The 144,179-nt window shown below is 39.2% G+C and overlaps 8 protein-coding genes across 11 annotated transcripts in view; 2 read left to right on the top strand and 6 right to left on the bottom strand.

Annotated features, from left to right (window-relative positions):
* The window catches only part of trim36 (tripartite motif containing 36), a 31,015-nt gene extending 27,217 nt beyond the window's left edge, over positions 1 to 3,798 (bottom strand). For all 3 annotated transcript variants that reach the window (XM_062417593.1, XM_062417594.1, XM_062417595.1), the window contains exon 1: positions 3,736 to 3,798. In XM_062417593.1, coding sequence (XP_062273577.1) covers positions 3,736 to 3,798 — 63 coding nt within the window. The remainder of the gene's footprint in view (positions 1 to 3,735) is intronic.
* Positions 3,799 to 10,040: 6,242 nt separating this feature from the next.
* Positions 10,041 to 25,331, bottom strand: pggt1b (protein geranylgeranyltransferase type I, beta subunit). Of its 2 annotated transcripts, XM_062418234.1 has the most exons (10): positions 25,204 to 25,331; positions 24,326 to 24,444; positions 22,054 to 22,118; positions 21,532 to 21,683; positions 20,961 to 21,093; positions 19,558 to 19,603; positions 14,211 to 14,395; positions 13,366 to 13,474; positions 11,307 to 11,507; positions 10,043 to 10,254 (listed from the first exon to the last, which is right to left on the bottom strand). In XM_062418234.1, the coding sequence occupies exons 1-9, from the start codon at positions 25,329 to 25,331 to the stop codon at positions 11,341 to 11,343; spliced, it is 1,104 nt and encodes a 367-aa protein (XP_062274218.1). In that variant the 3' UTR covers positions 10,043 to 10,254; positions 11,307 to 11,340. The 2 variants fall into 2 exon arrangements, with proteins under 2 accessions (XP_062274217.1, XP_062274218.1); XM_062418233.1 differs by having other exon boundaries at positions 10,041 to 11,507.
* Positions 25,332 to 26,242: 911 nt separating this feature from the next.
* On the bottom strand, positions 26,243 to 32,420 carry LOC133979567 (coiled-coil domain-containing protein 112). Its single transcript, XM_062418110.1, has 14 exons — positions 32,401 to 32,420; positions 31,783 to 31,916; positions 30,832 to 30,953; positions 30,615 to 30,704; positions 30,323 to 30,398; positions 29,643 to 29,769; positions 29,178 to 29,294; positions 28,740 to 28,877; positions 28,227 to 28,348; positions 27,883 to 28,009; positions 27,367 to 27,534; positions 26,959 to 27,057; positions 26,681 to 26,799; positions 26,243 to 26,273 (listed from the first exon to the last, which is right to left on the bottom strand). Exons 2-14 carry the CDS (start codon positions 31,911 to 31,913, stop codon positions 26,243 to 26,245), a joined length of 1,467 nt encoding a protein of 488 aa, XP_062274094.1. The 5' UTR covers positions 31,914 to 31,916; positions 32,401 to 32,420.
* A 17,710-nt stretch (positions 32,421 to 50,130) lies between these two features.
* fem1c (fem-1 homolog c) lies at positions 50,131 to 60,364 on the bottom strand. The gene is made up of 6 exons (XM_062418186.1): positions 59,122 to 60,364; positions 54,067 to 54,236; positions 53,784 to 53,972; positions 52,860 to 53,371; positions 52,371 to 52,547; positions 50,131 to 52,124 (listed from the first exon to the last, which is right to left on the bottom strand). The coding sequence occupies exons 1-6, from the start codon at positions 59,663 to 59,665 to the stop codon at positions 51,860 to 51,862; spliced, it is 1,857 nt and encodes a 618-aa protein (XP_062274170.1). The 5' UTR covers positions 59,666 to 60,364; the 3' UTR covers positions 50,131 to 51,859.
* A 2,266-nt stretch (positions 60,365 to 62,630) lies between these two features.
* Positions 62,631 to 68,318, bottom strand: tmed7 (transmembrane p24 trafficking protein 7). The gene is made up of 4 exons (XM_062417314.1): positions 68,280 to 68,318; positions 67,756 to 67,962; positions 65,276 to 65,521; positions 62,631 to 64,106 (listed from the first exon to the last, which is right to left on the bottom strand). Exons 2-4 carry the CDS (start codon positions 67,912 to 67,914, stop codon positions 63,870 to 63,872), a joined length of 642 nt encoding a protein of 213 aa, XP_062273298.1. The 5' UTR covers positions 67,915 to 67,962; positions 68,280 to 68,318; the 3' UTR covers positions 62,631 to 63,869.
* A 2,461-nt stretch (positions 68,319 to 70,779) lies between these two features.
* LOC133978950 (RNA-binding protein MEX3B-like) lies at positions 70,780 to 76,866 on the top strand. The gene is made up of 5 exons (XM_062417313.1): positions 70,780 to 71,530; positions 73,046 to 73,284; positions 73,494 to 73,539; positions 74,741 to 75,498; positions 76,261 to 76,866. Exons 1-5 carry the CDS (start codon positions 70,900 to 70,902, stop codon positions 76,669 to 76,671), a joined length of 2,085 nt encoding a protein of 694 aa, XP_062273297.1. The 5' UTR covers positions 70,780 to 70,899; the 3' UTR covers positions 76,672 to 76,866.
* A 5,031-nt stretch (positions 76,867 to 81,897) lies between these two features.
* LOC133979013 (mothers against decapentaplegic homolog 4) lies at positions 81,898 to 94,646 on the bottom strand. Its single transcript, XM_062417417.1, has 10 exons — positions 94,473 to 94,646; positions 91,103 to 91,543; positions 90,554 to 90,728; positions 89,567 to 89,821; positions 88,319 to 88,426; positions 88,177 to 88,227; positions 87,674 to 87,857; positions 86,649 to 86,817; positions 85,785 to 85,923; positions 81,898 to 85,270 (listed from the first exon to the last, which is right to left on the bottom strand). Exons 2-10 carry the CDS (start codon positions 91,340 to 91,342, stop codon positions 85,059 to 85,061), a joined length of 1,533 nt encoding a protein of 510 aa, XP_062273401.1. The 5' UTR covers positions 91,343 to 91,543; positions 94,473 to 94,646; the 3' UTR covers positions 81,898 to 85,058.
* Positions 94,647 to 131,383: 36,737 nt separating this feature from the next.
* The window catches only part of LOC133979763 (transducin-like enhancer protein 1), a 20,576-nt gene continuing 7,780 nt past the window's right edge, over positions 131,384 to 144,179 (top strand). Inside the window, exons 1-8 of the mRNA XM_062418366.1 lie at positions 131,384 to 131,705; positions 132,054 to 132,154; positions 132,943 to 133,006; positions 133,829 to 133,873; positions 138,245 to 138,307; positions 138,449 to 138,553; positions 141,455 to 141,674; positions 142,056 to 142,072. Coding sequence (XP_062274350.1) covers positions 131,682 to 131,705; positions 132,054 to 132,154; positions 132,943 to 133,006; positions 133,829 to 133,873; positions 138,245 to 138,307; positions 138,449 to 138,553; positions 141,455 to 141,674; positions 142,056 to 142,072 — 639 coding nt within the window. The 5' untranslated portion in view covers positions 131,384 to 131,681. The remainder of the gene's footprint in view (positions 131,706 to 132,053; positions 132,155 to 132,942; positions 133,007 to 133,828; positions 133,874 to 138,244; positions 138,308 to 138,448; positions 138,554 to 141,454; positions 141,675 to 142,055; positions 142,073 to 144,179) is intronic.

The raw sequence follows: 144,179 nt of genomic DNA, 5'->3' as shown, positions 1-144,179 counted from the left end.
ATGCATCCACCACATATGGTACTCCATCATCTTCATGTGCTCCTCCTATTAATTTATCAGGGTGGGCAATATGTAAAGGTGTTCTTTATCGATCAAATGCAGGAAAATAAGGTGTCATTGAAGCTAAATGCCAATGTCAGAATGCTATGTTTGCTTAGCTATTATATTGTTTACCATGTTAGCCATCTTAGTTCAGAGTGTTAGCTTTAAAGGATAGGTTCACCATTTTACAGTTGTGTCTTAACACGGTTTCCTCGCTGTAATCACTCCTCATGTTCATACTGGCTATTAAAAGATCCCCTTCAAATGTGCTTTCAATACAGGTGATGGGGGCAAAACCCAGTGTGTCCAGTCATTTTGTGTAAAAATGTATTTTAAAGTTGATCTGAGGATTATATGAGGTTTCAGCAGTCGTATAAGATAAGAGTTAGTCATATCAAGAGGAAAGCTGCCACATTTTCAGTCTTTTTAGCATCAAATCCCCTTATTGTGTTTCCTCAGACAGTGTTTTCCCATTAAACTGCTGTGGAAGTATAGTGACAAATACAGGGACTTTGGCACTTAAAAGACTGTAACGTTGAAAGATATCTACGTGATTTGACTCATTGGACAGTTGAAGCTTCATGTTAGCTTCAGATAAACTTTTAAAGACATTTTTGCACAGAGGGAAGGTAAAAAAATAGGTTAATTTTGGCCACCATCACTTATATTTGAAATGCTTTGTGAAGAGATCTTCTAATGGCCAGTATGAACAGGAGGAATGATTATTGCAAGAAAAAAAGTCTCATGTTGGCGCTATAGGGAAAAAGTCAAAGGTGTGTCATCAAAGTGTTAGGATTCATTCTCTGAGATTATTTCATGCTGATCCATCCAGACACCTTTTATCTACTGGTGATGCTAGCAGAAAAGTCAGACGATTACCAAAATAATTATGATTCACCCTCTGGGCACCATGAATGTTTGTACAAAATGTCATAGCAATCCATCCACTGGTTGTTGAGATATTTCAGTCTGGACCATTTGGTGAACTGACAAACAAGGAGATGACATTTCTATCCCTGTAGCTATGCAAGCATGGCCACGAACCAGAATAGGTCTAAAATATAGGCTTCATTATCCATGTATCATTAACAAAGTGAAGTATGAAAAACAAATAGAAAATATACTAAATACAATATACACCAACATAAACAACATGTATCATGTTATTGAGACAAAAAATGTCAAATAGGCACTAAAACGTGTAAAGCAGGTGTCTTAAAATAGAGTTGGCAGGGTGACTGCCTTTTTGTCGATTCATTGTTTCAGTCTGCTGAGAACAATGGTGACAATGTGTGTCCTCATATCATTAATCAAAATCTCACAAGTTCCACACACAATCTTCCTTAGTATTTATATAAAATAACCAAAGGGACTGGTCTGAAAGTGAGCTACTGTTGCTCACATAATGTTTCTATAGTTCATATAACCAGCTAAAGTTAATGATCCATTAAAGCAGCTCATATAAGCTACAGCTTCTGTTCACTTTAAAGGCTCTGCTAATGCGCAGGTCTCTGCTGTGATGGCAGGGGATTTATGATGTGCTAATTGTTTGCTGCAGTGCCTATTGGATGTCTATAGTTCACTACACAGGGCTCCATCAGGTCAGCCCAACAATGTTTTAGTATAAGAACAGGGACCATGTAATAACTTTTGGTAGTGTTGGGAGGGAGCTGTGAGTCTTTATATACACAACACTTTGCATCAGCACAAAATGATGTAGATGAATTGTTTGAAATAATCTACTGTCCAAAGTGCACAGTCACTGCTGGCCAAGTTAGAACTGTTGAGTCATTCACTTTTAGTGAACTCATAATTCAAACCTTTCCAGCAGCATTTGTTGGCAGCAGACAATGCAGCCAGTTTCAGAGAGGACCTTGAACTCCTTACTTTAGATGATTATGATCATCCATGTCAAAATTTGAAATATACTTCCTTTCATATATTTGCAACAGTAAACTGCTTTCACTGGAATAATCTGTGGGTGCAGCCTGTAGGGACCCAAAGGACCCACGAGGACTGTGAAAAACATCCAGATGGTTGCATGAAATTACACATCATTTTGGAACAACACTTTCAACAACACTTTCATTTTTCCTCCTGAAAATCTCAGCATTGCCATTTTCTAGCCACAAAACAAGACATCGTGAAGTGGGGCTGTAGATTTTGCTTGGAAGGTTGAATTTGAATATGTAAATTGATTAAAAAAAAGAGTTTGAACAGCATTTCACACTGCCACTAGACATTTAGGCTGTTTAGTCACTGTGTAGAACAATTGGTATCTGTTCACACACAGTGTGACCAAAATGGATACTTAAGAGCACATAATGTCTGCACTGTCTCTTGTTCTGTGTTTTTGTATCATGAAACGTGCTGTAGCCTTCACAGAGCTACTCACCCAGGACCAAATTTCCTTTACATTTGTTTCCATGTAATTTCACTTTCAAGCTTGATGATTTTTCGGATATGAGTGAACCCTTTTATCGATTTGGCAAGATAGGTCTGATTTAATTTTAAAACATTGCTGAATAATGGTAGCAAGCCGGTAAGTCAACCGTGTTCCATATGCAATCTGTGTCTCTATTCCATCACATAAAATACACATGCAAGCACTGCATGCATGGTTGAGTGTCAGAGACTAACCCGACACCCCCCCCCCCCCCCCACCCCTCTCTATGCAGACACACCTCAGTAACCTGGTGCCCTGTCTCACCACACAGCTGCTGCCAAGTGTCCCACATATAGACAGGAGTCTGTGCCCTGCCTGCAGCACCATCTAACTGCAACACATTCAGTGACTGAAGCCTCTAATTAACCTCTTTATGTTCACGTTTTCCTTTCTCTAAGAATAGAGGAGAAACCCTGAAGCCACAAAGCCTTGGCACAGAATAGACGAAAAGAAGAGTGCAAGAGTATGAGTACCTATCTTTATGTTCCTCAATTAATACAACAGAAGAAGGCCTTTTAATACATCAAACAACGTTGGTGCAAATAATGTGAATAATGTATGTCAGCACTTAATATATAAGCTAACACCTGAAATGATGTTTCAGAAATAAAATCATTTAGAATAGAACAGATTATGTTTGGGTGTACTTATGGGCTATTCAGTTAATAAATGAGGGTCTATTAATATTTTCGATCAGATTACACTATTAGAGATTTATGGCAGCCCATCAGTACTTAATATGTATGATACAAAAATATCAGATATAATATAACATGTAACATACTATATTCTATAAATATTCAATACAAAATATAAAACAGAATATGCCAGATGTGGGTCTGTCTATTTAATTAATAGAACAGATCAATAAAAAGAGCATATATGGCTTACCTATCATTAAAGATAATATAGAAACATCTGAATAGGATCGTATTGTGGGCGTGTATCACCATACCTAATGTCTATAATACAATATAATAGTCTATCAATGGTTAATAGAATATCATTTAATTAAACTGAATAGCGGGGGTGTGATCAGAATCAGCAGGCATGCAGCTGAAATCATGTTACAGAAATGGAAATTTAATAGAAAATATGTTAAGACAGTGGTCTGGGTCTGTCAGTATCTCCATGCATCCTCTGACAGCCCTGCAGGCCGGCTCAGGCTGCTGTTGCGGCAGCCGGAGCATGATGACAGACAGACCACTGCTGTCAGGAGGACCGTAAATCATGCGGATGAGACTCACCTCGCCCCGCTCGATCCGCTCAACGATGCTGGCGAACTCCGTCATGTCCTCAGAGTCCGACATGGCTACGGATGATGATGATGACAATGATGGTGAAGGATATGCTCGGCGGGCAGCCAGGGTGCACAGGAATATTAAAATATTATATATAGAAAAAGGGGGAAAAACCACAAGCACAAACAGCAGCTGTGCTCAACGAAACAGCATCAAACAGCTTCACAGAGGAGGTGAAATAACGTCAAGAGAGAAGAGCCGCTCCTCCGACTACAACCCCATCACCATCCTCTCCCTCCCTCTCCGTACAGGCTTATGAGTGTCCGCGCAGTCTATAGTACATGCGTCGGCTGCAAGAAGCCAATTTTATTTTAGTTTGCCTCATCTTGGAGGGAAACCCCGCCCTCGCCTCTCCAATACTGTACCATCTCCCTGCTTCTCCCTACATCATCCCTCAGCGGCGATGTCTCGCCTGACAGAGTCCTTTGTATCCTGCTTGACATTTATCAACCCGCACAGGATGACTTCCGTTTTTTTAAAACATCAATCACTACAAAATAATAATTATAATCTCTTTTATGGAGATTAAAGAGGCGGAGTGGGGGGTCTTAAATCTGTTGTCAAGTTGGGCATTTACGCATGGCTTGCAGCGCGCTCATTTGTGCGCATATGTTGCTTTATATGCGCTGATTTCTGCTCATTGCGACCCAAATATGTGACTGCAGCTTTCTGGTCTTTTAGTGTGTGTCTCTCTTTTTGGGAGGAGTTGCCCCAACGCCTCATGAATGAACAATCAAATAGAGACCTGTTTCACGCATGAGCCGGAATGTGAGGCGACTCTTAGGCCGGATTAAGTTTGCGCTTTAAATTTTTCTGGCAATGCCACTTGTTCCGCGTCACCAGATGGCCTCATGGCTTCATGCGAACATATTCCACCCCATTGAGCATGTGGTGGGGGGCCAAACGGGCGGACTGCCCTAACGGAGCAAACTGGGCATGAAGAAACTAATAGGCCAACTCACCAAACGACCAGTGTTTCCAAAACCTATTCAATACTGAGATGAGCAGTATTACTGTGGGTTACAACATGGTTTCACCGCCATTGTGTTTTCATCATATCTGTGCTGAGAAGAGTCAAAATATATATTTTATTAACTTAAAATTGAGACAAAATTTGGCAGTACCATTTTTTAATAGTCAGCATACTCTACATTTAAATTAATGGCTTCATACAGGGTTAATTTCCTAAGGATTTATAGATTATTAGTAGCCTATAGTATCATATTATATAAGTATCTTCTCATCAACTAAAGCATTGGACAATATCTCCATCAAATTTCAAGGCATTCAAAGTTGTCAGACCTTTCACTGCAAATTTCAATTTCAAATTGGATTTTCTTTCAGAGTCTCTGCAGATCTTTTCAAGAAGTCGTTGAAATGCTCACTCTCATGGTTTTCCAGGTGAATTAAAGACAAAGCATATGTCAAACTGGCATAATGGCCTATAACTGATCCATAAAGCATTAGTAAATATACTATTAACCCTTTACAAAGTCATTGGTTACAACTTATAACCCCTTTATGCAGGTTGCCTCATTAGCGGTACCATTTTGACTCACAAGGCAAATGGAGCATCTACAGTAGTAATTTACAGCCTTTTATGACCAGTTTAATAGACTCCTGGGATGGAGATGAGCCCTCAACTGTAATATCTGTGGCAATGACACTTGACTGACCAATGAAAAAAACCCACATAACATGAACCCCAGTGCTATCGACTTGAATGAATAATCAATAGAACACATTGATTAGTGTGTTTTACTAAGTATAATTGATTAACGTGAAATACCTACAGATAACGCTGCTGTTGTATAAGTACATATAAGTTCACCCAAGGGCCAGTGAATAATTAGAAATGAGTCATTCATATCACGAGAGAAACATGCTTTGTTTGTATATTTGTATGGTATAAACAGCATTATACAAGAGACAATAAAAACAATATTGAGATTAGTTTGGAAATGACAGTAGTTTCAGATCTTCTGTAACGGATAGCAGAAAATCTGAGTTAAAGTTGTTGTTTTTGTCCCAGATTTTAACTTGAGATGGTATTTCTTCAATCATTAATCACATTTCTCTCACTCAGCCTCTTTTACTTGCAGAAGATATAGGGTTACATGTTTCATAAAGATGTCTGTTGAATAGGGGATCATCTAACCACACCCAGACTACAGCTGCAGCTGGCTATCAAGGGAACATCTCACAGACAATTCAAATCTGTTGGGTTGTATTCACTGGGGAAGAATAAAAAAGTTCAAATTTGTGTTCTCCTATTTTTCCCTCTTTCCATTATTTGTCAAATGTGATAAAGTAAGAAATACCCAAAAGTATCTTCTACATCCAGATTGCATAACTAAGTGTCACTTGGCCACATTTGTCTGGGTCATATTACCTCTTCAGTGCCAACAGTGATGTCTGTGACTGTGCTATGCAGCATGGGTCTCTGTGTGTATGCAGTGAAACTCCCCTTCCCCCAAGGCTTTTAATTATGTCTTAGTCACTGACCTAGCAAAGAATAGATTTAAAGAAAAAGCATCATGTTACTGTGAAGCACAACTCATCCACGCTCCAGAAATATGAAATACAATTGAGGCAAATGGGTAAAAATTCTCACCAGTTGTCATCTTGGAAGTCAAAAACAGATCAACAATAAATCAAATGAATCACTGAACCACAAGTATACGCTGCTAGGTGAAAAAAAAGCTTCCTATAGATGAATTGTAGCACTTTACATGCAACCATGCCAAAAACAGGCAAAACCGTGATGAAAATGAAATTTAGCTTGATTTACTATTTAAATCTTAATTGCAGGATACATGACAGGAAAATCCTTTTAAACGTCTGAAAGATTCATGATTTTGATGTATGATTTAAGTATGCCTGTGTGTTTAGCTCTTCCATTATTATGTACTCCTACAACAAAATTATTGGCTTGATTTCCATCAAATTGGCAGTGAATCTCACTTTTTTTTGGCAGCTCCTTGACCGTTCCTCTGGGGTGCATCAAGACACATTTAGGGCTATAGGAATAGAAGATTTATTTCACTCTTGCTCTTCAGAGACAAAGCCTTTCCTTTTAGTACACAAAATAAACCGCACATTCATGTTCTCAAGGGTAGATATATATTGTTATATTATTTTTACATTAATTTGATAATGGACAGTATAGCGGTAGACAAACAAGGGGTTAAATTGGAGTATAACATGAAACAAAGGTCCGCAAATTGATACAAAACCAAATGTATTATCTTTATGTGCAAAAAATGTAAAGCATACAAAGCAACAGAGACCAAAACCATTTCAAGATATTGTATGGGTTTATTTACCTTAAATTTAGTATGCACTGCCAAGCTACAATCAACATTACAGTCCTCAAATTCAAAGCTGAATTACTAAATGAACATAAACATTTGCATATCCAATTCCTCTAATTGTCTCATTGATGTTGCTGTAAACATTTTTTCCATCTCCAGCACCTGCACAATACAAGTCACATATTTATAGACATTTACATAATTATCTACACTCAATATGTCTACATAGCATAGAAAAAATAAATTCCATTACATTTATTGGTACATTATTTATCATTACATTATGACACAGCGAGGGTTCGTGATTGACTGACTGCCTGTCACATTCTGGCAGCACTTGAGATCACTCTCCTTTCAAATCCCTAGACCGTCCAAACACAACAGCTCTTTAAAAAGGTGCTATATGTAAGAATTGGCCACCTGTCAAGTACATCCTCAACACTCCAAACCAGCTACAGTGACTGTCGCCTCTCGAGGTACAAAGTGGTATTACCAGACAGATTGGGCCGGTGCTAGCTGGTTAGCATGCTAACTTCAGTAAATATCTGCAACACAATACAAAGACGTCTTTAACATTTAATGAAAAAACTGTTATTTCTTCACGCTCTATTGATAATTTTAGTTTATTTGTGAATGTTTTGAACTAAAATTCTTACATATGGTTCCTTTAAAGCGCAAAGCGGTGGTCCCTTCTTTTTATGTTGTGGGACTGAAAGCATTGCCTGCAGTGGGATACGGCAAAAAAACTTGCAATAAACCATTCATAGATGCAGCTTTCATCTGCAGTAGTCTTAACCTTTCATCCTTTTAAAAGTCAAGCAAGCATTTACGGGTTCTGTCTCAATGAATTCTTCTCTCCTTCTGGAAATGCATTATCGATCAGACTTAAACAACTGAACTGTACAACTATGGGGGCAGGAAAGAGGTTTACAGTGTAGGTGTACCAATGCTTCTGAGGATTTAGGATACACCCTTCCTCCATCTATTCTAGACAACACTCATCTTCAGTCCCTTTCTTGATGAAAACAGTTAAAACCTCGCTAGGCTCAATTTAAGCATAGTGAAAGAAGTGAGCATTCAGAGAGCAGTGACCCAGAAAAATGCTACGTGAGGCACATTTCAGAGTCAAGTTTGAGTGAGCATTCTTGCCATGTGACTTGGCCTATGTACAGTGAGGATAGAAACTCAGCCTAAGGGGCTCCAATAAGGAGAAAACTTAGGCTTCAGAAGATGCACGAGAGACAAGATCACTCAATTTCAATTGATCTGGCTCTACCATGGTGCTGCAGCTGTGCAGCAGCTGTTTTTCTCAAGTGCATTTTAAAGTCAGGACCACTCCGGTTAAGGACAATTTATAACAAAGTTAGAAAAAAGAGGGATATTTATAATATTAAATTGGATACTCTGATGATTAAAAGGCCATGTTTGTTTGGATTATCACATAATTTGTGTTCTTAGGCTCAATCCAGCAGCTGTGACCAAAGTCGTGTTTGAACTTTCCCAAAAAGTGAAATTAAGAAGAATGTGGTGCAAAAATTAGAAAACTGACTAAAAGGTGTGAGTCTCCATCAAAAGATAAGCTAGCAATTACCTGGAAAAAAAAAAAGATGTCTGAATATCAAAATTTTACGTAAAACAGTATGTAAAATAATATAGGATGTATTTATCTAAAATGCTATTGTTCTTGCACCAAAACAAAGCTATAACACTGGGAGTTTGGCATGGTTTGAGCAGAGAGGAGATTCCAGTCACTGACAGTTTACTTTTAATAATAGATGGATCAAATCATTTATTTATGCACTTCTCCTCCCCTCTTCTCTCCTTTCATCCGTCTGCCTGGTCTGGTTTCTAAAGAGAGTAACTTGGCGGGAAGAGAGACGAGGCCAGGTATGGCGTCACCAACGTCAGATCACAGTCGACTCCTGCAGGTAACATGCTGCAGACAGGCCACTGTATCTACAGTACTGCTCGTGTCCTGCTGTGACTTTGTTTCCTCCAAACTTGTCCTCTCAGGGAGCAGGTGTTTGCTGTGACAGTGATCTTAAAATAAAAGGGCGTGGCTTCAGCAGGGAGCGGGAGGAATTACTGAGGCTGGAAATGTTGCTCGCTTGGATTTGGAGCATTGTTGTGATGAGGAAGCACGAGAAGCTGGTTGAGCTCTGTGCCTATGCATCACCATGTTAGGGATCGTATTAGGATTTAAAAATATAGATCTTCCGACTGTAGCTCAGCTAAAGGGCAGCAAGGCTGGTCACTTTTGTATGAGCTGAGCCTTGAAATATCAAGTGGCTTGAACTGTCTGTGAGCCTCTGTGCAGATGGTGAGTTGTGCACCAGGGACAGATCGTAGGATTACAAGGCCTGGTCAAAGAAATGTTCAGGACAGTCAACATTTCAGACGTCAAATATTTGACCAACACATCAGACAAGAGCTGTTTCTATTCACATTGTTCCTCGTTTTTTATACCTGCCTCCTTTTTGTTCTGAAAATAACACTCAGATTCCCAATGCTGCTCAGAAGAATACATTTCCTCAGAGTTATGATGCTACTGTCTCATCTTTATCTTATTGATTTCAAGCTGGTTAGTGCCTTGCAGGGAATATGGAAGCTGGTGGAGTTCAGGAATTCATGGGGATGTCAGGAAAGGATCAGCTGCTACAACGGACAGCTACTGCCTGGCAGGGAACATAGATTTTCCCCTTCTTACAAAATTCCCTCATGTGGCTCCATCTTATTTCTGTTAGCCTCAGGAAAATTGTGAACAATACATTAGGTTTACTGTGCTCTGTGAAGATAAGGTCTGTAGCTAAGTTCATTTCTTAAATCTTTTTTCAACTTGTTTTTTAATTATCTTCTAATAATCATATATTTTTTCCTTAAGGTGAACTCTTAGCTGTTTGTCTGTTTATTGTGACCCAGTACTTCAATTACCATTTAAATCTCTCTTGATCTGTAAACAAAGCCAGTGGTGAAACTGGAGGGAGCTGAACAGTGAGGCTCAGGAGAGTGAACCTGCCAGGCTGGTATCACCTTTGGGACTGGAGAGCTCAAAGCTTTGAAGAGGTTCAGCTGCAGCATAAAGGAGATGATGAGGGCAGAGAAGCAAAAAGTGCATATTTTTGGGAGGAACCTGCATGGAAGGCGTTTTTGTCTGAAAATGAAGAAATGTTGATTTAAAAGAATATTTGTCTCAGCAGTTTTGAAATATACTCCACAAATTACCACTGTCCCCATAAAGGTTTGTGAACAAAAGTGAAAAATCAATATGTTTATTTATTTGTCATATATTTAACATTATTTAGCACAACACAAAATCAGACAAGCTGGCTCAAAAACCTTCAGCTGACGAAGCTACCAGCAGCTACAGAACTTATAACTTACTTAGAATTTAAAGACTGAATTTAGATGTTCCCTAAGCCTGCCTTGGGGTTCCCCATCAAACTGTAAATAAAGATGTCTTGGGGATGTTTCTTATGCTCATGTGAAGCAAGTCAGGAGTGTTCATCGTTGGCTAGGAGGTTTTACAACAGATGTGTTGACTATGACGAAGAAGCTAAAGGTTCGTCTACACAGGAGGCATTTCAGCTGCGTCGTCTGTCTGATGGAACAGATACGCTTCAGTTTTTAGCAGTACTATAATAACATAGCAACCCGTTTCACTTGCACTATATTCTTATAATTCAAAGCATATTTTGACATTCAAGTCCATTTTCTTTCGTTTTGCAAACACTGATTATGTGAGGTGCCTGAACACATCATGCGTAGTCACCGACGGTGCTGCTCTGCTAAAGTGCTGCTTATGCTTCACAGCCTATTTAGATATTGCTTCCTAAATATCGTTATCTAAAAAGGTTGTAAAATGTAGGCATCTGAAATGTTTTCAGGTCTCCAGTGATTCAAATCTAACTTTCTGGCACATCATTTTATTCTCACAAACCACAATGTACATTTGTGTTTACTTCTGTCTACTAATAAAAAGGCAGCAAAAAAAGTGTGGCTTATATTGCTTAACAAAAATGTCGCTTTAGATGGACTGAAAATTAGCTCCCCGAAGTTAACGCTATGTAACTGGAGTCTTACAAAAACTTTTCCTCCCGATTCCTGAAATGAGGAGGCCTCTCAGACGAGTGACCTTACGTCTTCCAGAAAAACAAGTCCAGTTGCCTCTGACTGACATCTATTAGATGTTCCTGATTACCGAACCTGTTCAGAGGCAGAGCTGTGGATCGTCCTGCTGTCAGTGCTGTCTGCCACAGCTGCCAGTGTTGTCCCTCCATGTCTGCTGCAGCTGCTGGAGGTGCTGAAAGGCTCTCTGGGTGATGTTAAGAGCTGGGTGGACCTTCCTCAGATTGGGCTCTCCAATCAGAGACAGACCACACAGTCCTAAGTAGGCATGGAGAGGATCTGGCAGACGGGAGATAGAATAAGAAAGGACAAGAGAGGAAGGAATAGGATGGAGGTGAAAGAGTGAGAAAAGGAGGGGGAAAGGGAGAAGCTAGGTCAAATATGGTTAACGTCAGCACAGACGCACCTGCATGTGACAGGTCTGTAGACTTCAGAGTGATCAGAACTACAACAATGATGGTGGTTGTCACCTCATGTCACTACTGAATCAAAAAAACAATCATCTAATTTCCCAAAATACAAAATCATTCTTTTTGTTGTACTGCTCCTTTAAGTAGATATAAATAATTCACCAAAGGGTAGCCCACTGGCCCCTATGGGATCAGGGTAAAAGCTGCACAGGCCAGTAAATGGAAGGTAACTGAATTATAATGAAATGACAGATCATTGGGCGTGGACATCGAAATCAATCGAAGCACCATTAGCTACATCAATCAGGATTCTTAGTGACTGAAACACAAGGCCGTACAGACAAGATGTACGGATTAGTCCAAAGCAGGGATGTAACTATCATTTAGGCTATAAACAACAACATTTTGAAAAATTAATCTTATAATTTCCTCCAATTCTTTAATAGTGTAAAACCAGAAAGATCCTTAATTTACAACTATACAACAAACATAAAAGCATCAAATCCTCACATTAGGGAAGCTTCAATGAGAAAATATTTTGCTTGATCAAAGAAAATGATCAAAATAAATAAGATAAAACCATCTTTATACTTGATATTTGGTCCATCGTTATTAAATTATTCAGCCATTTCAATAACCATGAATTCAGGCAAAGAAATAGGATGTGGAGCCTTTTCTGGGCTTAATGACAACCGTTCATAGTCTTAAAATCAATTTAGTAACTTAAATAAACCTGGTTTGAAATGTTGGCCACCTTTGCTCCATGTAATCCCAACTATTCCTACTATGAACACAGAGATGGCCAGAACGTCTCAGCAACAGTGAGACATAACCTGGTTGTGTCAAATGTTCAAAGTACATTTGGCTAAATATGGACCAGTCCAGATCTGCCTGACAAATACGTGGCACCTTCTTTTGTTCCTTTTAGCGCTGTTATTGTTACCTACCTATCTTCCCAGACCAGTTCCTGTATAGCTGAAGGTCTACATGACAGCACTATTCAAGTATACCCAACTCCAATGCTATCTGTGCCTATACATAAAGGAACCCTTTCATTTCCTAAATCTCTCTTTTGTTCAGGAATATTTACGATGCTTTGTCAACGCAGTGTCTGTTTTTGCTCATTGTTTCTTCCAGTCTGTCTTCCCTGCCTTCTTTCTGTAACATGAGGAGCTCGATCTCCTGCGTCCTTGGCTACCTACGAACAATCGACTCATCAATTACACATTACAAGAGCACACTGACAAATACACACACAAGCATGTACATCATTGAAGTTTAGAGTTACAAGAGTTTTTCCATTGATCTCAGGTAAAACCTGACCTGGGCAGGGTAGAAACTGGCCAACCAGAGGAGAGAAAGACACAAAAAAAGACTTTGAAATAGTTTAGTTTCACTTTTTTTGTCCTTGAGGTGAGCTACAGAAAATAAACAGCAACAATCAACAAGTCCATGTATATAAATACTCAGTCCATGTATCTGTTATTACACTTAGTTTGCACCATATGGACAATCAACATTCCCTCCTGTGGCCTTTACAGTAATGTAAAATGTACGCAATTTGAATCACTTTTACCTTGACACAAATCGCACTGCAGTCACACGAAACTCAAGATCCACAAACATTTAGGCAGCATTCTGTTTTTTGCTTTTCTTTAGTGGGTTTATTCATAGTTTATTGAAAAAAGTTCCTGTAAAAGCCAAAGCTTTGAGTTCAAATGGTTTACCTGGATGGCTGTCCGGCCACTTTGCAAAGCCTCCCACCAACCGATCCTGTGTGGACAGGATGAAGCTCCTGTTCCTGTCAAAGTTCGTATACTGGAACACATTTAACAGCTGGAACAGAAGAGATGGTGTGGGAAGAGAATCGGAGAAAAGGAAGGGAATAAGAGAGAAATGAAACCATGAAAATTGGGAGCAAACATGAAAATAAACAATTATTGAATATCAATAAGAGAAATACTGATTGTCGTCAGCTGGATATTTAAGCAGTTTACAATACATTTTTCAAACCCAAAGATATGCTAAGAATGTTGTGTTTAGAGAGATAATGTTGAGTTTATTTCATTCCATTTCACAAAGGTGGGTTACTGCAATCAATTTCACGCCAAATACCGGATATTCAAGCAATTTCCATTATTTATCTATACAAATACTATATGGAGAAAACCTTAACATTTGTTTCACTGCACTTTGCCATATACAAACATGTGTGTGTGCACATTTGCATGCATTTGAGTGCGTGCCTGTGTCCCTTGCTTCCTCATATCTGTTCCTAGTTTAGCTCAGTTGTCTATATCATGTGTGTATATTTATGTGGCCCATAATTATGAACCACATGCCAAAGGGTTTTTGGTTGTTTGGACAGTGTGAGTATGTATAATACCATTTAAAAAAAATAACTACCTTGTATTATTTTATGCATTCTGGTACTTTAAAAATGTCAGTGTCATCTCTCTCAAAATGGTGCATAAGTGCAGAAAATCAAGGAGAATACTTTAATTAATACTTTAACTCAACATGTTAACGCGTGCCAAGGGTGATTGTGAATGTGTGTTACACCAGTCTGTACCTCTAGCGTAGCTCCCACCCAAAAGGAATAACATGTGTCTACAGGTTTGTTAGGGCGCCCGTGGAAGCCGCTCTGCTGCCTCATGATGCACCAGCGTCGAATTCTGTCCAGCTCCCGCTGACTCAGCGCCTCCTCTAGTCGTCCCATCAGACACAGAGAGGCTATGGCGCAGTACGTCCAGCCACCTAGACACACACAGACAGGCAGGCGCATGAGAAAGATCAAGTGGATATGGACCATTTATAACAAATGAATCTAAATTAAACTAGAAGACTGATTTCTGACAATGTCATTAAAATGGAAAGCAAACATTTCAGATGACAGAAAACTAGATGATTGCATGGCAGAGCTGTAAAAACAGAGGGTGTGTCTGTGTGTGGGCCCTTTTCTTGCCAAATATTTGATAGCATGCTGCTATTCTCAATTTCCACCTTTCCTTGGAAGTTATCACAACATGGAGCTACCTTATGTTTTTTTTTCTCTCATGAAGACGCAGCTCTGTGTGTGTGTTTGTAAGGAAAGAAACTGTATTCATATACTTTAATATCAAAGGACTGAGGAGTGTTAACTGGAACAAAAGAATATTTTGGCAGCCCTATAAACCTTTGAGCAGGATTTGTTTTATCACAATATTAGGCTTAAAATGAAGTACTCAATGCAGCAATTAGTGTCTTCGTCAGTAAAGTCATACAAACGTGAGTGTGCTTCTTGATTGATGATCGGTTGTTATCAGTACAGTCACGAGGAGCAACTATCCATCACCTTCTACAACCTGACTGTCAACTGCTTTTATTATCATGCTGCCTTAAACACATTACAACCATATGTGGCTGCTTATCTGTGTTGGTGCGTGTCCACATGTGAGGGAGACATGGTGGGGTGAAGTGTGTGGGCCAAGAGTGTAAATCTGCCAACATGACATGTCTGCCTGTAATCAACTATGTCTATCTCGATATCTGCTAGAGGCGTGTTAAGATCAGAGGAGCTGAATATAAATCTGAATCAAAGACAGCTCTGGGAAATCCAAAACAGTTTACTCTAATAGTAGGTTTGGGACAATCGCATGTTTCATGAAGCAAACTGAAATACATTTTTAAATTTAAAAAAAGAATAAAACCAAATGTGCACCTAATACTTGTAATCCAGTGATACTGTTTTTAATTTTATCTTTAATTTTATCTCACATCAGCCTCACTCTTCACTGTTCACTCCTACAGCTCTATCAGAACTGTGTTACGTTACAGCTAATGCAAACTGAATGTTCATACTAACACTGCTTCACATTGAAAGCATTAAATTGGTGAAACACAGCGTGGCAAACACAGGACATGCAATGTATTTGTCATTGAGGTTAGTGCTGATTGCAATCATTCATTAAAAATGTGTCTACAGAACAAGACATGATTTTTTTCAGCACTTTTTAATCAACCGGTTATTTTTGTTACAGACTGACATCTTCATTAAAACAATGCAAGTTTGTTTGGCTGCAGTGGAAACATATACAGCAGTTGCTCTTCTGTTGTATTCCTGACAAAGCAGCTGCTCAACAAGCATTTGCTGCACCAAGAGCTCTGGGACTTGTAGTGTTAAACTACACTTGCAGTTACCACCAGTAACCACATGTGTCGCCAAATCAACCAGGACTGAAATCTTACAAATTATTACATTAAAAATCACATTTTTAAGCATGCCCCTCCTTTCATTGATTCGACATAGTCACATCTAAGCATGACTGTTTTTACTCATGAGCTGCTGTTTGTTAGTCATGGAAACTGGGAATTTTTCAGGTGATGGAAAAACATGCCGTCTTATGAAAAACAACAATAATACACAGCCTCAAAGAAAATACTAGAGGAAGTAGTATGTTAAAAGGCAACGTAATATATACACATAAATACATTTAATTTATAATCCTGGCACATAGTTTCTGTGCTCCATGTATTAGACTACACAGTGGCTCAAAAACAAACATTTACACACAATGCAGTGTGAGTCTGTGTACATTTAAAGCACAGTGTAAATGCTGAACAAATACACTTCACGGGTCGCTGGTAATGGGCATCTACTGTATGTCTACTGATGTGTACTCAGCCTTCAGACTGACAGTCGGCTGGCGCACACAACTTATCTTAGTCTCAATAAAGCCTGTAATCATAAACTGAATTTATCTCAAGAGAGGAAAGTACCTAGATGCACCAGGAGATGCTCATTTATAGTAGTTTTAATTTTATAGGTGTAATCCATACATTCACTGTTGCAGGCAATGCTACTTTTATTGTATCAAAAAGGTAACTATGGATATGTTCCAAGCTGTGTTTGAACTGAAGTGTGTGCAGGATGAAGGCTTTTTTGTCAGAAGAATTAAGTTTAATTTGAGCGGGGGAGGGATAAATGAGGACAATGTATCTGGGTCATTCCGTGAAATCGGTACATTTTGCGTCCCAGAGAAATAATCTGTCATAAAATCACTATAATACCAAATACACACATAATTTAAAAACTTAACATTAGTATGTCTTCTATCATCAACACTACCTCAAATTTAAGTAAATTAAATATTACTTTCCATAGTTAAATTTGCATTTATGTTGATAAGGCAGGGATTTTCGCCTGTCCCTCACTATGAAAGTTATTTTTCAGGTCTTTTTAGTTGTAACTTCTTGTTGGAAAAATGATACAATTTTCACATTTGTATATTGTTCTAATAGTAATCTCATTGTTAAGCAAGGTTTTCAGCATGAATACATGTCATCTTTATAAAATTTAAATCATTTTATCAGTGTCCCCTGATTTCATGTCAACCCTGTTACTGACACAAAAAAACCTCTGTAAAATAAAGGCACATTCCAACAGTGACATCATTCACAGGAAGTTACATCATTTACAGGAAGAGGATTTTCAACAGTTAAAACACAACTAAGTTTCTCTCTTCTATAATGTATAATTTTGTTGTTTTATGAGATTGTTGGGGTGGGGGACATCATACAGCGTCATTACTGTTACCAATTTGTAACATATTAATTAAAATAATAATTTGTATATCTTGATATTTACCATATCTACAAGTAAGATTCTTTCAAAATGTATGACATGTGCTCTTGTGACCTTGAACATTAGCTAGCTAGGGGCAAATTAGCTTGAAATCGTCAATCCTGTTACTGTCAAACCTGTTACTTTTCCAGAGTAACAGGAGTGACACTGATTGGGTTTCACTCTAGTCACACAGTTTAAAACGTTTATTTAGATAAATTGCTAACATTTTTAAAAGTTATCTTGTGTGTATCATTGAGCTGATGCCCATATTATGAAATGTGGGTGACATATGAGCATTTATTAATTTTTGTTAGTATATGCATCTAACATTTTATTGAGGTTGCTTTCTTATTATAAAGATAATGTAATATTGTTGTTTTGATTCAATTGTTTATATGTATACTTCAATACACTTTTACAGATGCTATTAGTATGCGTGACCAAACTCTGAGCCAATGTAGTGCAGTTGATTGGACTAGTACAGACATCATTGGAAAGTGGTGTATGGTCAGGTATGATGGTGACATTTACCCAGGTATTGTCATTGCAACAGATGACACTAACATCCAGGTCAAATGTATTCACAGTGGAGGTCCAAATTAATTCTATTGGCCTATTCATGATGATGTAATCTGGTACCTCTATGACGATGTGCTTCGCTTCATCCCAGCCCCACTACCAATCACTGGTCGCCATGTGGCGATCCAAAGCGATATATGGTTGGATCTTACAAAGTAAAATGAGAGATATCTCCATTGAATGTGCATATCACATTCATAGATTTATTTGTGAAGTAGTTCTCCTGTTCTGTTTTCAACACTTTATCTCCGTTTCTTGTTAACATTAATTATAGTATGGTTACATTCTAAGTTTTGAATCTCATTTTCCTATGGTGCTACCTCCCTCAGTGACAGGAAAGTATTACTTTAATGTGGTTTTGCATTCAACATGTTATTATTTACCTATTTAACTTTGATGGAGTTTTTACCTAACTCAATGTGAATTTTGTTACCTACTTCAAAGAGACTTGTGATGTGTGATAGGTCTTTATGGCCTGGTTTTAATGCCAGTTGATTTCTCTGACCTGTGTAGTGAGGATCAGTTTCAATTAAAGTAACATTCTTCTAAATCTCTTGTTAATGATGTATTTGTGTAAATACTACACTACAGAACCTCACCCCTATCTTGTAATGTTAAAGAAAAGGAAACCAAATACCAGCTAAAAGAACTTTGTCTGGAATTCATGATCCCGACTACAAACCCCTCAAAACATTACATTTCTTAGAATTCAATATACTTCACTAATATAACTATGCAAATTCCATGCTACTGCAATTTAAAAGATAGTTATTTATAAGGTATAATAATAACAAAAATAATAATAAATGCAGTAATGTTTTTAAAAGATACAAATATGTACAGTGTGCTGAACAATGTGTCCCATCATTCCTGTTACTCTTGTCAGTCCTGTTACTTCATATGTCAGTCCTGTTACTGTCATTAATTTGATAAAAATGTAAAAATGATAATTAGAAGGGCCACCCAGGTATTACCAATCCAAATAAGACTGTAAAATGTTTTGGAAACTACCTTTTATTCAATACTTCTCTCATAAAAATACATATATATCTTAATTAATATGTGGTCTCTTTTTCATTTTTTTATTTTCTTGGTCATCTGAATGATGAAATTGAAATTTTAAAAATATATTCATAATCTGAAATAATCCCAGTTTAATGAGGGACTGAAATACTGTCCATACATGTGTAAACTGTTAAACAATTCTAATTCCAAATATATTATATAGTAACCATTTTGTCCGTAACAGGGTTGACAGATAAATTGTATCATGGAGTGGATAACATGTCATAAAATAAATAAAATAAATAGCCTGAGATGGCACCATATAATTTATTGTCACTTTAAGATGTCTTCTTTCCAGAGATACTTTTAAAATTGTGATAAAAATGATTTTATATTTTAAATTCTGAAAGTTGAAAAGGTACCGATTTCGTGGAATGACCCATCTACAGACATGGATTTTAATGGCTAATCCTTTAAACCAGTTACTCCCATCAGCCACTTTCATGCTCCTCACTACAACACGCCCACAAACATTTTGATCCAATATGAACCTTTTCATTTATAAATGAAAGTGATATTCAAATGTCAGACTTCTGACAGCTGTTGAAATTTGGGCTTCCAAATGTGTACATTTCTTTTCCTTTAGTGTGCATAAAACTTTCAAATTCACATTTCCGATGTCTGTAACTATATGACATAATATAAACCATTAGAAGATGATCGTACTCACCATGTGACTCTCGCCCAGCTCCCTGGCCAAACCCATTATCGTATGACTGTGTAAAGAACAGAGAAAATGCCATTCAATTACAGGCAATTTATCATTTAGAATGAAAGACTAATGTTCCCCAGAAAACTGAACCGCATTCACCTTTTGCATGTAGATATTTATTGAACTCATTTTCAAAATGAAAAAATATTTGTAGGCTATAAGTTTAGATGTCAACTCAGTTACAGAACTTCTCAAATGTGATGAATCACTTCTGAAGTTAATCTTTAGATTTCCTATTTGTTCACTGCAAGATGTATCATCAACTGGTGTGTATTTTTATTTTTCCTTCTTTCTTGCATTTATTGTGTTGCTATGGAGTGTTATCAGTCAGAAATTATGCAAGATTTGTCATGAAAAAATGTCATTTTGTTAACTGGTGGTTACAGTACACTATTATTTGAAATTATTTAGGATTACCTTATTTTTTGAGTACACATGGAGACCTGGTATTTCTCTGAATAAATTACAAACTTGCTTTAAAAAAAACATTATTTATCCTAAAACCGTGACATATTTTGAAGCTATTTTATTAAAAACAACTACCTATTATAAGCTGTGGTTCCTTAGAAAAATTCACAAGCTATACAACAGACGGCAGTCACTTGGGAGAAACTAACAAGGTTGACTCTTTGTCTGTCAGTGTGTCTGGTCTGATCAGACCATGACAATAAGGCCGGGAAATGGATACCTGGCGCCAAGTGAAACTTCAGGGTGGCTGGTCAACTTGTCTACTGTTCCCGTCCATTTCATACAAAACCACCCATCATCTGAGGTTTCATGTTCCATTCACCATCAGCTAACCTGCTCTGTCGAAGACTTTTTAAAATCCAACCACCAATATGTGGCCAGTGACTAAATATATTTCTCAGCCACTCTTTTATGGTGTTAAATGTTAAACTTTAAATAAGCTGAGGTTTAGAGGCATATTGGACCACCTCTCTATTCCCGGTACTTGAGACTAACATGAAGACAAGGTCAATTTGATGTATCTGACTCACATCTGATAGAAAAACAAACAACGAGGCTAAAGAAAGGTCTGAGTCAAACGTCAGTAAACAATGTTAAAAAAAATATCGCTTAGGTGCCACATCATAAACTCGAAATTATTTTTTCCCTGCTTGCGGGGTGGAAAAAACCTCTGCTAAAGCTTTAGACCATGATGCACTGCTCAACCCCCTCCATTTATTATAAATGAAGTATTTCTAGGCAGAGTGCCACCTTTGGAAGGTGGGTGGCCTCATTCATGCGTCGAGGCAGAAACAGAGGCTGTATAATGGCCTGGAATATAGCACTCACTGCTTTATTAATAGGAGATACACCAAACAAATCTGCCTCAGTCTAGGTTTTTAATATTCACCTACCAAACTTCCTCTGATGTAGTCAATGGCCTTCTGGATGTCCATGCCTGACCAGTCATCCAGCATGTAACAGATACTGGCTGCACAGTAGATAAACCGTATATCATTTTCACTTCCCTCTGGCACTGCGTAGAAACTGGAAGCAGGAAGGTGCACAGACACAGAAAGCCATAAACACAGGAAAGTTACGCAAACCGCTGCAAACTGGCTAAATAAGCACATATTATATGAAGATATACCATGTCAGCTGCTAAAATTACTATCAAGTGTTTAATCAGTATTAGTTCTGTTTGATGATGGTGTTACTGCTGTACATAATTTACACAGCTGCAGGACCAAACGTGAGTTAATGTTCACTTTAAGACTGCTAGTCTTCAAATGACCTCAGGTGTATTTGAGTCAGAGCGAAAGTGTCAGTGTAAATCAGAGTGTAAGTGAAAATGTGTGTGTGTGTGTGTGTGTGTGTGTGTGTGTGTGTGTGTGTGTGTGTGTGTGTGTGTGTGTGTGTGTGTGTGTGTGTGTGTGTGTGTGTGTGTGTGTGTGTGTGTGTGTGTGTGTGTGTGTGTGTACTGACCTGCCGTCCTCTAGCTGTAGTGCTCTAAGACCAGCCAGACAGGCCTGTTTATTAACTCGGCTCAGGTCATCTCCCAGTATCAGCAGCGAACACAGCCCTGTGTAGGTCATGGCTACATGGCCACTGTCGTACGGATGGGGCACCCCTGGACCCTGAATGAAAGATATTATTCATACTACTGCAGTGGAAAGGCAAAAAAAAACAAGAACATTACAATAAATGTACCTGCTAAAATAGACCTCATGGGGAGTCAATCAGTAATGCAAAATGTGACAAAATGTATATCTATTACACTGGCTGGTAATATTACAGCTGCTAGGAAGAGGCTAATAACTAAAAATGGACCGCCTGATGTGAAGAAGTAGGTTTGTACAATAATTTAAACAGCATCATATCAATAAGTAAATTGACCTGAAATATAAGTTAGTCTGCTACAGATGTGGATATTTAGTACATATTATATAAAGGTAGGGGTTTGTAGATAAGTCTGAAAACAGTGCAGGATGTGGAGTAATAAAGTACCTTGGTGTCATAAGGAATACCAATATGTGACGATCCTCGAAATCCACAGCGACTTAGGTTGGATTCTGGAAAAGATGAACAGGGCAGGGCATTGTGTACACGGTCAATATTAAGCCAACTGGGACGAGAAAGTACTATTCTGTTTTACTGTCTCACAAACAAGGTCTCATTCTGTTTGTACTGACCTTCGGCAGGGTGCAGCAAAAATACACAATGAGGTGACCCACAAGTGATAAATACAGTGTGCTGTTGCCATCTAGTGGCCATGAGAGGAACATTATATATAACAGAACCCAATACACAAAATGTTATGATCTTGCAAAGAGTGAACAAAATGTTACAGAACAATTTCAGCATATGGCAATTAAAGCATTCTTGGACCTGAGTCACATATCATATCAATCATATCATCATTTCTGACTGAGACAGGCTGAATACATCAATCATGTTGCATCAAGAGTTAAGCTCTCTACTTCTTGAGTTTGTACTTTGCATTCAGTCAAAACAGAAAGGTCTAATGTAAACAAAATTGTCTGCTTTTCAATTCTGATTTTAAAAAACGTACTTGACAAAAAAGAAAAAAAAGCCTGCCAAGCTGTATTTCCACATCTAATGACAAGAAACCAGCCAGACACCAAACATATGGCAGCAGCAAAAATCAGTCCAATCAAGCACGGCTATCCTGACATGATTTGTGTTGATGTGTTGAATAATTAACTAACTGGGCATCTAAACAGATGGCACAGAGTGGCTTGTTAGCAACGGGGGAAGTAAGTCATTAAATATTTACAGTCAAACTTTCCTTAATGAATGTAGCTACAATTAGAGCAGATAAGGTGAGGAGGGCACCTGGATGCCGATGTCTGTTTCAAAATACCGAAAGTGTGAAAATATTTCTGAGTTTGAAGTTTGAATACTCTAAAGTTGTGAACCTGACCAGGCTTTCCTGAAACAGGCTGTAAGAAAATCTGGCTGTAACGTAAACTTGCCCTGAGCCAGCAGTGCCTCAGTTCCCCTCGCTCTCACCTGACCCGATAAAACCATTGAAACGTTCACAAATACATCGTGAGTCGTTTGACTGACCTGAAAGCATACAGTCTTCTGTCCCCTCCAAAAGAAACACCTTTTTATTTATTTAATCAATTCGATCAAATGAAAATCAATCAGCAAATATCAAATGTAATAATCAATTAATTGTTTCTGTCTATTTCAAAGGCTCACATTGGGTTTTCTGACCATAGTCTAATATAAATGGATCTCTATTTAACTAGCTAGTAAAAACACTTTCCAGGTTTGAAAAAATGGAACCATAATTATATTGTAAGTATTAAACTACTACAGCTTCCACGAGGTTTTAACTGTGCTACTGTCTGACTCACTTTTTGTTGATGAAGCTGGCTTTCATCCAATTTACTTTTTTTGTTTATTTGAATTTATGTAACAGACACAGGCTATGTGTACTAAATTTGTTAAATTGGTTTGTATGTCTATACTATAGATTTGTTAGCATCTTTTATTATTACAACACCAGTTTTATGAACCCCTGTGTTTCAGACGTGATTATGCTTCATTCAACCTCATCACGATGTAGTGAGTGTCACACCTGCCTTTGATTTGCTGCTTCATGTTACACTCTTTATGTCATACATACTGGCAATGATTACTTGCACGGTGCCTTGCAAACCTTCATACTTTGGCATCCTGGGAAGGTGCGTCTACTGAAAAGCATCCTGGCATGCAATGGAGCGACACGTTTGTGGACATCAGACTCAAATTATACATCATTCTGCAACTTCTACTAGAATCTGTTTGATATTTCGTTATATAGTTACTTCTGATAGATAAGAGTATTTCATTAATAACAAAGGGACAATGCAGTTAGTAAGTGATTTCTGCATGTGAGTACAATCTGTTTCCGTGTAGATGCTCTGCTCTGAGATGCTTATAAAGTATATATATGTACTGTATATATTGAATTTACGACTATAAATCGCTCTTGAGTTCTGCTGAGAGAAAATTCTTCTCACCAAAATACAATTACCAGTTAAAACTCAGTGATGTGAAAAGACCTTCTATGGCTTTTATTTCCTCTTTTTGACTGATTGTCACTCCACGCTCCCAGTTACAATTCAGAGGTGATTGTTCTGATTCTATGTCTGAGTGTCTGTAAAGCCATTTGGTCAACTCTTGGTGTTTTAAATGAGCTCTATAATAAAAACAGACCTCACTTTTTTTGTGAGTGATGAAAATCGGGTTGTGTTGTAAAACTTACGATCCTCTGTTGGTAGGACCTGTAATGAGTAGATCCACTCAATCATGATGTTCCTATCAATTACATCCAGGGCATCCAGCACATCCAGACCAGACAGGGCAAAAAATACGATAGTCAACCTGAAAAAGGAGGCACAAAGCAATCTTTTAGATTTCACTTTATAATACTGATAAACACATATAAAACAGATATCAACATACGTGCAATGTTAGAGATATGCAGCAAGACAAAGGTAATCTAAGCTATGACTGTAAAGGGTTACATGAAATACCTGGATGATAAAACCCAATTCAAAAATATAACGATAGGCAACGTTGTTAGATACCAACCATTATTTAGCAGTTCATTAAAGTCAGCTAAGGATCCTTGAGCCAACTAGTGAAATGTTTGTTTAGTATTAATTAATTAAAACCCTGAGCAATTTAACATTCTACTACACCTGAGGTTCATATTTAAGTTGATAATAAATGCGTTTAATTTGTACTGCACTTTTCATTCGTAGTGAATCTCCGAGTGCATCAGCATTAAAAACATACAACACAAAGACAATAATAAGAGTAAATATGAAAAAGCCTTCCTGAACAGAAAGGTTTTTAAGCCTTTTCCAAAAGAGTTGCTGTGACAATATAACCCTCTAATGTTGACTGATAAGTTGAGTGTATGTTGACTTATAGTTGCTCATAGCTTTGCAGCAAGTTTTCTTGTTAGTTTGCAGCCAACCTGTCATAACTTCACTAGATCATGTTAGCGAGCAAGCTAAGCTAAGTAGCATTAGCCTCCATTCAAAACCCATTGATAACGGCTAGCTCGGCTTGCTGGTCAAGTTCTTCAATAAAACAGATAAATAATAGCAACGTTTTTCAATTCACTCAGCTCACCTGGTTGTTTCCAGGGAGGCGTATCTCTCAGGTAACACCTGAAGAGTTCTCTGGAAGAACCGTACATGTCTATCTCTTAAAAAGTCTATTTGCTCAAATTCTTCAAACTGGCTCTCCTCTTCCGCCATCTTTGCATCCGCACCTATGAGGAATCTTTTCCGGTACGTATATATTTCAAAATAAAAGCTCTACAGTAAGGAGCACTGTGCAGAGAGAGAAATCTGATGCACTGAAGCAAAGAAACAACTAATACACAGTCACACCTGTGCAATCTAATTTAATACAACAGGTCCTCCATAAATTCTACTTTTTTTAAGTTTTCAGTTTGTGTTGACATTGTCAAAAAAGTTGCTTTATGTTTATTACTGAGGTTGTACTAAGTGGTGGTGGCCTACTGGGGTGCATTATATTGATTGATGTTATTAATATTTTGCCTCCCTGGTGTATGTTAATGGGGTGGACAAAATATTAGGATATATTATATTCAATATAATCCACCCTAGTACAGCACCATCACCCATTATGACCTCAATAAAAAACATAAAGCAGAACGATCACCGACAATGTCAACAAAAACTGAAAATGTATAAACTTCATAAATGTAGAATTAATACCAGAGCTGTTGTATTGGATTGCATTAGATTACACAGGTGTACCTAATAAAGAGGCTAGTGAGTGTATAGAGTAACATGCAGGTTTTCTTTGTGGACACTATCATGCTTCATGAAGTAACCTGTTAGGTACTGTATCTTCCTTGAGAGCTGTGAGTATCCATTAACACTGACTGTGAGCAACCCATCACAACCAACCACCACCAGAGATAAGTTATGAAAGTTAAGCAAAACTGTAATGATCTTGAATGAATGTCTTTTATTTAAGAGAAAAAATTCCATAAAAGTACATAAATTAAAGATTGTACACCAGCACACAGATTCAAATAAAGGCACAATCTGTTGTTGAGGTTTCAGTGTGTCTCAGCGAGAAACACAGAAAACTGAGTTAGATTCAGGACTGTTCAGTTAGCTTCAATTGTTGTTTATTACAGGCCTTGCCTCCAACTGGGAACAGCTCTGCAAAAAACAAAAACAAAAAAACACACAAAAAAATCAATTCCTCAGTAAATTAGTTTCAGATTAAAAAAAATGTTTTTCCCCAAAAATATGCAATTAGGATGGACAAAATAAACTGTACACTGACTAAACACCTTTTGGTCGTAGACTCAGTGAAAATATATGCTAAGATAATGTTTCCTGTCATTTTGTCCATACTGTACTTTGTGAATCAATTAATACTAAAGCTGCAAAACATGATAAAACTACAAACAACAAATGACGAAATACGAAGCAACATTTAAATAACTGATAACAACCAAGTCTTTAAGTGATTAAAACTTGTAATTACGGCAGAAACTGCTTGATAGAAAACCTTAATAGACCTAATGCCTGTTGACTGCAGTAATAAGTGTAGGCAATCCGACCTGTGAAACATCTGTAGCACGGGTCCTCCTCCTGAAGGTCCAATGTTTTTCATTCGCTCTTGCCATCCCTTAGTGGGACGGGTGAGCCTGGTCGGGTCTCTGGTGACGTGACCATCCACCTACATGAAGAACAAATAAAAATCAACCATATCCTGAAACCACAAATCTGTTTATTTTAGGGTTGAGATATAAACATTAGTGTCTTTTATTCTGAGGCTCTCTTTTCATATCTAGATTATAAAGATAATGAATGATCAAGTCCTTAGTGTTACCCCTACTTTCTCCTTTAATTTTGCAGTGATTCTCTGATGTCTCTCTTCTTCTTCTTTTTCCTTCAGCTGTTTCTCCTGAAGCTTTGCCTCCACCTTGTGAAGATCCTGTGGAAAGGCAGAAACAGCATCAGTAATGCAGTAAAACGTGTGCTGGAGCTTTATATTTTACACAGACATATTTTTTTATCTACTAACATTAGCCTTTGCATTTACTTCAAAAATTCAAAAACAGGTAAACCCTCATATCCCATAATAATGTTACATAACCAAAAAAGTGCCCTGACACATGAATCCAGTGGCAGCACGCACTCAGAGCTGTTGTTAAAAATCCAGTGTGGTAAAAAAGTGGCTACTGAGGCGCTCTATATTTAAATTGACAACAGGTCTTGGGTTTCTGCAATTCAGACTTTGTACCCTTTCACTGAAGCGCTTGATGCCCTTCACTGCCTCCCTTTTCCTCTCATCCATCTCCCTCTGTCCCTCCTCTCTTCTCATCCTCGTCTGTTCCCCCTCCTCCTCTCTCTTCAGTCGTAGCTGCTCCTCAATGGTCATCTTCACTTCGAGCTGACGACGACGCTCCTCCTGATAAAACAGAGATTATTTTGACTGCTAAATATGTAGAGTGCTCTGCCTTCAAGAGTTGTTTTCAAGCTTGTTTTGAAACTTAATTTCGATTTTAAACTTTTGGTGTTTTTCACAGAAGCATAGACTTTCTCATTACATTTTGCTATGATAATAATAATAATATAACATTTATTTTATAGAGCGCTTTTAACAATACTAAAAGTGTATTGATCTCCACACTGGATACATTAACACACAAGTGACTACACAAAAATACACACACACACTGTCTATAACTGATGATTAATAACCAAAATTACTACCTAAATTACTTTTCATACATACTGTATGCATGCGCAGACGTACCTTTGCCCGTCTCCTTTTTTGTATCTCCTCAGAAAGTCTCTGTTCCTCTTCCTGTTCGTCTTTCCTTCTCTTCTCTTCCCTCCACTCCTCCAGTCGCCGTGCAGCCTCCCTCTTCTCCTCCTCAGACCTAAAATAGAAGAGGACATAACAAGCTAAAACAGATAGCACCAAAGTGACAATAATCCAGATTATGGCCAAATAAATCTTCAAACATTAGCCATATTTAGGATGACAAATCAAAAACAGATCTGGGGGTGCATTTCACTGCTTTAGCCATGAAATCAATGCCTCCTCCACCTCATCAATCAGTTTTGTTTTTTTATTGTATTCTACTTTAGACTCACTTGTGTTGTTCGGCCTGGCTCTTGGCTTCTCTCTCCCTCCTTTCTGCTTCCTCCACCTCCCTCTGGCTCTGTATCCTGGTTTGGAGGTGCTGTTGCTTGCTGGCCTTCCAACTCCGGATAGCCTGGGGATGAAAACAGGTAGTAAATATGGAAACCACATTAGTATTCAGAAAGACAGTACCATAGCTTCAAAATTATTATTATATTATTTTATTATATTTTTAAAGAACAATGATGTTTCCAATTGAGGTTAACTAAACAGAGGTTTGTAAGCACTGTCAATTGTCAATTTACAGTAAAGGTAGAATTAAAACTGTATATATAATCTGTGTGCAGTAAAAGCAATTGTGCCCCTAACTGTGTTTTTGCACTGGGTGAAGCTGCTTTTTCTTCACTGTCACCTTCACATGGCAGTCCTCAAGATGCTCACAGCTTCATGAGGACGGTTTTGTTTACTATACATGGGACTTGTTTTCTTATTGAGCTCACATGTGTTTTGTCACAGTTCTCTACCTCTCTCTTCCTGTCCTGGAGATAAATCAGTTCCTGGTGCCAGTCCTCATGTTGCTCTATCTCCTCCAGCATTTTACCAGGCAGGTAAAGTTTGGCCTCTTTCCTGTAGGCTGGTTGCCCATTGTGCTTCGTCCAGACCTGTAAATCAAACAGATTAGAGTATTTCAGATAAGAATCTCATGGAGAAGTGTTCAAATGGACACTGGAGCGAAGCGTTTGAACTTCTTTTTTTTCCTTTTTTTTTAAGACTTATTTTGGGCTTTTTTGCCTTTATTTAGATACTATCTGGCAGAGAGGCTGAAAGGAAACAGGGAGAGAGAGGGGGGATTGACCTGCAGCATAGGTCCCTGGCCGGTTTTGAACTAGGGACGCTGCGATTACATGGCATGCGCTCTAACCACTCGACCACCAGGATGCGCCGGCATTTGAACTTCTTACCTTGAGAAAGGTTTGGTGGTCATACTGGTCCCAGCCACCATGAGGGCCTCCTGTCTTCTGAAGGAAGGATTCAAGTGCTCTGACCTCTGCAGGGAGATCTCTGTCCAGGGGTTTGGTCTTTTCAAAAAGATAATAAATTAAGTCTTGCATGGATCAGACAACTATATGTGCATTAACAAAGTTTCAGTAGGTGCAGGATAGACATTTTTCTCTCGCTTCTTAAAACTATATGACAGATTATACACATTTTCTTATGATATCAGAGACAAAATTGCATGCAGAAATGTATGTTTTGTGTCATCTTCCAAGCTCTTTCTGAGGTCAAAAGCAGAAATATAATATTTATATATCACACTGCAATTCTAAGATTCTGTAATCAAAAACAAACTCAGGACTCAATCTCTTCATTGCATGAATGACAGCTGAGAAAATACAGAAAAGAGGGTGAGGTGATGAGACACAGACCTTAACAGTGGGAGCTGGGGGTAGTTTGGGGTCTGATTTGACCACAAGGCTCCAGTTTTCAATTTTCTTCTCATAAGCAGTGATCTCCTGTCTACACGTCCTCTCCTCCTTCAAAAGCTCCTCAAAGCTGGCAGGAGCAGAGGGACAACTATTCACAATATTTTCATTATAGTACATATATTCATTCTCAAAGCACAGCACTGCCATAAACACTGATATTTGGCTGTATGTCACCTTTGCCTTTTGATTACTTTGTGTAAGAGTACTGTACTGAGTATCTATTTGAAGAATATTAAGAATATTAAGAATAAGGAGTTACACAATTTTAACAATAAAAATTATGAAACAATGATGTAATATGTATTCTCTTTTGTCAATGAAGTCAGATTTGAGTACAAAATTCAATAAGTATTTACACAGTACAAACTTTATAGGAAACATTTAGTTATAACATTGTGCTCTCCCTGTATGTAATTGGGGGGAGCAAAATATCACAAACACCTGGAATATCAGTAAAACTGCTCTCACAGTGTCTCAGCTAAAATGTAACACTATACATGAGTTAAATGTGGAATTGATTAAAGGGATATTATATTGAAGCACATTACATTATAGTGGTTTTGTATTTCTCTGGTCACTGAGTCTAATGTGGTTCTCTGTTGTTTGGTGTAGGCTTTTACCATGAGCGCTCCTCCTCTTTCAGGGTGTTGATTGAAATTTCCACCTCTGACATGATTTCCTTTAGTCTTTCAATCACTAAAAAGCAAAAACACATTATTAATCTGTGCTAAACCAGTCTAATGACACCGTTTATATTACCTAGCACACTACTTTACATTAGCTCCTGGAATATTGATTTAACAGAATGGCACAAATATTGATATACTGATCAAGGTGGCTGAATGAAAGGTTTAACAACACAGTGATGCACAATTATTATTTTACTGTGGCTGCTTAGCTGATATTACTTACACTCAGGAGTTGGTTTCACATCTATCAGCTGTCTCTGAAACTTCCTCAGCCCATTATGAATCTTCACCAGGTGCTTTTGAAGATTCATTTCTGAAGAAAAAAAATGTACAGGAAATTTGCAAATCACAGAGGTAAAGTGTTGGCTCCACTTGCAGGGTATAGTGAGTGAGGATCACACAGCTGAGAGTAACTGGATGTAAGTGGATGTAAGACCTACTCTCTGCCTTTCTTTCTCCCTCAAGCACTTTCTTGTACTCCTCCAGTTCTCCAGACACATCTGTCCAGCCATTCTTCCTGCACTGAACACTCAACGTCCTCTCTTTATCCAATTTTTCAATCCTGAGAAGAGGAAGAGAAAAAGCTAAATGGATGTATTACATTGCTGACCAGTAAGGACAGACTTCAATGGGGTTGCAATGATTCACAAAGTTCAATGGCAGATTTGATGTTACTGTTTTGATGATTTGTTATATTTTCAACACAGCACAGATAAGGAATTTATTTGTTTATTTGATAGGGACAGAGCAAATCAATGAACGTCAATATAAAATACCAGATGTAAACATGCCGGAGTTAGCAGAAAAATACTGATTTACGGCCATAGTCCTTCTGCAGTAGTAACAACATGCAAATATAAATATACAAATACGCAAGTAGAAAAAGGCAAAATAAATTGTTCACATGTCAAGTTTAAAAGTATGTAAGTAGTGCTAAATAGCAGAATGTGCTTTACTTTTGTGTTTTCAACATATTACATTAAATATTGTAAAAGTTGAACACAGGCTTTGCATCTCTTTATTAATAGTACCACATCAGTTATTGCAATTGTCAAGCCTTCTTTAAATGACAGACGTACCTTCTTCGTATTAAAGATACATATGAAATAACCAAAAATAAAACATAAAAGAAAGACGGGGCTGGACAAAACTAAAATAATACTTTAGTATATTCACCATGCGTTAATACTACCTTTGTAAAGCTAATAAATAATGTTTACTTTTTGTTGAGACTTTGTCACAGATTTACGTTATGTTGAGGATGTAGTTGTGTACTTGGATTTCTTTCTATTATATGATGTTCCTGTGATTTGGTTTTCACACTATCTCTGCGGTGAAGCCGAAATGTAAGAATCCAAATGAAATGAATAGCCACCAGCAGTAACACTTACTGTCTCCTGATCCTCTCGGCTTCCCTGAGAAACTGTGAAGCTTTCTGTGCATCCTGCCTCTGATCCTCACTGCAAACCAGGGATGATGTGCATGACTGCTGGACAAAGTCTCCCTCCCCCTGCTCATCCATTCACTCAAGACAAAGGGCAAAAGCGGATCAGTGTTAACACAAGACAACCAGTGCAGTTATAAATCAGCTTGGCAAGATTATGAACGTCTCCGATAATAGGATATTAGGTCTTATTGGCAACAAAACATAGAGTAACTAAGTGATGTACGAGGTGTCCATTGTCGGACAAGGGCAACTTATCAACTAATTAAATACCACACAAACATGGAAAAAATGACACAACTTTATGATATGTGTGCATGCTAGTAGTGGCTTAATGTAAATCCAAAACGTCAGCAAGCGGTTTCCCTCATAGACATATTTCTACTATGTCATATGTCTATTAGCATTAGCTAACGACCTTATTGTCGTTAGTCGATCAACAGTAACGTTACTCAGCATCTCCTGCCTTCCCAACACATGTTAGATAGTTGAAATACTGTCAAATGACTACTAACTATACATTCACTTTTCAACAAAGACAGTAAAATAGCTCTGTGATAGTTACCGAGCAATGTTTATCAGCGCAACGGTTGGTTGCTAGGGAAGCCATGTTTAACTGACTCTGTAAATAAAACCAACTTTATTTAAAAAGGTAGACTGCTTGACTTTATTATTCCTGTTTGAAACCAGCAGAGGACGCTGCTTGTACAGTTTGTATCACCTCGGGACTTTACCTTGGTGTATCTTATTATTTATCCATTTGTCCAGAGGACTTCATCAAGTGAGACAAACCTAATGGAAGCAGGAGACTGTAACCATGACAACAGCCTTATCCTCCATCATTTTTTTACAGGACCACAATCTTCCCCTAATCTTAACCAAACCAAGTATCACTTAACCCTTACATACTGTTCGGGGTCAAATTTGAACTATTTTTACATTTAAGAGCTGTAAAAACACCTTATACACAGTTCTTTTAGCCAGACTTTTCCTAATGTGACCCCAAATATACAAAAATTCCATAAGTTTTTAACTTTTGTGCAGCCGATACACATTTTTAAATTAGCAAATGTACAAGTTTGTAAAAGTAAAAAAAAAAATTTAAAAAAATTAAGATTAAAAATCCGCATTCAAACTTGTTGTCATATTCTATACAATGTTCTCCTGGACCATATAATTGTTAAAATCTTTTTTCCCCATAAGATGAATCAAACATTTATTAATGACTGACGGTAAATTTATGAATGTGAATTGGTGTAGAGACTAATTATGAGTCAGAATATTCAAACAGTATGTTGCTTCCAATAGCTTTAAAGGAGATGGGGGAGACCAGGGATGGCTGTAACATTTTTTACATTTCTGTCAGTAGCTTGGGGCTCTTTTGAAATAGTGCATTCAAAATTTGATGCAAACCAGTAACATGTGTCTGCTATTTAATGGCATAGCTGTTTTCTCTGCATCACAAACAGAAAACACATGGTTTAGTCTCAAACACGAGGAGTGAAATGTTACAATTAACACCAGTCTGGGTTAGTTTATAACATACCTTGGGGTGAAATGTAACATTATGAAATAAGGATTATGACAAAAACACAAGGTATTAAATACTTTCTATTCAACACTTAAATTACTTTTTAACATAATTGACATGTGTCTATCTGTGTGTGTGTGTGTGTGTGTGTGTGTGTGTGTGTGTGTGTGTGTGTGTGTGTGTGTGTGTGTGTGTGTGTGTGTGTGTGTGTGTGTGTGTGTGTGTGTGTGTGTTACACTTTTTTAAAAACATAATAATAAAACTGAAGAAAATGTGCAAGTGTGCGCCCGTTTCAACAAATTGAACATTAGTGTGTTTCTGTTTGATTTTCTCTGTGTGTGCCTATTACGTCCAATATTTTCCCATACACTATATTTTACAATGCCACCAATATAAAGGGTTAAATTTCCCCTGACTTATCCTTTTCCAATTCCTATCTACTTACCTCATGTGCACACTGTCCATAATATGCATCAGCAGCCCATGTAACAACCATCCATTAATTATTTAATTTATGGGGTCAAATATAAAATTATATTAACTGTTTATTGCCGAAAACGTAGGACTAAATGCTGTTTCAAAGCCTTCTTCATACTTTCTGAATTATAGTTCTGACATAAAAGTGATCATATTTTTTGGAATTTTATGTAAAAATCAGCCTATAAAATACCACGCATAAATTCCCTCTAGGTTACTACACCATTAAGAAAATACTGAGCAGGGCCATACCATTGAAGACACAGAGGCAAGTTTTCATTCTACAATCAGGCACATTGCTTCTTTTGTGGAGTTGCTCTGGTGATTTATGACTTAAAATCTACAACTACTACAGCTCTGATGAAAAGATGACCTCAGTTTTCTTCTTAATGGTTGCTACAGTTCTATTAAATAGAAAAAGACTTGACTTATGGGTGTTCAAGACATCAATTTTGTCCTGCATGAAATTTAGTTAAATAGCTTGTTAAATGGGTTTATCATAACTGTGATAATGTTGTATTATTTAAGGCTAAAATGTGCATCCTTTTTAAGTTCCTAATCAAGAAAGAAAATCTAAAATACATAAATATCCCTGTAGCTCAGTTCTTGAGGCACAGAAACATCTGGCTGTCCTCTGCTACAACTATGGTTAGAGTTACCTACGCACTTGCTCAAATAACTGCCGATGTTGTCTACTGAGGCCTCGGTTATTTCTGTAACAGCCTTTTTATGATGGCCAGCAGCTATAATTATTATGAGAACTGGCCAAGTGACAGTCGGAGAGAAAGAGGGAGAGTGAAAGAGAGAGAGAGTGAGTGAGAGGGAGTATAAATAGAAGTCTGAATCCATTATTGAGTGAAGATATCAGGGATGGTCTCTCCCATGGGTGCAGAGGCAGAGTTGTCATCGCAACATAAATAGCAACCGCTCTCCTTAATGAAGAGTGTTACAATTTCCTGTCTTCATCCTCAGCCAAAGAGATTCACTTAATTTGATAAATGATAAACCAGATAAACCTTCAACTGGCTGGCATAACAGAGATCAGACAAACAAGAAGGAACATGGTCGGGGATTTCCAAACAGGGTATATTTGGGTACAAAATGTAAATGTCAAAGAGTTGTAAAGTGTAGACCAAGTCTGAAATATACTACTTTTTAAGTGCAAGTAAGAGCACTTTGTGCTTTGTGAGGGAAACATTTTGACTTAGGTGCCCTCTTTGTGATGAAATATTGTGGGAGAAAGTGTCAAAAAGAAACAAATCACAACTTAATTTGTCAAAATATCTTTTATCTAAATGCCCACACACTTGCTCAATGAATGGAGTTTGCTCAGTTGCCATGGAGACAGCTCAGCTGTCATCACCTGACCTAAGTTAACAGGTGGTCATATAACTTTTGTCTTTCCAACCACCTGTTTTCACACAACCAGCTGTGGGAGAAGGACTCCAAATCTGTTACACCAATAGCCTACAAATAGCACCACCACAGTGTAGAAATACATGAAAACTCATACATTCAACCTGCATTTCACTCAAGTACAAGTATTTAAGTACAGTGTTTGAGTGTATGTGTGTATGTGTGTATGTATGTAGTTCTTTTTCACCACTGACAGATGTTTATATTATATATGAAATCGGTTTATCATATATGCTGTGAAAACAGCAGCATCAAATGAGCAAACTCCATCCCCTAAGGAAGACCTCAAGAAACAGTATAAAGCTCTACAAAGAACTGGTAAGTGGTCATTGAGTTAAGATTTATTTGTCAAACTTAATTTTAATCAGCTTATTTTTGACTAACTCTGACTTACCATTCAAAGTGTTTCTCTCACAAAGGAAAATAAAAAAAATCTCCTTTTATGCTGGGGAGAAACATTACTGTCTTCAAATTTTCATATCAAAATCTGAGCACCATCTATGTATCCTATAGTCCAATTTAATACAGCAAATAAAGGCAAGAAAGAAAGTAGGTAAAAAAGAAATTACCTATGACCTCTTAGGCTATGAGCTACTAGGCTATTTGGAAATGTTATGAGACATGATCCCTGTAAGCTGAGAGCTCTGAAATTCTCTTCTGCTGGTCCTGTGAATTAACATACTTATTAATGATCTTTGCCACTGTGTGTGTGTGTGTGTGTGTGTGTGTGTGTGTGTGTGTGTGTGTGTGTGTGTGTGTGTGTGTGTGTGTGTGTGTGTGTGTGTCTGTGTGTGTGTGTGTGTGTGTGTGTGTGTGTGTGTGTGTGTGTGTGTGTGTGTGTGTGTGTGTGTGTGTGTTCACGTGTGTTCACGTGTGTGCACATGTGCATTTTTGTCTGTGGGTGTTGTTTATGTGTGTTTGTGTTTGTTGACATAGTTAACCCTTATTAAAATAGGCATGTTGACTGAAAACACTCCTCTTTAGCAACAGGCTGGCAGCCAGGGCCACAGAAGGATCAAAACACTCACCTGTGGTTTAAGAGAGCAAACCACACACACACCATCACACACACACACACACACACACACACACACAAACACACACACACACACATACAATTTGTTCTGACACCTGACTAGTGCTGTAATTGTATATGGTGCTAAAACGCAATATGATCGGGCTGCGTCCTGCACATGCTGGGCACGTTAGACTCAGACATTGTGGGCACATGTATTCATTTGCGTGCGTGCACATGTGTGTGTGCGTGTGTGTGTGTGTGTGTGTGTGTGTGTGTGTGTGTGTGTGTGTGTGTGTGTGTGTGTGTGTGTGTGTGTGTATCAGTAAATTATTTCAGCTCTGTATAGTAAGGACTTTGGGAAGGCACAGGGAAAGTGATCAGTGTAATTGCTCTCTCTCTCTCTCTCTCTCTCTCTCTCTCTGTGATGTCAATACATGAATATTTATCTGAGTGAACCTTTTGGTCAAACTGAACATGTCTCCTGCAACACATACTTTTAACTAATCTAATATTTCTGCTTATGCAAGTGCCAACTTGTGGATTTAGTCAGTTATATCATTACAGTCCTACACAGTATTTGACCCCATTAATCCCCTGCAACCTGGTCTCGTAGCAAATGCTACATTGTTATTTTTGGACACTTTGGCCAACAGAGAAATAACTCAACAAACTTTGGACAGATTGACATACATTGTTTGCACATGAAGTGGATGAATCTTTGTTTCAAGACTGACCTTTCATCTATAATTTCCACTTGTCTAACCAGAAAAGTGTAAAACTGATGTAGTTTCAGTATTAATATACATTGCAACTATTTGTACAGTTTAACTTTACTTACTGAAATATTGATTTATTTGTTGTTTAAATCTCTTCTATTTGTATATATCCAAACATCATATAAACATGTGATCATTATAATATGACTTATAGGTCTTGACAATCCAGCTGCAAAAAAGCATTTGCAGCAAATGACAGATGCAAATTAAGTAATGCTAAATAATGAAAAAATGAATACAAAAACTGAAATGTCTCATTCAAAATCACAACTTAGTAAATAGAACAACAGGAGTTACATCACTGACACTTTATTTACTAAAAAAGACAAACAAACAATCAAAAAACTAACTTTTTCTGTTGCAGTCTAACGGAAAAAGTTATTCTTTCCATCCTAAAGATATCATAAGTAATGTAAATCCATTCATCGATTGTTGGTTTAACTGTTCAAGACATTTTCAAGTAATGGCTTCTCAAAAATTCAGATTTTTATGTTGTAAAAACATACGTTCTGTAGCTTATCATTTTAGCAGTGGTAAACAAAAAGAGTTCACAAATGACTACAGTTGTAAATAAATGCACATTGACATTGATGGCTCTAGATATATTCATACCATCACCACCATTACTGACTAAAAATTACTTTTATTGCTTATAAACGTTTTTCAAGGTACAAGTTTTTAAGAAATCAGACCATATCAGTGCAGACGCTGTATTACTAGAAGATTGAGAGAGATAACAACCTTAGGTGTCACACAGCTGCTCACTCGTTTATTTGGTTGATTTGATCAGTGAGGCTATACATTCTGCTTAAGCCACTCGGTATGACAGCTGCCCCCTTTTGACTGTTGTTTCACTGATTTTATGAGCCATTAAAGTGATGCTCTTATCCACAGTACCTCTCACATATCCACTGTGACATAAGTCTTACCTCTCCTACACACTCCACTTGGTGATGTACAGTGGAGGCCTCTCACTGTTGTCCTCATGTGACCCGGTGAGAGAGAACCACAGCATTACTGTAAGCAGTGAATCTTCACTCTTGTGGGAGAAATTAAAACATATCTTTGCTTAAAATCTGAATATGTATTAAACATTTTAATTTGTGCATAAACCTACAAAATTATAATCTGCATTTTAAGGGCTAATTACTGTCTGCCTTCTTTTGTATTAACACAAATAATTAAATTATTTAATAATTAAAGAAACTTTTCAATAAGCAAAGGCTGTGCCTGGCTCTAACTAGTATTCTATGGAAGTCACTGTAGTCTATGTAGATGTTGGGCAGGGTGAAGTGTCACCATGTCTTATGCTGATGATCAACAGATTACATTGACGTGTATGAGTGTTGTTTTTGTCTTTTGTATTAGTATAATAATGCAAGTATAATAAAATCTAGGGTAAAACAACATAGGATAAAAAGCAATCAGAGTCTTGTTGTCTCATGTTATTGATATATTCAGTGGTGATTTTAAAGATTTCCAGGACACTTTACTGCTTATATAGAGGGATAAGCATGAGATTTTGCGATATAAATTCTTTAAAACTAGAAAATGTTGAGGTTTGCAGTTCATTTGATGTTGGAAACAGCAGTTTAGAAAACAATCTCATGGCAAGGTCCATTTAGTAGCTGTTTCACAGCTTTTATATGACATGAGCTTCCTCAGCAGGTGGGGCTGATTTGTGTGTTCAAATTTCCATTTTTTTGAGCACTTTAAAAACTTTAAAAATGAATCTGAAGATCTACAATTACATGTCGACTGGGTCAACTTATCACATGATGAATATCAGCAGATGAAGAGATGAAGATCATGTAATATGATTGACAACTCTAGAACAGCTAATAATTGGACCTTTGGGTGAGATTATCTCAACTAAAAATGTTTCCTTCTTTTTTCCATCTTTGCTTACATTTTTAAATGAGCAGTGACAAGGGTCAGATAAAACTATTTATGTTTCTTCTGACTGATTAATAGTACTAATATGCATATTGTAAGTATCCAGATGTTTTATGTTTTATGTTCAGTGAGTCAGTTCTGTTCTAAGAAAACATATCTTTAAAATCCACTTAAAATAACTTCACACAGTCGGTCCAAGATCCCATTACTGTTAATTTGTTCTCAATAATACCATGATTTAACTCCTTTTATGGTTATAATTTAATAAGACACAGACGAGAATAAACTTAATGCATGTGGGTCATGCTTCCTGTCATAGATGTGTGTCTGATCCAGCTCCGACTGAAGTGATACACAGAATCACCTACGGTTACAGGATGCACACAGTCTGGTTGCACACAGCAGGACAGTTAAGCGTGACAGAATTACTTCATATATAGATGGAGCACAGAGCGATTCTGAATTGTAATGCATGTGCTAAATAAGTTTGTTTCTGAGCTGCTGCTTATGTTCAAACAACAAAAAAACAAATCAGTTTTGAGTCAGTAAAGAAGAAGCTTCTGAAATAAGGGCAGCCAATGATGGTTAATGATAACATGTCTCTCTCTGTTGCTTCTCACTGCAAACAGTGCCATATAATAAGTCAGGCTAACATTTTGCTATCAAAATGTGGAGTAACCCAATAGGATGTAATTTGTCTTGTATGCCATGTTTTAGGCCGGTGTAAATATATATTGGTTTCAAGTTCATGTAATACTGTCACATCAGTATTATTCTTGTGTCTCTTGTCTGAGGAAAAAATGTGCCTTTTCATGGTCCCTTTGTGTATTTATAAAGACTCGTATAATACTGTAAAGGAAAACTGGTACTCCGTTGCTAACTTACCTCAGCATATTGTGAAGAAATGCTGATGTAGGATTTTTAACTTGAGGTGAATCAATTTATTTCTTCCCTTACAGTACATTGCTGTAACCACAGGACTACAACTGGACTGTAAAATGGTGATGGTGAAGCAATGTCATGTGAAAGTGTTTGTCATCCCAGAATATCTCTGTTATACGCACAGTACATCATCTTAACTGACTGCTACAGTAGTTAGCATACTAAATCTTATTAGAGTAAAACATCACGGCTTCTGTTAAATAATGAGCTACAGCTGTGGCCTGGGTTGTGTCTGTAGGTTCTCTACAAGTTGATTGAACATTAACCAGAGGAAAGTGGATGAAAGCTCACATGCAGGTTATTAGAGAGAGAGAGAGAGAGAGAGAGAGAGAGAGAGAGAGAGAGAGAGAGAGAGAGAGAGAGAGAGAGAGAGAGAGAGAGAGAGAGGGGGGTGATAAAGTTACAGAGATGAACTGTGGAGGCTATGAAAGGAGTTAATGGCAGACGTGCTTCTCAGGGCTCACAGAGTAACACAGCAATCTCAGTTGTGGGGAGAAGAGCAAGTGCCTTTTCACAGAGAGAAGCTTCACTTCTTAATTCTTTACAGTAGGAAAAAAGAATATGTTTTTTTGATTCTTTATTTTTTACTTTAATGCACTTTTGAACTCTGATATATGTGTGTGTTGTTTGTTTTATACATTTCCATTTTGAACCTGATGGATTTTCATGCCTTTCGGTGATTTTTGATTTGCTTACACATCCGAGACAGTAAATGTTCAGTAGGAGATTTGTGCATCACTCTGATTGGCAGGATCTTTGATTGACAAATGGGGAATTCTGTTTTCATTGTGGCATGTGGACAGATCAGATCTTGTTTCTTCCCTCCCTTTGCCACGCCCATGACTTTCTCTCTGACTTTCTGTGATACATGTGGGAACAACAGAAAACAAAGACAAGCACACGTACATACCAGACAATGACTGTCATGCCTGTAATTAAGTGTGCCGCCCTTTTGATTATTGTGAACGCTTTAAGAAAACCTCTCAGACACTCCCTGTGTGGGACGCCACGTCAAACACTAAAGTCTGTGCGTAGAAGGTCGGGTGCCCTGAGAAGAAAATCTGCCATCTTTCTTCTCTCTCTGCGGTCCAGCTTGAGTTCAAGTTCTCATTAGACTCCAACCTGTACACCTGACATTGTTTGAACATGTTTTTTTTTTTCAAATGTAAGTTGTTTATTCTCACAATTATTCTCACATTTTACAGAGCTTTGACTTGTCATCATTTGCAGACAAAGGAACAGAAAGCTAAGGCAGGAAAGGAGTGGACAAAGAGAGAGAGAGAGAGATGTAAAGATTTAATGTGTCGTATCAGCTGTATCGGTGTGATCATGAGTAATGGACACCAGCAGACTGGAGTATTATTCTCTGGACGCTGGATCTTTTGCTGTCCGTCCCTGGCAGCTTGAGACCAGAACTTACACTGTCATGTCATTACTCTTTGTGTGAATTATCAACTGCTGATAGGTGCCAGAACAGAGAGAATCTGTGTACACGTGTTCACACATAAATCATTATGATAAATCATTATGTGTCTGCCTACTGGAGGTATGGCATGATTGCTAAAATGGCAAACTAGACAACACCAGACAATGCATAGGAACAGAAGATAATACAAAGCTTTCCCAAATGATCAAATTAGGACGAGCTTTGACAAAAACCTGTGTTATGTATTCACACATTTGAGACAAGGCTGTGGTTCTGGCTGTGACTGCTCTTTTATCTGCAACATTTTGCGCCCACATACTCAGGTCTGTGATGGATTCAGCACTGCAGAGCCACAGTGAAATACTGGGGAAGGTGCAGTACATGGTGATTAGACAGAAAAGGAGGTACCTTGTGGAAATCATGGATTCTCAAAAGAGTGTAGGCGGGCCTGATGAGTCAGTATTGCTTCGTGGCAGATGGTTTGGCACTGGCAACAAATGAATGTGGGCACAGCCAAACATTTAGTCTCATCACGAGGAATTGTTACTGTACAAGGTGCGTTCTATAAAAAAATGAAACTAAAAGCCTTTTTTTCCAGGTCATGCATTCTTCTTTACATGAATGAGCCGCCCATTTTGATAAACTATCATGTTTAGACAACAAGCCAAGACTTAATGATTTACTTCGTCACGTTGCTGCCTTGTCATGCTGATTCATGGGATATTCCCTGGACTAGTCTGCCAGACTAAAATGACTGAAATTCTTTTTGATGTACAACTATGAATTACCAATTACTAATTTATGTCTTAGGCATGTACAAAATCTATATGAAATTTTGGGTGAAACTAATCCGTCGTCAAAGGTTAGGGACATTAGTTTCTTCATGTGGAAGACAGTCGTTAAAGTTTGAAATATGTCACTGAAATGCAGGGTTCACGATGTCTCGTGCAATCCTGAAAGGTCTTAGAAGTCTCAGAGGTCAGTGAAAACCCAGATAACCTTCCAAGTCTCATAACATGTCAGTTTTATGGATTACATAAAACCTCATCTTTCACAGCCATGATGGATATTAACACGTGTGAGAGTGAAAAGCGAGAGACACAGATACTGGTAATAAAGTTAGCTCAGGGTTTCCATAAGTTATGCTTCTCAGTATTCAAGTTCTGAGCGTCACACACTGTGAATGAGCAGTGCCTAGTTTCTGCATTGTGAAGCACCAAATTCCTGATTAGTCTGTGTTTGAAAAGGCTACTGGGGGCTCAGCGTCACTGCTGCCAACTGTCTCTGACTTCAAACAGGTTTGTTCGTGCCTGGACCGCCACCAATGTCAGCCGCCCACGTTACCTCAGATGCCCCATGAACAGAGAGACCAATCTCCATATTTATTATCTTCTGAGTTGACAGAAGTATGTTTACTAGAGAAGTGGTGACACGAGTTTGACCTGCCTCCATCAGTATGAAAACTATCTTGGAACACAGAAGTTGAAATGAAGCAACAGAGGTGTTAACAGTTGTGCTCTTTGTTTATTGGTTGGTTAATGTTCTGCGACCATAAAAGTTTGGACACACTTTCCCATTCACTTGAATGACAGACACTATAGGCTATAGAATTATATATATACTGAAAATATGTACACTGATAATCACAAACATGATCACAATGCCTTACAGTCCAGATGGTAATACTGTACTGTGTATACAATATCTACAGAGTTTGACTGGTTATAGGATCATACCACTGGAAAAGAAAAATGGCATATTGTATTGAAATGAATCAGGACTTATGTTTAGGCAATTTAGCAAATTCAAATTTACTAGAATAACTAATAATGTTTTCACTGACATTTAACTGAGAGGACAGATTTAAAAAAGACCTTGAAGGGGTTGTCCTGATTTAGATACATACCACATGGATTCAGACCCTTGTTGCATGTGTGTATGTGTTTAATTTGTGTATCTGTTGTTATAATGACTGCCATGCCAGCTAATTCTCCCTTTATTTATATGTGTGGTGTTTTGACAGCTGACTCAAAGTGGAAAGTCTTGTTGCTTGTGTGCTCGGAAAGCTGCAATCACTCTTTCTCTCTCCCTCTCTCTCTCTCTCTCTCTCTCTCAGTCTCTGAGTCTCTCACTCACAACGCGCTCACACACACACACACACACACACACACACACACACACACACACACACACACACATAATAGATAATATGCTGTTTACAGTCACACAATTAACAGTGTCTCTGGTCCAATCAGTATATGTGTATGTGTGTGTGTGTGTGTGTGTGTGTGTGTGTGTGTGTGTGTGTGTGTGTGTGTGTGTGTGTGTGTGTGTGTGTGTGTGTGTGTGTGTGTGTGTGTGTGTGTGTGTGTGTGTGTGTGTGAGTGAGGGACAGAAAGATAGAGCGAGTGAGAGAGAGCGGCAGAGACCCAGTATCAGATTCAGTCCAGTGATCCCCATGTTAATACCCCGCCTATCTATTTTAGCTGCAGGGGCTCTTATGTAATTGGTCACGTTTTCCCAACACCACTCTCTCAGTCACCACCTTCTTATTTTACATTCAGCAGGTGCTCTGATCGTGCACAGTGATGCACAAAGTGCGGCACTCTGGTGAATCCATGCAGCAGACATCTACTTCCATTTAAACTCAGTTTCAGGACGATGAAGATAGATTTACTCTTACAGGACTGGAGGGATAAAAGGATTCATGCCCAAATCAAAGTTCGTTGAGGCCATTACTTTAAAATGTGCTCACTCGAAGGAACTTTGTGGGAATGTTTTTAACTGGAACATACTGGCCCTCAGATCTGGGGTGGCACTAAATAACTGCACTGACATGCCTCTGGTGGATCTGCGTCTTCTTTCAAGTCAAACTGAAGTGGCAGTGTGGTTTGTTAGGAATAGGGACAACAGCTAAAGTACAGTAAACAACACCAAAACATCAAATTTCAAGGGTGTAAAGAGACAGATGTTGATCTGGCAGCCAGCTAGTTACTTATGCTTTAAAAGTGCAGTATACTGAAAGTAAAAGTCAGTATCTGTGCTCTTATTAAACAGTTAGTCTTCATGAAATAATATTGTTTTTTATATGTTGTTTTTATTGATATTTAAAAGCAAAATCAGTAGATTAACATTAGAAAAACAACTTGTACAAGCACTCTTTGTTTCAATGATACAGTGTTTAACAGGTTACATCTTACAGGCACACAGTCGTCTTTGGTATTTAATTCTTTTAAATAAGGCATTTTCCATATTATCTTTTAATATATGTAATTTTTAGTTGTATCTACCATTTTAAGAGTGTAACAAAAAGATTTTCCATTTCTATTCCAAATATTTTATATTTTACACAAAATAATAAAACCACATTATAACTGTACAGTGATTGAACTACTTGTGGGTCTATTTAATGTAAACTTTAACAACAAGGCTAGACATTTTTGGATTTGAACAGACTGTGAGATAAACTTGTCTGCTGCCCTGATAAAACTGCTGCTCTTATTAGTCTGAATCAGCTTGATTGTCATTGTTCAAGAACATTTCAGCCCATTTTACTTTTTACAATTGTGTTTCAGTACATTTAAAGGCTCATCCCTCCACAAATGCAGCCATAAAGAGAAGCCATAGAAGCGAGAGCAGCAGTCATTCTTGCTGCTGTGATGATTAACGACAATGAGAGAGAGGATGAGGAAGACGGAGAAAAGCAGAATAGGTAAAGAGTGAGGAGGTGGGTTAAGATAGACTGAGAGACTCAGAGACAATGGTAGAGACAGATAAAAGTAAAGACAGGAAAAAGACAAAGTAATGAAAACATTAAAAGAGACATTAATTACCGTACATGTTTGTGATTGGGAATTAGCTCAAGCATTATTCAACCTGTCTGTCATCCCGGGAAAGCCTTGCTGAACTGACGTGAAATGCAGTGAGTGGCACATGCAGACAGAGGCAACACAGGGAAAGAAAAGGTGTCTGGTGACTGAGCAGAGTTCACCTACAGGTATTTAGAGATGGAGGAGCAAGCTTGATGTAGGGCAGCTTTCCAACAGGGCATTATTCAGCCCTAAATATAGACAGGACAGAAGTAGGCTGAGCTGACAGCGCTGCCAAAAGGCCACGAAAATAAGCCATAATGTGAAACCTTGTGTACAGTGACTGAGGACTGTGTCAGATATGCTTTGGAGGTGACTTGTGTTTAAAATGTGCACCCATAAATTTAACTCTTGTGTTTAAACTTCCTGGACGTCCCCCTGATCATATTCTTCATATATGAAAATCTATTGTATTCAATCAGGTTTATCAGCTGCTGTCTATGAGACTCCAAACAGAAGTGATGTGTAACTTTCTCTAACAGACTTCTGAAACATGTCATCTGTCTTTACAATAATGTTTATAAGTGATTCTTAGGGCATTAGGAAAAGCCTTTGTGTATTAAGGTGATTAAAAGCATATATCTGTATGTTTGTACCCCTAAACCATGGGTTAAGGGATGTCAGGGAGTCTGTGTTGCTTAAAAACACTTCAGCAGGGTAGTCTTTCCTTCACCTTCAATGCTGGGACTTCATGGGCAAACCCTCTGACTCACTACACCCTCACACTACTGTTGTCGAAAAACATTATGCTGCCAAAAGCCTAAAGAAGGACTATTCCAGAAAATCTGCCTTTGAAACACACAGTCTGCAAACACACACCTTCCTCCAGCGGCACAGAGCTAATTTCAGCTATCCTCCTTAGTCTCTCTGCACCCTCTCTTCCTCTCTCCCTCCTTATATCAACATCCAGTTAACCTCTAGCGCCAGTTTAAGTGGGGCTACGCCACATGAACACTCACACTTTTTACACCGAGCTGTGACAAGCCTCGACTTGTTCCGGGCAATGAGACCCAGAAACACCTACACTACAAACTTCACAATTACCATCAATGGGGACTTTTCACATTCCCGCTGAAGGAAATCTAGGTTAACTGAGATAACGGATGATTAACTGATATAATTCCCAGTTGTATGTTACTTCTCGGATTGAAAATCAAACACAAGGTAAAAATAATGAGCTCTGAGTAAATAACCATGTGCCCTCTTTCAGATCTCTGCACTATTTTTAGCCGGGTATCACGGGTGTGGTCATGATCAAGCAAAACAGCACAGGTCAGTGACACTCCTCAGGGAGGCACTGCCAGTGAAGCCAAAACATATAAAACATCGTTTTTCTCCTTGCCTCTTTTTCTTTTTCAACTGTTTTCTTCAAATCAGCTAGCTCTTGATCCAAAAAGACTCCTGTTGCTGTTATGCAACACTAACAGAATACACAAGTGGTTCTCAAACTTTTTCACATCAAGGACCCCTAAACTGACACAAATTAGACCATACATCTCTATTTGTTAAGATTTTAGATGATTTATTACAGAAAGTGTATGAAACCCATGACCATAACATACATACCATCATACATTGTCATATTGTTACTTATGCATGGACTCAAAGTGAAAATAAATGATTAACCATTTTACTGGGGACCCCAGTCAAGCACTTTGAGAAGCACTGGTACACAGTATGGTTTCGAATTGCTGTTTTAGCTTTAAACAATCCCCAGAGATTACACACTTCTTGTTTACAGATTACAAAATAGACTAAGTAAAAAAAATGTACCCAAACCTGCTCTGTTGAGCCTCCACTGGCCTGTAAACACACACACACACACACACACACACACACACACACACACACACACACACACACACACACACACACACACACACACACACACACACATACACACACACACTGTGCTGGAGATGATGGCAGTCACTCAGCACAGAACATTTAGGACAGGTGTGACATTCAAGGACTGACTGCTGCTGTATGTGTGGAGGAAACAGGTGGTGAGATCCTCACTACGAGAGGGAAGGGGACAAGAAAACATTAATTCAACATTTCGCTTAAAAGTGAGGAAGATTGTTTATCTTTTACACCTGCATTATAAAAATAATGAATATGACAAGTGATTATTTGTTAAAGACACAGTTCCATTGTGACTTTTATATAATGTTATTATATATGTGATCATGAGTATTTGCTTCTGTACTGGTTAGCATCACATTGAAACCGAATAAATAAGGACACGTGTCTCTCAACAACAGAGAAGTGGCCTTATTTCATACTTCTCTAATGAACTATGTGTGTCTGTTTCTCAGGAACACTTTTCAACTTCCCTGTCTGTGGCTCTCAGTCCCAAGTACACCTGTTTCCAGTAAAGATGTAGTGTTTAGTTTCATTTTTTAAATAAAGTAAGTGATTTCATAAAAGTAATGTAGTTTTCAACACTCAAAATTAACTAGTTTATAGTTATAAGGGAACATGTCACCCAGTACAACACTGTAGCTTGTTGATGTGGTTTTTGCTCAATGGCACAGAGGAATAACACTTTAACACTTTAATCTTTATCTTTACATTAAACTTTTAACTGTCTTTAGTATCAGTAAACTACAGAATTGTATGTTTATTTATAACATTTTATTTCGGTGCTCAGTGGTGACTTTTCAGGACTTTTCATATTTTTCAATCCAAGCATTCGTTCATATTATTCTGGTCAGTCTGAACATCTTCATCTTCCTTTATGATGTGGTGAAATTTTCATTGAGACACAGAGGTGCTGCTCTGTGCAATTCACATTTCCATATTGTCCATTATTTATTATCTTTACTTACTTTATTTTTCTTTTGACATCTTAAACAACCATTGTTTTTTTTTCTATTTTTCTATTCATTATTCACGCTCTATCTTACAATAGTCTGCCCACTCGTAATTGTTCTGAATTAATGTTGGTGTACCGCAGGGCTTTGTGATGGGGGTCTTTCCTTTTAACCATATACATGGTACCTCGTGGTGAAATCTTCTGCAGCTATGGTGTCAATGTTCATGGTTATGCTGACAATACTCAAATTTACAAACCAATTACATCTGATGATTGTTCACAAATTGTAAATCTTGAATTATGCCTAATCGCTACTACAAATTGGATGTCCCAAAACTTCTTGCAAAAAAATCTCAGTAAAACTGAGATGTTAATTGTTGGCCCAAAAACCTAATTGCCTCTTCTGACAGACCATTGGGCATTGTGTAATTACCCAGAGCTCCACAGTTAAAAATCTTGCTGTTATTTTTGACTCAGCTCTTTCATTCAATGCTCACATTAGGGAAACTACTAAGATAGCATTTTTCCACTGTCACAATATCTTGAAAATATGTTCCTTGTTTAATACACACTTTTGTTTCATCAAGATTAAATTACTGTAATGTTTTATTTTCTGGCCCACCTAGCTGCAGTGTTAAATGCTGCCACCAGAATACCAACTAGAACTAGAAAATCGGACTATATTACTCCAATCCTAATTTCCATTCACTGACTCGCAATTCAGGCTAGATCAGACTTGATGGTGCATCTCTTTTTTATAAATCAGTACATTGGCTTGCACCATTATACATGTCTGATATTATCACCCTTTATATTCCCACACTTACTCCGATTGCATGATGCTGCCTATCATACTGTTCCCAGAATCAAGAGAAAAAACATTTGATAGTCAAGTGTTCTCTTACCAAGCTCCATATCTATTGAACCTGCTACCTTTTACAATCAAGTTACTTCAGTTATCATTGATATTCATTTGATAATGTGTCCCATGATTCACTATTGTCAGATGGTATTCTGTGTACTGGATGTTTAAATGTTCTGTCATTTGTTTATTTATGTTTGTTTTTTGGGGGTTTTGTTTCATTTACTTTTCTTTTGTCTCTTCTTGATTCTTTTAATATTGTTGTTTTTGCTGTAAAGTGCATTGAGACACCCTTGTGGTTTTGCAATTTAAATAAACTTTGATTTAATGTTTTTAGGTCTTTTTAAAAGCTTTTACCACATTTGTTCAACGCAAGTCGTTAAATTCCATGAATAGCTAAGTATCTATAAGCAGGGCTGTGTTATTATATGCATGTTCGTGTGTTCAAATCAATTTTTTCCTTAGATAGAAACATGTATTTTTTATGTGGAAATGAATACAATTTACATTTAATGTTTGGGTTAATTTAACAAGAATATACTGATTATGTATGAGCTGCTGTACCATATAAACAGTTTTGAATTTTTGTGCTGAACAAAAAAAGCTGGAAAACACACATTAGAAATAGTTTAAGATTCCCTCGGACTACTTAAATAACACAGTCAATCTCTCAGGGAGCAAGAAGCAAACCCACTTAGCCACTTCTTTTAATGCTCTAAGCGATGAGCATTGAACAAACAACCCATAAATCACGTTGTTTTTATTTGGGACTTTTCTTGGAACCAACTGGATGTTCAACATGAGCAACACCTCCTGCAATGTCAAAGGTTTGTCTGGCCACATATCAGTTCAAAGGAGTCTCTCCCTGCACCCCCACTCCCAGCTCAAGTATCTGAAACGAGTTGAGTGCTCAGTAAGTGCAGCAGAAGCAGGCCCTGAAATAATATGGAAATTAATAGGAAAATATAAAGGTTTAATTGGGAGAAAAGCTGCAAGATTACCATGTTTTTGCAATTCACTGATGACCATTTTACTCCACACTGTTAGATGATTTAGATCAGGATTAAAAATGAGCCTTTTTTCTTGTTTAATTCAGTTTTCCTGTAGGGAGGGTTTTATCTACTTTGACCGCATTTCAGCCTAATTAGGCCATGTGAAAACAATTAATAGTCATAGACACCAAACCTACATGATATTCATCATTCAAGTGGCTCAGCAACAAACAATAAAAGGAAATGAAGACATTTGGACAAGAAGACAAGTGCAAGATGGGTTTATTGTCAAACTGGTTATTAAGACATGAACTTGACTAATGTCATATCACATCTTAAACTCCGCTGTAGTAAAGTGCAGATTCAAATCAAGTTGCCCTGGGAGTTGTCATACATTTTCTATGTCTGGTTTTGAACTGTCAGGTTAAATAGACTGCAATATGAAATCCTACGAATTATGAAAAGCCCTTTTTTTCAACCCACACATCTAAAGCTAATGTGCAAACAAGATAATTCACAAAGCTTTACTATTCTGTACGTTGAGGCACCCTCTAACTCATCTGTGTCCTCAGTTCTCATACAATTGGACGATGAGTTGTACAAAATGAGCATCCTAGCTGTAGTCTAGGAGTTCTCATGAAAGGTTTTCTGCAGTGATTGGTTGGTTGATATGCTGCCGCTGCACATGCACAGTGGGCCAAAGATGTTGACCTACCCCAGACTTTTCTTTTGATCAAGATTATTAAAAGACCAGCGACATTTTAAAGGTCGGCCATGTACGAGCGTTAAGAGGTCACTTCTGTGTACAAGTCTGCACACTCCAGCGGTTGTAATTCGGTTAGTTTGGCCGCTGCGGTTTCTAGTGGCAGTCATGTGCATTATGGAATCTCACATGTGTGCCACTCCAAACTCTTGTCCTCAATTATTTGTGTAAGCTCAAAAAAACAAAAACAAAAAATCACAGACACACATACTGGCACTCTCACATACACACTCACTCCAGTTCATTCACCCTTCTTACAACAATCAGTACAATGGTTTTGCATTCTCCTCCCCCCCCCCCCCCCCCTCGACTGGGGAAGGGGGATACTGAAGGGAACGGCAGCAATGAGGTAAACACAAAAACTCATGAGAGATATTGCACAGACAAGTGCCGGCACAGAATACAACAGTCTCTCTTTCCAACAGCCTAGCCTGTGCATAGGAAGAATAAAGCACTTATGGTGTTCGCAGACATTTAACCCCTTCTCGTAAAGCTTTGTTATACACTAAAGTGGGAACGACAAATGTAATAAAATCTGCGCCGATTGGCAGATCCAGATTCGCATGACAATAACTAAATGTATTGTAAAAAGTACAAAAAAAAAATAAAAATAAGGTAACCTAACGATGACTGAGAAAGGGTCCGTGACTGTTGGCAACAGTGATGGGACAAACACAAAAAATAAACCTGAAGTCCCAGCATATGTAGAAATGCCTCAATCATTGCTTTGACAAGAGAGAAGCAGGCAAAGTTTGAGGCTGGGTTGGAGCCAGCATGGAGAAAAATCTCTCATGTTTCATTCAATAAATAGCATCGTGGAATATGCAAAAAAAATTCTATTTTTTCTAAAGCAAAAAATACGTAAACCCCTTGCTCAGTTCATCCATGTTTGTCCATGTTACCGTCCATTCTTAATACATCCCCACAGATAGAGCTGTGACCTGTGGCTCCATGAAGTAATGAACAGAGGAAGAAAATGGTCACTCATCCCTCCATTTAATCCACTCATCATTCAGTCCATCCTGGTAGAATGAGGACATTTTTGTGCACACAAATCTTGAAGTTCATACTCTCCAAATGGTTTCAATTTGCAAACCAAACCCACAAAAACAAGTCTTTCAGCTCTTCAAACACCTTGTGGGTCAGGTGTTGAACCATCATGCTCTCCAGTCCACACCTGGAATCACCCCCTTCCCCGTTTCCATCTGTCCCTTCACCCCGAAATGTCTTCACGATCATTATCTGTGGAGCAAGACGAAGGCCTCTAGTTTTTCGGGGATGTTTCCCCTGTAGTCGAGGCTGTGCTTGATGATGGCCCTGGCGGCGAGGCACTGCAGCGTGGTGTGGTTTATGGGCTGGATGACATTCCTGGCCAGCTCCTTCTCGTCTAGGAGGTCGCAGGCCGTTTGCTGGAAGGCGTTGGTGCTGTCGAAGTGAGTCCCGCATGAAATCAGCAGGTTCATGATGTCAGCGTGACCATTGGATGCAGCTATATGAAGTGGGCTGGTGGGTAGAAGGAGAGAGCAGATTATAGACAGGTCCATAATATTGGCGTAACTAGTGGCTGACATTGTGGAGCACTATGATGCGACTGAAGAGCTTAAAAATCCTAAAAATGCGTCATTTATTTTCAATAACTTGCATGAAAAAAAAAATCAGATTTTTAACACAATTATGTGTAAAAACAGAAAAAAACAAAAGCAAATTCAGAGAGCTGAAACAAGAGAAATACAAACTACACAAACATACCTGTTGTCATCTTCATCCCGGCTGTTAACATCTGCCCCACACTCAAGAAGAATGGAAGCGACAGTGAAGGAGGGGAACTTGCAGACGGGGTAACGGCCCACGCAAGTGGTGTTACGGTCGACTGCCAGGTGTAGTGGACTGTAGCCGTTCTTACCACACGGCTGGAGCTTCAGGAATCTGTAGAGATGTGGAAGGAGAAACTTTTCATTAAAAGAAATGACAATAAAGTGACAAGCCACAAACAGCATGGTGACAGCACTGCGCGAGTGTAAATTCACACTAATAAACAAATACAAAGTTCATAGAAATTGATCAAAAGTGAAGGGAAAAAACCCCCCACAATATCCAACACCCCCCCCCCCCAAAAAAAAAACAAACAAACAAAACAAACAAAAACAAAACTAAACTATGCCTTTCCCTCAGAACCATCATATTTTATTATTTATTTATGTTGTTTCACAACAGTAGTCATTTCCACACACAACACACCTATAGATGGTTTCCTTCTTGTAGTGGTCCTGTTCCGCAGTACATGGCACCTTCTCCAAAAGACAAATGAGGTGCAGGATGATTGACAGAGCCTTGCTGAGCTGGGCAGGGTCAGGAGGCATCAGTCCACATTGTTTGACTGCCCGCTCTATCTCCAACACGCTCTTGGAAAGGATCCCCATCAAGTCCTCAAATGACACTGATGTCCCCAGAAGCCCCTTGGCCCTGTCCTGCAGCATGAAGGAGAAGAGCTCGGCGAACGACAGCAGACTGGAGGCTGTCATGGGGCTCAGGGGGTCCAGGTTGCTCTGTTGCATGTCCAGCGCGTACTTCCACAGATTTATACAGCGCTCAAAGTTCCCAGAGTCAGCATAGACGGCACCGCGGTAACGGATGTAGTAAGACGTGTCTGGATGCTGCGGACCGAGGATTCTCTCGCGGATGAGCAGAGCCTGCATGCGCATCTCATCCGGGTCAGATATCAAACCATCCAGCTCTTCTCCGTTTGTTACCTAGGAAAAGGACAGCGAGGTTAAGATGACGACAGGGTGCAGGCGTTTAAGTAGTTCAAGGTGTCCATGAACATGCAAATAGTCAACCAAAGCAAACAAATCAAAGACCTGACATCAGACTGCTGCAGTATGCGCTCGGTGTATTGTGCTGAACATACGTTTTTAATTATTTCTTTTCATTTTTGGTGATACAAACATGGTCTTAAATGTTTTCTTTATTCTATTTCTTCACAGCAGATGCTCTAAACTGTCTCAAATACTGAAGACTAGAATGCTAATTTCCTGCATAGTACATTTAAAAGAAGTCACCTTGTACAAAGTCTGTGCTGCCTTTACAAAAACCTGACCATGTCAGCAATAATAACACTTTAAATGGAATAACTGCAGTAAAAAGACTTAAACTAAAACTCACTTCCCTGGCGTAGTCGTAAGCCATGATGAGTTGTTTGGGTTCCGCTTTATGGACAACGTTGTTGCTATCCGTGTACCTGAGGTCCATGGCTCTCTTCCAGTATTTTAAAGCTCCGAGCAGGTCTCTTTTTTTATCCACAAATGTGGCTCCCAAGAGCTCCAGGGCGTCGATGCGTTCCGTGTGGCTTGTCTGCAGAGAGGTGAAATTGTTATTTTTCATATTTCTCCTAAATACTGAATCCATTATAACATCATCTACGATTGTAAGCAACAGAGACCCTGACCTGCTGGTGCGTTGTCAGGTAATCTACGATGTTCGTGTGGCCTGTGACGCTGGCAGAGAGCAGGGGTGTCATACCGTAGCCGTCCTGCTCCATGGATGCTCCGTACTGCAGCAACATCCGCATTATCTCCAGACTGCCTGACTCCGCACAATCATGGAGTGCCGTGTTACCTATAGACAGAGGGGACACACGTCTTACAATAAGCTACAGATTATGTTATTTATATTAATTGATAACAGAGACAATAGTAGAGGCTCTGTGGTACCACACAGACGCTTAGCTGGAGTACAGGAGCAAGTGTGTTCATACAATACGCCTTTTTAGTGTTACTTTTAAGTTAACAATCGTGGACTCTTCACAATCTTTATGCTACAGTTTAGTCAGCATAAACATGTAAAGAAAGCGCTGGAAGACCTGCAGATACATTCAATTGAAACGTTTCTATCCATGCAGCCAGATGTAGTAGCCGGCTTTGTTGTCAAACAACACTGGAAAAAACCCTGGCTGAACCTCAGCATTTTATTTTGATAAAGCAGAAATGGTTTTTAGTTGTACTGTCTTGTGGCATAAAGCTGGAAGTACTCCAAAGAGCATATTAAAAAGAAAGAAATTAAAAAATGCTATTCAAGAGTTTAAATTTTAAAAAATTGTAGTTCCCAAAATGTAGTTTCTACATTACACCAGTTGCATTACACAATGCAACTACGAAACCTTGCAGCACTGTCCTTTCACCTGGAATATATTCAAAAAGGCAGCAGTTCAGCTGATCAGATTATTATGGATGCTGCCACTGAGCTATTTGTCTGTTACACGCTCACCTCCACCAAACAATCTGATGTGTACGTTAACGCCGCTCTCTCAAACATAAAGTCACAGGTCACACTGCTTCTACTTCATGTCTTACTTTAAATGGAAAACCTGCTCAACTCAACCACTGTAAACAAAGTAATGTGTAGTATAAAAAGGTTTTGTAACAATTTCTCAGCTGAATAAATTGTCCTCTCACATATACTATTGATCCAGATCGAGCACAATAAGTTATATTTATTCACCATCTATGGTTTAATGATAAGTGGTCACAGTGCTTATGAAACTATGATGTGGTTAGAGGCTTATTTGTTACTTGGACACTAAAAGTCTGGAGGCCTTTAAAGTCTCAGTCTGTAGTGTATCCTTTTGTCCTGCAAACCTTTCAAATAAGTCAGTTCAGTCCAAAAAATCTGCATCAATTTTCTATAAAAACATTTTAAAAAGGTTTCCACTGCTGGTTTTTCCTAGAGCTAAACATGGGACATACTGGAGGAGAGCACTTACTGATTCCATTAAGTTAAAAGCCAAAAAAATCCTACAAATGAATTCAACCACTTCTTCACATGCATTCATAACACTTCATGTTCATGTAATGGTGCTTTACTTTCGCTCGCCTCTGCCATGATCGCCCTGAGTACACGGAGGCTAATCCATATTCAAGCAGACGAGACCAAACAGGGTTAGTCAGGGATTAATCATTACTTATACCTAGGGCTGAAACGATTACTCGAATAATTTGAATAATTCGATTACAAAAAATGATCGGGGCACATCACTCGCTAGTTGCGAAGCAATTTACTAAAGAGTGAAAACTAGAATGGGGCGTGCGCGCGCACACACCAAAAAATGATCATTTTCTATTGTTTATTTTCACATTGCGTCTTCTTTTTATAACGTCACTGTGTGGATCATTAACCTTGTTGTTCTAGTTTATGAAATAACAGCTTCTACCTGCTGAGATCTCACAGTCAGAGGTATGAGATGAGGAGAGGAACAGGGGGGGTTGATCTCTGGTCTCTACACTGAAAGCCTGAGGTAGGAGGAGCAGGGCAATCTAGTGCATTTAATTTGTACGGTAGCCTAATGATGCAAAAATTAAAATCAGTCACATTAAAAGTGAGTTCATGTATTTGTTTCAGAAGGCACTGAAGGTAAATGCACTACATACAATAATTGGGTTTAGTTTTGATTTAAAAAATGGAATATTCAGACCAAATATCCTTTGTTTAAGTTATTAATCTTGAATATGTCTTGTTTCAGGGTCATTTGACTTTACAATATCATTATTTTCATTTATTTGTTTCAGAAAGCACTGAAGTTAAATGCACTACATGGGTTAAGTGTTTTTGTCTTTTTTGTACTCTCATTTTTAGTATTGCTATTTAATAAAGAAAAATAATTTATTAGATTACTCGATTAATCGATGAAATAATTGATAGAATAATCGATTACAAAACTAATCGATAGCTGCAGCCCTACTTATACCCTTCAGTTTCTGCCAAAACTACACCTATTGGATTAATCTTACTCCTCAAGGAAAACTCGACGTTGCAATTTTAAAATAAACAACCTACAGTGTTGATGCTAGTTTATTAGCGACAGGCAGCTTGCTGCCCACACTGTAAAATATTCCAACAGTGGAGTTATTAGATGACGGGTTGTTCTCAAATAGATGGGTAACAATTCAGTCAATAATTAATAAATGTACAAAGCACACCGAGTGCTCCACAGAGATATTCCACTTCATTATCATGTCGGTATAAATGTGCCAAAGTGCCTCTTTTAGCCGCCCTCTAAAACAACTTCTCTCTCTTCTACGGTAACGTGTTGAATATAATAAAGCACAGAATAATTTATAAAGTTGGCAACTAATTGATTAACTGTTGCAGCTCTAGTTTAGATGTTGATTTAGCTGTTACGCAACCGTTGATAAGAAGTGTTCAGTAAAGGTATGTCTTCCTTATGTCAGTATTGTTACGTGGTTTCTTGGAAGAAAGATTTATGGACTCGACTCTTCTATAGTCCACTGAGAATCAGATAAGAAACAGCAATACAACAGCTGGATTAACTAATAAAAACATGTGGGCGTACATTTATAAAGAGGTAAACTAATGTAATGTGCTGACTTTGTGAAGCTATTAAAAGGAAATTAATTTAGGTTTAAATATTAAGATTTGAGAAGCTGGAATCAAACAACTTTGAAATGCTTTCTTCAAAAAGGTCCAGTATGTAACATTCAGAAACATATATCACAAGGACTGCATATTGCAACCAACTGCATACCCCTCCCTTCATCTTCCCCTTCCAACTGTGTAGGGGAACTTATGGTGGCTACGAAACTCGAGAAAGTCCCTCTCTAGAGCCAGTGTTTGGTTTGTCCATTCTGGGCTACTGTAAAAGATGAAGACCCGCTCCCTAAATGGCCTTTTATAACAAAAACATAACAGGTCTTAGTTTCAGGTGATTAGACACCAATTAAAACATACTCATGAATATCATATTTCATTTCTGCTGAGTCTTTTCTGCTTGATGCCACTAAAGTTACACACTGCACCTTTAAAGCTACGAATCTACTCATCGTTGCAGCAGCAGCCCCAGCCTCAAAATACTCAGGACAATTTTTTTTAAATGCATGACAAAATTTACATTACAATTTCAATAATACTACACTAAAACTAACAAAAATCAAACCTCTATAAATTTGACTAAAACTAAATTTACATTTTTGTTAAATCAAAATCAGATACTGAAATTAACACTGACACTAACAAAACAAGTTAATCCAGAAACTTCCTTCCCAAATCCGGGGATTAGTCTGAATACTCATTCTGGGCCTCCAAACAGGATTTATAGTACATTAATCCAGAGTGAGGAGGGCAGCTCACAAACAGGTGAACTGAACTGAAGGAATTTCATAACCTGAGAGGAGATGGTTTGTCTGCAGAGGACTGTCTGTTTGTCAGGGAAGCCGAGGATGAGCTACAACCGAGTGGTTCAGAGGAATTGACGTGTTTATGGTGGGCGCCCAAATGTGTGCAAGCTGACCAGTGAGCCTGATATCAAGCCTGACAGAACTGAGAAAAAGACTGAAAGACTAAAAGGCATTTGTATTTTCATATTTTAAAAATGTGAATATTTCAAACATGGTCAGCAGATAAACTAAAGCTGCAATGATTACACTGAAAATTAGCCAAGTAATCTTCTACGCAAGAAATGTCCCATTTCTGGTGTTACCACTTCTTTATATTTTAGTATTTTGAAATTTCTTCACTCCTCTATAATAGTAACTAAATATATTTGTGCTGTAACCTGTTTGTCAGGACCAAACAAAACATTTTAGGTTGCATCTTTGCGAAAACAGTGACTGTCATTCTCAACCTTTTTCGGACATTTTATGGACCAAATAAAAATGAATCGAGAAGGTCAGCAGAGAAGTGGGCTATGGTGTAGGAGTGGTTTGAAATTTCACAATTTGATATTTTTATGCCATAAAAGCTGGTCAGCATTTAAACCCACTGACACAAACATGCAGTTGCTGTGCTCAAACAAAGATGAAACTTCACACATGTGCAGCCTCCTCTGAAGCATACAGTGGTCCAGTGTTCGATACACATGTGATTATATCCTTGATATCACTGTGGTGCTTTTCTTTTCAAGCTCTCTCAATGTCTTTTTATTTCAGAAAAGCCAATAGCTTCACAGGCAGAGGCACAATAGTTGTTTCTATATATATATATATATATACCAAATACAATCATAGTAGAAAAAAATGATCTTATAGTCACACCCACAAAAAAATGAGTTCAAAATGATGTAGTCAGCGTCACAGTTTTCCATTGCGAAACCAGACTTTTGTGGTATTCTGTTGAGTCATTTTCAGGACGGAAATATGCAAAATATTTGATTTATCACACAATTTTTTTTTCTATACTATCAAGTGTACATTGAGACCATATGTGATCTCCTGTGGTGTACAGACATACATTACTGTACAGTCCTTCTTGTTATTTCACATTTCTCAAAACAACTTGCAACATCTTGATCTGAGATCAGTAAAACCTTCATTACTCATCTTTCATTACATCACCACTGAGTTTCTAGAGTAGATTTTAATTGAAACCACTTTAAAACTGTTATAAGCAGACATTTGCATAGCCACATGGGTTATGTTATCTCAGGTGACAGGGATCATGTGAAGAAAATGGGGATTATTGTATGTTTTTTTTTGGCTGTTAACACGCTCACCTTTCACACTTTTCCTGTTGACATCTGCTCCTTTCTCCAGCAGGTACTGAGCTATCTCCTTGTGTCCCTTGTAGCAGGAGATCATCAGACACGTGTGTCCGTGTCTGTTGGCCACCTCCAGGTCAGCTTTGTGCTCCACCAGGTATTTCACAATGTCCAGGTGACCGTCGAAGCACGCTGCCCTCAGGGGGGTCGAGTTGGTCAGGGTGGTGCTGTTGACAGACGCTCCGTGCCCCAGCAGGGACTGGACCACCTTCAGGTGACCAGCTGCCGAAGCAGCCCACAGGGGGGGCGCTCCCTCGATGGTTTCCCCGTCAAAGTTCACAGACCCACCGACCTCCACAGGAGCACTGCAGCACTCCAGCAGGTACTCCACCAGGTCCAGGTGTCCGTACCGTGAGGCCATCAGCAGCGGGGTGGCCCCATTGGTCTTCTCACCCATCAGCTGGGTTACCTCGTGCCCATCTTTGTTCTCCAGCAGTTTTTGGAGCAGCCGGAGCTTTCCGTCTCTAGCTGCGTTAAATACTGCCGTCTTTAAATCCATCTCTGATATTTCCTTCAGTGCTATTCTATTTTTTTTGTTTTAGATAAAAGGCAGCTGTGTTGGTGAAACAGGCAGCTGAGGACCGGAGGAGCTCGGGACTCTTTGTTTACAACAGGCTCAGACTTTGTAGCTAACGTTGAAGCAGCTAACTGAGCTAGCGTTTAATTAACCTAAAGGTCCACTAACACGTCATGAACTCCAGCTTTTAAAACAATTTCATAACCGGATGTCGTGTGTATGTGTGTATCTAAACTCTTTAATAACCGTGCCGTTTGAGCCGACCCTTGGTCCGGTAACACATCTGTCGCCGTGTGAGCGAGGTGTGCTAGCAAACTTCCTTGATCAGTTTTAGCTTCACCCACTAGCGTCGCTTAGCTAACACTTTATTAACCGATACTCATCCACGGACATTTCTTTCTCCTCCTCCATTAGACCTGCTTCCTCTGCTTGAGACACAACATGCTCCCGAGACGCTAATTTTACTCGGTTTTTCCGAGGGCCGAAAAAAACAGAAATCCACCCCCACCCGAACTGCTGTTAGCTTAGCTGGGGATAACTCGACGGTAACCGAGCCGCTTTTCTTCCTCACACAGGTCGAGTAACCCCCCACCCACCCTAAAAACTGCAAATAATAGTCGTCCGGGAAGCCGCTCCGCCAACTGGCACGACGATAAACTCAGCGCAGGGTTTGGGCAATTAGGGAAGGCTATCCACCCACGGCTCGACCGGATGATCACGACTCCGTTTCTGTCAAATCGCGAACCCGACGCAGTCTTTTCTCTCCGCCACGGCGCATGATTGACGTACGAAGCGTCCAATCACAGAGCGGCTAGACTCTGACGTAGACATTAAAAACACACAACAACAAAGAGCAGATCCGCGACCCTGTTCTAAATGAACCTGGCAGTTTTCTTTGTGAATAAATTATGAGATTACAATCTTCAAAAGGAAAGCTTGCCTCGTCTGTGTCTGCCGGTTTAAATATATATTGTATGGCTGCAGAGATGATTGTGATAGCTTTGATTATATCACTCCCTACAGGATAAAAGATGCATCACTAGAAGATGTATCCAGAAACCTCACCCCTCCCTGTTTATCTGTAGTGATCAAGCTGTTTTATACCCAGACATTTTAATAGAAAGTTTATTCAGACATCCCAATAACTTCATTATTTGTATCCAAAATCCACCTGTTGGTGTTCAAACAGAAAGTTAAATGTCAACAATGCACCACTCACAAAAAACTGACAGACAGTGGTGGAAGTACTCAGATCCTTTACTAAATAATAAAAGTACAAGTACAGCAATATAAAAATAATCCATTACAAGTAAACGTTCTGCAAAATGTACTTATGGTATTTCAGTAAAAGTATTCACTTCGTCACTCTGTCTGAAAGATTGTTATATATGACATCCTTTCATTTTTAATACTGAAGCATCAGTGTGTAAGCAGCATGTTACTGTTGTAGCTGCTGGAGGTGGAGCTAATTTCAGCTACTTTATATAAAGTTAGCTTGTTTAGTTCACTGGTTCCCAACCTAGGGGTCGGACCTCTCCAAAGGGTCACCAGATAAATCTGAGGGGTCATGAGATGATTAATTGGAGGTGATAGAAGAAAAAGTTCTGATACACAAATCTGTTTTCAGTTTTTGGACCTTTTCTCTTATCTTTGAATTTTGGTAAAATATTGGAACCAGGTGAGATGTTTAGTAAGAAAAATCCCTTTTTGGTGGAGCTGTTTACAACTCATAGAAATCTGAAGTGTAACACTGACTACACACTGCTTTTTGCAAGTCATCAAAAGCCAAAAAAGTTATAAACCACTTGTCTCATCTTTAACAATGTGTTGTATTTTGAAAGCTTGTTATATTATCCATTGTCAACTCTGGGAAGTAACTACAGCTGTTGAATAAATGTAGTGCAAGTATAGATTATAAAGTAGCACAAAATGGAAGCTCAAGTACCTCAAAATTGTACTTAAGTACAGTAGTTGAGAAAATGTTACTTTCCACCACTGCTGACAGAGAACATATTGTGAATCAGGGAAATAACACAGGAAGCAAAGACAAACAGAGGTAATTAGGGGCTGTATATGTATATTTCTGAGTGAACTCAGGATCGTGTGAAGTTTCAGTCAATTGTGATCATGTTCCACAATTCAAAAAGGCCAAAGTATAGACAAAAACATTAAGGCTTGCAGAGTCTTTTTCATTGTATTTATGGTCAAATTCAGGTGTGAGCTCAGTGTGGTCTTCTAGATCATAGGTTACCTGATGTCGAATTACCTTAATTGATGTCACGGATGAACTCCAAACTGGTTACATTGTTGTCTGGTATTTAATGTTTCATCCATGCTTATGTCTTAAGAACTAGATTTAATAGTGAGAGCAAGAAACACTGATTTTCAAATGATTCCTGGCTGAAAGCCTCCCTACTTGGACTGAGCCTGCAATTACTGGTTGTAGTGCTTCTTGAAGGCTCAAATGTTATGTGAAAGTCTCAAGAATAAACATTTAGGATTTTCTTACAGTATAAAAAATTTGAATCAGATGATTAAAAACTGAACAATCACTGTGGAAAAAGTCCGAGCCAATAAATATTAGAGCTGCAATTATGGAAACATTTTTTAATTAAAAATGTCTAAAGTCTCTGATTTCAACTCCTTATGTGAATATTTTTCAGTTTTCTTTAGTCCTCTGTAACAGTAAACTGAGTGTCTTTGGGTTGTGAACTGCTGGTTGGGACAAAACAAGACAACTGAAACAGACTTTTTTTTTTTAAAACCATCTTCTTACCACCAGCTTCAAACAACTAATCAATTAATCCAGAAAATAATCGTCAGATTTATCCATAATGAAAATAATCGTAACAAAAATTGAAGACAAGCTATAACATCTTTCTGAAAAGGAATTTTTGCTGAGTGACCATTGAGGGGCTCATCTCGAAAATAACAACTACAACTCAAATGACCAGAATAGTCTTATATTCAAGCAATATTTTGAAAACAAATTTTACAACAGTGCTGTATAAAATCAATATGAGCCCACAACATAAATAAGTTGTTACAATTTAAACAGCAAAGGCAGAACTAGATATAACAATGCATGGAACCAGTGAAAGTTTTTTTTTTTATAACAAGTCAGTGTGCTTAAAACTGTCATTGCCACTAAACAGATTTTCAATCACAATAACTTTCAGATTTTTTCTTTTCATCTCCCATGGTGAGTCACATAGACGTAATAGAAAAGATCTGAGTTGTAACTTTAAAATTTTAAGGAGATATTTACCTAACAAAGTTAAGCACGACTTTAATCAGACATGTAATCCCAACAAATGGAATATAAAATACATGAACTGACGTTTTATTTTAAGGAACAGAGTCCTTCCACATCTCTAATTTTCAGTCCTTCAACCCAAATACAAACTTCGTACAGCTGTTTTTGAGCCAATATTAGATTTAAGGATGGCTTACTCTCTGTACAGCAAACGCCCGTCTCCTCTCACTACTCATCTAAAATGACAAAGCTGATAAAAGCAAACACAATATCTACTCTTTCTCACTCTATACAGTGAGGTTTAATAACAAAGAAAAAATGCAACAGATTTTTCACAATCAAATGCAACCAACATGGGGAAAAACCTCGGCTGGCCAGTGTAGTTTGTAGTGACCCAAATGCTCTGCAGATAAGGAAAGAGATTCTCAACTTTCTTGCATTGTGAGTATGTTTAGTTACAACTCCCCATTTCCTGGTTATGTCAGTGCACAGTCTGGGCTGAAAAATGGACAATAGATCAGAAGTTATGAGATGAAGGGGGTAGAACTGCAAAGAAAGGACACAATTAAAAAAGGGAATAGAATTAGAAATTATTTCAAATATTTGAAGTACTTGAGGTTTGCTTAAACTACATGTTTAAGCTGCTTCAATGCCTCAAATACAGATAGTTTTAAACAACATAATCAAGCCTTTCTTTAGGTCATTTCTTTTACCCCTCAAAAACTTTTCAAAAAACACATACATCCTTTATAGACTCATTTGCATAAAGTCTCTGAGAACAGCATTGCTGAATGACGTGACAGATTTTACGACCTGGCAGTTTGATATGATCAAATATCTGATCAGCACTGCTTTTCTCATTGACTCTATGCATATGAGCCAGGTATGGATAAACAAAGTGATTATTCAGATCCCAGGGCTCAGAGACTGTTACGATCCAACACGTGTTGTAGTGGTCTTCCTGTCAGAGAAGAAGCTTCTCAGCAGGACAACCTGGCTGATGCTGACCACCAGAAGGATAATGGCCTCTCCGATGGACCAGAATGCCACGCGGGTGTTGAGGTCCTCCGCCCTGCTGCGTCCCTGGGCCTCACGGAGTCGGAAGTGTGTCTGGTAGTCGATGACAGACTTCAGTGCCTCATGGATGGACACGCAGGCTGATTCCATCTGGAAATGTTTGGAAAACAGAAGCCAGCATATTGAATTTGCGGCTGAAAAATAAATAATTGTCCAACTAACAGGAAGATAACTTTTATAAATCACTTTCATTCAAACTTGTGAAACGAAAAGTATTTCATTTAAGTCAAAATTTCCCTGAAAAGGGCGTGACGTATCATTTCTGATGTAGCTAATAAATATTGATCATAACGATCACAAACTGTTAACAGTATATAAGATGATTCAACAGTTTGTAGACTGGTAGTGTGTTAATGTTCTAAAATGGTGATGAAATATTCGAATTATAACTTGATATGACATATGAATGATAAACACAGTGCAGCAGTGTTTCCATCAACGGAAATGTAATGCCACTGAACCTTTAACCAGTGGCTGAAGTAGTTCCTTGTTGACCATATTTCCCTGAAACATGTTTCACTGGTTTTAAGAAAAACACTAAACCACAAGTGCGAGAACACAACATTCTGTAAACATATGATCAAGGACCTTTTATTAAAACTGAAGAGAGCAACATGTTTCACTCAGTGCTCAGGCTCATGAAAAAGTAAACTACCACAAACTCTTCAGCTTTTGGACTGAATATAAATCTTGTAGTTGCCAGCTCCTCTATTACAACAGTACATGCTGTATACACCAGTTATTTTGGCTTCAGAAAAACAAAGTCCTGTGAAAACATAATGGGAATAATAAAATATTGATTGTGTTAACAGTATTTAGACACACACACACACACACACAATAACAGATGTAGAGTTGGGGCATAAGACTGTGTGTACTAAATTAAAAAAATATGTCTATCCTGTAGATGCTCTTCAGCACACCCACACAGATGTTTAGGTCATTACGATGGGTTAAAGTTCTTTTCAGGCTCCAATTCGGTGGAGCCTTTCTAAGAATTTGCAAAGGTCACAAAACTACATGTATTAATTTGACCCACAGAGAAGTTGGCCCGCCCCAACAGGTGCAGTGAAACGATCAGCAGAGTGAGCGTGCAAAAGTGCATCATCTCATGTTGTTTGATGTGCTGCATGGAAAATGGGACTGTGGCTTCTTAGTTAAAAATCAAAAATAAATTTGGGTGTGCAGTGTTACACAAAGCAAATACTATGTATGCAAATATATACTTCTTCACACAAACACACTAAAAACACACTCACCTGGGTGAGAGCAGTGACTCTGTTCTCATTGGGGAAGAGTGGAGGGTCATCGCCGACCTGGAAGTCAAAGTAAACCGTCTTATGGGTGAAGGTTGAGAACTCGTTACTGAAGCAGAACTTGTAGGTGCCGTTCTTGGCGGCTGTGAAGGTAAAGCTATCATATTGCTTTTTCATCTCCTTGTAGAGTGTAGTGGCTTCTGGGTCCTCCAAACGACAGTCCACATCATAATGGCCACCTGTCACCACCTGGAAGGACATAAAGACAGAAGTAATCAATCAATCAATTATTAATGACCACACAACCAAGGTCAGTGGAATTCAGGGAGTACAAAAAGGAAAGATTTGTGAGCCTGAAAATTTATCGAGAGGGAAATGTGTAAAATGTCTGAAATCAGGTACGGTGCCTGAGACATTTTACTCTTGAGAATTTGCTTTCTCTGTGGACCTGTAGCGCCTCCTAGAGGGCATCAGCTGGAAGAGGTGCCGAGCAGGACGAGAGGGGTCAGAGATGATCTTTTTTGCTCATTTGATTGAGCATTTGTGACATAGTGATTCAACTGATGGGTAAGACAAATAATCTTGGATGATTTATTGACTGCATGTTGTAGTTTTTTTGCCTGTGTGACATTAAGGATGAAGTGAATATGCTCTTAATGAAAGCTGTGTAAAACTGAAGGAGGAGTAAAGCACTGGCACCCTATCTTTATTCCATTATGCCCTGTGCCAAGTAGTACAGTGAGAAAGAAGAAGAGTGGACCATGTGGACAAAATTAATTTCATATGCCAGTCGCATCCAATTCAGTCGCGTTTGATCTTTTTTTACGGGAAAAAAGTCCCATGACCTTCTAAAAATAAATGTTCTGGAGTATTTCATATTTCATGCTTTGTTAAACTTAGACATGAAAACTACAAACAACAAAATATCTTGTCTGCTACTTTCTAGTTTCAGACAAGTCAGCTGAAAGGTGAGACAAAATACTGCTCTCTCTAAATGTAGACATACACTGAGACTGTTGTAATATTTGCCTTGAAATGATTGTTTGGTAACTTCAACAGAAAAGCAAAAAATCCTGAAGAAAACTGCAAGATCACCGGTATTGTGTAAAGGCTGCAGGTCATCTGCAACAAAACAAAGAGGCCACATACTCTTTCACTTGTGTACAATAAATAATTCACATGTAGAGCTGCAACGATTTGTCAGTTAATCCACTAGTTGTCAACTATTAAACTTAATTATCTGAAAAATCGATTAATCATTTTGAATAATGTTTTTAGGAGCAAAATTATCCAAATTCTTTGGTTCCAGCCTTTTAAATATGAATATGTTCTGGTTTCTTTAGTCCTCTGATAGCAAACAGAATATCTTTGGGTTGTGGATTGTTGTTGAGACAAAACAAGACAATTGAGGATGTCGCCTTATGCTTTTAGACACAGTGATCAACGTGTTTCACCATTTTATCAACCAATCCATTAATCAAGAAAATAATCAACTGATTGATCTATAATGAAAATAATCATTCACTGCAGCCCTATTCATAATTATTTATGTTACAATTAGTAATTGGGAAAGATTCAGATCATTTTATAGTTCCCAGAGATTGACCGTTTTATAATAAAGACAAGATCTGCCAATTTACACTCTAAGTATTGAGCATCAGTACTACATTAAAGGATGGGTTCACAATTTTTTCAAGTCTGTCTTGTCTGTCTGTCTGTCTGTCTGTCTTTGTCACTGAAAGAGGTTTTCCTTGCTGTAATCATCTATTTTGTTCATAATGGCTGTTACAAGATGCCCTTCAGTGATGGAAGCCAAAATCCACAGTCTCTCCACATACTCATTATGCTCGGAAATGCATTTAAAAGTTTATGTGAAGCTTATATGAGGCTGCAGCAGTCATATCAAATGGATATCTGCCACATTTACAGTCAATTATACAAATACTGAAAGATATCTACCTGGTTTGACTAATTCTGGATGGCTGAAATGTTGTATTAGTTTCAGGTAAACTTCGACTACAATATATTTTTGCAGAGGGAGTCTTGTTGGTTTTGTCCCCCATCATTTACATTATAAGTGCATTATGAAGGTATCTTCTAATGGTTAGTGAGAACAGCAGGAATGAATATGGCGACACATTTTTTTTTTCAAATGTTCATTTAGGCACCCGACTGTTGTTTGAAAATAAGACCTGAAGAACTGTTAACCCGTCTTTACACATAGTACTGATGCTCAGTGCTTGAAGCGTAAACTAGTTAAACTGGTCCTTTAAAACACACAGCAGAAAAACTACAGACTATAAGTCCTGTGATTGTTTCTAAACCTACAAGTCTAGTCTCTCTTGACTCAACCCTTTTGAATGTGTGTGTAGAAAATAAATATTGAATGTTTTGAAAAAAAGCTGATAATGGATAATGAAAAGGGACCTTAACTATTTTAAAATGACAGTTTCCTATAATAACAAGGCTTAAGTCACACGTACCTGAAACTCCAGCGTACACTTGGTGCCAATGATAATGTCCTCATAGAAACACTGCTTGGCGTTGTCTGGCAGCTCAAAGGTGAGCTCGGAGCCCAGCACCCACCCACAGAGCAGCTGGGCCCACAGCACCTGCAACAACACCCGAAAGGATCCGTACATCCTCAAGACTGAGAGCCAAAATCTTCAACGGAGAAAATCTGAGTGAACCTGCAGAAAGATGCACAAGCAGACATCACATTAAAATCCATACAGAGGGAGTTTTTTTTTTAAAAGAAGAAGAAAAAAGACAAAAATGGTGACAAAGCAAACCCGGACATTGATATTAGCGACAAGTTGTTAGCTTAAAGCTAACTAGCTAGATGCCTGGCCTTTATATTATAGAGCCAGGAAACCACTTGGGATTTATAACATGTCTCTATGGTCAGTGTATTATGGGCACAGTCGTTATCATTTAAGTATAAGTAAATTGAAACGTTATAATTTCTGAATTATTTGTTTTGTCTCAATCAGCTTTAGCTACTCACCTCAAACGCTCACCCGGATGCGACTAATGCCGAATGACGTGTTCCCGACGTAGCAAGCCATTGGCTGTCGTTTCTAAAGCCACGTCCTTTCACTCTCTCCCATTGGTCAAAAAAGAAGGGGCGGGGCACTATTCAGATCACGTGGGCCACGTCCTTAGACGTGTTAATGCGCATTCTTCCCTTTATCAATACATTTCAACGTGGCTGCTGATATTTATCTGAACATTGGATCTTAAACTGCGGAAATATTGAGAGCGTACCTGAATCCTACATTCAACATGTCAAAAATGGATACGTCATATTTTAGCCTAGTTTGTAAGACATCTTCAAATCTTATCTTCTGAATTACGGTATTCTACAAATTAAATGTAATATTATTATTATTATTATTAATAAACATTTACAGTATGTATAAAATAAATACCCGTTTTCAAACTACAACCCACTGCAACCTATTTTCATTCTTTTTTAAACTTTTTTTTTTTTTTTTAGACAGCCTCTAGTAATGACACAATTGTGTAATTTCCTGGCAGTGCCTCTGGTTATATAAAGGCCTCTGACATCTATTTAAAGTAGGCTATAGGTTCAATCCCCCCCCCCCCCCCCCCCCCCAAGTGTGTCTTAAAACAACAGTCAGGTGCCCATATGAACACTGAAAGAGATTTTCTTCAATGTAATGATTCCACCTGTTCATATTGGCTAGTAAAAGACCACCTTCAAATGTGCTTTCTGTGATGGGGGGGGGCAAAACCCAGTGTTCCCACACAGTCATTTTGTGCAAAAATGCTTTTAAAGGTTTATCTGAAGCTTATATTGGACTTTAGCAATCAGAGTTCAAGAGAGTATCAAGTGGATTGCTGCCACATTTATATTGTTTTTGTTTTTGTTTTTGTTTTTTAGCATAAAATTCCCTCTTTGTGTTTCCTTGGACAATGTTTCCCTGCTGAGCTTGATACTTTTTTTTTTAAAGTGGGATTTTGGCACTTATAATAATTATTTGTCTCATTTGAATGGCTGAAGCTATATATTAGCATCAGATAAACTTTTAAATACATTTTTGCACAGAAGGAGGATTTGGGATTTTGGCCCTCGTCACTTACAACCTAAGTTCATTATGAAGAGATCTTCTAAAGGCCAGTATGAACAGGAGGAATGATTATGGCAAGAAAACCCTATTTCCCTGTTCATTTGGGCATCTGAATATTGTTTCAGGACAGATTTGGAAAAACTGTGAACCTGTCCTTGAAAGGTATTTATCTTAAGAACTGATGATCCTGATGTGTCTGAACTGATGATGATGTGTCTGATACAAAGCTTCTTTTGAATATATTTGGTAATATTTATTAGACCTACTGTATGTATGTGAATATTGAGATGTGGGATTAAACCTCAAGAAGTGAGTGAAGTAAGTCCTTAGAACTAAGAAGAAATAACCATTTCCATGTCCAGTTGTCCACTCACTGGATGCTTTCTGGTGTATTTAGGAATGCTTTGACCTCTGACAATCAGTTAGGCAATTTTTTTTCCCCCAATGAGACTGCAGCCCTATACAGAGTTGTCTTTAAACCAGCATTTAATTGCAAGTAGAGGTACAATTTATGACACCACCTGTGGCCTGAATATACAACCATGGGGTCAAAGTCACATTGGACTATTGAATGCTTCTGCATAGGTTTAAAAAAAGAAAAAGAAAAAAGTACTAAAATTATACCAATTTCTGCTTTTCTCTCTCTCTTGATGTTTCTATTCAGAGGCTTCACTACAAGGATAACCTTTTATTGCATAGATAGTTTTGACACAAAATGCAGTCAGTGCTCACACATTTTTCACTCAAACTAAACCACCACCAAACTACACTCACCTAGCACTTAATTAAAAAACAGCTATGCAATAAATTCTGCTTTTACAAAGCTTATACATTCTCAGTTTTTGCTGACACTGTGAGAAAGGTGATATTATAGGTTGTAATATAGGTTATTGATGTAAAGCCAATTTTAGATACTTTGGGTGGATTGATAGTAATAGTATACTGCATCATATTATAAGTGTACACTTTATATAGCATTTTTACACACAGTGCATAACGCATTTTTTTTTTAAAGAAAATAATAGGGCAACCATTTAAACAGAATCTCAAAAAAATATTTTATGTAAAACTTAAAAATAATTAAAGCTGTCAAATAAATGTAATTGAGTGGAAAGTGCGATATCCCCGATATGGAGTGGATGTATAAAGAAGCATAGTATGGAAATAAAGTACAATTAGCTCAAAGCTATGTTTACCACTGTACTTGGGTAAATGTACTTATTTAGGCTACTGTCCACCGCTGATTTTGATATATTATAATATGATGTTCTCGCTGTCCCAGAGAGATGCGCATTGACTGCGTCTACATGACAAGTGTGAATACTCGTTTGACCTCAAAACAAATGCTCGCGAGAAGCTGCGAGATTACAGTGTAGGGAGGGCTGCATGGAGAGCTGGCAGACAAAACAAAAGCTCCACATTTCAACCAACAGGCGCTGGTCGCTTTTTTATTTTTTGTACACAAAAAAATAAATTTGATCCATCGGTCGTTTCGTTGACCGTTTAACGGCACAATTATAAAACTTTTGCACCATGCCGAGTAGCACGTCTCTGCTGGAGGCCGACGAGGGAGAGTCCGAGGTCCCACCACCGCTAGTGCACGCTTTCGCCGGTATGGGCCTCGAAGAGCACCACGGCACCCAGAGTCAGACCCTCGAACAACCCGATGAGAGCGTCTCCTTCCACCACCACCACCAGCTCCTCCCGGTTTCTCATTTCAACCTTCTCGGTACGGTGTTAGACTTGAAGCCGCTTCATCGGCCGCCCTCGGGAGACGAAGTGAGCATGACGGCAGCACCCGAAGACGAGGATCCAGAAGTTGTAGCCACCTCCGGCTGCACCGGTAGCTCGTTGCTAGCGCAGGCCCACCGCCACCAGCTACTCCCGCAGGGGCCGGGTGGCACCGTGCTGCCGCCCGGGATGGAGCCGTCGCAGGTGGAGACGGTCTTATTATACAACGGAGACGAGCGGGATGATGCTGGAGTCGGCGGCAGCGCCCTGCTACCGCCAACCAGCAGCATGGCGATGCTACCGCCTGGCGTGTACGGAGAGCCGGGCTACGAGGCCGAAGCGGCGTTGTTGTCTCGGCGGAAGAGCGTGAACACCACCGAGTGTGTGGCCGTGCCGAGCTCCGAGCACGTCGCGGAGATCGTGGGCAGGCAGGGTGAGTTTGGGACGGATTGAGCTGCTATAGCTAACAGGCTGGTGGGAGTTGAGTCCAAACTTTAGGGGAAAATAGACCAGTCAAAAACAAAACACGATACTAACCTGCTATGTTACATAATTAATTATAAATTGTTTACATTAAATTTTTTTAAACATGGGACACCCTGAATCAGGTTAAATTCTCCACTTTTTGCTTCTTGATCTGTGCCGTTAGCTTAGCACTTCTCCTAAGTGCTAACTGGGTCAGCGCCGCCCCAACAGCCTCCAACACGCAACAAAAGTTTACATCACAAGTTTTTATCAGCCAGCAGCTCCATGTGTGACAGCTCCTGTGTATGTGTGTGTGTTATGGATGTTTTTATCTGTGCTCGGCCTCGTGCTCCATAAACCTGGGAGTCGGCTTTGTCTCAGTGTGTTGATGGTGGTCTCATTGCTTTGCCACATCAGCTGGAGGTTACAATCAGCTCCATGACATAACCGAGACTACCGAGTTTAGCTGAACACGACAGGCTTAAAAATAAATAAATGTATATATGTATGTATCCAACACATTTGTTTGGCCTTTTACATAAACTTCACATAGCTTAATTTGTTTTGGAGGTTGTTTTTGTGACTTGTTTTGAGCCCAGTTGGGGGAGGGTGCAATGACTGCGCTGTTGACAACAACAGGAAATGGCTCTCTGGTAATGATGTTGGACTCTTAACCACAGCTGAAAGGAATATTGAATTTATAAGCTATGTAACTCTTAAATGGTGTGTGGTAATGATTGGAAACTTTAAAAGAGGGGGTTCACAGATTTGTTAAAAAAAGTGTTTAAAAGTTTAGCAATTATGAAATCAGATGAAACACATGTTTCAGTGTCTGGGCTTTTTAGTATTAATTTCTATACTTCTACTGTAGCTCAACAGGGAAACACTATAAGGGAACTGGATGCTAAAAAGAGTGTAAATGTGCAGATATCCACTTGATATGACTAACTCAGACTGCCTAAACCTAACGTTAGATTAGATTAACTTTTAAATACATTTTTTGCACAAAATGACGGTGTGAGCACACTGTGGATTTAGGCCCCCGCCACTTATACTTACCGTACATTGAAAGTATATTTGAAGTGGATCTTTTAATAGCCAGTAGGAACAGGAGTGATTACAGCAGGGGAAACCTCTTTTAGTTTTCATGTAGGCACCTGACTTGTTTTAATACAGAAAAATTGTGAACCTATCCTTTTAACTACAAGTGGCATGACCCTGTGTTTGTGTAATTTGGAAATGTTGAGTATCAAACTTTAATTTAATGTGGTTAATGTTTAAAACATGATGTAGTAACCCAACTTATTAGCATTTGATTTTATAGCTTCTCCTGCTCAAAATTCAAGGTATAAATTTAGAGGGTGGCATACATTGTACAGAATTTAAAACAGTTTGAGGATAATTTGTGATTTTTGGCTAAACAGATCAAGTTGATGTGACTAACCATCTATTTCCTGTTCTCTCTTGAACTTGTCTCCAAAAGGCTGTAAGATTAAGGCCCTTCGAGCCAAGACAAACACCTACATAAAGACACCGGTTAGGGGTGAGCAGCCTGTCTTTGTTGTAACGGGACGCAAGGAAGATGTGGCCATGGCCAAAAGGGAGATCCTGTCTGCAGCTGAGCACTTCTCCCTCATCAGAGCCTCTAGAAACAAAGCGGGCCCACTGTCCACAGCATCTGGTCCAGGGACCCCTGCTCTACCTGGACAGACGACTATTCAGGTCTGTGATTATGAGTCTTTATGTTGTTCAGATGTTAAAGATATGAAGCTGACATTCTTGTGCAGTGAACCACATTAAGTGCTGTCATTATAATATCTCAGGTTTTGGTGTGTTGCCATCTCAAAGTGTTGTAAAAGATATACACTGTGTTTTATGTTGTTACTATATAAATAATGTATTATTACCCCCTTATCTTTTCAACCATATAGGTGCGGGTGCCATATCGTGTTGTCGGGCTGGTTGTTGGTCCCAAAGGTGGGTTCTTAATTCATTCTGTTTTCAGATTAACTTTTTTTTTTACTTGATTCAGGGGAAGAGTGTTCACAAGACATCAGGTTTGTCGTTTGTTTTCACAGTGACTGTAGGTGTGAACAGAAAATCCGGAACAGATCCGGACATCAAGGCCAGAACATAATTTAAGACTATTGACATGTTTCGTAACAGCAGAGCAAGTCTCACTTCCTTGTCAGGCTGATAAAAAGACTTGTGAGAGTAAAACTGTCTTTTGGCAATCAAGTTTGGAGCAGGTTTTTCTAGATCGTTAAGATTATTTAGATTTTATATAAACAATGGTAGAAACAGTCTCTGTGTTCATTCACAAAAGGGTAAAATACCTGAAATATGTTCTAAGTATTTTCAAAGTCTAGAATTGAAGTGTTGGGAATAAAAACTGTCACCAGGTTATTTTCTTCATATTTAATTTTTACTTTGCATTTAATGCTTTGGACCACAATGTAGTTGACATGAATAGTTGCATATATCTTACATGAGATTAACAAACTAACCACATTGCTGTGATAGCCCATACAACAGATTACTTTTTTCAGATCATTAATCTAAAATTGTGAAATGTGTAACTGATTATATTTTGTTGCCAACAGCCTCAGAATGAGTTTTAATATTCTCAGCTTCACCCCAGAAGTTGCATTTTTCTCTTGCCGAGTCATTAACCTCTTGCCCTGTTGACATTACCACCCCAGTGTCAGAAAGCCCTGGGATTGATTTGTAAATTGCACTGCAGTGGTTTGCAACCATGTGTCATTTAGGCTGGAGAGGGTGAGGTAACAAGCTGACATGACAACAAAAAGAAGCAGTGGCACATACACATAGCACTCAGGCAGTGTGACATTGTAATATTCAGTATTTATATATAACTTATATATAATATAAGTTAACAGAAACAGGTCAAGCTGCAGCAGACTGAAGTAGGGATTTGTTTACGTCTTTCCCAGATTTTCTGCAGTTAATGTCTTGAGCATCATAAATATGCTACTCTTCATCTTGATGCTTAACTGTTCTTTTCTCCTGTTCAACGTCTCATTTAACATCCTATGTCAGACTTAGTTCCATGGTGAACTCTTGACATTCATGTAGCTGTGTAACCAGAGCAGTTATTTAAACTTTGTGTTAAACTTGCACTTAAGTCAAAACATTTTGGTGTCATCATGTCTTTCAGGGGCAACCATCAAGCGCATTCAACAACAGACCCACACCTACATTGTAACTCCGAGCCGTGACAAAGAGCCCGTGTTCGAGGTCACCGGGATGCCTGAGAATGTGGACCGGGCGAGAGAGGAGATAGAAGCGCACATCGCTATCCGCACTGGAACCTGCGGAGGCATTGAGGTTCCAGGTGTAGACAACAATGACTTTCAATTTAACGGGACAGACGTCAGCTTTGAGAGTTCTGCGGCGGCGGCGGCGGCGGCGGCGGCGGCAGCGGCAGGGTTGGGGGAGGCCGGGTGGCTTCATGCGGGTGTATCATCATCGGGTGGTGTTGGCGTGCTGCCAATGAGCATCAACGGTACTCAGAGAATCAATAGCAATATTAACAGTGGTGTCAGGATGTCTTCCACCTACCGTAATGACAGCTCCAGCTCCCTCGGCAGCGGCTCTAGCTCAGCTGATTCCTTCCCCGGCAGTGGAAACGGTAACCGGATGGCAGACTTCAGCCCGAACTGCACATTTAATGCAAATTCTAACAACAACAACAACAACAGTAGTAATGGCAGTGGTACAAGTTTCTGGTTTGGCGACAGCGTCCTTCCAGTGGGGTCTGAGGAGCTGGTCGGCATAGAAGGAGGCTCCTCCTCAGGATATGACCCATTAACCATCTCCACTGCCCAAACCTCGCACCCTGCTGCACAGCCCCACATCTGGAGCCCCTTCGTGGACCACCAAACCCTTCAGGCCTTCGATGCTCGTCAAACTCAGGTCGATAAAATTAATCTTTATGGTTTTCAAACTATGTATGTGTTCAGGACTTAAAGTTCTCAGGCATAGACCAGTTTTAAATTCATATATTATACTTAATTCAATACATTGTACACATTTCCTCTTGGACAACTTCAGGCTCACAAATATTTTCTTGCTTTAATCCCTGTGTATTAGTCCTAAAAAAAATTAATATTATGGTTACGACATAAATGGGCCAGATAATAGGGCGATAAAACATTTCATTTCCAACAAAGATGTTTGGCTTGTAGCAGTTTTAGTTATTGCTAACTCTGTTACCTTGAAAATGGCTCAGTTACCTCTGGCTCCTGAGCAAGTAAATTACTAACTACGTACTCAGCCTATGAAATGCATGGATTAATATGGCTGTAAAAAAACATTATTTTCTTAGCTTAGTGTTGATTCTTTTATTAATTTTCTCATTTAGTCTGAAAATTGTGCAGATTGCCCCTCACATTCCCGTATCACTTCATCAGATTTCTTGTTTTGTTGTTTCAACAATAAAAAAAACCATTCAATTTCCAATTTAATAAACAGAAAAACAACAAATTCCTTTTTTTTAGTTGATGAAACAACAATTATCCAAATAATTTGTGGAATCTAATTGTTAAATTGTTTCATCATAGTTGATTACACATTACTTAGATGAAGAAGTGTTTATAATTATTTTCCTTTGTTTTCACTGATGGCACTGAAATGTCATGGGAAGTAAACTTACACTGTTGTCCCTCATGTCTGCAGACCAGTCAACCCGGGACGCCCCGGCTTTCCCCAACCTTCTCTGGGACAGAGGCCTTGGAGCACCCTCAGGCCCAGCGTGTTCACCGAGGGGCTTTTGGTTCGGCCGGGGCCGTTGACGCTCACAGGCTCCCCTCCTACTGCTCGGCCTTCTCCTCTTCCAGTGAAAGCACCGCTTCCTCCTCTTCCCCTCCTGAATCCTCCCTTTCCTTTCGACCTGGGTTTGGATCAGCAGGGAGAGGACAGGAGATATGTATCCACTGTATGGATAGCCAGGTGATCGCTGCCTTGGTTCCCTGTGGCCATAACCTCTTCTGTCTAGATTGTGCCACCCAAATATGCCAGGGTTCAGATGCGGTGTGCCCTGCGTGCCTGTCACCGGTTACACAGGCCATTCAGCTCCGCAACATGTGATTTTAAAATGTATTCACCTTAATGGCTGATGAGGGATCAGCCTTCCCAACACTTCCAATTCATAACGTGTGTAGGGAAAATTACAAAACTGACCCCGAATCAGTGTTTAGGTGCATCTTCAACTTGGTTTTAGTTGAGAAAGGTGAGGAAGAGTAGCTGAATAAGGAATGATCTGTATTTAGGGCATGGGTGAGGGTGTTCAACCCATTCATGTGCCTGCTATTGTGAAGTCTTCTTCCTAGATTGATTGATTGATTGATTGATTGATTGATCAATGGGAGGGTTGGAAGCCCTCTATGTAGCATTGGGTGGGGTGGGTCTTTTTTTTGTTTTGTTTTTTTGCTCATCATGATTTTTTTGATTCACATTTTGTTCCCCTGAAACATTTACTTATCATTTTCTGCCAACTTATATTTCCAAATTATTTTTTTAAAGAAACGTTGAATTCAGTTTTGGTCAAAGTAGTTTTTTTTTTAGTTTTTTTTTTTTGTCCCTCTACATCTCAAAAGTTTTAGCCTTTTTAAATTTTGTTGCTGCAGTCGTTTTTATGTGCTGAAATTGTAGCCCTGTCCCCTTTTGCCCTTTGTCTTGTTTATTGTGCTCACAGCAAGAAAATCAAGGAGAAGATAGGAGGGAGCAAGTACATGAGCATGATTACATATAGTGAGACCCAAAAATTAATATGTATAAATTAAAATGAATAACAGTATGCTCATGATTACAACAGAATTTGAATGCCTACAGCAGTAAACTGGATATTTGTATGTACACATGCTACATTACCATGGCAAATGCCACTCTATTCCAGATAATATTTATAATTATTATCAGGCTAGTGAAATCTATCTGTGCTTCTTCAAACAAGATATGTTTACATGCTCCAAAACACGAGTCAGAATTTTTGATTATCTGCAATTCGCATGCAAACACCCATCAAGTTTTTAAACCTAGTGGGTCAAATACGCAACTGCAAAGTGGTCACACTCCAAATGGCAACTTCCTGTTACCTCAGTGGCGTCCCTTTTTCTTTATTTCCCAAATTAGAACTAACAAGTGGTTAACTCCTTTTTTTTTCCTTTTTTTTTTAGTACCAGGATGTTACACCGCACCAGTATCGCCACGTTGCTTTCCATTTCTACTGTTTACGATAAACTTGTGCCTAATTCCGTTCTGAGTAAACAAAAAGAAAACAACAGGTTGAGTGGACGCAGTGTTGCTCTGTCTTAAAAAACAAACAAACAAAGTTGTGGCCTTTTTGGAAAGCCGGTTATTTACTAACAACACTATCTACAAATCCAGAATCCTGGCTCTAAAGAACACAAGCTGACAGACAGGAAGTCTTAATATATTTGTCCAAGTTCAGTCTCTTAAATGCATCTTGGTGGAACAAAAGTGATATCACAGGGATGTTTTTTTATGTTATGCTTCCTATTTGTTTGAAAGTCCTTTTTCAAGTATTTACTGCCTATTTTGTTTTATTCTTTTGGCACCGAACACTCCCGCTTAGTTTATTTGATTCATATTTTTTTCCTTCTCTATTTTTTTTGAATGAATTCCTTTCTTTCTTTCTTTTTTACCTTGATTGCATACTTGTTTGGCAAACCATGTGCTGGTTTTCAGCCAGAAAGATATGCACAGCTCGTACCTTTTGGTAACATTCCTCCTCCCCTGTATTGCAGTCACTTTTGTAGATGGTATTAGGTATGCTTAATTAGTACTTAAACCTCACCTGGGATCCAAAACAGCTGATATTCTGTGAAACTCTAATGCGAAGGTGGCTGTTATCTGGAACAATTCCCCGTACTGTACAGTCAGGCTGACATTTCAGCCATCTCAATAATATCCTTTTCTTTCACTTGAATGTTCTTTCGCTCGAACTGCGCAACCCTGTGGCCGCCTCGTCACATTTTGTGTCCTTTTGTTGGTTAGCGGCCAGCAGAATAATTCCCCGGGATGCAAAATTTCGATGAAGGCCAGCCATCGCTTCGCTTTGTCTTCATTTAGCACTGAGTCCTGTCTACCAGGCCTATGCAAAAATAGTCTCAGTATGTTAACAGCTCAAGGAAGTACTAGATAAATTAAACCCCTCGGGTTCTTGTTATAGAGCTCAAACAATATTGGGCTTTAACTCGTAGACAGACACATCTCATGTTTTTTTTTTTTTTTTTTTTTTGCTGCATTCTGCTACATTTCAGTCGGGGTTAACCTTCTGCTCTAATGCATTGATGGTTTGTTTTAATGGTACACACTTAACTTCTCGCGTTTCATCAGCTCATTTGCGGTCCTTCTCCTGTCTTCCCCATATCTCCACACTATTGACTAGCTGGGAATCAAAAAACAACCCTCCCCCTCCCCTTCACTGTGTTCATTTGTCCGTTCCTCTGCCTGAAAAGTGAAGGAAAGGTACAATTTGGTGGAAATCATCTCAAATCTTAGCTTTACACACCAGTGTCTCCAGACTTTGTTTTACAGGATTGAATGAGTAACGGACATTTTGAAGGGGAAGCAGCTGGAATGATTTAATCTTGGACCATGCCGACACTACATGAGGTCAATACTGTTGCTTTACTGTGTGGATGTTGGACTACAATCCCTCCAGCATTCCAGCTCTTAACAGTATTTGGGAGTTATTTCATCGCTGAGCTCTGTTTCTTAAATATTGTCTCTTGGATGGATGATCGAGCTTACTCGAGGAAATGGAACCAAACGAGTCCCAAAAGTGCAAAAAAAACCCATCTGCTTCTGCCCCCTGGGTCTTCTATCCGTCCTTTTGTTTGGCTTTTCTCTCAAAAGGGTCGATCTCTTTTTGCTCTCTTTCTCTCTCGGAGGGAATGCAATACACTGTCGGCCCCCAGATTATTGACATGAATCTATTGACATTTTTGTGTATGTATTATATAATATTACTGTTAATGACTGATAAATATATAGAACTTATTTTTATTTTGTTACATTTCATAAATATATACATATATCTATATTAAAATGTTTACAATAAGATTTCATTTTTTTTTTTTTTTTAACTTTTCTGTAAGCGATTAAGTGAATGAAGAGCTGGAAACCCAGAAATGTTGCAGGAGGGTGTCAATGCTATCTGCTTGTAGATTAGTTATTAGTTTACAGTATTGATGATGATGATAATAGTATTGATAGCTGCCGTTTAACTTAGTGGAAATGGAATATGCATCACGAGCATGTCTTCATAATGTACCGCCAATGTAAAAACATCACACTGCAACTGTACAAAGGCCAAGGATTCAAGCTGCCTGTCTCGTCTGTATGCCACCAAATTAAGAAAGGTATACTGTAAAATGTATTAGATTATCTATATATAAATACATATATTGTTAAGCTGTAACAACAGTTCAAAGTATTTGCTAATTTTACTACACTTTTGTTATGTATATGTAGGGGGAGTCTTATGGCATATAAATTCTTCAAATTGAGTCAGGAGTTTAAAAGCAGACTATATTTTATAACGGCCTTTTAAGTTATTGCGGCCAAAGCACTGATATTATATATTTGCTGTAAAGAGAATTTAAGAGTTTTATTTTTCTGATATTAAAGTTACTTAATAAAGACGGTTTCATTTAAAGCCACGTCAGACTACTGTGATTCATTTATTTTGGATAATTGGTGTTTCTAATGTTTGTTGTGAGGAACCTGAGGTTTCACCAAATATGTGCAACAGGACGTAACCTAATCCTCTCTACTTTTGTCGTGTTTCATTCGTTAAAATAAACAATGTACCCATGCACAAGTGTGCAAACGCAGTGTAGGTCTTGCTAAATATGTCTGCAATTTGCAAATGAGTCATTTTTTTATGTGTTTGTACTCTGTAAGTCCCTACAAGAACTCAACTGGCTGCAAATACTTTGGTTTATGTTTGAAGTACACAAGTGTTGAAAAGAACAATATGTGATGCAGCACTCCATGTTTTGGTTCTATATGTTTTCATTATTAGTTGTGATATTTATGAGACAGCACTGATATAGAGCTGGTAGTGAAAATATTAACATGACAGGTTGACCTCAACTCTTATCTGCATGAAAACAGGATTTAAATCCATTTGGTTGTGTCAACTAATTATAAAGATTGAGTGTGATATTGCAGCTTACCATCAGTAGTCAGGGCACGCTAACTTTGCAGTGAGGGGTTAGGATTTAAATACATTTCACTATGTGATTGAGTCCATCAAAAACATTTGATTTTTGCTGCTGGAATCTGAACAGATGGCAGTGTAGTTGGAAAATTGATTTGATGATAGATGATTGATAGACAATGTGTCTATGACTGTATTTAGTCAGAGTTGGTTTTTCAGTTCCGGTTGAATAGACTTTAATTCGTTGCATGTTTGTGGAGTTACAACAGAATGGGCCTTTTGATAGGTCATAGTGCTTCAGTTTTAGGCTCCTGGTCCTGTGCATGCTGCCTCTCTGTTTCTGGACACCAGAAAAGAACGGAGCTATCGTTAACGTTATTAGTAACACCTGTGCATTTCCTACTACGACAAGCAGCTGTGTGTGAAAAAGTTTATTACATGAAGTGAACGACCTCATTGTACTAATAAAGATAAAGGTGTAATATGCCCACCCACACAGGTGCAACAATGCTAACAGGAAACTGAGGTAAATGTCAATCAAGTACACACACTCCCAATGAAAGGTCTAATCAGCCAAAATAATTAAAAATCACCTGTGTTTTACTATGAGCGTGACAGGCATTTAAATGGCTGATTTTTCAAGATTAGTCATAGAAATGCACTGGAAGTATCAAGTTAGTGTCAATCCATGGTGATCTGTATATGTATGTGAGAAAAATATCTTTTTACAGGCAGTCAGGTCTTCTCTTTTGTTTATGGCTTAAATAAATTGTCTGACCCTCACACAAATTGCATTAATCCAGTGTGATTATTTTAAAACCACATGTTCAGACCACAGAAAGCTTTTGGTCAATCTATTGATTTGTCCCTGCTTACCCAGCTCCAACCACACAGGTGTTTTCAATTTGTTGCCCAATTAGACATCATCTGTGATTCACTGACATCTGGCTCACTCTCACCTGTTGAGTAAGGACAGCTTTGACGTCGGCCTGAGCATGGACCTGATCAGCAATAGTAAGTGAATACACCTGTGTAGACATGCAATCAACTACAACAGCCTTTAAGTTCTACTAATTTTCTCCTCATAAACATATTACCTTCTTGAGGAAATGAACAGGTCACCAGTTAGAGAATATCAGGCCATATTTAATTATAGACTCTTACATAAGAAAAACAGGTAAAATGTATATCTGCAATCTGTCATAGTAGTCAACATCAGCCCATTTGAGCTGTCTTTAGGCTCCTATTATAACTGCAAGTATTATAAAATCATCTGTCCACCTTAAAGCACAACAGAATATAACAGGTTAATTCAGCAAATTGAGCATCACTTCTTTCAGTGACATCATAATCAGAAAATATTGTTTCCTGCCATTTGATCAGATGCATAATTGTGTGATTAAATCTTAAGATTAACTTGTTAAAACTCAACCCGTTTATTTACACAATGCCGTTCAAAGTGAAATGGTCAAAGAAAGGCAGAAAGAGGCCATTGCTTCAATTTGCTTTAAAATAAAATAAAAACTTTCAACTGAATATCAGAGAGAAAAAGGGGAAAAAAACAAATCTGTGATTTTCAGCAAAACCATGAACAAATCCAATTAGTCCTTTTCTATTTCACCTGTTACAAGACAGCACTGTTCAAAAGATACACACCTGTTTAGGGATATAGTTAGTTAAAAAAACAACTTTTTATATAGCTATGTTAACAGACAACCAGAAGAAAAAAAAAATACTGTATTGCAGCTCAGTGTGGAGAAGCATGAGCAGATGTTTGTGGGACACAACTGAAGGGAGTAAAGCAACAACTCATTCCTAATCAATTTGTGATATCTATCATGAATAACTTTAAAAAACAGTGCAACCGATGATCACATGCAACTCGGGGCAGAGGAGGGGAGATGTGATGACATTAAATTATTTCACTCAGCTGTTTCACCATCTGTGAGAGGGAGAATATCGTGCTTGTCGTCATTTGTTCAACAAGTGATGAAGCTACTGAATTTCTATCAAATGTAAGTTTTGGCAAATACACTGTCTTCTTTAGAAGTTTGGCTGCTACAAAGTTGAGTTTATAAAAATGATCTGCATAACTGATATCAATTATGACTGGGTGGCTTCCCTCTGCATGCTTTTAAATGCTGGTGGTTTTGTAAATGGTTTTGTAATCCAGGGAAATAACTAATAGTTCATGCTCTCCTGTGATAGATCAGTTCACTGTGTAATGCAGGAGAAGTGAGGGAGTCGTCGTTTTTAAAAAGCGGGAAAGAATGGAGGGGTCTATCTTCCATTTACATTCATGCAAACATTGACATGCATTTCAAAAACAAAGTTATTTACATGGATTAAAAAGACAGCAAATCCAAAAGAAAAGAGCCAAAAGAAACCCTACATATGTGTAAATGCTTATAGAGTGAAAAGGTGGCTTATTAGTGTTACATGTGTTTTCAATACAAATGCATCACAATGTTGCCTCTGCTCACAACTCTAAATCAAATATAAACCAACCTATTCACTTTATCGCAGGACAACCACTTCAAAATTATGGTTATTGAGTTAAAACAAGAAACAAGAAAAAAAATGTAAAGTGCTAAAAATATAATACAAATCACTTAATAAAAGTTAAAAAAAAAAAAAAAAACAAGAAAATATATCAATATTGCTGGGAAACTGTCTTAAATTCTCATCTTTGTCAGTATACACACAAGAGACCTGGATCAAGTAGTATATAAGTGGGCTGCAAGTCATAAGATATTTAAGATGGTGCGGAGAGACGGTCTGGTATTCTTTGAGATTTTGATTAAAAATACCTTTCAAAATTCAATTCAACAAGCCTACTTCTCAGGAAAAGTCCAGCAGCTAACTGGACATCTGACCTCATGATCAGACTAGGCTTACAGTATGTTTCTGAGCAATCAATACTTTGGTTTGCCTCAAGAGCAAAACATCAATAAACCCTGTTCTTCGTACTGCGAACACATCCGTCTCCTCCTCTCCGCTTTCTAACTTCAATCTTGTTAAACCAAAAGCTTTCCAGCTGTTTTTGCTCTCTGTGAACTTGACAAAAGGCAACAAGCTCACAGAAGGCGTTTGAGATTTTTCTGGCAGCATAAACGAGGGCGTTTTCCAAAACAGTAACTATACCTGAAACACATGGAGGCGACTAATGGTGAAAGACCACTTTAAAGAGTATCATGTGTTTTTTTTTTTTGTTTTTAGAGTGAGTGATATGAACCAAAAAATACGACCATAGAAAGTCAGTAAGGATAGATAAATCGTTAATAGGTTATTTTGATTTGTATGTATGTTGCATCCAAGAAAAAACAAAAAAACCAACCCTGCATAAGTGGAGAAATTGTCATCTGCTCTAAAACCTCCACGAAGAGCTTCATAATCTTGTTTAATAGAGAAGAGAAAACAGATTTGTCATTGGACACCCACCAGGCACAGACCTGCAGCTATCTTTTAAACACACATGTGCGTAGTTTTAGACTAGACCTTGTTTCAGTACAGAGCCTCATGCTCTGTAGGCATGGTGCATGTCATTTTATTCTCACAGGAGACTGATCCAGCTGGGTTGTCCCCAGTCCGATTCAGTGGCTGAAAGCCAGGTGACAGCAAGATGTTGAGCAATGATCCTCTTGATCAGAGTGCTGCTGGTTTTCTATTCAGCCAGACTGAACTCATCTGTCATCTCAGGTGTATAACAGTCTGTAACAGCTTCAATGAAAACTTACCCAACAGAAAACCAGCAGCACTCTGGTGCACTGGATTTAGAGGACCTCTGTGAACAGCATCTCATCCCACAGCTGTAAAGCACTCAGGCATCATTGTCTAGTTCAGTATATCTAACACCTGTCAGTAGTTGATGGTTGTGGACTCCAGGGACGCAGAGTAGTCGGCGTACATTCCAGTTTGATGGGATCTGCAGGTTGTCTGTATGCGTGTGTTGGTGTTTTATAACTGTAGTTATCTTTGTCAAGTCCTACAGTTCAGATTCCAGTCATCACACATCTAAACCATCTATCAAAAATATAGCTGAGGATATCTTTGATATATAGTTTTGGCTCTTTTTAGTGTCACTCTTGCTTAAAAAGCAAAAATCGGGGCCACAGTGCACGAAAGTGCGGCAAACACACTTGAAAGTTGTTTTTTTCACAGGGAAAAGCTTCAGCGTCACAGCTTCATGGCCGCTTCACAGGCTTATCCATCCAGAACAGTTTCACTGAGGAAGACTTTCTGTTTTCACTGCATGTTGCAATGTGGTGCCGCAGTTCAAAAGAGCTCAGTCCAGAGGTTGTGGGTCTGCTATAGGCATGGTGTGCAGAACCTCATCCAGTAACTGTAGAGCTCTGTGCAGGTGGATCTCAATCCAACAGGGTGTCTCCTTGATGCTCTGGCGGGGGTAGTCGGGCCCCCAACCTTTAACGAAACTCATCCTGAGAATACACAGCCTGCGTAGGTCGTCAACTCCGATACCGGCTGCTGCTGACAGACCTGAAAGGAGAGGGAGTTGCAGTCAGGTACATGTGATGCTGCACGTGTGAGACTCTAACAGGTGTGTTTCTGAACTTGGTTTAATATCATTAGCTTGATCATTCTTTAAAATCATGAGTCAAAAAACAAATCGATTGTGATTCCAAGGGGTTCCTATTGACTAAAATTAAGAAAGATGCACCAAAATGTGTCAAAAGTTAGTTAGCAAACATTTTTGATTAGTCATTAATAGCTGAAGTAAATTTTAAACAAAATACTCACTAGGCCCTGCTTTTTAAAATGTAAATATTTAGTTGTTTTCTTGGGGCTTTCATTGATCATTTTAAGTTTTTATTTCATTAATTAGTCTTCATCAGTCTAAACATTTCTTTGTTTTCTTTATATATAAATACACAGGTCATACTCATTGCTCACTGGCAGTGAAATTTACATCAACCACTAGCTGGAGCGTCTACTTGTTCTCACTGCCTGTGTGTTTGAATGTGTATGTGGATCTACAGCTACTGGTTCTTACTAATAGCTGGGGCTATCCCTCCCACTGAGCCAGGTCCAGGTATATTTCCAGCCACAGCGGCTGCTTGGGCTGCCGCTGCTGCTTGAGCTGTAGCAGCCTGCTGCTGCATCTGTCTGTGGCACTGACGGAGGTCAAACACCTAGCAGGAGAAAAGATGGTTCAAACACTGTACCTTCAGCAGCAATCAGCCCCCTGCACAAGAGGAATGTGAACACCACCACAGGCTGCCAGAGAGAACCTCAGTAAGAGTTGAGCTGTGTGAGGATGTATGTACACGATTGAGAGATATGAGTGGAAAAGATGGAAAACTGTGGCAGCATGAGTAACATTTGTGTGAATTTTTTTTTTGTCACAGCAGGGCGGCTGTGGCTCAGGAGGTAGAAAGGGTTGTCCGCTAATCAGAAGATAGGTGGTTCGATTCTCGGCTCCTCTGGTCTGCATGTTGAAGTGTCATCGTGCAAGATACTGAACCCCAAATTGCTCCCAACAGCTGCGCCAAAAGTGTATGTTGGTTTCCACTGATTAGCAGTTTGGCACCCTGCATGGCAGTTCCTGCCATCGGTGTATGAATGTGACATGTAGAGTAAAAGCACTTTGGGTGGTCGAAGGACTAGAAAAGTGCTGAAAGTACAGTCCATTTACCATGAAATACACACAGTCACTGTATGAAACTGATGTCTGCGAGGGACAGAATGCCTGAAGAGATGACGTGGAAATGGATGCCTGTAACTTCCACTCAGCAGTTTCCCGAGAGACAAGAGAACATTTTCTGAAATGTCAACCCTGAGTGATGTCCTCTTTTTAAAGTGCATGAGGTCATAGCAGTGGTATAATCATATCGCAGAGTGAAACCCATCTTCTTACCTTGATGTAAGCGCTGGGGTAGATTTTATGAACAGCGTCTCCCGGGGCTCTGCCTGCCTCTCTGTCCAGGTAGTAACTCTGGACAAACACTGCATGGTCGCTGAGGCATCGCACCCATACATCTCCCTCACCTTTGCACTCCAGCTGGACCCCTTTTCCAATGTGAAGCCTGGAGGAAAGAGAGGAAACTGAGTCATAAGGAATAAAGGAAACAGAGGGAGGAACAGCTAAACAAGTAATAAAAATATACCCTATAAAAAGGTTTTAATGGTAATCAAACTTTTGTTTTGTTTTGTTTAAAGATTAAGGCCAATGATTATCTATATATTCATTATTTTCAACAAATCTCAGAGGTGCATTCCCCTCGCATGCAACGTCTCTCCTGAGATTGAAACTATTAGTGCTATTATTAGAATTTGTATCCATTTCTAAACGAATGATGCTAACCATTGTCTTAGGGGCGAAGTAACATGTCAGTGAGTCACACAGTGCAGCAGTGTGACTCACTGACATGTTTTTAATAGTTTTTGAACAACAGTGGAGGAATGCAAAATATCAGACTCTGGACACACACAATACTTTTAAGCATTGTTTTGGTGAGCATCATTCGCATCCCTGTATTCGTTTTGTGAATCCTTGTGCACATGCTGGTAGAATAAGACAAAGAAACAATATGGAGGCCCATTACTCTACATTGCCACTATCGTGGTTCAAATTCACAGGGTTCTTTTAAATAAACAGGAAGGGAAAAAAAGGAACAAAGCGTACCATGAGGGTGTTATTGTGCAATTTCTTTTTTTTCCTAATAATATAAACTTCTGAGCTTTCTGCTGACGAGCTGATGGGTCTGATATTGTGCTAATGTCAAGTCTAATTTGTGTAGAATAGATTGATGTGGACATGTATTTTCATTCAATGTAAAAAGAAATTTGCTGTAATTCTTTCCCTACAATGTTACAGAAAGTACATAAGCAGCAAGATTTAATCTTCTCGCTATAAATATTGTGGGTATCTGGGTCACCTACCTCGCTCTCTCGATAGCCTCGGTGCGATGTACGTTACTGAGTTGGCCCAGACAGAAGCGGTCTCCTCCTGAGGGGTCCACATAACCGTCCACAGTCACAATGGGGCAAGAAGAGGGCACCTTAAATGTTTCCCCCACTTGGACATCCATCTCAAAATAGGCGATGGAGCACCAGTAGTCAGGGGCTGGAACAAAGGCAGAAGCTGATGTTCGTGGTTGCATGGTGTAATTGGAAATGAACAGCAGCACTATCAACACTATCAATACTGTGATAAAAGGAAATCTGCTGTTATGCCAATAAAAAGTTAACATGGAGGCAAACTAACTTTGGACCTGTTAAACATCAGCAATTTTTAAAAGCAGCTGAAAAGGAGCAACTTGCTCTGTGTGTAATATAAGTTTGAAAAACATGAGCAGAGAAAGATACTGTTCGTCTAATCTATTGAACCGTTTACCAGGCCTGAATATTCTTTCTTTGGCTTATGTTCCTGTTTGTTTTCTCACCTGGATGGTTGGATATGGGAGGCTGAAAGGCGAGCTCATTATGAACCGGCCCTGAGAGAAAGAGTGAGTCACAGTAAGTTATCACCTACTTTGCAAAAAAAAGAAGAAATAACTTACAGCTGTAGTAACAGTGTGTACTTACAGTAGTGTGTTGGGTGTGGCACGGGAGGGTGGTGCTGTAGATGGCCGTTGGTGTGGTGGGGTATGTTGGGGGTGAAGCTGCTGTTCCTAGACCAGGTTGTGCTGGCACCTGAGAAGAAAGAGATCAGGAGTCAGATGGACTGATCATATTTCTGTACTTCCTAGCAACAATAGTAATTAACATGACCTTGATCCAAATAAGCAGCCTAAAATAGATAAATGGATTAACCAATGAAAGATTATCAATTTATTTTAGTTAACTGAAGTTTTTGCTAAAATCTTCACTTGTCCATTCTGAGTAAATGAGCCTCCAAACTACTGAAGCTAGAAGAAGCCTGTTTGCTACAGGTCTGATGGTGCTGACTGAGACATTAAACAGCTTAAATATATATTGTCTCCTGACAATTTACAACCAACATTAGTGCCTGTCGTAGGCAATAGAAAATTAAGATTTTTTATGTAGATGAGATTCAAGACTTCTGTAAATGTAAAGCTTTTTTAGACTTGCAAATACCCTGAAATGATTTCTAGTGCATGAACTCAAACCCATTCTCTACATAGTTTTTCATCAAAACTCAAAATTAACTTTAAAAAGGACTGTATACAATCTGTAAGTAGCAATCAAAGATACATACTTCAAGTATTAATGTACACACATAAAAGAGACATAATTCAATAGTTCCTGGTAAATAACTGGGATGTTATCTTCCAGGCACTGCTAGTGATTTTCAGCAGATGGCTATAATGCAACTCAACAGAAGAAGAAAAAGATGAGGCACGAAGATGTCTCGATTTCCAGAAACATGGCGGGCAAGGATCTGTTTTTGTCCAGTGCCAATGTTCTTGTAATTTATTTAATATTCAACAAGTTTACAAGAAAAATCATCCATGTAAGAATTGGCAGGACAACTGTAAATGTGTTGCAGATTCAAATACGTCTTCAGCGAAGTCTTGTGACTGGTTCGCTCGCTCTCAGTGAAAGCGCCTTTCGTCAGATGGACATGACCCGTTACATGCTTTTCCCTGCAATGTTACTGCTTTCATTCACAACACAGCTGCAGTGAAATGTTGAGGTGGGAAACTGGCGGTACAGATTTCCCTGATTATTGATTCCTGCTCCTTTCACACATGCCTCTGTGCAGGAAATGTTCCTCAACATTTCAGAGAGATTGCATTTGTGAAAGGAGCTAAAAACAACCAGACTGACAGAAAGATACACAGATAAAAAAAAAGTTGAACTGTATCTTACTGCCTGATCCGGCTGCGATGGTGGGGAAAGACGATGTCGAGGCAGACGTGGAAGCCTCTGCGGGGGGGAGCAGGTTCGGGGTGGCAAATGGCTCAGAGGGGGCTGGGCGACTGCCGGATGGGGGGTGCTGAATGGTCTGGAGGGAGTGCCCTCCGTCGATAGAGGGGAGACTCTGCGGTCCGTCAAAATCATACTCATCCTTAACCATCAGTGCTGAGCTGGGTCCAGAGCTGGTCAGTGTCAGTCCAGATAAATCTGTGGACCAAGAAAAGAAATAATAGATGAAACTTGCACAATGACAGTTCACATTAAGCTCAGTTCAAGCCATGATAAAATCAATTGTTAAAGATCATATAACAAGTATACTAAGATAGAACTGTAGATGTTTCAGTACAAACTGTGTGTACTTTACATTAATGCTGCATACTTTCTAAAGAGAACTGAAAACACTAGGGATGCACGATATTGGATTTTTTTGCCTGAAGGACCTGCTGCTTCTTCCCACTTTTAACCTTTTTAATAAACTGGGGCTCGGTGCTCTGCTTGGATCCACAAGGGAAGTTGGGGCTAGCTGGGACACTAGCAGAGCGTTTCCCAGCCTCAGCTCTCTGTGTGGATCCAACCGGGGCATCTATCCCCGGTTTGTTATTCCGGTTAAAGTAAGAGGAAGCAGCGGCCTATCGGGCAGCTGAGTGAAGTGGAGCCTGTGGAGGAAGCACTGGGACCATCAGGGTGAAACAGTCAACAGTGGAAATCACAGCCAGGTGTTGGAGGAGAAGGCAACAAATCGTCATATCAACAGCAATGTTCCTTTTTTTTCATTAAAACATTTAATTTTGAAGCCTTTATTGGCTCGTAACGATGATGTGCCGATATTGTCGTGCATCCCTAGAAAACACTGACACAGAAAGTTTCTTATAGTTATAAAAAGGGTGAAAAATATACAAAATCCTAAACATCTCAAAGGAAAACTTCCCTGTTACTCACCTATGCCAGGAGACACCACTCTCTCATAGTGATAGGGGTTGACGCACACACTGTCACACTTGAGGTCGAAGGCAAACTGGCAGTATTTGACGTGCTTCAGTTCATTCTTATGCAGGTCTGGCCACCGCCACAATCTGGCGTAGATGACATGCGGGAAACCTTTACGTCCAGCCACCTGGGAACAACGTGTGGTAAAGGATGAAGCTCAATAAATGTGTCAACTCACCTACTTGACAGCTGAGGTCACTGGTAGCATTAAGTCAATTATTGGAATTGAACTGAACAAACATGCAAAATATAACAATTTTATAAATTAATTTAATTTTAAAAGTTTCTTTTCATCTGTTCAATGTTACGATTGATAAGAATCTAAATCTGCGGTGTGCTTTGTTTACTGTAGGTAGAGCAGACTCAAAAAAATCTCATTTAACAGATATATTATTTATCTGAACTCGGCAAAACTAATTTGTTTACATGTATGTTGGCAACCACCATCATGTTTTTGTTCAAGAGAATCTAAAATGTATCCAGATAATAGTGTCGTCCCACCTGCAGTCGTCCGTCAAGTGTCCTCTGAATGGTTACACACTTGCTGGGATGAGCCCCGTTGGTGGTGATAGCTGTGATGAGCGAGTCAAGCTCATCTTTTTTCTCCTTCAACTTTTTCACCAGGCTCTCGATGGCCCGCTTGGCAAAGGTCTCGCTTTCGCCACCCTGCCTGTGACACATCAGGCTGTGCACGATGCTCAGGCATGCATCGTTGCTGGTAGGCGTGTTGGTGATGGACATCTTGACTTCACGTCTGGACTTGCTGAGAAGTACAATGAGGGCGTTGTTTGGACCCAGGAGAAGTGTGCGCTGTTTAAACCATGAAACACATCATCAGGAATCCACGGCAGAGAGGATAATCATGGAGATGACAAAAAGCGATTCAGTTGTGCTTGACACAGATCTGTGATGGTGAACCTCTCAGCATCAGGAGGAAAAGATCTGAGAAGAGAAGTACACATGCACGTTTTTGGAGAGGTGTTGATTTAATTTTTATGGTCATTCTGAGGCTGTTCTGTGATTTAATTGTATTGTATTATACAAGGGCTGCGGCTATAATGTTTATTTTCATTATCGATTAATCAGTCAATTAGTTACTCGATTAATCATTTGGTTTATGAAATGGTGATGAATGTTGCACATTGACGACATCTTTAATTGTCTTGTTTTGTTCCAACCAACAGTCCCTGACACAAAGATATTTACTTTATGGTTATAGAAGACTAAATAAACCAGAAAAAATTCACATTGGACTAAAAAGTAGTGATAAATATTCTCTTGACTGACTTATCGCTGCAGCTCTACATTATACTGAGAAATATGTCCACTTCAATTAGTAGACATAAGTAAGACACCTCAGTACAGAGCAATACCATTCAAAAGTATCAAACTACAGCCTCCAAAATTACCAGAAGGTTGGGACAGTTACAACAAGTTAACATTATAGATTGACTGCTGAGATTTAGTGCAGGGGTCAACAACTAGGTTCAAACATGAGATTTCTCACTGGAAGGTGTGGGATGATGTTTATTTATTATCGGTGCAGTGGAAACACAGTCTTATATGATTTGTTTTAATTTCTTTTAATAAATTCAAAAATAAAATAGATTCCTAACACTGTTAAGGACTGTTTATCATTTATTTTGTCACTGCCAATCATTTATGTTTTGTGAAGAATAAATCTGTTATTTTTGCATAGAATTCACACATTTTACCTTAATTTCTGGTAGGTTTATTTGACTTAATTTCAGCACCATGCATTGTTCAAATACTACAGCACAACAGTAGTTGTACTGCCTCTGCTGCTGTGAGGGCAGGAAATACAACAAGTGTTTTATTTTTAATGTCATACAGGAAATGAACACTGACTACATCAGGGAACACTTGTTTGTTTTTAGATCTGCTCTCTGATGTTATCAACCTATCTTCTGCACTATTATATGTTGTATATTTTTACTGGTGGGTTGTGCTATGTGTAGTGTATGTATTTTGCAGACAAAAACAAGACACATTTCCACTGAGATGTACATTAAAGTAAATCCATCAATCAGGATTAGATGTCATCCTCAGATCTTCATCCTCCCAAACTTTGCAGAAGTCAATTTTCATTAAAATTTAGGAGTACCAAGTTATGAAATAGCTTTTCCCACCTGGGGAAAAAAACTGTTTCTCTTCATGAAGTTATAAAAGTATATATATAGTTATTTAGTTTGTTAACACTTTAATGTGGCCATATCATTTTCTGTAATATTGTGAAATTTAAAAAATTTTTAAGTGGAAGCTTTAAGCCCAAAAGGGCTTTAATAAGCCCTTTTGGGTATTACCTGTCCCTGCTTCACTGTATATTATCTGTTTGTGAAAGTGTTCATGCAAACTATTTGTATGCCACTGATTTAGGAAAGTATTGCAGGGCTGTAGCATTGGCTGTATGCAGGCGTATGTAATAAACTGGCAACTGAGACCAAACGCTTAATTCAGAAAGAGGCATTTTTAAGTAATGGCTGTCAGTTTCATATACAGTTACTGCTGAGAGCTTCAGTAAATCCGAAAAAAACACACATTTCTGTTTTGATTTGGGGCAGAAAACATGAACTGTAACGTTATAAAGTATAAAAGCTGTTGTTGTTGTTATAATGTTAACGCTAGCTTATCAACCACACAACAACATGATGTAGTTCCATTTTTTGCACATGCAGCTGAATTTATAAAAACCCGGTTCTGTAAAGTGAGGCGTAAAAATTAACTTTAAGCTCGTTTCTTCTCAGCTAACGCAGCATAGCGGCGCCAGGCTGGCTGCCGTGACGTCACCGCGTCAAGTCACTGCAAACTGACGCAACTCAACGGAAGTGAGCACGTCTGTGCTTCAAAATAAAGGGTGAAACTTTTCAAGCGTGAAACCGATTTAAAAAATATCATTCAGTCACAAGTTTGGACTCAGTTTCTCTCTGGCGGATTAAAACGTGATTTAGACGAATATTTAAGTTAATTATATCAAGCCAAAACTCAAAAAATAAACAGTGATTCAAAGAGCTTCCTATTAATTACAATGACAATAAAGTGTCAATTAATTGTTTGGACGATGGATCAAAAATTAAATAGCAACCATTTTGATTAGTTGTCATTTAATAAATGTGGTAGGTGTGTTCAAACTTTTGACTGGTACTGTATATCAAATTTAGGAGAAATTGTGATGGGCTTTTTAACAATTTCCTGACATTAAAATAAAAACAATTATCCTATTAAAATAAGAAAATAATAGGCAGATTAATTGATCTACAACTAACCTAACTTGAATTAAATGAAATATAGAGACAGGCTTTGCTTTTAGAGCAATGAAGCTAACACATATTTACCAAACAAAAGGAATCTATATAATTTTGTTCTTTCAAAAACTACAAAATCACTTGTGACTAAATTCATTATTTTTCAAAAATGATTTTAGTCTATGACAGCAAATTCATACAATAGTAAAACACAATCTAACTATAAATATATTAAACACATGCTCACAACATGTTTATGAAGTATATTTCCTTGTAACTGATATATTTCAATGTTTTAATGCTGTCAGGTCTTTGAAGTTAATGTAAACCTTTAAACGGCTTTATTTTGAAGAGCATAACCGGATATACTGTGCTCGCTTTCTTCCTTCCTGCTAAAAACATCAGCTAGCACCGATGTGATAGCGGCTAACGTAGCATGCTACTATGTTTATTCTTGCCAGTTCCGCAGCACAATCATTTATTAACCATTTTGTTTGATAGCCAGAAACAAAAGACATTCGCGTGGCTGTGAAAACATTATTACATGTAGGAGACCGTTTATATTTACAGACTAATTAAAGCGATGTAAACAGCTGAAGCTAACTCACCTGGAGTTAGCTGGTGTGGCAGCTACAGTTACCGTGCAGATCCTGTGTGCCTCCTTGATTATCTGCATGAATTTCATCTGCTGTTTATAAAAGACATGGCCAACACGTCCCTGTCCTCAAGGTGTATCCTCACATCCGCCAGACCAGAGCGCAGTGACACAGATTTCGTGTGCAGTCTCGACCCACTTCACTCACTTCTCACTAGTTTCCTTCAAAGGCGCGATGCGCATGCGTAAAAAAAAAAAGGGGGGGAAGGACGGGTGTATGTCAAATGTTCGCACAGTAAACTAATTAGATATTTTTAATTAGACATTCAATGGAGACTAAATGATATACAGGCCTACAATAACTCATGCACTAAAGGTACTAAACTAATGAAATCAGTTACAGTGCAATAAGATAAAATAAGATTAGGGCTGGGTATATGGTACTCAATACCTTTCGACTGAAATAAATCGATACCAAGTGATATCAAAACGTCTACCATCAAACATTACCTGCAATCATTTTAGCACACAGAGCTAGAAAATATGACTATTTTTATGAACTTGCTCACAGGCAATCAATGCAAAAGTATTGCATTTTATGCAATTTAATGCTTCTATTCACATGATGGGTATTGAATGAAGTACTCAATTGGTATTGGTATCACTTTAAGGGGACTTGTATTGGTACTGGTATTGTAATTTTTTAAAAAGATACCCAGCCCTAGACAAGATCTTTATTGATCCCCATGCAAGAAATTCTAATTGACACAGCAGTATAGTGGAAAGAAAGTAGCAGCGTGAGGGTGAAAGTGATAAATATATAAAATAAAATACTGTATACCGTAAAAAATCTCTGTGTAAATAAATCTGCAATATATAAATGTGCAATACACAGTTGTTCCTGAGATTATATACATGTATGCATTACTCCTTGGATTTACATAGTAAGGACAGCATCAGTCTTTTTTAGTGGGAGTGGGAGGTACTGGGAGCTGTGGTGTAACAATATAATGCTGCTTCTATTTTTTGGTGTTCTTTCTGCAGCTCCTGTGCTTTCTCCAAGCTGCCAGTTTTTCTGACACCTCCATACTGAGCCGATTCTCCAGAGCTTCGTATATTGTTCTCCACTCTGAATCGTTCCTCTTGATGGCCAGTTTGTTTTGGCTCAGCTTGGCAAAACGCCTCAGCCTTCTTTTCCTCTCTGATGATGCCTGTCAGATCAGCCTTTTCCAGGGTGATCTTCTAGAGCACCTTACTCTCCAGGTCCTCCTGCTGAGTTAGTAGGTCGGTGGCGATCTCCTCCTGACGAAGAAGCCGGCTTTCCCACTCTGCATTCAATTCAATGACTTTCTGGTCAAAGGAAGGTTTCAGCAATGTGTTCTTCTCTTCACAAACTTTAAGATGTTGTCATTTTTAGCCTTCTTCTTCCAGTCTTGCTTTTGGAGGTCTAAAGTTTTCTTAATGGAATTCTTCCTCCTTTTCTTTTTCTTTTAGCTCCCAGCTCAGCGATTTGCTGGCCAGCTGCTCCTTCAGAGCAGCATTTTCTGCAGATAGCGGCTGGTTTTTAGCTTTGGAGTCCCACATGGCTTGTCACAGGGAATGCAGGATTGTACCGGGAGTGTGTGAGCCCTTCACCATTCCAGTTGGGCTTTCATGGTCCTGACCAAGTTGGTGGGAAGAGTTCTCACGCTGCATTTGTGCAATTGTCTGCAAGACAGAAATGTACATGCAGGAAAAAATACTGCCCCATCCTAACTTTGGATACACACAGGAGGCTTTCTCACCTTTATACTTATTTATACAGTTGAATGTTCTGTGGCCATTAAAACAAATCTGTACATACATAAATAAAAGTATAGAAGTATTACCAGACAAATTTACTCAGTAGTAAGTACTAAGTAGCCTACTAAAATTACTACTATTAAAAGTACTTGTTTTACAGAATATTGGGCTGAGTCTGATAAATTAAATAACTTTAACAAAGTGCATTATTATTACTGATGAGTCAGTGCATAAACAGAGAAGATAGATTGTGTAGGAAAGAAGAAAAAACATAGTTCTGTTACATACATTTGGATTAACTTTAAAGAATGTGTCTTTAATCTTTGCATTTTTGTGAAATATTGGAGAGTTTTACCTCTTTGGGCCTCAAACAGTTATTTATGTGAAACCAGGAGAGAGGAAATGTCTCTGGTGGAAAAGCAAAGAGCTCATAGACATCTAAAACAAGGAGACAAAACTACAGTTTTTTTTTTTTTTTTTCTATTTTTGAAAAAGTAGAAGTCCAGGAACCACTGGTTTTATTTTAACAATGCAGTGTAAATTATTAGCTCATCATTATGTTATTTTATGTAAAAATAAAATCTGGAAAGTAACTAAAGCTATGAAATAAATGTAGTGTAGTATTCCCCTCTGAAGTGTAGTGGAGTAGAAGTATCAAGTAGCACTTTTTAAGATATATTTCCTAGGTTGTATATTATATATCATGGCTTTTTAACATATCTGATACTTAATGGATTTCTTTTTATATTGTTGTGTTTTCTATTTTCATCAACGTCTTATGTTATTGGGAGGATTCATGGAATAAGAATTTAGTTGTACTGTGTGACAGACGTCTCTAGTACATATGACAATAAAGTCTGAATTAGAATTGAACAGCATAAAATTAAAGTACTCAAGTAAAGTACAAATACCATAAAACTGTCTTTAAATACAGCACCTGAGTAAATGTATTTAGTTACATTTCATTACTGCCAAACAGAGAATAAAGCAGCTCGGATACACCAGCAAACTCTTTTTCAAAACAGAGGGCATGTGGCCTTTTTTCCCTTAAACCTGCAAACGTTTAAATATTTACTTTATATCCCTCTTTCAGATTCTTTTTTCTTCGTTTTATATTACAAAATTAACTTAAAATGGTGGCATTTTAATCCAAAAACAGTTCATGTTTGCTTGTCAGATTGTCTATTAAAGATGTTACAACCTATTACATACATTTGTATCCTGGAGTCTTTTGGAGGACAGTTTGTTCTCAATGAAGGGTCCACTAGTTTATGAATTGATACACAAATCTGATTATGGACAGAAATGTTTCATACAATTTAATTTAAACGCAGAGCAGTCGTGTCTGGTTTGCTTCTAATTTCACAACCACTGCTGTCAAATCTGAAGTCAAAACTACAGTTGATAGAAAACAGTCTCATACTTATCAGATCCTGTGATAGTTTAATCTATTATAAATAAAATACAATTATGAATCTCAAAGTAAATATTTGTTCTGTTTACATAATATCTGTGCTTGGTATTATTGTGTGAATGAGACTCAGATGGCGCAGTAGAACTACAGTCAACATTTCATACCCTTTCTATTGAGAATCTGTTCATTTACACAGCCAACGATGTTTACTGATTATTTTCTCCTCTCTGGTTAACGAGATGCTAATTAGTGAAGTGAAATCAGGCTCTGTGATGTTTAGTGGGAATGAAGGTACTGTTTATCCTTGATGGCACTTTTATTTTACCTGCTGAATATAAAAACATCCACACACACACACACACACACACACACACACACACACACACACACACACACACACACACACACACACACACACACACACACACACACACACACACACACACTGAAGTTAAAATGTTCCACTGGTTGCCAATTTGTCCCAGTTACAGATGTGAATATTACCCGCTGACAAGCAGCTAAATGATGATTAATTGTCAGCTTTGGTAGCTAATGTACTTGGCATGCTTTGATAATTTGACTTTAATTGTCTATCATCTCTCTTTCTCTTTGATTCCCTTTCATATCTCGACCCTTTTTCATGCTTTATTCTTCTCTCTTTCTTTATCTCTTCATGACTGAAGTAACAACTTATTGTGTGTTCTCGTTCTTCTTCCGTTTCATCTAGTTTGTGATAGACGGAGCACCACAGCGAGAGAAAGAAAGATGGAAAACATAGCATACACAGGTAGTCTGAATATGTTTTGCATGTATATATCAATGAAAGACATTGTGGGATGAGTGGAACAAAAATACTACCCAAAATACTCACCCACTGTACTACATCCACGTGCAGTGCAATTCCCTATAACTGACCAGCAGAGTGCAGTAATTACCAGAGTATAAATTCTGATCAGCACGTATTGTTGGTCTCCTCTTAACAGTGTGATGATATTCCCATTTGGTTTATGCAATTTATTGAGAAAATGTTGAAATTCAGGCCTTAAATTGTTACTAAAGTGATCACTGATAAAATGTTATTTGAACAAAAGAAAAACAAGTAAACACCTAGTCCTGAATCCACATAATATGTGTCAAACTTTAACATAAACCTTAAAAAAATAGACATGCAACACTGTTGTGTTGTACGTTGATGATTAAAAATATGAGCTAAGCCAAAATGTTATATATACTTATGCTCTGTGATCTTATGTCATCCCTCTTGTCAAGCAGTTAAACTCCATCTTATCTTGAAGATCATGATAAAATGAACAATAAAATATAAAATTCTCAACTTAATCTGAATCATACAGGTGACACTTTAGGCCTTCTGGGACTGAATGGAAGCAGTCAGTTTGCACTGAATAAAACTGTCTGTAAACAATAAATTTTTGTTGAACGTTTATGGTATATTAGCATCAGCAGCACATATTGAAACTTCAGAAGCTGGTGTTTTGCAGTCTTTCATCCAAACGAATACACTTCCATAATGATACTCAGATATACAGTAATCCTGTAACCTTGACATTATGTATGTAAAGCTGTAATGAATGGCTCCACTTTTGGGTAATAGCCCTAGAAATTAAATTTAACTCATTTTTATCCTCCAGCATGTTGCTGCTGAAATGTATTTAGTGGTGCTGATCATGAAGCCAAATGTGTCTGTTTGTCCTCATGACTGCTGTTCATTCTGCGTTATATGTAGTAGATGTAATTCTGCAGATATTTGTCTGGCAGTAACTGCCAAAGCGTTCAATGCCATTCATGCCATCTGAATATGACATGAAAAAGTAGCAAAATACTCTTTGAATGTGAAGATTGTTTCATATCTTTTACAGCTGACAGAAATTGCCAAGTAAATATCAGCTGTTGCCAAGTCATTCTGCCACTTTCTAAGCTGTTTACGTTCGCATCAGTCATAGTGAAGTTTCACAGTAGTGGAGCAGCTGGCGGCTAATGGATTATTTTGTTGCCTACAACAGCACATATTAAAAACAAAAAATAACAGTGTAACACTTGTGCACAGGCAGCACATACAACAAACAGAATGCTGTGATTGGTTGAAATGGTTTCTCTTCAGGGTCTGCAGGATGACCACCATATTTCACCTTGACAACCATCCCTCAGAGGCGAGACACATGACTGCTCTGCGTGTGTGTCTGTGTTAATGTGTGTGGACCTCACACTGTACAGGCATCAACAGAGTTATAAACGTAAATACAAATAGACAAGCACGAGAGGAGCATAAGTGATTTGATGTGACTGTTTCTCTGTCACACTGAAAAAAAGAAAACACGATAAAGTGACAGCAGCTTTTCAACTAACACACTTCACTCCTGACCTTCTCACTGCTCTGTCTTGCACTATACTCATCCTGCTGTTTACTATTTCCTCCACCTTTTCACCTCTTCCCCACCCTTCTTCTCCGTCCATCTCCTCTCTTCCGTGTCTGTTTCCTCCTATTTGCCCTACTTTTCATCAGTCCTCTCCTTCAACTAATAGAAGTCGTGAATTCGGAATGAAATTGTTGGTTAGCTTGTTTCTTTACTTTCTGTTCCTGCACAGCACATATCCAGTTTACAATGGCGGATTTACTACTGACTCATTTTAAAATGAGAATTCTGTGAAAGGGTTTTTAAATGTGCACGATACATTTACATGCATGATATCAAGACTGAGGGTACAGCTGCATGTGCCAGTCATCATACAGCTTGTTGGTCCTAATTATGAAGTGAAAAATGTGTAATCAGGCTGTTATTTTGTTCTGATATAACCTTTTTTTTATCTTACATACCTGTGTGTGTTTTAGTCATGCTAGCAGTATGGCATTATGATCATTTCAGTCTGTCAATCATGTCTTTGGTCTAGACTGAAATATCTCAACAACTGTTAGGATGGACTGACATGAAATGTTGCAGAGAAACTCATGATCCCCAAATGATGACTCCTCCTGACTTTGGTGACCCCCTTGACTTTTCCTCGTTTCCCACATGGGGTTGACTTTTTAAATTTTTTTAAAATGCCTTGTCAATTATTGAATGGATTGCCATGATACTTGGTGAAGACATCTAAATATCCCCCTCAGGATGAAATGTTTAAATTATTATTATATTAGCACAGTTAGCTTAGTATGCCAACACGACAAACCAAGCTGGTGAATATGGTAAATATTATAACTTCATAGGATCAGCATGTTAGCATTGCTTGCTGATGGCACCACTGTGCCTACATACAGACTCACAGAGCCAGCCACGACTCTTAGTCTTGTTAAACATTCTGTTTCTCCTTTTACATTAGAAAAACGCCTATCAGGATGAAGGCTAACTGATGTGTAAACCTCAAGTAACATCTTCATCCATCCTTCTTTTTATGCTAAACTTTCATCTCACCTTCCGCCCATCCTCCTTATTTCCCTCCTTCCGCTGCAACCTGGTATCATGCCACAACGTGTAAAGGTGGAGACACACTGGATCCGTTGACATTTGTCAAGTCATCAGATCCTATTTGTTTTCTGTGGAGAGCACGAGATCCGGTCATGTGGTGCATGATGGATACAGCAAGCTGACAGGCTGCCTGTTGTATCTGAATTTGCATAATCAGCACTCAAGCTCAACTTTCTACAAATGAGTCCGTCCAGCATCATGGCTCACGAAACTCAGATCTAACTGCCAAACAAAGCAGTGAAATATGAAATTCAAATATGAATCAAGATTTTCAGAAACATACTTTACATACATACATACATACATACATACATACATACATACATACATACATACATACATACATACATACATACATACATACATACATACATACATACATACATACATACATACATACATACATACATACATACATACATACATACATACATACGTACTTTTTGTACTGTTTAGCCTTACTATGAGAACGTTTTTGACCAGGCTGCCATTTTTAAACGGACTAGCCAAAACCAGCCAAAATCAGCTCTTAATATGTCACCAATCAGCCTCGTTGTTTAGTGGTCTGGTGCATCAAGTTACATCCTCTTTGGAGGTGGTCTGTCTGCACCTTAAAACACCCACCAGTCTATGGAAAGTCAAGCAGTTAAAAATATATTTTTTAAAGATATTAACAACACATTGACATGTTGTTAATGTTAAAAATCACATTTTTTTGAACTGCTAGGCTTGCCTTACTGGTCCACCGTGTGAAAAGCAGCCACACCCCCTGTAAGCAGCGCAGCTTTTACTTTTTATTCGGCTGTCTTTCTACATACAATTTCATTATAAATTATCAATTTTATTTATAATGAAATGAAACTGTATGTAGAAAGACAGCGCTGGCATGTGAGCCACAGCAGTTCAGCCAGGTAGTGATCATATCAGAGGAGAGTTTTATAATATGATACCTCTATCAGTAGTAATCAGCATGACAGCCTAATTTGTCTGTGCTTTCTAAAAACGTTACAAAACACAGTTTTGTCTGGTTATGTTTAGGCACAAAAAAACACTGAAATGATCACTTGAAACTGGGCTGCCCCCTCACCCCTTACCTCTTCCTCTGAAGCCCAAGTACATCATATGAGTGGGGGATGTATTAAATCTGAAATCTTTCCACTTCAGTGGGATTCAGGAAATTGTCTACTCCGCGGGAAGTAAATACAGATGGAGGGATGGATAGATGGAAGCGGGGAGAGATGGATAGAGTAAAATGGATGGAAGGAGAGATGGATTTAGGAAGGAGGGTTTAGATTGAGAGAGGCAGGGTATTTGGAAGACGGATGGATTGGTGGTGAGCATGAGAGAGAAGGAGCAGGAGGAGAGTTACGGATGGAGAAAAAAGAGGAGTGAGATGGAGGTGTGTGAGAGGAGATGCGTGAGCTGTCTGTTTGAAGATAAATCAGGGAAGCAGTGTAGTGAGGAGGTCTATATCCATAAACACACACACACATAAACAGATGTGTGTGTGCGCACTCACGCTTGAACTCACACACATGCAAACACACACGAAAACACGAATACACTCACTTACTCACCCGCACACGCTCTGCCCCACGGCGAGGTGGTAAAAGGCCACGGCTGATTGGGTGCTGCAGGCTGATTTCGCCCCGAGTGGCAGAGCGGTGCATGTTGGGATGTTTGGATACAAATGCAATCATCCGTGAATACATGAGGTAGGTCACCCTCTCCTCTCTACTCTCTCATTCTCTCTCTCAACCCTCCTTTTTAACATCTCCTCTTTCTTCACTCCCTTACATCATCCTTTACTCATTTGCTTCTCCATCTCTGTTGTTTCTTCCAAACCTGGCAACATACTTTCCCCACAGGGTTTTTCTCCAATACACTTCCAAAATCCGCCCTTCTGTCTGTGCCTATCAATCCATATTTCATACAGGAAGTGTATTCTCTCTGGGTATTAACAGTAGCTCTCAGTTCTCTCTTTCTCTCTGTTGTCTGGCTTGATTCATTTCCATCTGTCTCCCATCTCTCTCTTTATCTTTTTCTAGCTTTTCAATCCCTCCATCATTCCCTTCCCGCAGCCTATTTGCTAACAAACACACACACACACACACACACACACACACACACACACACACACACACACACACACACACACACACACACACACACACACACACGCACACACAAAGTATCCCTACAGTGTAGTGTGCTAACAGAATAATTAGTCGTGCTTGAAGTCTCTGACAGTTCTAATCCTTCTAAATGGTCACCACATGCCTCCCCTCATCAGCCGAGGGCTAGACACACGCACACACACAAACCATACACACACACACACACACACTCGCATCGAATGCAGATACGCATAGTCAGAAATGAGACACTTGTATCTGTGTTTGGCGCAGTTTTATAAACACCCAAACAGTACAACAAATAGATGATACCATAGATACAGAAAGCTTACATTCTCAGAGTTGGAAAGATAGCTAAAATGATGAAACCTTTGTGGCCATTTGAAATGATAAAGTTTTATCTGATGCTTTATTAGTAATAAAGTAATAGATATGCAAATAAAAGTAATTTATTGTATCTGAAGATGTTTAAAATTGTATTTAATATTAATATTAATATTTAATAACATTTCTGTCTTTGGCACCCACCTAGTAGTAGTCATATTAAAATGGACCATGTGCACTTTTTACACTGAGATAAATTAACTGAAAGATACTCATAAACCTCTGATATATTTGCTCTAACTACATGCCTGAGTGCATGATAGCTACCATGCATATCCAATGTTCCTCCCACAGTTCTTTGGTTATTTGCTTCCTCAGAAATTAAAGAAATGTGTATACAGGTGCAGTTAAGCTTCATAGGGGCAGTAGATCAGGGTATAAGCTGAGGTCAGCATCAAACTCTGAACAAATGACAACAAAGGCAGGAAAGAAACTACTGTACGATGGTGCTGCTGAAGCTTTTTGTGCTGTGGTTTCAAACATTAACAATAATGCTAACCTTTTTGCCATTTTTAGTATGTTGTGCAAAGTCTGATATCCTCAACCAAGTGCCATCGCTCTGATTCAACACAGAACTGCTCTTAAAAGATATACTGTGATAATCTTCCAGGTACACACAAAGTAGGCAAGCATGTATTTGAACAATGTCCCTTGTGTCTTAGCTGCTTGTCAATGCATAAGCTTTAGAAAGAAAAACAAATACTGTATATAACAAGCCACAGACTGCAACCCTTTCCTATTAATTTACCACAATAAAACACTCATGCCTTCAGAATAATTTAAGAATCTGTAAATTATTCTACACACAGTGGCTTTACAGATCAGCAGATGATCTAAAGAAGAAAAAATGAAATGGTTTACTTGTTTCACTTTTTTGGAGAGAATCTCTTTGCTTTGAGTCGAAATTCAGCCATGAAAGAGGTATTGAATCACCTCCATCCATCCATCCATCCATCCATCCATCCATGTTGTCATCATCTAAGATGAGAATAAGGAAAGCCAGACATCTGTCTCTGGTCTTGAAGGGACTTTAGGTTTATTTATTCAATCTCCCATATCTATTTTGTGTCAGTACCAGTGTCGATTAGTATTTAATTTTTATTTAATTTTTTGTAAAAAAAAAAGAAAAGAAAAAGTATTTCAGTTTAGTTTTTATTTTGAAGAATTGACTAGTTTTAGTTTAGTTTTTATTTAGTTTTAGTCTTAGTTTTACTTTTTCATGATGGACTTTCACATTAGTGGGATTTTTCCCTTTTAGCTGTATCCCACAAATGTGCCCAACACTCTTCATCACCACACTTTAACTTTTATCTACTGCGGGCTCATAGTCAAAATATTCCCATATTGGGGCTGTGATGTTTTTTCCCTGGAACATGTCTTCTTCTTTCTAGAAAATTGTAACTTACATGTCAAGCATCTTCTTCTTGTTTGTATATGGTAGCCGGCATCAGTTCTGCTGCCAACTTCTGGAACCAGGCCATTATCTCAAGAAGTCAAACTGAACAGGACAAAGCAAAAATCGAGGGAGAATATGAAACCACAACGAAAATAAAGCTGAATTTAATCTGCAATTCAAAATAGTTTTGTCGTTTTTATTTAGTTTTAGTTTTTTAAAGCTAATTTGAGTTTTAGTCTCACTTTTAGTTAACTATAATAACCCCGGTCTGTACTGTGAGTATGTTTTTTCATATCAATAAATGTTTATGACCGTGTATACATATATGTGATTGTGTGTGTAGGCGTGCATATGTGCGTGTGTGTGTGTGTAAGCACTAATCATACCCAACTGAACATGACAAGCGTCATTACAGAGTTGCACACATTCAACGTAGAATAAATACAGATAGATGTGTTCTCTCTGTTTCGCTCCATTGAACACACACACACACACACACACACACACACACACACACACACACACACACACACACACACACACACACACACACACACACACACACACACACACACACACACACACACACACACACACACACAACCATGCTGCTGTGATGCAAGCCTTTGATACAATGTGTGTGTATCTAAGTCTTTGTTTGTGTTCATGCACGTTTGCATGGCTGTGTACTATGTGTGGTGAATCCTGTAAGGCCTTGATAGGAAACAGAGACAGAGTCATGTGGGGGGGGGGGGGGGGGGGGGGGGGGGGGGGTTACGGCTTTGTACTGCTCCCCTGTCAGATTTCCCCTGAGAAAAGACTATCAGAACAAGAGAACCACCGGTGAGAAACAGAGAGAAAACATGAGAAGGCGGAGAGAGCGAAAGAGGGAGCAGGAGTGAGCGGTATCTCAGGAGAGAGAGAGACAAGAAAGGAAAAGCTGCAAGAAGTGGTGGGATGGGGGTAAGATCAGGGAGGATGTGAGGGAGAGAAAAAAAGAGAGAGATTAAATGAGGAGGAATTAACTAAAACAGGAAATGTGAGATGGAGAAAACTAAAAGCAAAATACAGAAAGTTCAAGGAATGTGATGAAGATCTTCAAAGAACATTTTCTCCTCTTTGCTTTATTTCCCAATAGGATGAAAGAAAGACATCAGCCTTATGTTTGAACATGAAGTATGAAGTTGGAATCACATTGTGATTATTTGACTTTAGTTTAGCTTTAGCATAGAGACTGGAGGCAGGGGGAAACATACAAGTGAAAAAAAATCACCTACAAACAACTTTATTAAGGTCACAAACTGACCAACAAGAAAAACACAATTGTCTTTTGTTTCTGTTGAAGAGATTTGTCCTAATGCACAGATATGAATAAGGAAAATACTGAAAGTAGTATTACTAGTTTTCCTATTTTTTTGGAAACAATTAAACAGAAGAAAATAGCAGGTTTAGCATAGTACACATGCTAAGTACACATGCTAAAGAGTTTACAAGACAAATATTCCCACGGCTAGACATACACTAACAGGCATCTTCAAACAACCGTGGTTCATTTAGCATGCACAGACACAGTCACATGTCTGCAGGCTGAATATGCTGCACAGCAGAATTTCTCTGTGGTCTGTAGAAACTTGATGTTTGGTGATTATTTGGACTCAAATTCAGATTTATGTCACAGATTCAACGGTTTACTAACACCAGTGCAAATTAACTACACTCATGCTGTCCTGTATACTTAATCCTATATTGTGACCTTGTCTTGCACTAAATAAGGCACACAGGAACATTTGGGGGGATTCAGCCCTGTTTGTTTCCTTGTTAAAGCTAATTCAGAAACTAACAAAATATAGTTGCATGGTAACTATTTGATTTTTAATGAAAGCCTAGTTGGCTTATTTTACTGTTACCTTCCTTTCTGTCCACAAATGTATGTTTTTAAAACTTGTATATACTATATGCTGAGACAATATGTAGGTAAAAATGAAACGGAACATGTTTTGTTTTTGGTTTTACTGTGTAACAACATCACTCACGAGTGAAGCACATTTCAACAGCCAATTCTCAAAGGTTGGATGTTTGGAAATCTGAACCGCAAAACCAGAAAACGTTTCAAATCAATCTGTATTTTTAAGTGCACGGCCATACGATGACAATGAAACTTTGGCCAAAACCTAAGGCAACAACCTTCTCCAGAAAACTAAGGAAAGGGTCCAGAAGATGATTAAAGAGATAAAGGTGTATAGATCTGAGCGAACCCTGGATTGCTCCATCTCACACATGGCATGGATGGCCTTCAGGCTCCAGAGACTGGCTGAGTTTTCTGATCGAAACACCAGCTGGGCCAAATGCTCGCCTGCATGGAGAGAGACAGATGGATTCAGAGATGACCGGCAGTGAATCATCAATCTGTAGGGATGGTTGGAAATGTTCGGACCCATCTGTATATCAATGTCTTACCTCACCAGGCAGCTGGATTCGCGGCGCTGATTGGTCAGAACCACAGGTGGAAGCAGGTGATGTTTTGTTTTGCTGTTAAGTGGGACTGTTGTGACACTGAAACACTGATGCAAACACACACATAATAATATTGTTTAGACTTATTTTCATAAAAACACCTTTGGTGTGTCAAGTACAATTAAGAGGAAGCACTTTGTAATTGGAGGATTTTGAACACAGTTACTCTTGAAAAGTAAATTATACAGTACCTTATTTTTGAATGAGCTAAAAGTTTCAAAAACACTGACATGATCCCATGAATACAATCCATGTTTCCATGTTATGAATTCAACTGCAGGTAGACTACAGTTTTACGTAGTGCTTTGTTCAAAGATATGTCACTTGCAGTACTTTGTGTCGGTGTGTGTGTGTGTGTGTGTGTGTGTATGCGTGTGTGCGCGTGTGTGTATGAGTGAGTGTGACCATTAACCCATCACATGTGTAAAGTGAACGTGTGACCACACACACCGTGAGCCTCTGTGACTCAGAGGGCTTGCAGAGATCAAACACTGGTGCCATCATATGGTTTGAATTAGGGTCAGTCTTCATGTTTCATCATAAAACTTCAATAAAGCAAGACACACACACACACACACACACACACACACACACACACACACACACACACACACACACACACACACACACACACACACACACACACACACACACACACACACACACACACACACACACACACACACACACACACACATATCTCAGGCTGTTTGGTTTATGTGAGCAGTGTTTGTTATGATGTGTGTCACATGATCTGGGTGTTTTTTCTGTGTGTGTGTGTGTGTGTGTGTGTGTGTGTGTGTGTGTGTGTGTGTGTGTGTGTGTGGTGTGTGTGTGTGTGTGTGTGTGTGTGTGTGTGTGTGTGTGTTTTTCTGCGGTTGTGGTTCGGAACATTTTTTCCTAAACCACTGACCCATAAGCTATGAGAGGTTGTGGGCTAATGGGCCCACCCACAATCAGGAAACACACGCATGCACACACACGCACACACACACACACACACACACACACACACACACACACACACACACACACACACACACACACACACACACACACACACACACACACACACACACACACACACACACACACACATATATATATATAAACACACACACACACACCTGCATGAACATACACATCTGATGATGTTTTAGAAAGCTCACAAAGACACGTTATTTAGTTAGTAATGGATGGACAAGCAGTAAGAATCTTCTCCATGGGTTTTTTTTTGTTTCTTTACAGCTTTGCTTTAAAGTTTAATAAGATATTAAACATGTGAAAACAGGGTGTGAGGTAAGCACTCCTGTATACTTGGCGTACATTTAAATACAAACAGGCACTGAGTTGACTCATTGCAAAACCTGCCTCTTATCTGTTCCCTCTCATCAAACCCTTCCTCTCAGTCACACTTTGGATATGTGGCTTACATAAGTGCCAACATCTGCTAAACTAGAATATGTGTATTTGCTTTGGTTCCTCTTACGAAATAAAAGGGTGCCTTCCTATAATTTAAGCAAATAGGGAGCAGATCTCAAGTTATAAAGATGTATTTCACTACATAAAATTTTTGCTAGGTGGGTTGTCAAAATGTTGATACTCAGTACTCCGAAGAACCATATAATTTTAAGCTCACAATTTGTCAGTGTTAGAACGATGATCGCTGTCATGCTTGGACATTCGGTTGTCTGAGCAACAACTTTCTACTAGGAACGCTTTTTTGGTCGTGGAAAAGCAATTTCACTGATGTGGGGCTTAAACTCGGTACCACTGGTGTCACATGCATCATTGCTAACCACTCGACCATCCAACCCTTCTAAAGTGCTTTCAGCTATCAGATTGTGGGCAGAGAATTGTGGGTTTTACCCCTCACAGTTTCATCTGGGTTTTTCATAAAACAAGAGTTGCTTCTTATTCTCCCTCTGTGCTGTGCATCTGTTCTTGCGAGTTAAGGATAAAGTTTTTAAAAAAATCTGCGTTTTAAGGGCAGCAAATGTCATTAGCACATTGTCACGCTACCCCACAGTCTGCCTGGGACTTTAGTCTGTCTGCCTTTCATTAGGCCCTAATTCCCCCAGGAGTGTTTAACACACACACACACACACACACACACACACACACACACACACACACACACACACACACACACACACACACACACGCACACACACACACACACACACACACACACACACACACACACAGAGCCCCACTTAATGCGTCAGCAGTGTTTGCTGCCGTTCTTGCAGCCACTGTACTGCTTTGTTCTCAACACGGAAAATCTCCTTTTAACTACCGCAAGTTCAATAGTCGCACACACACGCACGCGCGCACACACACACACGTACTGCTCCAGCTGCTGCTCCAGTGAATGACTAGGCAGCAGCAAGGCACAGATAATAAGGCTGCAAAAAACAAAAGTATAACATACACATTTGCAGCCATCATTCAGGTCAGCATACATGCATTTTATTACACTTCGTAAAGGACTGAGTTCGCTTGCATTAATTCCCCAACCAGTAACTCTGACCAACAAAGGTCTGTCCCTAACTGTTACCTTAGCCCTAACTGTAACCAGCCCGTCTTCAAAGCTGAAACTAATGTTCTTTAAATTTCCATAATATGAGGATGTCTCACCCTCAAAAGGAACAACTTTTCACCACTTGCTGAAGCAATCACACATACAGTGCTCGAATAAGGTTTATTAGTCCTTGATTAATGCCAGAGACACACTGGAGGGTTCATCATTGCAAACAAAAAGTGGGAAGCCAAGTATTGTTTTAAAAAAAACAGCGTGCCATTTACAGCTGGTAACCTTTCGTCAGCTGAGATGATGACTGTGTTGACATTTAAGAAACAAAAATCTCTAGTGTCCATGGTAATGATGGGAGGTTGTGTGACGGTGAAAGTCCTCTGTGGTGAGGGTGGATGGATGGGCAACAAAAGGTCATAACAGCCTCTTACAGACCCCCTATTTTTGTGCACAAGCCCAAAAATAATGTACCAAAAATAAAAACGTTACTGTTTGTGATACCTTTACTGTAACTGTGGCCACGTACAAAAGGCAGCTCTTTAAATTTTAGAACTAAAAAGTAAGAATAAGTAATCCTGGACCAATGTTACAGAGACTAAATGGTCCCATGGGAGAGTATCATTTGAACAGTTTAACACTGGAGACCACAGCTTGCTTTCCCTTCCCAAAGAGATGTGTTAACCATATAATAATTGTATCCCACACCATGATCTTACCCTAACCAAGTCACTTTTGTCCCTAAACCAAACCTTAACAGTAGCATTGTCAGATTATCCAATGATTTTATCTATATCTATAACAGTTGTGGAAGATACAGGCATCAGAATTAAAAAAGCTAATATGTGTTGTTCTGTTGATCTCACAACTCCTTTCACGTTACACACAGTCATTTGATTTACTGTTAGTGGATTTAAAAATGAATGCTTCTGTAAGTGGACCATCTGCATTCCAGGAAATGAGGTCTTTACTATTAAAGTGGATTTTGAATGTTTGATTCAATGGTCTGTACAAATACACTTGATGACACTCCATAGTTCATGAATAATTCTTGATTTTAAAATGTAAAAGAGATCGTACATGGTTGCTTTCTTTACATTTTCTTTTGCAACACTTCAACACAAGACTTGATGGAGGACTGAGAGATCACCTCGGGCACTTCATACATCCTTGTGTTTCCTTAGAAAACACTGTCTGTTGACCCTCAGAAATAAAACCTGACTTATGATCCTAAAGCCGAATCAAACTGCTTTGACACACCATTTAACAGTAGTACTTTGCCCTCAGCCACTAAGAAGAATGGCTGTGTTTGTTGGTGCTAGCATCTGATCTACCTCCGTGACCTTGGAAATGGGTGTTCACAGTATTAATGGCAGCAGATAATAGTCATCAGTAACTGATCAGTAAAGCCAACATACTGAGAAACTTTGTGTTCTTGTAATGTCACGCTGATAACACAGCGTGGATAATCCCTGTTAGGCATTAATAATCATCCTTTTCCGCTTCCACAAATGCTTTCCCTATCCTATTTTTTTCCATCATAGTGTTTCCATGTAGCTTTCAAATGACAACATGCATGGTAAACATCAGGTCAGGAGGAGGATGCAGGATTTGTTGCAACTAAAGGAATGCATGTTTATTAGATTTAAAACTATAACTGAGCACTGCATATTGGTGGCTGCTAATAATGAATCATATGAAGCTTAAAGTTACTAATTAGAAGACTATAAATGTTAAAATGATCTGGCAAAGTTCAGGTTTCAAGGGAACAACTGAATCTCTGTCCTCCTCAACGTGCCGTGTCCCAACTGTCTCTGTTGTATTCTGTGTATTCCTCAAAGCTTGGTCACACAAGGACTTCTACACAGATTATTAGCTTGATGTGACCATTTCAGCCAGTTAATTAGATTATGTAATGTGAAACAGCTCAGCACTTGATAGATTTCCCCTTCATGACTTCATGCCTCCTTAAGTCTTAAAGGGTATTTGGGGTTGACACTAAACATTGCAATTTGGGGTTCAGTGACATTTTGACATGTGGACAAGAGGAGATCCTGTCTAGACATGTTTGAAAAAGATATAAAATACTGAGTTTTGAATAATTATTTGTGCCTGATATATTTTTTACGCTAAAAAACAAAACAACTTGTAAAACTAAAAAGGACATTTTGTCTTTGCTATCATTGAAAAATACAGAATCTATGAATTTGCATATGGATGCAAAGTAAAATGAACTGCTGGACACAAGATGTCTCCTTGTTCACCGGACGCTTCAAGTTTCTACATTCACACTTCCAGACTAGTTTTGATGTCACAAATCATGATCACAATTTAAACTGAAATTTGAGGTGAGGACAGAGAAACCCCCCCCCCCCCCCCCCCCCTTCAGCAGATGAATGTGAAAGCAGCCTTTTACTATCAAACTGCACTTACGTACATTATTCTGCACAGTGAAGCTCAAACATCCACATGAAAGCACACGAAGAAAAACAAACTTCGAAAGGAGGGGGAGCTTTTATAAAAGTGACACTACACATCCTTGTTTACAAGGATCAGTGACCACTTTCATGTGACAAACTACAATACTCCCAGGATGTGTATGGGATGTGTAAACTCTTAAGAAACCCTCTTTTTCCTCTCCAGAAAAAGGTTAAAATAGGGCTGAAAATCTCTTTTCTTTCCCTCTTGTGTCTTTTCTCTCAACCCTCTCCTGTTACTCCACATTAAAGACACGCTGCTAATTCATAAAAGGTTTGTCTTCTGCTTCTAAGATGTACAGCTCGAAGTCTCTATAGACCGTTTTCGCTACAAGGAGACGAGCAAACTGTGTGTGTTTATGAGGGGGGAAAGAAAAATCAGTCTGATCTTTGATCATCTATTTGTCACCCCCTCGACCTACATGCTATGTTTATTGTCTAGCAGTTTTTAACTCCACTCACTTCCTTTCTGGCTGTCTGACCTTCTACAAGCCCTATAATTGGCCCACATGAGCTTACCTTGTGTGTTAGTGGAAGACCTTACCTGGAGGCAAAACAACGATAATTCCACACCAGATTAAATGTACGACAGATGGGTGAAGAACCTGCCAGAAAGGGAATTCACCCAATCAGAGCAACATGTCCTAGCAAAACGATTTTGCCATCACACCACAACATTTACCAGTATTGGAAATGGAAGCAGAACAGCTAAGGTTGAAGGTATCAGCAGCCCTCTCCAATGCAAAGGCACTCTCTCCCAACCTCAGCATCCAGTAGAGGAAGGCTGTGACGTCACTGAGCAAGGACCAAAACATCAAAATCCCACTGGCTGATGAAGGCACAGTGGTCCTAAACACATCAGACTATCCAAGTCTCCACACAACTCAATGACGTTAATACAAAAACTGAGGTGAGATCCCACCAGTGGATACAAGAAGGAGAAAAGCATCAATCGGGGAACAATATTATCGCTTGTACCCAGAAGAAGCCATCTCATGCATCTATGAGCTCCCCAAGATTCACAAAAAATGAGGCCCCTCAGCCCATTATCAGCAGAATCAATTAAGTTACATCCACCATTGCAAATCATATCTACCACCCTAGCCCCCTTGGTTGGTAATGCTCCTCGTCATATTCAAAACTCCATTAACTTGCTTAAAAGGGTTCAAGGATTGAAACTGGATCCAGATGAAACCTCGGTGTCCTATGATGTAACCTCATTGTTTAAATTCATCCCAACAATGGAGGCAGTGGAAATCGCAAGGAAAAAACTGCTACAAGACCACACCCTTAACAATAGAACCAACTTCAGTCCAGACCACATTTGCGAACTTCTGGATCTCTGTCTGAACACAACCTATTTCCAGTGCAACAGGGGGGGGGGGGGGGGGGGTTTACAGACAAAAACATTGCTGTGCCATGGACTCACCAGTAGGTTCAGGGGGGCAATAATGAGCCCCTAATTTAGATATGTGGCAAACCCATGGGTCAAAATTAAAATTCAGGAAGTGCAAGCCTTCACAGAACACATTAACTCAGTGGACAGTAACATCAAAATCACACAAGAGGACGTCAGGAACTACAGCTTGGCCTTCTTGGACTGTGCCACACTGAAGAGGACAGGAGCCTCCATACTGGAGTATATAGGAAACCCACACACATAGATCAATACTCGCTCTATGACTATCACCACCCAGTGGCGCATAAGCTAGGACCCTCCTTATCAGAACCCTGCACCATGCCAACAAGTGCCCAAGCACAAGAGAACTGTCTTGTACACTTTGTCTCAGGTGACTCCAGCGACTCTAAAGACAGGCGTTGGAGCCACAGATGGTAAATACCTTTGCGAAACATCCTCAAGTATTTATCTACTCCAGTTGTCCTAGATTCAACCTTCCATGGATGACCTTGTTAAAGCTACCCAGGTTTTATAATGGCCTTTAGTGCAGCCCATTGTGGGTCTAATGCCAATATTGGCATTAGCACTAGTCTGTATTTACACCTGGGATCCCAATAGATACAGGGCTAGACTTTACACACTGCCTTAATGCTAAGCTGTTCTAATAGAATTAGCATTGAGTTGCGAGCCTGTAAAGCGGTTAGCGGGGGTTCATAAAAGGTCAAGAAAAGAACTGCAACAGTGACTAGCTGGTTATATGAGACCATTATGGTGTTACTAAATATGGCCTCATCTCGTTGTACAGTGTTATTATTGTCTTAAAACTAAATTTACAGTTTTGCAGTGAACACAACATTACATATCACATTTTTAGTTGACTTATTGCTTCTTACTTGTGTACTAACCAACAGCTCGTTATTTACATAATATCATTGTTTCTGTCCACCTGATGCATGTAAGACAAATATTCAGTCTCTAAGCTCTGTTTTTGGTATCTGGACATATCTGGGTCATTTGCTGCTAAATGCTCCACTATGTTCACCAGCTAGTTGCTAACTATTTCTGCTTGCCGTTTGATGCTGAAGAAGTAGTATACGGCTTTTTCTGCCAAAAACATCACTATGAAAGCTGTGATATGGCGCTTTTCCACTACACAGTTCCAGCACGACTCGCCTTGACTCGGCTCGCGTGTCATTTGACACATTGTTAATATAAAAATGTCTATATCTATTGTAGCCACTTTAATACTAATGAAGACAGGTAGACAAGCTGTCTAATCACTTACTGTTTCTCTCTTTATCTCCCTCGGCACTTCTTTTGACATTAAAACAAAGTTTTCATCATGTTTATGTAATGAGGTGAATTTCGGAAAGAGGCGGTATTTTTTCACTAAAAATGCCCATGTCATGAATGCACTTCACATTAGCAAGCAGAAACCTCCTACAAATTAATGTTAGCTCTGTTTTTTAATGATGATAATAATAATAATAATAATAATAATAATAATAATAATAATAATAATAATAATAATAATAATAATAATAATAATAATAATAGAAATAGTGATGAGTAGATAATGACTGAACAGTGTGTATCCCTTTGTGTCTGTCTGTATGTCTGAGTATGTCTGCATGAATAATGAGTATGTTTGTGATACCTTTAGTTGCAGTCTGACTGTTGATTTGTATACTTGGTGTTACGGCTGTAGTGTGTGTGCGGGTTTTTTTTGTTCGCACCTGTGTCTCTTCCCAGGTACCACCCTCCCCCTCCTTACTGTTGTGTGATTGACTGAGCACACCTGTGCCCTATTGTTTATTAGGACCGGGTGTCCCAGAGAGATGAGCAGACTGTGCCAGTGGATCAGTGCAGCTTGTGCGCTGTGTGTTGATTGTAAAACCTTTTCAATACTCGACTTGTGGTGTACTAAGGGTCGGTAAACCTAACTCCCTGTTTGAGGGAGGGTATTTTATAGTGTTGTGTCCAGCCTTTGTTTAATTCAATGGTTAACATCTTTGTTTGTTTAAGTAGTTCATCTTGCTTCTTTTATAGAAAGTAGATTTCAGTTATTGTTTAGTGATCCTTTGTACATTTTATTTACATTGTCTATATACTCTTGATTTTGTTAATGTTCTTCCTTGTTTCTTTGTTCCCTGTTTATTTTTTTATATTTTACTCCATTCATCCCCTGGATTCATTTTGGGGACGTAACATATTTATGGATTTTAGGTCAGGAAATTGATTTATTGTTTTTAATTGTTATAGGCCAGAGTTTTTTTTATGTGCTGTCTCCAGTTGCTGCTGCAGTGAGTATTGCTGTCTGGGTGTCTATTGTCTGGCCTTCACTAAGCCTTATAACAGCTTCCTCAGTTAGATATGTGAGTGTCCATCTGGGTTATATCAGTCTCTTTCGAGAACTCGTATGTTTTCTCCTCTCTCACACCCTCCATCTCTCATTCATCTCTATGTTGTCACTACAATCCTTTCCCTTTCCTTCAGCCTTTCAGTGTTTCATCAATATAAACAAAGACTCATAAATCTGCACCTACATATGAACAATATATGCATGCACGCACTTTTACAACAAAAACATAAGAATCTAAGCTTTTTTATACTAAAGAATTGAATTTGAAGTTAAATATCATCCTGTTGAGTTTCAGAGACAACATAGAGAAAAAAGAATAAGGGCAGGACAAAGAAGTCACTTTTAAAGGACCAGTGTGTAAAATTTAGTTGCATCTAGCGGTTAGGTTGGAGATTGCAACCAGCTGAATACCCCTCCCTTCATCCTCCATTTCCAATTGTGTAGGAGAACCCACAATGGATGTGAAACTAGTGAAAGGCCCTCTCTAGAGCCAATGCTTGGTTTGTCCGTTCTGGGCTACTGTAGCAACATGGCAACCTTCGTGGAAGTACCTACACTCTTTCTGTACGTGTAAAAGGCTCGTTGGAAGGTAACAACAAAAAAACAATCCTTATTTTCATGGGATTATACTCTAATTAAAACATACTTATGAATATTATATTCCATTTCTGCCAATTGATCCCCCTAAGTCTTGCACACTGGTCCTATAATTCTGTCAATATTGGATGTGGATTTTGGTTGGGATGAGACGATTATAGTGCTCACTTGGCATAGAACCACTGCAATGAATACTTTATTTTTAAGCAAAGAAAATGCTGTTTGAGTTGACATTTTTAACATGAACAAGTTATATAGTTATTCATCAGTAGTGATGTTAGGGGTTTTTTTGCATTATGTTTGAATCTGGATCAACAGCAGCTATGTAACCTGTCAGGGTGCCGTGTTTTGCTCAGAGACACTTAGGTGATGCCTGTGTCATAAGGGCTTAAATCCTTCTTTGTTCTTACTGCACCACTTGATTGGCCTTTTGATGTATAGAAGTCCTTTAAGTACACATGTTCAAAACCACCACCACAACCTCTTGCTTAAGTTGAAAAGGGCTTATTAGAGGTTTATACAATATAATATGTGAGTATATTTATTATGTGCTCATGCGTGTGTTTGTATGTGTGTGTGTGTGTGGGTGGGTGCACACACTGAAGCTACTTCTATATCTTTATCTGCTCTCTCAATGTGTGTAAGAGCTCAGTGGTGGTTTAACGGTATTAGTGCTTGCTTAAAGGGTCGCAAGAGTGTCTAAGCCTGTCTCTTGGATTAGCACAAAAGCAGAGGGAAGCCAACACACACGCACACATGCATGCTTTTCTATTTGCATTTCTTTTAATACACAGATCATTGTCAAAAAAATATGTGCAAATGACTGAAACAGCAAACTTTAATGTTGAAGTATTTTATAGAATGAATCAATTATAGAAATCATAGAAATGAATGGAATAGACAGAATGAATAGAAGTGTGACACAAACACACACACACACACACACACACACACACACACACACACACACACACACACACACACACACACACACACACACACACACACACACACACACACACACACACATAATGATACACCACACACACATGCACACTACTATTTGCATTCCCATGACCATAACAAGCCTTTGATTATCACTCGTGGTGGGTATTTCCCCAAAGCCTGTTTGCATGGCTGTTAAACAAACTGGGTGTTGGTGTATCTAGAGGGGCATCTTTGTTCCTTTTTTACACAAAGGGCCAGCCATGAATAGCTCACATCCAAAAATAATTGTCTGATAGGGCTCAGTAAGAAAACACTGACACCTGATGATCATGAATAAACTCCTGACACATCCTTTCTTAAACACAAGCATGCAGCCAAACAGTCAAACAAATCATACACGCAAATATACAGAGGACACACTCAAAAGCAACTGAGATAATAAAACATAATGTTTATATGTATAAAGTGCATGTGCATGCATGTGGCCATGCAGACATACAAACGCACACAAAACCACAAAGAGAATGCATTTAAACAGGCAATATTGTCTCAAAAGAGGCTGCAGAAGTAGACCAACTTCATCTTTCATTCCACACTCGACATAAAAGACTTTGTGTTTTCGTGGCTGAGCGACGTGGCAGCTAAAATTCTGCTTTCTGTTTTATCCTTGTTAAAATGTGGAGGAAAACTAGAGGAGAGTGCTTCAAAAAGAATAGACACATCAAACATACAGATCAAAAAGACACATCAAAATACCCCAGTGGTATAAAGTTTGACTCTCTTTTTCTGCTTAAGACTTTGAACATTCCTATAGCTGCTATAAAATCATGAGATACTATATGGAATTACATTAAGTGATCATAGACCCTACAAAGCAGCGAGAGAACATTTCAAGACAAAAGGAAAGCCTCTGCTTTTATTCTAGAGATCTTGCACAATGTGGGGCACTTGGTGGATTTCAAGCACTTAACACAACAATGAATGTACAAATTATAATTTTGTTCCAGTGTGATTCAAAGCCTTAACAGCCTTAATACTGAGCTACACAAGAGGATACTTTGGCTGCATTTTAGTTGTCCAAACCCAAAAGATGAGTTATTTGGAAATGTCTGCATTAATAAAACATGTTTGGTGAAGAGAGATTACTTTAGAGTGATACAATTTTTCTGTGATTTGATACGCCAGACTAGATTATGGACCAATCATAGCTTTTCATCTTTCAGGACATGCTTAACATATGCCAGTGATTAGAGTGGATACCACTGTTACAACAAGGTGAGAAAAAGCAAAAACATTCTGACATGACTTCACAGCATTATGAGTCTTTCTCTCAGGATGTGATGAGTTATCTCAGATGCTGCTTTGGTTGTCTTTCACTGCAATGGTTGCGCTCAATGCTCATTTTCTTTCCTGACACCTCACCTCACTGGTTCAGCCATTATCAGGCTGACACTGTGTAGTCTGGTACAGGCATGACAAAGTATTATGCTTTATACATATACATAAGCTGAGCTGTTTTTGGTCTCAACATCAGCCGTGCCACATTTGAGGTGATGAGAGGACATAAAGTAGCACGTCAGTCAGTATCCAAAAGCAAACATACCATACATAATTTTATTCAGTCACCCTTTTTATTTGCAGAGAGAACATAATGAAGGACAAGAAGCCTCCTTCACAAGTGTTCCGAGTTTGCACCACGAACACGATTCTATTTCAAATCATAATCTTGAGACAAATCATGCTTCAACTCAGAAAATCCCCTGATTCACTGTTTTGTTACGGCAGCACAATTATGTCACCATTACAAATGAAGGTATATTTATATTTTTAACTGTTAGCAAACATGACATGCATTCATACAGATTTTCATGCTAATGATAACTCTGAGTCTCTCCTTTCTTCAGAATCAAGCAGTAAGAATGTGGTTTGTGCTAATCTCTGTATAATGTCTACAGTGATGTCATGATGTCTTCATTTGGATAATTTTTCAGCATTTAAAGTGATTTGTTATGCTTTATCCGGTGTGATATATAACATAAGCCATGCTCTGCCCACACAACTCTTTGAACGTGTGTGTCTTGATTAGTCGGCCTTTTGCTCAACCATCTGCTGTAGATCATGGCTCCGACTGCAGCTACACATGTTAGGACACACAGAGTGACCGCCGAAACCTCTTAAAAAAACACCCACATGATCCACACAGTTCTGCTCTCTTTATTCTCTGCCGCCAATATCTAGTCCTGGTCTGGCTTGTTGTCTTTGTGATCAGAGAACGTCCTGGTGGCTCCCAGCCAACATACACAACATACACACACACACATACACACACACACACACACACACATTGTGGGTTTGTACCCGGCTCATCGCTTTTGTTACATGTCATTCTTGTTTGACTTCACTAAAACTGGAAAGCCATGAAATAAAATAAAGGGGACAGAGCAGAAGAGAAAAGATCAGTCAGAAGCAGAACAGAGGAGGCTAAAGCAATATATAACATAACAAAACGGGATAAAACAGAGTAGAGGCGAGCAGGTCTGTCTGACAGACTGAAACCCATCTGGACCTGATCTTCTCCGTAGCACCGCAGCTCTGCTCCACATGCTGCCTTTGATACGACTCCACTCACAGCTGGACTTGATAAAACTGGAGGTTTTGTGGGTACGTAGGTTTATGTATGTGTGTGTGTGTGTGTGTCTGCGTGCACACACACTTGTCTGCTCTCTGTGTGTGTGTGTTTATATATGTGTTTGCAAGTTTTTTAAGTGTGCATTTTAGCCTCACACTGTGTCACTTCCACATTGACTCGTTGCAACCCCCCCCCCCCCCCCAAAAAAAAAAAAAAAAAAAAAACACACAAATGTACACACACACACACACACACACACACACACACACACACAGACGCACATGTTTTCCATTTAGGTTTTAATTTCCCTCCTTCTCCCCTTTTCCTTTCGTCTGTTTAAACAGCCGGCAAGCTGCCTATAAAAGCCCTGATCTGTTTACATGATAGGCTGCCTGGTGCTGCGGCTTCAACAAATGCCAAAAACCTGTTTCACATAGCTTGAATCCGGGAAACCCTCAAAGTATAGAATAAGTGGATTCTTGGTTATCATTTTTCCACTGATAACAGGACAATCTTTATAGGCCAAATGAAGTAAAAATCCCCCATATATTGTAAATCAATTAGCCAATTATAATGGATTATATTCTTGTGATGGAAAGCACATTCCTTTTACTTCCTGGAAAATCTTCCAAAAAGTCCGAGCTCACTTCACAACATTTGAGTCATTGTAGATAAAATACTACCATTGAAGATTTTATGTTGGTCAATGAATCACTTTCTATGAACGTTATCAGCTCTTTGGCCCACAATCAAAATGCACATTCCTTGTTACTTTATCTTGACCTTTTCACAGAATTTTCCCTTCAGGGTAAATTAGCCCGGGGTCACTCCGGTCCTATAGAGATAAGATGAAGCATGGCTATTAATAAGGAAAAAGCCCTCACTGTGAATAAATTGTGGTCATTAACAGAGGTTGTGTATTCCTGAGAATTCTGACATACAGTAGAAGAAATATGCAATTAAAATACTTTCCTGCAGTTAACAAAACAATTTCCTATTTGCTTTCCATAAAAACAGGTTGTTTTTTCCATTTTGACAAGGTACCCATAAAAATGTATACAGTGTTTGCATGAAAAAACTGATGGCCCTAGAGTGATGAGTGAAAGTCACACCTTAAACCATGTTCACATACTATGTTATCTCTATCATCTGCGAAGATTCAGTTCTGCTCAGTGATAAAAACATCTCTGTTTAAAGGCTTGAAACCAGAGATTGTGTAGATAATGTCATCTGTACACTCACAATGAAACTCTGTGGATGTGTGACAGTGTGCTTTAGTAGCGGGATGTGATGGAAATGGTTCATATCTATCGGAAATACAGTTAAATCTAACAAGCTTGCAGTAAGTTCACAGCCGCTCAAGTTTCACTCTACATGCATTCTCATGAGGCATGCGTGCGTCATGTCTAAATGGAAAAATGAGATTGGTGGTGACACTTATGGTAGAACATAAAAGGTTAGTTGTTATGCACATGAGCAGCGTGGACGTTTGCACCAAACACGTTTGTGAGAAAATTTGAATGGCGTGACTTGATAAGCTCAAGTGGCAAAAAAGCAACGTTAGCTCTATATGAGCAGTACCGTCATATTCAAATACCTTAGATAGCTATGCGATAACAGAAAGATTAGATTTCCTATAAATAAATGGGGTTATATTTGAGCATGAAAAAATACATAACTGGTGAACTTGACCCGAGGACACAACAGAACTGAAGTTTGGATACAGAAAAGTGAAGCAGGGAAGGGAATAAAGTATGTTTGCATCATCAGTGCTAACTGGTGTTGACACTGCAGATTAGCACCTTTGTCTCCTGGTTTTGATCTTTAGGTGAAAGCTTATGCTGCCAAATATTGAAATGTGAAGTGTGTTATTTCATGTACGGATAACAACATGAATGACATCAGCCTGAAGACAACACCCACATACCAACTGGTGAAATTCATATTAAATCCTTTCCTCTCCTCTTCTCGTGTAAAACTTCAATTCAAATTGGGTACAAAGAGACTTAATTTCTTCCAAACGCCCCCAGCTCCCGCAACCAAAATATAGAGAAAGTGTCAGACAGGCGGGGTTGGTGGCATTCAAATGATGTCCTTGGCTGTCCATTAAAAACTGAAGAGTCAAAACAAAACAAAAGGACTCCACGGGACAGCTCGGCCAGAACCCTCACGCAAATCATTTGCTGTTGACACACGCACACCACCTCATGACCATGAATACACTCTTTAACACCCGATCCTAATACACACACACACACACACACACACACACACACACACACACACACACACACACACACACACACACACACACACACACACACACACACGCGCACACACACACACACACACACACACAAACACACACACACACACAAACACACACACACACACACACACACACACACACACACACACACACACACACACACACACACACACACACACACAGGCTAACCAAACTAACCAAATGCGCATACACACACATTCAAATAGCAAACAACCCAACAACACACGTGTTTGCATATAAGCTCTCACACACACACACACACACACACACACACACACACACACACACACACACACACACACACACACACACACACACACACACACACACACACACACACACACAACACACACACACACACACACACACACACACACACACACACAAACACACACATACATACACACACACACACACACACACACACACACACACATCACACCAACGCTCTTCTTGTGGTAAGTGGGACGAGAGTGGGATCACTCCATTTGTCGTCCCACACAAAGCTGCTTGTTCAGTCATTATCTGGGAGAGCCTCTTCTCTTCTCTACAGGCGAGATGACCGGGTCACAGCTAAAATAGCCACTTTTCCCTCGTGTGGCTCCTCTCACTCTCTCAACCGCCCCCCCCACCACCACCCTCTTTAAAAACAAAGCTCAGCCATTTGTTTTAGCCACTAAAATCAGAAAGAAATGGGACATTTGCAAACCAAATGAGGCTTATATGGCAGGTTCTTGTACACTGTAAAAAAAAGTAAAAGAACGGTACGTCTGGCAACAAAGTTTCCAGACGTATACAGTCAAATTACAGTAATTAACTATAACACAAAATTACATGTAATAAACTGTAAAAATACAGAGCAAGTCAAAATTAATGAAATTACAGAATATTGTTGTTGATGTATGTGCATTAAACCACATATGACATATTACGACAAAATACATGAAAAACAGTTACCTTTCAGGTTAATCTCTATAAATTAAGGGCTTTTATTAGCTAATTTATGAAACAACCCAATTTATCTACAGTAATATCATATTAAAATATTATTTTTTAAATATGTAATAACTAAAAATGGTTGTATAACAACACAATATGTACATACAATTAAAGACATATATCTGTACATTTACAGTATTAATCAGCCATTTTAGAGAACTATTGGACAGTGGAATAAAAAGCAGTACATCATATATAGCTACATTTAAGGTCAGTCACTGTGAATTTAGGCTATTTAGTAGTTACTTTATGAAATTGTCTGTAATTTTCTGTAAGGTTATGGTTTCTCCAAGTAAGAAAACACAATGTATAAATACAAAAAAAGTACTTTCAACAAAATTGGATTTCTGAACATTTACATTATTAGTCATTTTAGAGGATAGTAATGTTAAAAAATGTATACAATGTAAAGTAAACATTGTATGTCAAAATACATGAACAATAGCTATATTTAAACAATCACTTTAAATTGAGTGTATTTTGCAATTCTGTTATATCTGCATTGACTCCATATTAAAATACAAGTTTTACTATGTTCAAAACAAGGAAACAATGTATTAATCTGTAATATGCCTTCCATGAAACAGAAAGATCTGTACATTTGTGGCATTAAACAGTCATTTTAATGAATTATGGTCAAATATTTATTGTTAAAAATTCTCATTTGATAGTGGAAAAACAAGCATAGTAAAACAAATTACATTAAAGGCAATCATTAAAGGCTATTTATGGTATTCAGCAGATATTTTATACAATTGTCCAAAGTGTTTTACTGCCAAAATATAGTTTTTTATGTGAAAAAACTAGGAAATAATGTGGAAATCATTCAATATTTTGAGCTCTTAATCTTTTGGTCTGGTATCCTGGTATCTCATAATACATCCATGGTCCAACCGGGGTTGGCACAGACACTAGTCATCAATCAATCAATCTTTATTTGTATAGCGCCAAATCACAACAAAGTTATCTCAAGGCACTTTACACATAGAGCAGGTTCTAAACCGTACTCTTCAGGTTTTAATTTTAAAGAGACCCAACATTCCCACATGAGCAAGCACTTAGCAACAATGGCAAGAAAAAACTCCCTTTTAACAGGAAGAAACCTCAGGCAGAACCAGGCTCAAAGTGGGCGGCCATCTGCCTCGACTGGTTGGGGTAGAGAGGAGAGAGAGCAAGAATAGGAGAGAGAGAGAGAAGCACATAGAAAATAAACATTGAAGCTAGTAGGTCCAGGACTGGAATCTTTCATCCGGACGTCTACAGGCCCAGATTGCCTGTGAGAAGAGAAAGCACAGACAACTCCGGGGAAGAAGTTTAGGTTATTGAATGCATTAATAGTACATGAATGTTAATGGATATAGATGGATGGATAGAGAGAGAGAGGAGGAGAGAGGAGCTCAGTGCATCATGGAGGTAGGAGTCCCACGGCAGTCTAAGCCTATAGCAGCATAGACTAGGAGCTGGCTAACTATAAGCTTTATCAAAAAGGAAAGTTTTAAGCCTACTCTTAAAAGTAGAGAGGGTGTCTGCCCTCCGGACCGAATCTGGGAGATGGTTCCACAGGAGAGGAGCCTGATAACTGAAGGCTCTGCTTCCCATTCTACTTTTAGAGATACTAGGTACCACAAGTAGGCCTGCGTTCTGGGAGCGCAGTGTTCTAGTAGGTACATAAGGTACTATAAGCTCTTTAAGATATGATGGAGCCTGACCATTAAGGGCTTTAAAAGTAAGGAGAAGGATTTTAAATTCTATTCTTGATTTTACGGGAAGCCAATGCAGTGAAGCTAAAATAGAAGTAATGTGATCTCTCTTTCTAGTTTTTGTCAGAACGCGTGCAGCTGCATTCTGGACCAGTTGGAGAGTCTTTAGAGATTTATTCGGACAGCCTGATAGTAATGAATTGCAATAATCCAGCCTAGAAGTAACAAATGCATGGATTAGTTTTTCAGCATCAGTTTTTCAGCTGGTACAGGGCAAACTTCAAGTAACTAGAAATAGTAATGCAAAATCTTTCCGAACAAATTCTGAAGGCATAATTAGTTTCGGGAGGCAAACTTACAAACCTCGAAATTCAGTTGTCAGTCATTTTTTACTTTGGGTGTTTTATCAGTTCTCAAGTAGAATAATTTGAGTCAAATTAGTCAAGAATTGTTAAAATACGAACCATTCCTTCAAGTTTCAAGATGTGTCATACAATCACTTCCTGCTTTTATGCTCTTGATGACATCATCAGTGATGCAATGGGTTAAATTAAGCAGAGCCGTTGATACATAATACAGCTCTGAAATTAAGTATGAAAGGAGGAAGGGGGACGATTATTGTGGGTGAAATGTTTTGTTGATTATAATTTATATATTTATGACATCTTGGCAAGTTGGAGAGGATTATTTAAAGAGATTAGAGATATTACCTTGCATTTTATGTAAAATGACATTTGAATCTGTACAAATACAATAAATTGCCATTAAAAACATACTATTCACGTAATCTTAAATCATGGTTAATTGCCTCTAATTCTGCAAAATAATACAGAACATTTCCTGTAATTTTTTTTTTTTTTTTTTTTACAGTGTACCCCATCCAACGCAGAGGCTTATGTGTGCTTCTCCACTCTAAACAAATGACTGGATGACACAGGGAGAGTAAGGGACTTCTGAAATGAATGAGGGGATGGGCTATTTGTTAAGGAAATCAGGAGGCCAGTGAGCTCATGCACAATTACCTAGTTGCCTGGTGACTGTCTTCGTTTGATCAGTAAAGCAGAAAGCATCACTGAGGATGCTCAGCAGCACAGAGTATCTTCAGGTGTAGACGTGTGCTGCACAGCATCAACACACACACACTTTATATTCCAAGACATCCTGAAACACTTTCCTTAAAAGAACCTATATTCTCTAACCTTGAAGTCTTAATCCTATAATCTTAATCGTATTGTACTTACAGCACAGGCTGCAGGCCAAATGTCTGAGTTAACAAAATGTGCTGCCAGCCCTGCTTGACTTTCACAATGCTCTAAGCTACATAACATTGCAACCAGAAACATCTTGTGACTCTGATTTAGGTGCATTTTTCTTTTTCTGTCCAGTTGACTGAAGGTCAACTGTTATGATTCAGCTGGTGACTTTGCTGAATCTTGTATGTAATATACTACAATATTACCATTATCATTATTATCATTATGGGCTCAATTTAAAACTACAGCTTTCACTACAACTCCAAATGGGGTACAAAAGTCTGAGACTGACACTTCCCCATTCACTTGAATAAGACTTCTTGACTCCACTGTATATATACACATATTTTTAAGTACAATGTTTCTGCAGTGAGGTGAACCAAAACTGAGAACAGCATGCTCAGCTCATTGGAAGGAAACAGCTTAGTACTTGAATTAAAATATCTCTTGAAATGTTAAATCAGCCTTTCCATAGTTTAATCTTGCACTGATGGAGTCAAAGATAAGAATGATGATAAAACTACATAAGACTGAATGTCTATTTCCGTTACATAAGCAAAACAAGAACATTCGCTACCGTGTTGTAATCTTGTTGTCAAAAGTCGAGATGTCCTTATCACATTTATTTTGCTCCTGATATAAATCCTTTAATATTGAATATTGGCCAGTAATGTGTCTACCACAATCAAAATGTTTGGCAGCAGATGCTTTAGGATAACCTCCATCACAGCTAGTTTTGTATCATTTTGTGTGTAATGTCCTTTAGTTTGAGTCATACTGTAAGTGTATCTGCTGTGACAAGAAACTCTGGTGAAGGTATGTTTAGACAGCCTATCTTCATCTGCAGCATCAACCAAATACTTCAGTTTAGGTGCAGTGTGTAACAGTTATTGTTCACCTGTGAAGTGAAAATGATGATTACGAGCGACACAGTTTTGTCCATGACATGAGGTTTATGGTGAGCATTTTATATTTGGCAATTAAAGTCTGTGTGTATTTTATATATTTCTTGAGTCAACGATGTACCAAATAAGAGAGATAGTTGAAATAATCACCCTACCTTCTAACAAATGTCTTTATCATAGCCTGCAGGCTATTTTTTTGTTTATTCATTTGAGAAAGTTATTTCTGTTAAAAATTCTTACCTTACCTGTAAATTTGTAGGTTAGAATAAACTATATTTTCTGAAAAACTGTATTCTGTGTGTCCAGTTGAGCATCATGTAAACATTTTTTTAAATACAAAAAGTGACTGACACACAAATAGTGAACAAATTACATTAGTGTGCCTGTTATCATTTGTAACTTATTGGGGAAAGTGTAGATTCAGCTACGTAGACAGACGTCATGGACCACAATGCTCCAGACAACACAACACAGAACAGGATTGCTCTTTCTGACCGATTTAGGCTGCAAATAAAGCAAATCACTAAATGTTGTGATTGGCTTATATTACAAACCAATCTGACCGGTTCAGCTCAGGCAGAAAGGGGTGACAGAGGAGGAAGGTCAAGACAAGTGTTAATGAACACCAAGCATGAAAAAATGGGATCAAAGACGCACATATACACACACACTAATGTGTAGTTGCACATGCACATCACTGTCACTAACAATACCACCCACTGAATAGCACCTGCATGTATATATGTGTGAGTGTGAGTGAGTGTGAGTGTGTGTGAGTGAGAGCTAGGAAAAAAAGGTCATGACTGGTCACAGTCAGGAGTCTCTCATATGGACTGGATCAGCCGCTGCAGAGGTCAGAGGTCAGAGGGTCAGGGGTTGAGCTCTCTAAGCCAATCACAAGTCAGTGTGGGGCTGAAGGGCTTTCCATGTGTGACTGGCACATAGACGGGATAAGTGGAACACAGCAAAGGGTGAGCTTGGTTTACGACCCACTTTGAGCCACCTCAGCAATCAAAATGTGGTCACTTTATCACATCTGCTGTTTGTCCGTGTGTCAGTCACCCAATTTTTCATCAGTTAATTGGCTGCTCAGGTTTGTCAGTTCATTGTAGTTTAACACAAATATATGAATACAAGGCCAGGTGGAGCAGGTTATAATTATTCTGGATGTAGCTGTGACCTACACATGCTCATTAGTTAAAGTGAAATAAAATGAGCAATCATTGTTATGTGTAAAACAAATTGGTCTTGGTTTTAGGGACTATTTGGGGTTTCACCTATTTTATATGGCAGATAGAGACAAAATATTCTCACTCAGTAGTGTTTAGGGGATCAGAATTCGTCCAGTCTACACTGCAAATGGTGAAGGGTGGAAATGTTCTCCTTTGCTTCTAAGTCATGATCTTACAAGCTTTAGCTTTTTGTCAAAATATCTGCTTTATTGTTAAAAGTTAAAAGTTGAAAGTTAAAGCAGAAAAATTGCGTCGCTCATCGCTCACATGCATCTTTCTATTACAGTCAGAGAGAAAATAATTATTTTTTATAATAACTGTAATTAATAAAAATGTAGATCAAAAGAGAAGTAGTAACTTTAAATATAGTAAATAGCCTACTTTAACATATAACATATCAACTAAATGAACTAGTGTGTAAAAAAAAACCCAAATCCTGCATTCACAATATGACTTAAATAAAGCCCCCCCCCCCCCCCCCCCACACACACACACACACACACACACACACTAATAATAAAGACAAAGTACAGAAACATAGAAAGAGAGAGAAATAAAATACTATAATAGAGCATTAAAAATAAGATTGCAGCATAAAATAATGATTTGCTTTAAAATCCTTAAAAGGACATAGAGTGCAAATGAAAGATTAAAATTTAAAGTGCTTTGAAAGAGCTCAATCATAAGCACAGGAGAAAAGAAGTGTTTTTAACCTGGATTTAAAAATATTCACAGTTGGGGCTGATTTCAGTTCTGCCGGTAGTTTGTTCCAGTTGTGTGCAGCATAACAGCTAAAAGCTGCTTCACCATGTTTAGTCTGAACTCTGGGCTCCACTATCTGACCTGAGTCAGTAGATCTCAGAGCTCTACTGGGTTTATATTCTACTAACATGTCATTCATGTTAGTAGATACTACACATAATACTGTTATGTGTAGTTTATATTACATGATACAGTTTGTATGTAAAATTGTAACCTAATAAATATTAAAAGTACAATATTTGCCTCTGAAGTGTATTTAAATATGAGCATAACTTATATAAATGCTCAAAATTGTAAGTAAGAACCTTTTAAATAAGGTTTTAAAGTACCTGAGTACAGTAAATGTATTAAGTTATTTTCCACTGTTAAATGTTCCCAGCTGAAGAAGTTGGTCTGTGTGTAGGTAATGACACACCACCCTCCAAACTTTATTACTACAAATCAGGGTTTCCCCTGGCAGGTTTCTTTCACTTTGTGTGGAGGTGGTTTTCACACTAAACCAATATACATTTTGAAGTAACATATAACTTGTGCCAGGCACTCACAAAATTCCTTTAAGTTTGGTTTTTGGGTCCGTCCCCAGACTATTATGTCAGTGATAATGGAAACATGAGGGAAGCTGAGCTGTCTCTGTGGCTCACCCCATAGGCAGGATGTAGATAAAAACAGCAATAAACTGCCTGCAGCTCAACAGTTCGTGTTTGAAAATATAGTGAGCAACAGATCAGGGCAGCGTAATTAGATTTCTTTCTTTAAGAGAAGTGTTACACATAAGTGAGTCCAAGCACTACTAAATAAATGCACACACTGTATACTATTACATGGACAGATAGGAGAGGAAGAGAGATTTGAGTTGATTTGCCATGACACTTGTTAGGAAGGTTCACAGCAGCTACCAAGAAAGCCAGTATTTGTGTCGCTGTGTGTGTGCGTGTGTGTGTGTGTGTGTGTGTGTGTGTGTGTGTTTACGCGCATCTTCGACCCTGCTTCAGCTGAACCCACGTTACTTTGATTGACAGGTGAGACTTGCCTTCACACACCGCACTGCCCGCCCTGCGCGCCTCCGGAATGGCAACCGCGTGCTGCGCTCTGATTGGTCAGAATGTGCGTAGCTCAACCAGGTCAACAGACTCGGGGCACTTTCCAGGACAGCTATTGGTCATGTGTATAATCTACATCATTATCCCCACGTGGAGCGGCGGCTCTGATTGGTCCACAGCCGCTTTGTGGGCCGGCCTCCAGTTTCGGTTAGCTGGGAGCGTGAAACCGCGTGAGAAAGTTGCCATTGAGGTAAAGCAGAGCTACACGGTGGACTGTTGCCGCCGCGGTGGGAGTTGTTGTTATCAAAACTAACAACATCGTTCCTCTTTTGTGGTGAAACCTTTTTTTGGACGCAGGTTTGCATCCAAACTCATTTGGGGAAGTAAATATTTCTGTTTTTGCTGACTATTCAACCGCCAACTAGCGACCGCGGCGAGTCAAGTGGGAACTCTTCACTGCAATTAACTTGTGTGGATTTGTTTCTGATGCTGTGACCGAGAGACGGCTGTCTGTCGAGGGGTCTGCCGCGCTGCTTTTTGTCTTGTTTATTTGTTTGCTCGTCTCTCCACTCGGAATACGTCGGATCCTACACAAAACAAACGCTGTGAGTGATTGAGGTGGCTCCAGCCGTCTCATTTCTCACCTGGTTCATACCCTCCTCCTCCCCCACTCCTAGCTGCCTCCAGCTAATGAGCCGTTTCCCGTGTTTTTCCGGTTGATTTACGGCTGCACTGCCGCTGGAGCGGAGGAGAGACAGCCACCGAAAGAAAAGCGACAGACAGCAGGGGAGCAGGGATTCACATTAAGCGGTCGGTGAACTCGGACGGAGCGGCGGGGAGGTCTCGGTTTTGTTTGAGATTAACGACGCTTGGTCCTCGTAACGACGGCGGATGGGTACCTCTCCGTGATCTGGAGCACCTCGTAGCCTCACTGCACCCCTCGTTTGATCCCTTGAGAAGGAAACGGGCGCATCCTCTCGGATATAACAATGTTCCCCCAGGGGCGACACCCGGTAAGACTTTTCCTTTAAAAAAAGTGTTGTTCACCTAGCTGTTACCGTATTTACACACACAGCCTGAGAGATAACGTTACCTCTTTGTCTGACCCGCGCCTCTTGTTAGTTTTAACAGCCTTCAGGATAAGTACATGTTGATATCCTGCTCTTTCTTCTTGTTAATTGGTCTCCTGCCCTGAGCAGCAGAGTGGGGTTGATAATATTGTTTGTTTAATGATGTCTAATAATTAAAAGTTGTTGACATTTCATGTGAGCCTGGAGAGGATCAATATTGTAGGCTGCATAATGAGGCACTAAGGTGTTGATAATCCTGTGTGTGTGTGTGTGTGTGTGTGTGTGTCTCAGGCGCCCCACCAGGCTCCAGGCCAGCCCTTCAAGTTCACCATCCCAGAGTCACTGGACCGCATCAAGGAGGAGTTCCAGTTTCTTCAGGCGCAGTACCACAGGTGGATATAACAAACACATTCACATGATGGAAAGCTGTTCTGTCTCTATATGGGCTGCATGACGGCCAATTTTCTCATTGTCATTCACCCTTTCACACTAAACCTCACCCTAACCACAGTCATACCCGTTGCCATAATGCGACAGGTGAAAACCACTTATCTACTAACTACACACTTTTTTCTCTCTAATTCACATTTTGACTCCCATACATATAAACGAGAAGAATTAAATCAAACAAACACCCTACAGACTAATTCAACAGGAATAATCATCTTCTCCATTTCACTCTCATTTTCTTGAAAACAAGTCCTGTGCCTAGCACTGTTTAGGTTTGTCTTTGCATTTGTGGGTGCTTTAATCAGCGAATAAAGGGAAAAGGGGGATTAGAGGGGAATGCAATCCTCTACCAACTTGTATGCTTTACCAACATTCATTATCTAGTGTAGGAAAACGGCTAGAGGATCAGCAAATTTTTTGTTCAACATTCTTGCTCTTTATTCTTGGATTGTTTATGATTTTTAGGCAAAAAGAGCTGCATTAACATCTGTTAATAGTCAAAACACTAGCTGATAGACACTGATCAGCAATGAAACTTGTGTGTACTGTAAAACCAGGGTCACAACAGCAAAGTAACCACCCATAAAGGGTAAGGGTATATATATAATGTCTCAGTCTGTGGGAAACTGAGGTGGTGATTGACACTGATAAACATGGGCTGAATATGATGTAGTCTGCTCTATTTGAGAAGTTTCTGTGAAAATAAATTGTGACTTGTTGTGTTTTTCAGTCTAAAGCTGGAGTGTGAGAAGCTGGCCAGTGAAAAGACTGAGATGCAGAGACACTATGTCATGGTGAGATCCACGTGTCACAGTTTTTGCCCTCCAACATCACACATCACATAGTTAGACTTCTACCCTGCTCAAGTGTCCTTGAGGAAGATGATTCGTCCTTATAGGCTCCATGTGCTCTGAAGCTGACTGTGATCTTTCATCTTTTCAAAGACTGAGGAGTGAAAAACCTTCTTTGAGTATTAAGTTAATACTACATTACCTGAACCAAAGAAGGATGCATGTTAGGAAAAATAACTAAATCAAGATGGAAGCAACATCTGTTTTTATTATGCCCATGTGGAGATTAGAGTTTTACAGTTTGTGATCAGATAGATTTTTCATTTTGATTAGTCTGTGTTCTCGTATTTTGGCAGTTCAACATTTCACTGAGTTGATGAAATTCTGCATTTAACTTTTTTTTTTCTTCTAAAGTAAAACAAATCCTCAATCCTGAATCCTTAAATATACTAAAATCAAATCAAAAATCACTCAAGTGTATTTGTGGCTTAGAGAATATATACAACATAATGTGATATACAGATAAATCATTACAAACATACACTCACAGTTGCCTGCAGTCAAATGCAAAGTTGCGAACGTTAACATCTATTTTGCCTCTATCATGGTGCACTCCTGCACTGGTCAAAAGCATTTGAGTGAGGAAAAAACACTGGTTTCTGCGGCTTATAAAAGTAGTTTGATTCCTCTGTTAAAGCAAGCAGGGGTGACGCTTTTCCCAACAAAATCCTCTCTGTAAGGTTGCACACCATTTAAAGTTATTTGAGGTTTTTGTGTCAGACTTCCTCACACATATCTAACCATCTGACTTCCTGTCTTCCTCAGTACTACGAGATGTCTTATGGCCTCAACATCGAAATGCACAAACAGGTATGGATGGTTATCTGTCTATTCCTGCGTCTGCCTGTTTGTCTCTCTCTCTGTTTTTCTCTCTCTCTCGTGGCAAGGTTTTGATGTATTTGGTGTGTGTTCCTGTTGACGTGCCCTTGTGTGTGCACAAATGCATACGTGCGTTCAGTCAGTTCAGTTTTTTTACTGTATCCTTGTGTGTGTATGCGCATGCGTTTATTCGTGATCGATGGGGCTCTGTCTCCATTTCCCCAGTTAGGGCCGGCCGGCTGAGCCCAGAGGCAGGATGAATGGCTCTGTAGATTGATTTGTGCTGTCTAGGGGAGCGGCCTGCTTTATTACATTAGAGGGGCAGGGCTGGGGAGGGCAAAGGAATCGATCATGGTGAGGCCGTGAGAGGAGAGACAGCAGAGCTCCCCCTTTCTAGAAGCAGTGAGTCAGTAACGCGTGTGTGCAAACATGAAATACAGAACAACAAGGACACTGACCTATTGTAATGTACACACACATACATAAAAGCAAGGGCACTTTATGAACAGCCACATGTGATAAATACAAACACCAGAGGACAAATGAACACATACACAGTAATGTACACACAAACAAAGTCAAACATGTTGATGCATGAGTACATAAAGACACACAATAAGGAAAACACGCTCACGTGGTTAAATATGTAGACACATGGATGAGGAGGGAAAATTCTCTCTCATGCACACAAACACGCATTCCCCCACAGGAGTTTTGCAGGGCTCAGAGCGTTTACCAGTAATTACCACAGCTATTGACCAGTCAGACCATAGGAAATTGGAGGTGGATTGGCCTGGCTGCTTCACTGTGGAGTGGGGATGCTTCTCTGCCTCTCTCACACTCCCTCCCATTACTTTCTTTTCCTCTCATGTTATCCCTCTCCCCCTCTTATGTTTTTCTCCAGTTTTATACCCTAAGTTCTCTCCTTTTCTTTCTGCCTTCCTCACTCTCAATTTACAATTATGGCATCTCTTTTTCCTTGTGCTACAGCCCCCACCCTTTTTTCTTGGCTCCTCTTTCATTTTATGTCCATGTGAAGCTACTGTTCTTTCATTGTGAGGGAGATGCATCTCTTCCTATTGTCCACACACACTCACACACACAGACACTCACACAAACTAAAGCTCCAGGGGAGGTCATTAGCTTGGGGCTGAAGTTGTCAGAGCAACAAGCTTCTGTAGGTGGGGGGTGTGGGGTATAAAGACTAACAACCCACCCCCTGCTGGGGATGTACATATTTGTGTGTGTGTATTGTAGCAGTAATGCTCCAATTATATGTGTAACGGGAAGCCTGTTCTCTGTTTGCACCTTGTGGCATCTTTGCTCTGTCCTTAACTTTTGTGTACTCACTTTCTCAATTAGATGATTATCATCATGTGGACGGTGCACCAAAGAAGTTCTCCCACATTTTTATTCAGTAGCTGAAATAGTTATTTGTGCTCGGACACTCGGCCAAATATTCTTGAGTCACTATTTGCAATGAATAGTGACTCAAGTCACTTAGTGATTGCAGCTTTGGGTATTTGTGGCCCGGTCCGTTTGATCCTTGTTAATTGTATCGGTTAGCTTACATTAACGAAAATGACCTGATAGTAGCCCTTCAGACTATTCTCAGACAGCTTAATCAGCAAGTCTTTATACATGGCAAATTGTTTCTGAGAATGGAAGTGCAGGTATAGTCTGCCAAATATCGCTCTTTTAGAGCTTTCTAGGCATGGCCTAAGTTAGGCATAATGAGATTGAGTTCAGTTTTGCAGAGGTCAGCAACTCATGAGCTGGCTAAGGTACAGGTTCCTACAGGGTTGAAAGTATGTTGATAAGGTCCGTCACTCTAATGCACTGTAGAGAGGCTGCTGTGATGGGGACATCAGGTGCATATGAGCAAAGAGATGCGCTAAGAATAATGGCAAGGCATTTCACATAAACACTCCTCAGCCTGGTATTTGAGCCCTGCAGGGCAATTAAACAGAAACAACCAACGAACCAAATGTCTGTATGTAGCTGCCTGTTGTGTTGCTTGATATAGAAATTTAGCTCTCCACATAATAAGCACTTTAAGGCAGATATGCACTTATGCACTTTTAGCTCTTCACATTGTACAGATAGTATAGTCCACAGTTTTCCAACGTGTGTAAATGAGCATTTTAAACTTTTCACAATCATCAAATCGTTGTAGGCAGTGTTACATTATGAAAATACATGTATGATGGATGGATGTTAGCAGTGTTACATTATGTGTCATGTACGCTGACGTGTGCAGTCTGGCAGATAAAAGTGACAAACTGAAGTACAACTGCTCTGATGGCTTAGAACTCCTTTTATTTTTTTTTCTCTTTGATTCTGGATTAAGAGTTAGTTATTTATAACTAACTTAACTGTTCACAGGGTGAAGTTTTCCTCGTATTTACTTTACTTACTACGTTTGGATTTATTGTTCTCATCCTCAATTGCTGTTACTTACAATATTGACTTAACCACCCTGTTTACATTCTTGTGAGTGAGATGATTTTGTAATTAAATTGTTTCCAAGTAATGTGTTATTTTTAACTGCAGGTATAGTCCAATTTGTATTATAGGTTAAGCAGCTACATGTTTAGTTGACGGCTCATTCAGAATAGGACACTTTATTTAGCTCATCCAAGTACATAATTGGCTGAACTGGGCTGAACTGTGTCACCTGGTGCGCTGATAAGTGTGTCTGTGTGACAGCGTTTTCTAAAGTCAAACAGGGTGTTTCCACAATGTCAGCTTTTCAGGACTATCAGAACCCACAAAGTTATATAAAAGTGTTTTACCTTTCAATGACAAAAAATTGCAGAAATATTCATATGTCTCAATGGAAGGAAATGGACATGATATATTCATATTGTCAAAATTGAGAAGTTATGTGTAGGAACCTGCAGCAATGTATTCAGTTAATACCTCTTGGAAAGAGGAAGAGCTGTATAAAAATGTGTAGAATAGGCACGCAAATTAATTTCAACACCAGGTGAAGTGAATGTTGGGTCACTGGTTTGGATGGGTACAGGCCAATTCATGCTTTCCACAGTCTGCATCTACGGACAGCTGCGGTCTCGCAGACACACATGCGATTCCATTCATACTTATTTTGGGGGTCCGCAGACACAGGCACGGTCAACGCGTGCATGCTGGTAAACAGGGTTGTATTGTGATAACTTTCCAGAGCCTTTAAATGCAATAATCTGTTACTCCAACCTGATGTATTTTATTGTCTCACCGGTACTTTAAACATCACATCCACACCAACACATCTCTGTGTATTATTTTACGCTGGATTGTTTTTAGTCTGAAGCTTAGGAGTTCCTGTATGTTGCTGAATAAGAATACGTAAAAAAAAAAAGAAGAGGGAAAAAGAAGACTGTAGGAATACACTACATATATACAGTAGATGAGACTCTTTGCTTTTCTTGCATGTGCACAGTTGATGCCCTTGCTATGCGTACAGTCTGTGCATGTGGACATGTAGCACGACAACATTTTGGTCACGCAGACCAGCGCAGACCCTCACAGCCATCCGAATGCAGATAGTGTGAATCGGCCTTCATTATGTCAAACCCCATGGATGAATATCTTCTAAATGTCTTCTTAGCTTGATTTTTGTTTTGTTTTTTTGCATGCGTTGACTGAATTTTGGAAACTTTACAAGAGCCAAAAGGTCATAGAGTATTTCATCATATAATAATCCAACTTTTGTTAGTTTTTCTTGTAACGACAGTACACAGGTGCTTTCAAGCTTTCACATATAGTGTCTGTGTATCTATTTATGTGCGAATGTGTGTCTGATGAGCCATTACTACATTTCATGGCTCCTCCAATTCCCTCTTCACCCCGGCCTTTTTCGTATCAATTTGATTGGATGATATGTAATATGAGTCCGCTTATCTGATTTGGTGCCACTGTGGGGGTATCTGGTTTCAGCCAATTGTAGCCACCTCCGGGGATTGGGGGGCAGGCGGATGTGTTGGCATGGATACTCGGGGAGAGCAAATGAAGTTAGTAGCTGATGAGATTATGTTGAAGTGCTGATGGGAAAAGGGACAAGAGCAGAGAGGGTAAAAAGGAGGGAAAGAAAAAAAGAAATACAACAGGCGAGAGAGAAACTTGAGCTCACACTGATAATTAGGAAGAAAAATCTCATCGTTCTGTGTGTGTGTGTGTGTGTGTGTGTGTGTGTGTGTGTGTGTGTGTGATGGCTTGCTGTGGAGGTGGCCGTTTCCAGTGTGTTTGTGTGCACTTGTATGACTTTATTGGTGTCGCTGAACAGCTGTCTTTTCTAAATGAATGTAATTATGTTATTAACAATTAAATTCCTTTCTGTCTGTGTGTCTCTTCTTCCCTCAGACTGAGATTGCCAAGAGACTAAACACCATCTGTGCACAAGTCATCCCCTTCCTCTCACAGGAGGTAAGCATGTGTGACTCTGAGCTGCGGACTGTGTTTCTGTACGGCATTTACTCACTCTGGTTCACTACGGCAGCTCTACTGATAAGTCTGTCATTTACTCGGCGTCCTCAGCAACATTGTGTGTCTCTGTGTGTTTTGCAGCATCAGCAGCAGGTGGTCCAAGCTGTGGAGCGGGCCAAACAGGTGACGATGGCAGAGCTTAATGCTGTCATCGGGGTACGTGGACTGCCAGGTCTTCCACCTACAGTGTGTATTCCTCTACTTCTTCTTTTAAACTTACATCGACTGTATATGCATGTTTGTGTGTACCCTTCCAAAAAAGTATTTTCAAAAAGGGCCAGGATGGAAAACTTTGAATTTTAAGGAAAACTTTTTCTACCTCTGTGCAGCACTGATAGTCACTGATTTACACCTTTGAATAACTACAAATGCCTGACTGACATACTGGTGTTGCAAATCCTACACCTGCCCAAATATAGGCTAAAAATCATGTTACATTGTAGGTATGTATTGTAGCTGACACTGTAATTTAAAGGAGATACAATGAATTAAACTCCTCAATCACCAGATGAATCGTATGGTAAACGGCTTGGACCGTAATACCCTGTCAGTATTCCTGGGTTAGTAGAAACATGTGTCAGACATCTGAAAGATTTGTTAGAAAATTAAATTAAATGCATGGACATAGATTGTTTCCCATTTTATTGGGGTTTGAATTAAAATGTTTCAATTGATTGATAGAACTGATCTTTGTCACAGAGAGCAAGTTGAGGGTTATGGCACGTGATTCAACAGGCAACGTGTGTCGAGAGGTGTTTATTGAAAAGATGTCGTCAGCTCAAGATGACGGATGGTGCATGACCAGCGATTCAGACTTGAGCTTAAATGTGATTGGCAGCGTGAGAGTGACAAAAAGTTACAAAAACAGAAGCTCTTTGGCTGTGATGTTTAGCTAAAAAGAGAGCCACAGTCGAACTGTTTGGGTCAGATCAGGGTTTTTGTGAGGACTGGTAGCAGGAAAGGCCATGGAGTTGAGTTTAAGGGGAATGTGGGAAAGGGGGGGGGGGGGGGTCTTCGTCCTCTTTAGCTTAGTGAAGAGTGGGCAGTTGGCTTGGAGAGTTAGATGTGAGGTGGGCTTGTTAGTTGGCGTGGACTGATGGGGGTCTGTGTGTGTGACTGTGGGGAGAGGTGGATCTGGCAGTTGCTGTTTGAGTCTTAATTGCAGGATTTCAGTGTTTGTAAAAGGGGGGGGTCACGCCGTTGCCCTTACACTCCCCTTTTCCCCTCTCCTCCCGTCTCCCACGCCAGGCTGTCATTCACCCCGTTTGTGAGTTAAATGAGTGTAATGAAGCATGTTGCCCCTACCTCTACGCACGCACGCACGCACGCAGACCAGCTCACACTAACATCCCATGACAAACTAGTCTCCCCTTGCCTCCACCAATACTTCCCCTCCATTTACTCCCACTAGGGGTCCGGTTTGTGTTTGTGTGTGTGTGTGTGTGTTTTTGCATCTGTTTGTGTGTGCGTCTGTGTGTAGCAGAGCATGTGTTTCTGTTCTCCCCAGAAAACAACAGGCAGGGGTAGGATGGTTCTATGTGTGTGTGTGTGTGTGTGTATGCCTGCTTTGTTTATCTAGACTCTGTGTATGCATGTTAGTGTGATCAAGTGTGACATGTGGGTGTGTTTATGTTTGATTGTTTGGCAGGCGAGCCAACTCTGAAACTGTATGTGTGTGTATAAGCAGGCATGGGGGTTGAGGCTAAAAGACTACTTTGTTGTTTTGCTTTCATTCATTGGGGCTGGACGCAGAGAACGAAGGATGGATAGAGAGGAAAAGAGAAGGCGGGGGAGTGGGTTAGTCAATTAGGTGAGATAAAAGTCGGTTTGACCTTCAGCACTCCTTCCACCCCTGTGGAGTCGCCTCCTGTGCCCCCCCCCCCCCCCCCCCCCCCTCCTCCTCGACTCTCCCTCCTTCCTCCTCCCCTCCCTGCGGCGAATCAGCGAGCTTGGATTCTCGCGGCTACTGTCTGAGGAGGCAATAATGATGTTTTGGAACACAAAGGCATTTCACGCTCAGACGAGCGCCTGATTTGGTGTGAAAGAGAGAGCACGGCTGCCAGCCAAACTCTCTCTCCCTGTCTCTCTGACCCTCTTCTCTCCCTCTCTCCTCAGCCGCCTCCCTCCCTCACAAGACCTGACAGTGCAGGCAGCAGCTGGGGCTCACGGCTCTCTCTCCCCCCACTCCTCTGTCATTCCTCCTTTTCCTCCCTGTGTCCCTCCCCCCTTCTCCCACCACATCCTCGGGCTCTGGGCTGTGATCCCAGCTGTCAGTATTGTTCAGTGTTTGACCCCAGGGGTGTGTGTGTGTGTGTGTGTGTGTGTGTGTGTGTGTGTGTGTGTGTGTGTGTGTGTGTGTGTGTGTGTGTGTGTGTGTGTGTGTGTGTGTGTGTGTGTGTGTGTGTGTGTGTGTGTGTGTGTGTGTGTGTGTGTGTGTGTGTGTGTGTGTGTGTGTGTGTGTGTGTGTGTGTGTGTGTTCATCTCCTTGTAGACTGCAGCAGCGTGTTGAGATGGTGTAAACCCAGACACAGAAGAAGCTGTCCCATCTGTTGAAAACTTCAATAGGGCCAGAAATCTCTATTGATCAGGTTACAGAGTCCTATTGATTTTTACCTATTGATGGCTCAGTTTCATTCACTGACACTTGAGTGTTTGGGGTCAGGAATCACGTGTTTCGGAGGCAGCTATAACATAGCATTTTTGGCAATGTCTCAACAGAGAGCTCAATACTATCTTTGCAGTCAGTGTCATCAGTTTGCGCTGCATCACAGGTGTGAAGAGTTGGGCCAGTAATACACGCCAAACAAAACTAACTGGTGTGTTTTGAAAAGCTGAAGTACTGGTGAAAATGACTATTACTCATGAGCCTGTGAACACTCTGGGAATTGAATAAAAAATGCAGAGCACTGATTTAGTGGCTCGTCACAAAAATGTTTTCTATGGGATATATTGATTTCTTTAGTCCCATCACACCACAAGAAGGCTCAACTGTGTATTGCAGTATCTCTGAATCATGCCAGTCTTTTCTCTCAACTGATGTAACCACTCCTTTCTCTCTGTCTCCTCTCTTCTTTCCCTGTTTTATAGCAGCAGCATCTGTCCCATGGCCATGGTGGTGCCCCTGTGCCCCTTACTCCCCACCCTGCAGGCCTCCACCCCTCTCAGCTGGGTGGTTCAGCCGGTCTTCTGGCCCTCTCAGGAGCACTTGGTGCAATTCCTCCTCATCTTGTGGGAAAAGATGTTGGTGATAAAAAGCCCCACCTGTCTGGACCAGACTCTCACCCTGCAGGACCTGAGCACCTGAGAGGTGAACTCACACACCCTCCAACTCAGAGACACCACTTCAAATAGACACGGAAATTGTATTCCTCGTCTTGCCCAGAAGTTTATAATCAACAAAGTTATCAAATACAATTCAGTTTTAAACCAACATCCCTGTCATTCAATATGTAAACTGTATTTCTGAAATATTTTTGTTGTATACATTTTTTTTTCTTTTGGTGAGTAAATGGTTTGGGTTGCTTCTGAGTCTGTTTACTCTGTGAACTTTTAGTTATAAACATAATTAAAACTTACTAAACTTCACATTTCTAACTCATTCTTCTTTCTTTCTTGTTTTTTGTATTTTCTGCTCTGCTGAACACACTCTATGACCTCAACCTCATGTGCACATTTCCAATGGCAATAGACCGAGAGCCCGGCACAGTAAGTACTTCCTCTTTCTGCAACAGTGTTTACTGTTCTGACAAAACGTAATTTCTTGTCTTTCTTAAAAGGATAGTTTGGTTTTGGGGCATTTAACTGTTCTTGGATCCAGTTAATTTCTTGAAGGATAGTTTGGTTTGGGGGCATTTTACGGTTCTTGGATCTGGTTTGCATGCCATTTGACTCAACAGTGAGATTTGTCTGTCTGAGCTCATTTCTATGGGATCAGTAAGCTTTACTCAAACTCAAGGAAAAAAAATATTTAAGCTGGCTGCTGTAGATATAATTTTACACATAGCAATTCCAAGTATTGACCTAACCGTTTTGTTTTATTATTATTAATAATCTGCTTCTGGTTAAATAGGAACAACCTGATCCAGAAAATCCAAAGTATTCCCTCAATCTCTGCTCTTAATATGTGAGGTTGTTTTTTTAGTCCAACCAAACAATTATCTCACAATTTATTCAAAAACAGTAGCTTAAAAAGTCATAGCACATTTATCTTAGAGCACATAAAAAATAAGACTTATTTTCCAGGTAAACTGCACCTGTTGCTGCTGCACACTGAATTTTTCACTTTATGGTGTTGCTTTTGTTATCCATCTCACCATGTCATTATGCATAAAAGCGCCTTGCAATTTTTTTTTTTTTTACCATTCTTTGACACCCAAATAGTTTTTGTCGTAATGTTGTATACTTTTGACTCTCAGTGTGTGTGTGTGTGTGTGTGTGTGTGTGTGTGTGTGTGTGTGTGTGTGTGTGTGTGTGTGTGTGTGTGTGTGTGTGTGTGTGTGTGTGTGTGTGTGTGTGTGTGTGTGTGTGTGTGTGTGTGTGTGTGTGTGTGTGTGTGTGTGTGTGTGTGTGTGTGTGTGTGTCTTGGGGGAGAGCTTTGGCCTGCCTGTTTAGTTCTGCCCTAGATCTGCTCTGAACTGTTAGGTTTCCTTTCTCCTCCAAATGAGCTTTTTTGCATGGTCACATGCGCGCACACACACACATGCACGCACTCACTCCTCCAGCCTAGCCTGCATTGTTGTGCCTATTTAACACCTCAGTGAGCAGATTACCCCCTTCTCCCCCCTCCCACCGCCCCTGATCCCGCGCTTAAAGACTCTCATTGTGTTTAATATCACCACCACTGAGAGGGGAGGGCTTGAGAAAGGGTGGAGGGGGGTGTATGTGTGGGAGCAGCAGTCATATGACACTGAGCTTGTGTGTGTGTATGTGAGAGAGAGAGAGACCATGCTAAAAGCGAGCAGGGGAGGGACGGAGGGGGGAAATTGCTTATGTTTTGCGGGTCAGTGCTCCTGTGCTCAGCTCACTAAAACCTTTCAATAAAGGGGGAGGAGGTGAGAGGGAGGGAGGAAGAGGGGAGGGTGTGAAGGAAGGGGCCTTTGGCAGAATACAGAATTTCAACCCCCCTCACTCTTCTCTTTCCTTCCCTCGTTCCTTGTCACCCTTTCTTCTCCTCCACACACTCACACCCTTCCTCTGTCCTCTAATCTCATCCCCTCCCTTTCCCCTTTTTTCTCACCCTCCCCCTCCTCCCCCTTCTCTCTTAGCTATTCCTCCATTTACCCTTTCCCCCCTCAAAGCCCAAGCGCTCATTCACTAGATGTGTGCACGCGCATGTGTGTTTGTGTATGTTGGATGCACATTTCATTGACAGGCTGAGACTATAATGGACTCAACATGAAGCTTTAATCCATTAACAATAGGATCCGTTGGTCAGGAGGCCGGAGGGGGGCAGCTCTCTCTCTCTCTCCCTCTCTCTCTCTCTCTGTCTCTCTCTGTCTCTCTCTCTCTGTGTGTGTGTCTTGGGACACAAGAGTGTTATGCAAGTAATACACACACACACACACACACACACACACACACACAGTCTGTTACACACTTGACCATACACACAGGCTTTCACAGTCAATTACACATTGTGCATGTACACACACACATACATACAAAAACACTCACACACAGACACACTGCAGCTTGTCAGAGCCAGAAGAGGGAGCACTGATAGATTTTGAGAGCCACTTAATGTAATCATCAACTTCAGAGGTGTGTGTTTGTGTGTGGCGGTGACTGGCTTTGGTCAAGTGAGAGAAGAGGT

This window comes from Scomber scombrus, chromosome 4, assembly GCF_963691925.1.
Source record: "Scomber scombrus chromosome 4, fScoSco1.1, whole genome shotgun sequence".
Classification (NCBI taxonomy): Eukaryota; Metazoa; Chordata; class Actinopteri; order Scombriformes; family Scombridae; genus Scomber; species Scomber scombrus.
Note: the sequence above shows the minus strand (reverse complement) of the source record. Positions and strands in the feature narration are given on the sequence as shown.

What these genes read in the sequence shown, in the direction of transcription:
- pggt1b (XM_062418233.1), bottom strand. Translation starts at nt 25,331, where the DNA reads ATGGCGGAAGAGGAGAGCCAGTTTGAAGAATTTGAGCAAATAGACTTT. An exon ending in CTACAGCTAGAGGACGGCAG is followed by an intron (nt 21,094 to 21,531) that starts GTCAGTACACAC and finishes TCCTGCTTCCAG; the next exon opens with TTTCTACGCAGTGCCAGAGG. An exon ending in GTGGCCGGACAGCCATCCAG is followed by an intron (nt 11,508 to 13,365) that starts GTAAACCATTTG and finishes CCCGTCTGCCAG; the next exon opens with ATCCTCTCCATGCCTACTTA.
- LOC133979567 (XM_062418110.1), bottom strand. Translation starts at nt 31,913, where the DNA reads ATGGATGAGCAGGGGGAGGGAGACTTTGTCCAGCAGTCATGCACATCA. An exon ending in TGTGAAACCAACTCCTGAGT is followed by an intron (nt 30,399 to 30,614) that starts GTAAGTAATATC and finishes TTTGCTTTTTAG; the next exon opens with TGATTGAAAGACTAAAGGAA. An exon ending in CTGCAAAATTAAAGGAGAAA is followed by an intron (nt 26,800 to 26,958) that starts GTAGGGGTAACA and finishes TTCTTCATGTAG; the next exon opens with GTGGATGGTCACGTCACCAG.
- fem1c (XM_062418186.1), bottom strand. Translation starts at nt 59,665, where the DNA reads ATGGATTTAAAGACGGCAGTATTTAACGCAGCTAGAGACGGAAAGCTC. An exon ending in CTTACGACTACGCCAGGGAA is followed by an intron (nt 53,372 to 53,783) that starts GTGAGTTTTAGT and finishes TCCTTTTCCTAG; the next exon opens with GTAACAAACGGAGAAGAGCT. An exon ending in CGGGATGAAGATGACAACAG is followed by an intron (nt 52,125 to 52,370) that starts GTATGTTTGTGT and finishes TCTACCCACCAG; the next exon opens with CCCACTTCATATAGCTGCAT.
- tmed7 (XM_062417314.1), bottom strand. Translation starts at nt 67,914, where the DNA reads ATGTACGGATCCTTTCGGGTGTTGTTGCAGGTGCTGTGGGCCCAGCTG. An exon ending in AGTGTACGCTGGAGTTTCAG is followed by an intron (nt 65,522 to 67,755) that starts GTACGTGTGACT and finishes ATGTCCTTCCAG; the next exon opens with GTGGTGACAGGTGGCCATTA. An exon ending in GAGTCACTGCTCTCACCCAG is followed by an intron (nt 64,107 to 65,275) that starts GTGAGTGTGTTT and finishes AAACATTTCCAG; the next exon opens with ATGGAATCAGCCTGCGTGTC.
- LOC133978950 (XM_062417313.1), top strand. Translation starts at nt 70,900, where the DNA reads ATGCCGAGTAGCACGTCTCTGCTGGAGGCCGACGAGGGAGAGTCCGAG. An exon ending in CTGGACAGACGACTATTCAG is followed by an intron (nt 73,285 to 73,493) that starts GTCTGTGATTAT and finishes TCAACCATATAG; the next exon opens with GTGCGGGTGCCATATCGTGT. An exon ending in TCGATGCTCGTCAAACTCAG is followed by an intron (nt 75,499 to 76,260) that starts GTCGATAAAATT and finishes TCATGTCTGCAG; the next exon opens with ACCAGTCAACCCGGGACGCC.
- LOC133979013 (XM_062417417.1), bottom strand. Translation starts at nt 91,342, where the DNA reads ATGTCCATCACCAACACGCCTACCAGCAACGATGCATGCCTGAGCATC. An exon ending in AGTGGTGTCTCCTGGCATAG is followed by an intron (nt 89,822 to 90,553) that starts GTGAGTAACAGG and finishes CTTGGTCCACAG; the next exon opens with ATTTATCTGGACTGACACTG. An exon ending in TCCCATATCCAACCATCCAG is followed by an intron (nt 87,858 to 88,176) that starts GTGAGAAAACAA and finishes CCTTTGTTCCAG; the next exon opens with CCCCTGACTACTGGTGCTCC.